This window comes from Mustela erminea, chromosome 9 (genome assembly GCF_009829155.1).
Source record: "Mustela erminea isolate mMusErm1 chromosome 9, mMusErm1.Pri, whole genome shotgun sequence".
Taxonomy (NCBI): domain Eukaryota; kingdom Metazoa; phylum Chordata; class Mammalia; order Carnivora; family Mustelidae; genus Mustela; species Mustela erminea.
The window spans coordinates 108,947,118-109,077,555 of record NC_045622.1 but is presented as its reverse complement, the minus strand read 5'-3'; the positions used below and the strand labels follow the sequence as shown (position 1 = coordinate 109,077,555).

At 58.3% G+C, this 130,438-nt stretch overlaps 14 protein-coding genes and 1 long non-coding RNA gene across 42 annotated transcripts in view; 8 read left to right on the top strand and 7 right to left on the bottom strand.

Annotated features, from left to right (window-relative positions):
• The window catches only part of PITPNM1 (phosphatidylinositol transfer protein membrane associated 1), a 13,459-nt gene extending 12,894 nt beyond the window's left edge, over window positions 1–565 (top strand). For both annotated transcript variants that reach the window (XM_032357646.1, XM_032357645.1), the window contains exon 24: window positions 59–565. In XM_032357646.1, coding sequence (XP_032213537.1) covers window positions 59–322 — 264 coding nt within the window. In that variant the 3' untranslated portion in view covers window positions 323–565. The remainder of the gene's footprint in view (window positions 1–58) is intronic.
• Window positions 566–1,162: 597 nt separating this feature from the next.
• On the bottom strand, window positions 1,163–7,122 carry AIP (aryl hydrocarbon receptor interacting protein). Of its 2 annotated transcripts, none has more exons than XM_032357647.1 (6): window positions 6,879–7,120; window positions 4,134–4,313; window positions 2,530–2,718; window positions 1,972–2,148; window positions 1,728–1,869; window positions 1,163–1,484 (listed from the first exon to the last, which is right to left on the bottom strand). In XM_032357647.1, exons 1-6 carry the CDS (start codon window positions 6,975–6,977, stop codon window positions 1,279–1,281), a joined length of 993 nt encoding a protein of 330 aa, XP_032213538.1. In that variant the 5' UTR covers window positions 6,978–7,120; the 3' UTR covers window positions 1,163–1,278. The 2 variants fall into 2 exon arrangements, with proteins under 2 accessions (XP_032213538.1, XP_032213539.1); XM_032357648.1 differs by having other exon boundaries at window positions 1,412–1,484; window positions 1,736–1,869; window positions 6,879–7,122.
• Window positions 7,123–15,498: 8,376 nt separating this feature from the next.
• On the top strand, window positions 15,499–20,429 carry TMEM134 (transmembrane protein 134). Of its 5 annotated transcripts, none has more exons than XM_032358889.1 (8): window positions 15,499–15,761; window positions 16,572–16,636; window positions 17,131–17,193; window positions 17,348–17,424; window positions 17,742–17,838; window positions 19,644–19,688; window positions 19,904–19,957; window positions 20,082–20,429. In XM_032358889.1, the coding sequence occupies exons 1-8, from the start codon at window positions 15,588–15,590 to the stop codon at window positions 20,113–20,115; spliced, it is 609 nt and encodes a 202-aa protein (XP_032214780.1). In that variant the 5' UTR covers window positions 15,499–15,587; the 3' UTR covers window positions 20,116–20,429. The 5 variants fall into 5 exon arrangements, with proteins under 5 accessions (XP_032214780.1, XP_032214779.1, XP_032214782.1 ...); XM_032358888.1 differs by having other exon boundaries at window positions 15,503–15,761; window positions 17,104–17,193; XM_032358891.1 differs by lacking the exon at window positions 17,742–17,838 and having other exon boundaries at window positions 15,503–15,761.
• A 4,043-nt stretch (window positions 20,430–24,472) lies between these two features.
• CABP4 (calcium binding protein 4) lies at window positions 24,473–29,338 on the bottom strand. Its single transcript, XM_032360330.1, has 6 exons — window positions 28,121–29,338; window positions 27,789–27,819; window positions 27,562–27,705; window positions 26,356–26,465; window positions 25,859–26,006; window positions 24,473–25,747 (listed from the first exon to the last, which is right to left on the bottom strand). The coding sequence occupies exons 1-6, from the start codon at window positions 28,490–28,492 to the stop codon at window positions 25,719–25,721; spliced, it is 834 nt and encodes a 277-aa protein (XP_032216221.1). The 5' UTR covers window positions 28,493–29,338; the 3' UTR covers window positions 24,473–25,718.
• Window positions 29,339–29,341: 3 nt separating this feature from the next.
• Window positions 29,342–33,098, top strand: GPR152 (G protein-coupled receptor 152). Its single transcript, XM_032359917.1, has 4 exons — window positions 29,342–29,454; window positions 30,399–32,164; window positions 32,298–32,391; window positions 33,038–33,098. Exons 1-4 carry the CDS (start codon window positions 29,342–29,344, stop codon window positions 33,096–33,098), a joined length of 2,034 nt encoding a protein of 677 aa, XP_032215808.1.
• A 3,619-nt stretch (window positions 33,099–36,717) lies between these two features.
• CORO1B (coronin 1B) lies at window positions 36,718–41,912 on the top strand. Its single transcript, XM_032357630.1, has 11 exons — window positions 36,718–36,830; window positions 37,575–37,777; window positions 38,006–38,128; window positions 38,245–38,374; window positions 38,514–38,695; window positions 38,797–38,916; window positions 39,561–39,665; window positions 39,747–39,892; window positions 40,135–40,192; window positions 41,035–41,313; window positions 41,442–41,912. Exons 2-11 carry the CDS (start codon window positions 37,577–37,579, stop codon window positions 41,565–41,567), a joined length of 1,470 nt encoding a protein of 489 aa, XP_032213521.1. The 5' UTR covers window positions 36,718–36,830; window positions 37,575–37,576; the 3' UTR covers window positions 41,568–41,912.
• A 342-nt stretch (window positions 41,913–42,254) lies between these two features.
• On the top strand, window positions 42,255–44,425 carry PTPRCAP (protein tyrosine phosphatase receptor type C associated protein). Its single transcript, XM_032357640.1, has 2 exons — window positions 42,255–42,409; window positions 43,603–44,425. Exons 1-2 carry the CDS (start codon window positions 42,407–42,409, stop codon window positions 44,221–44,223), a joined length of 624 nt encoding a protein of 207 aa, XP_032213531.1. The 5' UTR covers window positions 42,255–42,406; the 3' UTR covers window positions 44,224–44,425.
• Window positions 43,114–50,139, bottom strand: RPS6KB2 (ribosomal protein S6 kinase B2). 3 transcript variants are annotated; one of them, XM_032357628.1, is made up of 15 exons: window positions 49,986–50,139; window positions 49,600–49,640; window positions 49,383–49,506; window positions 49,034–49,102; window positions 48,388–48,535; window positions 47,291–47,348; window positions 47,087–47,187; window positions 46,872–46,962; window positions 46,697–46,787; window positions 46,471–46,578; window positions 45,836–45,898; window positions 45,617–45,694; window positions 45,419–45,526; window positions 45,216–45,328; window positions 43,114–43,408 (listed from the first exon to the last, which is right to left on the bottom strand). In XM_032357628.1, exons 1-15 carry the CDS (start codon window positions 50,055–50,057, stop codon window positions 43,396–43,398), a joined length of 1,278 nt encoding a protein of 425 aa, XP_032213519.1. In that variant the 5' UTR covers window positions 50,058–50,139; the 3' UTR covers window positions 43,114–43,395. The 3 variants fall into 3 exon arrangements, with proteins under 3 accessions (XP_032213519.1, XP_032213517.1, XP_032213518.1); XM_032357626.1 differs by lacking the exon at window positions 43,114–43,408 and adding an exon at window positions 44,542–44,959 and having other exon boundaries at window positions 49,986–50,138; XM_032357627.1 differs by lacking the exon at window positions 43,114–43,408 and adding an exon at window positions 44,542–44,959 and having other exon boundaries at window positions 49,383–49,503; window positions 49,986–50,137.
• A 1,079-nt stretch (window positions 50,140–51,218) lies between these two features.
• On the bottom strand, window positions 51,219–60,858 carry CARNS1 (carnosine synthase 1). 12 transcript variants are annotated; one of them, XM_032357613.1, is made up of 11 exons: window positions 60,784–60,831; window positions 60,392–60,493; window positions 59,403–59,465; window positions 58,809–59,082; window positions 57,911–58,000; window positions 57,174–57,661; window positions 56,775–56,949; window positions 56,599–56,684; window positions 55,643–55,874; window positions 55,268–55,548; window positions 51,219–53,387 (listed from the first exon to the last, which is right to left on the bottom strand). In XM_032357613.1, the coding sequence occupies exons 2-11, from the start codon at window positions 60,392–60,394 to the stop codon at window positions 52,161–52,163; spliced, it is 2,919 nt and encodes a 972-aa protein (XP_032213504.1). In that variant the 5' UTR covers window positions 60,395–60,493; window positions 60,784–60,831; the 3' UTR covers window positions 51,219–52,160. The 12 variants fall into 12 exon arrangements, with proteins under 12 accessions (XP_032213504.1, XP_032213505.1, XP_032213511.1 ...); XM_032357614.1 differs by having other exon boundaries at window positions 60,392–60,418; window positions 60,784–60,823; XM_032357620.1 differs by lacking the exon at window positions 59,403–59,465 and having other exon boundaries at window positions 60,392–60,418; window positions 60,784–60,858.
• Window positions 60,859–65,415: 4,557 nt separating this feature from the next.
• On the bottom strand, window positions 65,416–71,586 carry TBC1D10C (TBC1 domain family member 10C). 6 transcript variants are annotated; one of them, XM_032357633.1, is made up of 10 exons: window positions 71,434–71,586; window positions 70,982–71,160; window positions 70,144–70,243; window positions 69,822–69,929; window positions 69,628–69,734; window positions 69,358–69,472; window positions 68,595–68,660; window positions 68,282–68,471; window positions 66,421–66,575; window positions 65,416–66,096 (listed from the first exon to the last, which is right to left on the bottom strand). In XM_032357633.1, exons 2-10 carry the CDS (start codon window positions 71,131–71,133, stop codon window positions 65,749–65,751), a joined length of 1,341 nt encoding a protein of 446 aa, XP_032213524.1. In that variant the 5' UTR covers window positions 71,134–71,160; window positions 71,434–71,586; the 3' UTR covers window positions 65,416–65,748. The 6 variants fall into 6 exon arrangements, with proteins under 6 accessions (XP_032213524.1, XP_032213522.1, XP_032213523.1 ...); XM_032357631.1 differs by having other exon boundaries at window positions 71,416–71,585; XM_032357632.1 differs by lacking the exon at window positions 71,434–71,586 and adding an exon at window positions 71,294–71,409.
• Window positions 71,587–72,548: 962 nt separating this feature from the next.
• On the top strand, window positions 72,549–75,574 carry PPP1CA (protein phosphatase 1 catalytic subunit alpha). The gene is made up of 7 exons (XM_032357639.1): window positions 72,549–72,710; window positions 73,228–73,359; window positions 73,535–73,765; window positions 74,324–74,428; window positions 74,834–75,057; window positions 75,140–75,274; window positions 75,349–75,574. The coding sequence occupies exons 1-7, from the start codon at window positions 72,656–72,658 to the stop codon at window positions 75,457–75,459; spliced, it is 993 nt and encodes a 330-aa protein (XP_032213530.1). The 5' UTR covers window positions 72,549–72,655; the 3' UTR covers window positions 75,460–75,574.
• A 12-nt stretch (window positions 75,575–75,586) lies between these two features.
• RAD9A (RAD9 checkpoint clamp component A) lies at window positions 75,587–81,478 on the bottom strand. 2 transcript variants are annotated; one of them, XM_032357637.1, is made up of 11 exons: window positions 81,207–81,478; window positions 81,044–81,114; window positions 80,460–80,588; window positions 79,900–80,014; window positions 79,706–79,805; window positions 78,184–78,293; window positions 77,981–78,090; window positions 77,837–77,901; window positions 77,608–77,745; window positions 76,631–76,838; window positions 75,587–76,547 (listed from the first exon to the last, which is right to left on the bottom strand). In XM_032357637.1, the coding sequence occupies exons 1-11, from the start codon at window positions 81,238–81,240 to the stop codon at window positions 76,452–76,454; spliced, it is 1,176 nt and encodes a 391-aa protein (XP_032213528.1). In that variant the 5' UTR covers window positions 81,241–81,478; the 3' UTR covers window positions 75,587–76,451. The 2 variants fall into 2 exon arrangements, with proteins under 2 accessions (XP_032213528.1, XP_032213529.1); XM_032357638.1 differs by having other exon boundaries at window positions 76,631–76,835.
• An 11,228-nt stretch (window positions 81,479–92,706) lies between these two features.
• CLCF1 (cardiotrophin like cytokine factor 1) lies at window positions 92,707–101,739 on the top strand. 2 transcript variants are annotated; one of them, XM_032357610.1, is made up of 3 exons: window positions 92,707–93,066; window positions 99,092–99,258; window positions 101,078–101,739. In XM_032357610.1, the coding sequence occupies exons 1-3, from the start codon at window positions 93,051–93,053 to the stop codon at window positions 101,570–101,572; spliced, it is 678 nt and encodes a 225-aa protein (XP_032213501.1). In that variant the 5' UTR covers window positions 92,707–93,050; the 3' UTR covers window positions 101,573–101,739. The 2 variants fall into 2 exon arrangements, with proteins under 2 accessions (XP_032213501.1, XP_032213500.1); XM_032357609.1 differs by lacking the exon at window positions 92,707–93,066 and adding an exon at window positions 93,079–93,746.
• Window positions 101,740–109,550: 7,811 nt separating this feature from the next.
• On the top strand, window positions 109,551–112,709 carry POLD4 (DNA polymerase delta 4, accessory subunit). 2 transcript variants are annotated; one of them, XM_032357612.1, is made up of 4 exons: window positions 109,551–109,863; window positions 110,090–110,179; window positions 110,398–110,509; window positions 112,377–112,709. In XM_032357612.1, the coding sequence occupies exons 1-4, from the start codon at window positions 109,767–109,769 to the stop codon at window positions 112,453–112,455; spliced, it is 378 nt and encodes a 125-aa protein (XP_032213503.1). In that variant the 5' UTR covers window positions 109,551–109,766; the 3' UTR covers window positions 112,456–112,709. The 2 variants fall into 2 exon arrangements, with proteins under 2 accessions (XP_032213503.1, XP_032213502.1); XM_032357611.1 differs by having other exon boundaries at window positions 109,665–109,863; window positions 110,886–112,693.
• An 11,809-nt stretch (window positions 112,710–124,518) lies between these two features.
• LOC116598583 lies at window positions 124,519–127,700 on the bottom strand. Its single transcript, XR_004289111.1, has 3 exons — window positions 127,401–127,700; window positions 124,692–124,808; window positions 124,519–124,564 (listed from the first exon to the last, which is right to left on the bottom strand). It is a non-coding gene; the product is annotated as an uncharacterized LOC116598583 (long non-coding RNA).
• Between the last annotated feature and the right edge of the window lie 2,738 nt (window positions 127,701–130,438).

The window sequence follows — 130,438 nt, the reverse complement described above, 5'->3', positions numbered from 1 at the left end:
GGGTGCATGTGAGTCTGAGACCAGCCATGCCCTCATCCCTGCCCACTTCTGCCCACAGTTCCTGTCAGATGGCTACGTAGCCCACCTGGGCCAGCTGGAGGCAGGCTCCCACCCTCATGCCCCCACGGGACCCTCCAGGGCCGCCCTGGCCAAGAGCAGCTACGGCGGGGCTGCCCCCGTGGACTTCCTGCGCAAGCAGAGCCAGCTGCTTCGCTCCAGGGGCCCCAGCCAGGTGGAGCGCGAGGGCCCGGGGACACCGCCCACCACCCTGGCCAGAGGCAAGGCCCGGAGCATCAGCCTCAAGTTAGACAGCGAAGAGTGAGGCCCGCACTCGGATGGCCCTGAGTTATTTATTCATGGACGCGAGGGGCCCAGGTGGCACGTGCCAGGGATTGGGGGGCCCTCAGCCCCCCAACCCCACAAACTGTATCTTTCTCTGCCCCTCAGTGTTCCTTCCCTTTCATGTCGGGGGCACCTAGCCTCGATGGGGGAGGAGGGAGCGGCAAGGGCCCGGAGGCTTTTCCAGCGTGTGCAAATCTATGGAAATAAACCACCTGTAACCCACTGACCGCTCACCTGCCGGGCACCGCAGCGCAGCCGAGCCCAGGTTCCAGTTTGATGGGGACACCGAAGGGCCCAGAGGGGCCAGGATGCGCCCAGGGTCATAGAATGGGTTAGGGGCAAAGCCAGGTTGGGTGCCCGGGCCTTGGAGTCTTCTGGAGGATTCTGTCCTCCCTTCTACCGGAGGCCTCCTCCTGAATGGTCAGGCCACTGCACCCCACCCTCCCGCCCTGGGTCAGCCCTTCAGTTCACAGGAGCCCAGACAGCTTCTGGCTGACACCTCTGCCTCCAGAAGCAGAGACCACGGGACCAGAGGCTGGAGGGGAGCTACGCTAGGGGACCCTCCCGGCTGTGCCTCTGTCTCCCCCTGAAGACTGAAGGCCCCCAGGCACTTGGGCCCTGGCCAGCAGAAAACACTTCCTTTGAGACAAAGATCCTCCTCCTCATCTCTGTTGGGGACACTAAGGCCCAGAGAGGTCTTGGAGCTGGTAAATGGGAAGCTTGGATCAGAACCCTAAGCGCCTCTGCCTCCCCAAACCACCTGAGTACCAGGAAATGCAAGGTGATCAGCCCGGTTCCCCCAATGGATCAGCTCAGCAGGTCCAGGAAGAGATAAATACGGCCTTTATATACAGGGAAGCGGGACGCAGCGGGGGCAGGGGCGTCAGTGGCAGCAGCAGCGGGGCAGGCAGGCCAGGCAGGGCCGGCCAGGCCCTATCAGTGGGAGAAAATGCCCCGGAAGCGAGCCTTGTCCTCTTCGTCCTTCTGCCGGATCCGTGCCTCCAGGGCCCGCAGCTCCCGGCCCACGATGGGCGCCAGGGCGGGGTCCAGCTCCAGCACCTTGGCAAAGTCAGCCTGGGCCTCCTGGGCGTTCCACACGGCCGCGTGCGCCTTGCCCCTCTTGAAGTAGGCCTTGACGTTGTCTGCGGGGGTACCGGCGGGCAGCAGGCATGCAAAGGCATGAGGGCGGGGGGTGGGGGGACAAGCCAGCCGCCCGGCCTGACTTCTGGCACTGGGGCCCCCCCCCCCCGGGTCAGACCCCTCCCAACCTGACGATGCCAACCACAGCCCGAGCCCCACACCACCATCCCTCCGTCACTGGCATCACGGAGCCCACAGCACCGCCCGGGGGGAGGACGTGTGCTCGGGCTGGCACCGGCGCTCACCGTCGTACTTGTTGAGGATGGACGAGCAGTGGTCCAGCACCTCGTAGTACTCCTGGGCCACCAGCTTGCACTGACAGTAGTTGAGGAGCAGCGGGGTGATCTGCTGGTCCAGCTGGATCCAGTCAGGGGATCCAGGCTGCTCCTGGGGACACAGGGGCAGGGAGAGGGCAGAAGCCGCTGAGGGCCGGGTCCCTAGGCTCCCCCCGGCCCCGCCAGCCCCCCCACTCCCACCTCCGGGCCGCACCTTCATCTGCAGGTTCTTGAGGCAGGCGATGGCGTCGTAGTACTTGGCAGCGGCCGCCTGCACGTGGCCCTCCCGGTACAGCTTGTTGCCCTCCTGGTGGATGCGCGGCACCGCCTTCACCTTCTCCTCATCCGTCATGGCCCAGGGGTCCTGCTGGTACGTGCCGGGGCTCTCCACCTGCCAGAGTGCGACCCCTCGTCAGGGGGCACCTCAGCTTCTCAGCCTCTGGGCCCCGGACACCAGGAGCGGAACCACTCGTTCATTCCCTGATCACTCAACAAACGTTTACGTGGCACCTCCTACCTGCCCAGCACCACGCCAGCTTCCCAGACTAGAGCCATAAACACGGTGGCAAAAAGCCCGCCCTCACAGAGACCTCTGGAGGCAGGGGAGCCCCAGAGGCAGGACCCTCGGGGACTGCGGGAGTCCTGCCACACCTCCTTGTACCTGCCTGTCCTGACCTTCCCGCCCAGCAGTCCGTCTACGGAGCCCACAGCCCTGGGCAGGCAGGCAGGGCCTGTTCCTGCCGTGAGGCCCCCAGGCTCAACAGCCTCTCACCTTGAGCATCTCAATGTCGAAGATGAGAGGCTGGGGGTTCTGCTGCAGGGCGTCCAGGTCGGCGTGGCCCAGGGAGTTGTGCTCGTGCATCTGGGCGATGCCACAGCAGTGTCGCTGGCCCTCCAGGGGGTCCTTGCCTGCCGCGATGTTGCGCAAACTCTTGGCCACCAGCGGGTACAGGACCACGTGCTGCGGAAAGGCGAGTGGGTTGCCTGGTCGCCACGTCCAAAAGGGCCCACCCCCTGGCCCCATCACCATCTGGGAAAGGACAGTGAAGCCCAGAGAGGGCCAGCAACTGGCTCAGGCCCTGTCCCGTCAACACACAGGAGGGCTTTTCCCTCAGGAATCCTCTGGCATCCCAGCCTTCTGTTCTGGAGAAGTCCGCAGCTCCTGCCACACTTGCTGGCCACCCAACCAAGTACCCCTGCCATGGCCGACACGAACACGCCCTGTCACAGTCAAGCAAGCTTCCCGGCCGTTCCAAGCTCAGTGGACTCTTCCTCCTCCTCCCCGACGGTAGCCCACAAGCGGGACTTCTCACCATCACTGAGGTCCCTCCCTCCACATTCTGTTCTCGGCGCCTCTTCCTTCTCTCCTGCCCCAGCCCAGCCCATTCGGGGCCTGTCTCAGGTCTGGGCCCAAGGTAGCAACTCAAAGCCCTTGGCAGAGACTTCCAGGCATAGAGGACCTAGCCTTTGACCTTCCACTAGGAATAACTGCTCAGATGGTGGAAACCAGACTGCCCCCACCCCAGTCCAAGCAGCTCTGCTCACAGTCCCTACTGTCTATATGGGGGCAGATTCCTAGAGTAACGTCTGTCTCACCAGCAAACATGTCCTAAGTCTTGGTGCCGAGCGTTTTGAGCTAAAGGTAAACAGGTCCAGTCCTTGCTCTGCAGTAGCTGAGACCCAGGTAGATCTTGCCATACAGGGCATGAGGGGTTAGAGGACCAGAGGAGGGTTTCAAGCCAACCACCAGCAGTCAGGGAGGACTTCCTGGAGGTTGTGACCCTAGGAATTCACTCTGAAGTATGAGGGAAGATCTTGGCCAAGAAGGGGATGGAAAGGGGGCGCCTGGGTGGCTCAGTCGTTAAGCGTCTCCCTTCGACTCAGGTCATGACCCCAGGGTCCTGGGATTGAGCCTCGCATTGGGCTCTCTGCTTGGTGGGAAGCCTGCTTCTCCCTCTCCCACTCCCCCTGCTTGTGTTCCCTCTCTCGCTGTCTAGATCTATGCCAAATAAATAAATACAATTAATTTTTTTTAAAAAAAGAAGAAGAAAAAGGGAATGGAAAGGAAAAGCAGGGAGGTGAGTGGGAGGGGAAAATTGGTATGAGTCAGACCCTGCAGGGCCACGTGAGAGTCTGACAGTCACTAGGGTCCAGAGAGGATTAAAGATGCAGTTGTGCGGTCATTTGCATTTGAGAACCAGTCCCCTGGCTGCCATCTGGCTCATGAAGAGGAGAAGGCAGAAGAGGCCAGGACCCCAAGGTCCTGTTGGTGTGACACCCTGGAGGGAGTTGGTGGCAGCCTAGCTAGGGCACAGGCCCTGGGATGGAGAAGAGGGAATGGCAGGACAGACACCACAGGCGGTGGACGCCAGGTACCTTGACATCACAGCAGAACTGGGCGATCTCCCCCTCACGCATGGTGCACACGATGGTCTCCCACACAGGCAGCTTGAACTTCTTACCAATGATGAGCTCCATGGGCTTGCCACGCACCCGGCTGTCGTCCAGCACGGTGCCCTCCTTGTCGCTGTGCAGAGTCCGGTAGTGGAACGTGGCCTGCAGGCCACATGTGGGATAAGACAAGGGCACAAGCTCTCACCAAGGCCCCAAGAACAAGCCTGGCTCCGAATGTGCAGATAGCACAGGCCGCAGGACTTGCCCAAGGGTCACCACCTGACCTCTACCCCACTGCCCAGGGGCAGAAACTAAGTCACAGAAAGGGAAGTGAGGGGCCCAAGTCACACGGATAGGGGGTGGACAGGCTGGGCTCCCAAGCACTCCGGCACCAAATGTTCTTTCAACAAATATTTACTGAGCACATATTATGAGCCTGAGCTCTGTGCTAGACACAGCAGTAAACAAAGACAAAAGTCCCCACGCCTACGGAGTTCACGTGGAACTTCTAGAGGAAGGAGATGAAGCCAAAACAAAACAGTGCACTGTGGAAGTGGAGCTAGGGGCTGTGGATCAGAAAACAAAATGCAGCCGAGTAAGACAGGCCACATTATACACAGGAGGTGGGCACTCCCTGAGGAGGCAACATTTAGGCAGCAATCTGAAGACAGGAAGAGAGACAGCACGCCAGACAGAGGCTAGGCTAGGACACTGGTGTGGGCCTTCTAGACCAAGAGAACAGCAGGGGATGGTGTGGTGTGTTCAAGAGGCATCAAGGCCAGTGTGGCAGAAGCAGAGTGAACTGGGCGGGGGGGGGGGGGGGGCACTGCGGGGTCACCGGAGTCAAGGGGACGGATCCCGCAGGGCCTGGAGGCTGTGGTGAGGGCATCGTGTTTTTCCTCTGGGTGGCTCCACACACAGGAGGGACAGGATCTGACCTGGGTTCCACTGCTGCCAAGATGAGAGAACAGGTTCCAGGGGGGTGAGGGCAGATGCAGGAAGGTGAGAGCTGTAGGCCTGGGGGGGACAACAGAGGCCTGAACCAGGACAGCAATGGGAGCAACCGTGTGAAATGGTCAGATCCTGGGTGCATTCCCAAGACGTGAGAGAACAGAGGGGCCGTGGAGACTGGGAAGGATTTGGCCTGAGCAATCAGAAGGCCAAAGGTGCCCTTCACCGAGATGGAGAAGGACTGGGCACAGCAAGTCAAGTCTGAGAGCCAACCAGAAATCCAAGGGGTGACGGTGAGTTGGGAGCTGAATATCAGGTTTAAGAAAGAGGTGCAGACAGAAATACACCTGGGGGAGTAGTCCAGGCATGGAGGGTTTTTTAGGGATGAGCCTGGGGAGAGCATCTGCGGGTGAGTGCAGAGAGAGGAGATCCGAAGACTGAACTCTTGGCAGGATATAGGTAGAGAAGCCCACGCTCTTGCCCACCACACCAGGCTGCACCCCTGAACTCTGTTTCCAAATCAGTACAGTGGAGGCCCCCATAGTACCCATCCTGCATCTCCTGCATCGCGGGGATCAAAGAAAATAAACCTGTGTGGTACTGAGCACAGGGCACACTGTGAGCCCTCAGTCCACGCTAGGGATTGTTATTTGGTATTACCTGTCCCTCATTTTTGGTGCCACTGTTCTCCTATCTTCACTATCTTTATGATGTCTCTGCTTACGTGGTCTGTTCCATCCAGGATCTTCTTTGCCAGGACCTTCTTCAAGGCCATCAAACCCCCACCCCCAGCTCCTGGGGGCATGCACACAACCACACTTCTTCTCTCCACACTGAAAAGATCCCGATGGCCAGAACGATGCAGCTTCCCTCTGCTCTCAGGGCACTCGCACTGGGCCAGCCTAGGATCTTTACCTGCCCGACCTTGGTAGCTCGAAGACAATGCATTCACTCACAGCCGCTCTGGCTTTTGGTGTCCCAGTCTAGGCCAGGATCTTGGGTCATTCGTTCAATATGCATGTTCTGTGTGACTGCTCTGCTGGGCCCAGGGGCTGCCCCTGGGAAGCTCCTGACTCTACAGACAAGTGGCAACTGGAAAAGGCCCTCCAGGAGAAGGGAACTGCGCGAGCAGAAACAGGGAAGCCTGGAGACGTAGGAGGCGGGGGCTGGAGAGGCCTGGGTAGACAAAGGAGGAAGGTGGTGGGGTCTTTGATTTCCCAGCCCCTATCTGTCCTGAGCAACATCACCGAGCGCAGTCCAAACCCCTGCCAAGGAATTCCAGTCTGGCAGACCTGACCTCTGGAAATGGGTTTGCGCACTCCGGGGCCTCACCTTCCCCATCTAACAACGGGAGCCGCTCTAAGTGTTTTCAGAAGGCTCTCCCATGTATAAAAGAACTTGAACCTTGCAACCCAGAGGCCCCGGGGCCTCCTCCCCAGTCCCAGAGGACCTCCCAGGTCCCAGGTCTCCCGCTCTGGGTCTCCTCCAGCGCCCGGTCTGTGCAAACACCGAAGCCAAACCCCCTCAACCTTCGGAGGATGACTGACGGCTTCCCGGACCAATGCGGCCACACGGCCAAGCCAGGGGCGAGGCAGACACAGCTAAATTCACCCCCTACTTATATTCAGACCAACCAGCGTCGAGCTCAGCATGTGAGCAGTAGAGTCACCGACCGCTGCTATCTGGGCATGCGCAACCTCTCGCCTAAGGCCTCCTCCCGCCTCGCATGCGCACCGCGCCGCAGAAGGGTTGAGGAGAGGGGGGCTACGTACGAACCTTGGTTCCATCCTGAAAGTCGGGGAGCTCTCCTCGGCCCTCCTGTATCACACGCTTTTGGATCCCGTCCTCCCGGAGTCTTGCGATGATATCCGCCATCCTTCTTCCCCGCTGCTCTCTTTCGGTAACTTCCGGACTCCTTCGGCAGCTTCCGGACCTGCTTCGGCAACTTCTAGCGCTTCGGCAACTTCCGAGATGGCGCCATTTTGGCTGAGGGCAGACGCCAAAAAGGGACGAAACGTAGAGGTGACCTGTGATTGGTTGTCTGCGCAGCGGCAGAGCGCGCGGGTGTGACCAGGGGCGGGTCTGACCTGGGAGTTCCCGGGAGGCCTATCGGAGAGGCGGGACCAGGGTCTGCCGGGCGGGGCCGGGCGGGGCTGGGCCGGGCTGGGCGGGGCCGGGCGGGGCTTCCCTAGCCGTCCTGTCCTTCAATGGATTTGGACTGGCCTTCCCACGTGGTTGTGTTCCCCCACCCAACCCGCTTAAAGCTGTAGTACGGTAACGACGTTGCAGGGCTCGGAGAATGCGGGGGACCCCCTTCTTAACACTGTTCCCTAAAACTGCTATTGTTGTGTATCCCTTTCTGGCCTTTAGTTTTCTTTTTGCATATCTAGCACAATAGTGACTCTTGGGTCCTGGATTTTTCTCTTGGAAAATAAATAAATAAATAAGCGACAAATAAAAAATAAAACCAGAGGTAAGAAAGAGGGGAAGGAGGGTTTCCGTATTCCTGTGAGTACAGTAAGCTCCCTTCGTGGGGGTCAGGAGTGAGCGAGTCGTCCCCTGAAACCACAGTGTCAGGCACACAGTAGGTGCATAATAAATGTTAGGAAATACAAGACTGATAAAAGTGAGGTACTTTGGCGACTAAAACGAGGCTTTTCTTGGCTTCTGGAAACTAGCTGGGAACAATAGCGATAGGAGCCTTTTCCCAGTTATTACTTTTTTTAAAGATATTTTTATAGATTCGTTTGAGAGAGGGAGAGGCAGAAGGAGAGGGAGAAGCAGACACCACCAGGAGCCAGGAGACATGGGGCTTGGCATGGGGTTCTGCATGGCTTCCATCCCAGGACCTGGATATCATGACCTGAGCCCAAGGCAGATGCCCAACTATTTGAGCCACCTAGGTGTCCCTCTTCCCCCTATTTAAAGGATTCCCCACTCCAGGAAGGGGAATGTCTTGAAGCCTGTGTCATGTCTTCATCCTACCCTCCTAACTCCCCTCTGACCCAGGTGCTAAGTGCTTCAGACATTCACACTGGTTCATTGCCTACAAGAAATCCCCTGAGAGAGGGGGGACCTCCAAGGGGAGAGGGAAATGTGCTTTGTTTGTCTGGTTTTTGCTTTTGCTTTATACCAACACAGGAAGTTTGCGGCTAAGGTTTGCCAAATTTTGAAGCAATTTTGAAGCCTGTGTCTTACACGAATTGTTCCAGAAAATGGAAAAAGAGGAAAAGCTGACCGATATATTTTGAGGCTAGCTTAATCTCGATTCCCAAACCAGATAAGTATACTGTAAGACAAGAAAGGCATAAGCCTGTTTTACTGATTCGCATAGATATAGAAAATACTAAATGAAATATTAAGATAATTGAAACCACTAGTATGCACAAAAATGTGTCAATATGCTAAGTGAATGTCACTCACAAAAAAAAACAAGTATTATATAATTCCATTTATATGAGGTGCCTAGAACAGTTAAATTCATAGAGGCAAAGTTGAATGGTGGTTGGTGGGGGAGAGGCAAATGAAGATTTGTTGTTTAATGAGTATAGAATTTCAGTTTTACAATATGAAAAAGTCCTAGAGATTGGTTGTATAACAGTGTGAATATACTTAACACGACTGAACTGTGCACTTAAAAATGTTTAAGATAGTAAATTTTTTGTGTATTTTCTGACAATTAAAAATTAAACTTTTAAAAAATATTTTATATTTATTTATTTGAGAAAGAGACAGAGAGAGAGCACAAGCAGGGGGGAAGAACAGAGGGAGAGGGAGAAGCCAACTACGTATGGAGCAGGGTGCCTGACACCAGGACTCCATCCCAGGACAGGATCCTGAGATCATGACCTGAGCCAAAGACAGATGCTGACTGAGCCACCCAGGCGCCCTAAAACTTTCTTACAACAAAACAAAACGAAACAAAAAAACCCATCAAGATCAAGTACAGTTCATTCCAGTAACATAAGAATCATTCATCACATCATCAATCATTCATCACATCAATGAACTAAAGGAGAAAACTCATGTGGTTCTCTCAAAATGTTCAGGAAAAGCATTTGATGAAGTTTTATGAGTATTTATGATAAAAACTACGGTTAGTGGGGTGCCTGGGTGGCTCAGTGGGTTAAGCCGCTGCCTTCGGCTCAGGTCATGATCTCAGGGTCCTGGGATCGAGTCCCGCGTCGGGCTCTCTGCACAGCAGGGAGCCTGCTTCCTCCTCTCTCTCTCTGCCTGCCTCTCTGCCTACTTGTGATCTCTCTCTGTCAAATAAATAAATAAATAATCTTAAAAAAAAAAAAAAAAAAAAAATATGGTTAGGTGGGGTGCCTGGCTGGCTCAGTCGGTTGAGCATCTGACCCTTGATTACGGCTCAGGTCAAGACCTCAGGCTAGTGAGACTGAGCCCTGTGTCCAACTTCCTATGTGGTGGAGACTTTTCTTGCGATTCTCTTCCTCTGCCCCTCCCCCTGCTCTCGCTCGCTCACTCTTTCTCTAAAAATAAATAAATATTAAAAACAAAAACAAAACCAAAAACTTACAGTTAGGAAAAAAGGAACCTTGTCAGATTGATAAAAATCCATATGTGATTAAGTATGATGGAGTAAGTTTCAGATTCCCTTCAACATCAGGAACAAGACAACTAGCACTCTCTACCAACAATGCTATTTAGCATAGTATTAGAAGTCCTGGCCAAAGCAATAAACCAAGAAAAATAAATTGTGAGAGTAATTACATCTACATAGAAAATTCAATAGAATCTATGGGCAGACTATTTTAACAAATTAGAGAATTCTGAAGTATTACAGGTATATAAAATAAAGCTATGAAAAATTAATAATACTCTTCATACTATCAATAACCCAATAAAAAGGTGTGATAGAAAATAAGATACCATTCACAAGAGAAATAAAACTCAGGAAGTATTTAGGAAGTAAAAACATAGCCTGGAACTTGTTGGAGAGAAAATATTTTCAGGACACAAATGAAGACACGAATAACTTGAGTGACATACCTTTTTAATGAATTGAAAAGCCTAACATTTGAAAATGACTTCTCCTGAAATTAATCTAGAAGTATAATTGAAATCCCAGTGAAAATTAAGATGTTTTCTGAAGAACATAGAGAAAAATTTTTGTAATATTTCTACAAAAGAATAAAGGTGCATGCAAACCTAGGTCAAGTTTGAAAAAAGTGACCGGAAGGCGGAGGGGGGCGGTGAGGAGGGTGGCTTGTTCTATTTTAAACCACACTGCAGACCATAATAATAAAAAGCATGTGATATGGAGAATTAGTCAAGCAGACCAAAGGACTCAAACGAGAGCTTAAAATAGATACATATGTCAACAACCATATACTTGACATATGATGAAAGCGGCACCACCATTTAGAAAGAGGAAGAACTGATTGGTCTGTGATTTGGGGAAACTGCTTCACCCTAAAATAAATACGGATCCTTCTTGTACCATATCCAGAGACAGTGTCCATAGGGTTAAGGATCTTAATTTAAATTGTAATACCTAATATGGATTGAGTGTTTATATATGGCAGGCCCTGTGCTATGCTCCTTAATATGCATGAACTCATTTAATCCTAAACTAATGCAGTGAAGGAAATACTATTATTACCTCCACCTGACAATGAGGAAACTGAGGCACGGAGTGTTTGCATAACTTGCTCAAGGCTGGACGAGGGTGAGATGAGTGAGGCGAGTCATGCAAACTCAAATCATGTCCTTACTTAAAATTTTGATATTTGGGGGCACCTGAGTGGCTCAGTCAGTTAAGCCTCTGAGTCTTGGTTTCAGATGGGGTCATAGTCTTGTGGTGGTGAGACTGAACCCCTCATTGGGCTCCACACTCAGCATGGAGTCGGCTTAAGTTTCTCTCTCTCCCTCTGCTCCAGCCCCCCAGGCACTGTCTCTCTCTCTCTCTCTCAGATAAATACATAAAGATTTATTTATGTATTTATTTGAGAGAGGAGAAGAGGCAGAGGGAGAAAGAGAATCTCAAGCAGACCCCAAGGGCTCAGTCCAAAGACCTGAGATCACGACCTGAGCCAAACCCAAGAGTCAGACATTTAACCAGCTGAACCATCCAGGTGCCCCTCTAAGATAAATACATAAATAAAAGCTTTTTAAAATAATCATAAATCAAGTTAAATGTTGATATTTTGCTCATCGTGTATTTTTGCCTTAAATTTTATTTTTAAAAGTAGTGCGTTAAAGTATTATTGATCTTGCTTGGTCTTTTGATGGCCCCTTAAATTTTTCACCCTCGTCCTGGCCTTCCAAAATCCCAGCGCTAGTAAGGAGAGGATGAATCCCAGTGACGTTGGCCTCTAGAGTCATTGAACTACCTTGTTGCAACACTTTTCTGGATCATAAAACTATCAGGCCGGGATACTGTGACATTGGAGAATATCTTTGTGATCTTGGGATGAGCAAACACTCCAAACAAAACTCAAACAGCACAAACCTGATGGGCTTGAGCCTATAAAACTGAGGATCCTTTTTTTTTTTTTTTCTTTTAATGAGTCTTTGGGTGTAAAAATAGAAGCAGAATAAAATGAATTTATTGACCAAGTTATTTTTCAGAAATGAACTGGAAATCTCATTTTATAGCAGTGGAGCAAATAAAACCAAACCAAGCCCAAAATACCTCTGTCACATTGTAGTCATTTGACTAGTGACCCAAGTATAGGGTGAGAGATGGCGAGTAAAGGAACGTTGCCTCTCTGAAAGCAGGAAACAAATCTGGGGGAGTTTCAGATGTTACTGTGCATCTGCTGGGGGAGTACCCCGTGGCCACAAGCTCTCGCCTTTTGCTTTCTTAGTTTGAACTGAGCGTTCTGTAAACTTTGATCCTTTCTTTTTCTTTTTCTTTCTTTCTTTCCTTCCTTCCTTCCTTTCTTGTAAATTCACAGAACTCTGAAAGGAAACACAATAAATTTTTGCTTTCAAATGGCTTGATCTGCCTCTTTGCCTTTGAAGTGACTTTGAACTGTATGTCTAACTCCTTGTGAGAGAATCCGGAGCCCTCTAGCCCCTGGCCCACGAAACAAACCAGGCAGTGGTCCCCAGCTACGGACCAGACGCACGACTCGGGTGATACAGCCAGCCAGCAGCCAGCCCAACATGACTTGTAAGCGAAGCAGAGAAAAAAGAGAAAACCAAACAGAAACAGTTTCTATTTTCCGTGTGTGTTCCCAGGATTTTCCTGCTTGTTTTTTGAGCTGGCCTTGAATGTGAATTTAGAGGAAGCTAAGGAATACCAAGTACCACCACGAGGAGATCCTAGATTTACACAACAGGTGGGTCATGCCCACCTGCCCCTTGGCTTTGACAGAGAACAAGGCCAGAGGGTGATTAAACTCTTAGGAAGAGTGGGATGATCCCTCAGGAAACACACGTCCAGATCAGCTGGAGATCGCAGGCCTCAAGGTAAGAGGACTTATGTTAGGTGCTCTGTAAGAACACAGGAGATGCCTGGGCACCCGGGTGGCTCAATCAGTTAAGCGTCGGTGTTTCAGCTCAGGTCATGATCCCAGGGTTCTGGGATGGAGCTCCGTATCAGCCTCCCTGCTCAGCAAGGAGCCTGCTTCTCCCTCTGCCACTCTCCCTGCTTGTGTTCTCTTTCTCCCTCTCTCTCTCTCTCTCTCTCTCTCTCAAATAAATAAAAATAAAGTAAATATTGAAGACTAAGGTTTGGAAAGAGAATAAGTAAGGAATGCTGAAAAAAAAAAACTCTTCTGGGCTGACCCGTTCAAGACAGAAACAAAACATCTTCCAGTTTAACCCATTTCTGACAAAAAAGCTTAAACCTCTCCCAGGGGAGCCTGGCTGGCTCGGTGGGTAGGGCATCCAACCCCTTGATCTCAGGGTAGTAAGTTTGAGCCTCACATTGGAGAAGGCCTCCAAGAAGAATGTGGAGAGAACTGGAATTCGAGTTGTCATGGTGTGAACGGAGCAGAAGAGGGCATGGGGTGCAGATCCCCCCCGCAGCCTCATTTGGAGAAGGCCTATGTGGCAGTGGGCCAGAAAGGAGGCTGAAACAGAAGCCACCAAACAGGACGGGTGTCTGGGGCAGACAGTCTTTGAACGCCTAGGTATTCTTCAGCAGGTTTTTCAAGTGAGCCCCGAGGAGAATTCTTGGGGCACCCCCTGCAGGTCAATGAGGGAGAGTGCTAGGCCTGAGAGAGGAAATCGAGGCCCATCCCAGGAGCCACATCTGGGTAGCGCTGGTACCTGGAGCCCCCATCATCCATTGGTTGAGACCCAGCAGGAGCCAAGGCTGCGCTCCCCGAGGATGCCCATGAGTGACGTGAGCCCCAGCTTGCACTCCATCCCAGCATTCCCAGCATTGTTAACCAAGGAAAGCTTAGACAAATAAGGAGACAAACCAGGGAAGAGATCTGTACAACACCAAGGCATTGATTGATACTTACCCACATATAGACATGCAGATAAGCAGAAAGAAGGCCAGAAACCCAATAGGAAAAATGGACAAAGGATATGAACGGAGTTCACAGAAGAGGGAAGCCCCACGACTGCCAAGTCCATGAAGAGCTATTCAAATTCCCCAGTTGTCAGAGGACCCAGATGGAAATCAGGAACCCTTTTAGATTCATCAGACCAGTAAGCGTTCGAAAGTGCTAAGAGAAAGCCAGAACCCTCACGGTGAGTGTGGCAATCAAGGGGGCCTGTACCCTATGGCCTGGCGGTCCTACTTCAAGAATCCTCTCACCGTCCATCAGGAGGTAGCGTGAAGGTGTTCATGACACTGATGCGACGGGGCATTGAGACCGAGCTAAGCGGGCCTCGCCAAAGGATGCCGTGGATAAAAAAAGTGTTGGATGTCCAACATGGTATGCCACATGCAACTGGCGAAGGAGAGACGTGTAGACACCACGAGTGTGGAGTGTACAAACGCAAAAACATAAACAGCAGAAGGAGTTTTATACACGGCACCTGTAGATCGCAAACATTCACGTGGCAGCTGACCCACGTGTAGAGAACCGAGCAGGATACACGGAGGCTGACTGCCCACGCTGAGAGGGACCCGGTTCAGGGCAGTGATGTGTCCTAAACCGCGAAGTAGGACTCTGTCCGTGAGGTCGCAGAATGAAGCGTGGGCAGTGGAGGTTCAGCATGCCGGGTCCCCAGTTCCACCACCTGTGGGCATTTGGGATTTGGGCAAAGCATTCACTCACTCAGTTCAAAGCATTCATTCATTCATTCATTCAGACACTGTGGACACAGTGGTGAGTAAAACCAGGTAAAATAAGTTAACTTTAGGCAAGTGCTGTGTAATGTGAAGCTGACTTTAGATGGTGTAGTCAGGGATGGAACCCGTGAGAGGTGACATCTGAACAGGGACACTGATGATAAAGACCCAGTTGTGAAAGAGCCAGGTTAAGTGCTTTCCAGATATAGAGCACGTGCAAAGGCCCTAAGGTTGGCCTGTGCTGCAGAGGGTAGGTGAAGGAGGGGCAGAAGAGGCTTGATGAGATTGGATAGATAGAGGGACCAGGGCATTCACAGTTTTGTGGGCCTTAGTCAGAAAGACCTCAGCCACAATGGAAAACCAAGGGGCAGTTTTATACAGACGACTTAGCCCCATATATATATATATATATATATTTTTTTTTTTTTTTTTAAATTAGGAATAACACAGAGAAGAGCACCTGGGTGGCTCAGTCCTTAAATGGCCAACTCTTGGTTTCTGCTCAGATCATGATCTCCGAGTCCTGGGATCTGGCGACCTGGGACTCCTCGCTCTGTGGGGTCTGCCTGCTGATTCTCTCTCCCTCTCCCTCTGTCCCCCACCCTCCACCCCCACCCCCCCGCTGGCGCCCCGGCGCCCTCTCTCAAATAAACCTCTTTTAAAAATAACACACAGAGAAAAAGATCAGATATATTTTAAAAGATCACTTTGGCTGCTGAGTAGGGACTGGGTTGGAGGAGCAGAAACCACATAAGCTTTCTGAGCCTCAGTTTCCATATCTTCGGGGGTAAGTCTACCCATCCCATGCAGACCCGCGGTGAGTCAGGGTGGGGACACAGTCTGGACCCTGGAGTCTCCTTGGCCCTGGAGACGCGGGATGGGATGCAGAAGGCCCCATCTTGGGCCTGGGAGGCTGGCGTCTGGCTGCCTCTCCAAGCCCAGGACACACACCCAGGGATTACCTCGAGTACGGCGCCCGCTGTGGCTCGCGGAGGCTGCAGCTGGGAGGCGCCACGGCCCCTGTGCGGTCCCCAAAGGAAGCCCCGCCCACTGGTCCGCTCGGCGCTCGGCAGCTCGGGCCTGCTGTCGGCGGGCAGGGGCGGGGCCGTTACGTGAGGGCGGGGCCTCGGCCAGGGCGCCGGACAGTCGCGCTCCCAACACTACGGCCCGGGGCGGGGCCTGCGTGCGGGGGCGGGACCGCGGCGAGAGGGGCAGGCGGGTCCGGATGGCGGCGGCGAGGGGCTCCTGAGCGGGCCGGGGCCATGAGCGCCGCCCGGCCCCAGTTCAGCATCGATGACGCCTTCGAGCTGTCCTTGGAGGACGCGGGCCCGGGGCCCGAATTCAGCGGGGTCTCCCGCTTCGGGCCGCTGCACTTCGAGCGCCGGGCCCGGTTCGAGGTGGCCGACGAGGACAAGCAGTCCCGGCTGCGCTACCAGGTGAATGGTCCGGCCCAGCCCAACCCCAGCCCAGGTCCGGGCGGGACCCCAGGCCGGACCCTGGAGAGCCCCAACTCAAGGGAAAATCTGTTTAGAGGCCTCAGCCTGCGAGGCTACTGATCCAGGGCCCAGCCTAGACCCTCTCAGCTCTGATTTTTGGTCCCCAGCCACCACTGGAGAGCCCAGAACCGGAACCCGGGTGCAAGTCTCCTGGCCCCAACTGGAAATCCCACCCGGTGTTCCCACCCATTCCTGGATACTGACCTAACCCGCCCTCCCCCGCCCCTTATCCCCCTGGACTGGGGAGCGCTCTGTACGTCTGATGCAGACTTCCCACTGAACTGGAAATCTCCATTCGCCCTAGAGGACTTCCACCGATTCTAGGATCCTTTTCTTCGAGACCTGTACCAGATTTCTGTGCCCCAAACCTGAAACCATGGGCTTCTGCCCCTCCTTGGCACCCCAAATCCAGCGCCTGCATACTGAGCCTGTGAAATATCATTCTGAAAGCTCCACCCTGACTCCCGAACTTGGGAGAACTCCTGGCCCTGGGACCCATGCTAGGAGCCCTCAACCAGCGCCGGTGTCTCCTGCCACCGCCTCGCGCCCCCAAGCCCCCAACACCCACATCCTACCTGGGTTTCGGTTTGTGTGAATCATCAAACCCGTTTTGCGGGAGGGTGGAGGGCCAGGTGAGCAGCTGTCAGGCAGCCAGGCCAACAGCTGTGTGGGCTTGCTCTCCTCTCCCTGAGGGGGAAGGAGGAAGGGCCTGGGCCCAGTAACCTCTCTGAGCCCTGTGTTCTGGACTAGAACCTGGAGAACGATGAGGACGCAGCCCAGGCCTCTCCGGAGCCGGATGGGGGAGTCAGCACCAGGTCAGGGCCAGGTGGGGACCCATCCTCTACCTCCGCTCCTGGCTCTTGTGGCCCAGGTCCCTGACCAGTCTTCCACCCAGATCACCCAGCTCTCTCACAATGCCCTACAAGGATTCCTAGCCTGATCCCCACTCCCCTCACGGGTTCCCCTGTCCTGCAGGGTCCCCCTACCCCAGTGCCAGCCCCACCCACCCACCCCCACCACGCTCTTTATCCTGAAGAAACCCCCCAGCCTGCTCTGGCCCCTACCTTCCCACAGGCCACCTGTCCTGCAGGAATCCCTAGCTTGACTCCCCAGCCTTTCTCCACCTTCAGTCCTGCAGAGACCCCAGACCTTGAATTCCTCATCACCCTGTCCCCTCTCAGGGCCTCCATCCCGCAGGAACACCCAGCCCTAGTCCCTGCACCATCCCCCACCACCCCTTCCTTGCTTCCCCGGCCTCTCACTGGGCCTGAATGGCCTGCAGGGATTCCAGCCGAACGTCCATCCGCAGCTCCCAGTGGTCCTTCAGCACCATCAGCAACACCACCCAGCGCTCCTACCACGCCTGCTGCAGGTGAGGCCCAGCCCTGCTCAAGCTCCCTGCGCTCTGTGCCCCCAGAATAGGCGGCCCAGGCTTTCCCCTTCGGTCCTCTGGGTGGGGGAAGGGTAACAGGAGGGAGTTGGGCTCGTGTCACCTCTCATACCTGTCCTGCTCTCCCGCCACCCAGCTGGACTCAGCACCCTTTGATCCAGAAGAACCGCCGGGTAGTGCTGGCCTCCTTCCTGCTCCTGCTGCTGGGGCTGGGTGAGTGCCCTGAGGGTCCCCTGCCTACCCCCATGAGGGGCCCGTCCTCCCTTCGTGCCAGCTGTGCATCCCCCTTGGCACACCGAGCCTCCCTGCATCCTGAGGAGGAAGCTGGCTACCATCACCCCACCCCCATTTTACAGGTGAAGAAACTGAGGCCTTGGGAGGAGCAGGCCCAGCCTCCTGGTCACACAGCCAGGAAATTACACATAATTGAAGGGGAATTTGGTTCGGTGCTCTAAACTTAACTTTTCTTTTCTTTTCCTTCCTTCCTTTCTTTTCTTTTTTTCCTAACTTACCACCACCAAATCCATCAGGGAGCAGAAGAGTAACCACTCTGCCATTTATTCTTTGTCTGCTTGGAGCCAGGTGCAGCGTAGGCTTATTTCCCCCCTTATGGAAGTCACACAGCAGGTGAGAGACAGGGCTGTGACCCAGAATCTGAACAGGGATAGGTTCTCAGGGATATCCCTGCCAACCCGGGCCCCAGTGCACCTGTCATTTCCCCTTCTCCGGAGTCTGAGTGCGGATGAGGACCTATCACTGCCTCTCGCTGGGCACATCCATTGCCCAGATGGGGGAACTGAAGCCCAGAGCAGACAGATCGCACAGCCAGATGTTTTCGGACTCAGTCTATGGGGCTGAGGACTCACGATCCCCAGAAAGGACAGGGGTGGGGTCAGGAGGGGCCCGTAAGGACAGCCCAGCCGTGGCAGCTGCTCTTCCTCCTCCAGGGTGGTCTAAGTCCCCTGTCCAGAGAGCTGAGCAGCAGCCTTGGTTCATCTCTGGGCATCTTGGGGGCAGGGGGAGATACTGCTTTTCCAGCAGCCACTGCAAAGCTGGGCACTGGTCACACTGGCCACCTGCCTTACCCCTTTTCATTCTCTCAGTATCCATGAGGGCAAGCACTAATACCATCGCAGTTCAGAAGTAAGGACAGAGCCTCGGGCAGGTGAAGGGACTTGCTCAGACCTCAGCTGGGAAGTGAATGAGCTGGGATTTAAACCCACATCACGGACATTACCTGGAGGCCACCTTAGACATGTAAAGTTCCTTTGCAGGAATTAGAAAAACACGCCTCCTCTGAGCGGGCAGGGTCCCCAGCCCTAGGCCAAGGTGGTCAGTAGCGTATCAGTCCCCAGGTGTACTCTTTTTGAGGTGCCCTGTGCAGGGCACAAATCCCATAGTGGTCCACGGTGGTCCTCAAGCCTCCGTGCTATATCACCACCCTTGCTGCAGAGCCCAGCTCCCTGACTCCCCCCAATCCCGTTTTCTAACTGGGGGCCCAGGACTCTCTGGGTCTGAAAAGTTGATCCAGCCATGACTTCCCCAACACCCACTGTCCTCAGCCAAAGTCCACGTCCCTTGCCGGGGTCTCCAGGCCCTGCCGAACTCCTCGAGCCTGGGCACTTGCCTCTCCACTCTTGCAAAATCAGGAAGCTCCTAGAAGGCCCCAAGTTCCTTCCATGGGAAGGAACTTTGCCATGCTGTTCCCTCTGTCTAGAGCACTCCTTTCCTTTTCTGCCTGCACGATCCCCACAGCAAAGCCTCTGGAGTCAGGTCGCCTCCTCCTTCTGAAATGCAGTTCTCTGCCTCAGTTTCATCTTCTGTGAAATGGGGATGATCATATCTATTTCATTCAGTCACAGTGTCAATAAAGCAGTGCAGGTAACAAGCTTAGCCCAGTGCCTGGCAGCACCTGGTAAGTGGTAACTAAATGTTACCCGCTGTTGCTACTGCTACCCCTGCTCAGCTTAGTGGCCACTGCCTCCAAGAAGCCCCTCCCTGATGCCCCAGGCTCTAGTGCTGGCCCTCCTGCAGCCCCCCGGGTTGTAGCTGGAGGTTCTTGCTGGTTGTGCCACCAGGAAGGGCCATGAGAGCAGGGACCTCAATTGCCTTTCCCTGTGGGATTCTCAGTACCAGGCACACAGCAAGTGTTCCATAAATATTTGTTGATGGACTGAAAGAGCACACCAAGGAGCAGAGAAAAACCTCTTTGGGGACATTTCCCAGGGCCTGCTAGGGGCCCTACTCGGAAAACACAGAGCTTGGTGAGCTTCCCAGGAAGGGTCTATGGCAAGGGAACCTTCAGTTCAGGTGGGGGATACCATTGCTAGGGCCTAAGCGTTGCTGGGGGTTGTGGGTGGAGGACCCCGCCCTGGCCCCCGGCGCCGGCCCCCTCCTCCCGCCCTCACCCTCGCGGCTCCATCTGTGTGCAGTGCTGATCCTGATCGCCGTGGGACTGGAGGTGGCCCCCTCGCCAGGTGAGCGCCCCCTCCTACCTCCGCAGGCAACGGGGTTCCCCCTCAAGGGAAGAATTCCTCAGGGATCCGCGAGTCCCTAGGCCCCTTGGAAGTTTGCTTCCGCCTTCCTAGCAGGAAACGGCCCCTTCTACCGCGGACAGTGACACTTGCCCAGGCAGTGACCCGTGAGCCCCGCCCCGTGCCCCCCAGCCTTGACTCGGCCCCTCTTGCTGCAGGTGTCTCCAGCGCCATCTTCTTCGTGCCGGGCTTCCTGTTGTTGGTTCCCGGAGGTGCGAAAGGGCTCCGGGGCGGGGCGGGGCGGGGCGGGGCGGGGTGGGGCGGGGCGGGGCGGGGTGGGGCGGGCTGGGCTGGGCTCTGGGCGGGCCCTCGGCGCTGACCGGCCCCGCCCCGCAGTCTACCACGTGATCTTCATCTACTGCGCGGTTAAGGGCCACCGGGGCTTTCAGTTCTTCTACCTGCCCTACTTCGAGAAGTGAACCTCGGGCGGGCAGCCGGAATCCAGCCTCGTCTCCGAGCGGCCCCAGGAGGCGCTCCTCGGGTCCGCTCCTGCTCCCTCATCTCCAGGGAAGAAATCCGGGACCCCGGAGTCCCCAACCCCTCGAAGTTTGCTCAGGAAGTTTGCCCAATACCCAGGCCTGGAAAAGTCGCCCCTGGCCTGTTCTGTGCCTTAAGTTATTCTTGGGCCCTGGGGCTGCTGGGTTGGTGGTGTTTTGTGCTAATAAAAGAATGTACTTCATTCCAGAAGAGACCACTGATCCTTCTTTCCCACTCGCCCTGCCCAGCCCATAGCCTGGCCGCAGTCCCGCTCCTGCAAAAACTGAGGAGAGGGCTGATGGAGCCGAGGGGCCCCAGGACCACCTGTCTTCTCATTGTGACAGTCCTGATGCTCTAAGACTTGCTTCTGCACTTTGGGGGCAGATCTGGACTTGGGACTCTGTCCTGCAAGCCTGGAGGAGATCCCACCAAGCTTCCCATTTCCCCCTGCCCTTAGCAGAGTTGGCCCTGCCCATTCCTCTACCTGGAGGCGCAGCATTGGTGCCTGCCCCGGGTGGCCCTCGCCAAGGGCACTCAGATGACGCAGGCCTGGGCCCTGGAGGCTGGTATCCTGGTTGCAGCCTGGCTCTGGGGCCCTGGACTGCCACAGCCAGCTCGGAATGTGGGCCATGACAAGACAGCAGCCCAGCCCTTTCCGCCCACTGCCCTACTTCCTAAGTCCCGGGATTGGGAGAAGTAAGGGCAAAGACAATGGGAAAGGGCCGGTATCACAGAATCTCAGTGATCGGAGACTCTTAGAACCACAGAACGTTGGAAACAGACCATCTCAGACTTTTGGAAAACCCAAGCATCTCAGAATCTTGAGAGCCAGGAAATAGAATCTTTGAGAATCCTGCAATCTGAAATCCTAATAGCTACCATTTATCAAGCTCTTAGAAGGCAGCAGGTCCTGTGCTAAGCACTTAACACAGGTGATTTCTAATAATCACCACCTTAGCCCCATTTTATAGATGAGGAAACCATGGTCCAAAGAGACTGATTGACCCAAGGGCAGAATCGAACATCACGCAAGGCTTCCAAGACACCTGGGTGTAAGAGGGAGAGGAGAGGATACAGAGCACGTGTGTCCCCAGCTGACCACCCGAGGGGCTGGCTGAAGGACCACGGGCTGGGGTAGATCTTGTTCATACACTTAGATGTTTACAGTCTTTCTCCCCTGGTAACCCACGAGTGCCACTGAGAAGAGACGTGGCCTGGTTTCCATTGGGTCTGCAGCAGCCCGAATGATGTCTTCAGATTCCTGTAACTTTGTGGGAAGAATTAGCCCCCAGACCCCTTCTCCCACTCCTGTTCTCCTCACCCACCCAGACTTCCCACCCTCAGCCCCCAGTCAAGACACTTTCAAGGGCACCAGTGGGGGGCAGGAATTCCTAAACCCATGGTTCTCCAACCAGCTGTGGTAAAGGACCAGTTTTCATTTCTAATCCATCATGGACCAGTGCCTTGGCAAAATAAAACCTGGAAAAATGAAATAAAGACATACAGAATATAAGTCCACAGTCTGTATTACCAGATTTACCAGACGTAAAATTACATCTCTTTTTTTTTTTTTAAGATTTTATTTATTTATTTGAGAGAGAGAAATTACAAGTAGATGGAGAGACAGGCAGAGAGAGAGAGAGGGAAGCAGGCTCTCTGCTCAGCAGAGAGCCCGATGCGGGACCCGATCCCAGGACCCTGAGATCACCACCCGAGCCGAAGGCAGCGACCTAAACCACTGAGCCACCCAGGAGCCCGTAAAATTACATTTCAATGACTATAATCAGAACAAACATAAGAAGAAAGGAAAATTGTGAAAACCGCTGTGAGCAAATAGGCAATTAATACAGAAAGTTGCTACTCTGCCCATAACTTTTCGTCATTCCACGATCTTACCTTTTTAAATTATTTTTTAAAGATTTCATTCATTCATTTGAAAGAGACAGAGAAAGCCCAAGCAGAGGGGAGAGGGAGGGAGAAGCAGACTCCCCGCTGAGCTGGGAACCCGACGTGGGACTCGGTCCCAGGACCTTGAGATCATGACCTAAGCCGAAGACAGACACTTAACCATCTGAGCCTCCCAGGTGCCCCCCCCAACAATCTTAACTAAACAAAGTTATTCCAGAAGTTGTGATTCTCCATATTATAAGTCTACAGCAGGTGTCAGCAAGCGATAACTCACAGACCCGATACGGTCCCTGGGCTGAAAGTGGTTTTTACATTTTAGTAATGGTTGGGGGAAAAGTAAAAGAATAGTACAATTTTGTGACACATAAAAGTGGATAAAATTCAAATGTCAGTGTCAATGAATCAAAGTTTAGTTAATTCATTACTGAATTTCCAGCCCATCCACAACTATTCATTTCTGTGTTGGCCGTGGCTGCTTGGGGATACAGAGCTGGGCAGTCGTGAGAGAAACCGTATTTCCTCCAAGCCTAAAGTCTTTACACTGTCACCTTTTACAGAAAAAATTGACCAACCCGTGGTCCATGTGAGCACACGGACAGGACACTGAATCACAACATTTAAAGTTTCAGCATGACCTGTGTGCTTGACTTGGGCTGGTTAATTTATGCCATCCCAACTGAGTTGACAGTAGCCCTATCCTCAGGAGATAATGAACCTCTAAATGTAGCTTCTTTCTTTGTTGAAAAATACATTGATATTTGTGTCCAGATGAGGAACGTTAGATTTCCTTAGTGAATTATGCCTCATTTTACCCCTAATGCTTTTTGCCTTGTAGCCCATTTCTGTTTGCTCTCCCTGTACTTACACCGTTTTTTTGGTTTCTTTCATATTTTCCTGGTAAATCTGTTTCCCAGGCCATCACTTTCAGCCTTTCCATTTTCGTTGTGCTACTTGAGTGTGTCTTAGATCCTGCACTCAGCTGTGGGGAAGAGCCTGGCATCTGCCCTTTGGTGTCCGCTCTCTGTCCTACAGCAGAAGGACCTCTGGTCTTTAGCTGGGTATGTGGGTGCCCCACATAAAGACTACATTTCCCAGCATACTTTGCAGCTACATGTACCAGGTGAGGAGCCCTACCTAATGGGGTTTGAGTGGTTCACCTTCTTTGTCCCTTTTTGTCCTTTGTTCCTGCCTCCAAACCTGCCACCTGGAAAATGAACAAACCTGGGATACCCCAGGAATGGCAGGCAGCTAGCAGGACCTTGGGTCCCTGAAGACCATACAGCTGGATTTCACCTAAGAAATAAGATTTTATCCATTTTAAGGCATCGTTATTTCTCTGTCAGTCACAGGAAACCCAGTCTCATATTGTAACTTTCCTCTGGGGCTGAGATTCTCTTTTTTTTTTTTTTTAAAGGTTTTATTTATTTATTTGACAGACAGAGATCACAAGCAGGCAGAGAGGCAAGCAGAGAGAGAGGAGCAGAGAGCCCGATGTGGGGCTTGATCCCAGGACCCTGGGATCATGACCTGAGCTGAAGGCAGAGGCTTTAACCCACTGAGCCACCCAGGCACCCCCTGAGATTCTCTTTTAACCAAAAACTTAATCAGCTCATAATTATTGGAATTCTTATTTTTATTTTATTTTAATTTTTAAGATTTTATTTTTTTTATTTGACAGAGATCACAAGTAGGCAGAGAGAGAAGAGGAAGCAGGCTCCCTGCTGGCAAGCAGAGAGAGAGGAGCAGAGAGCCCGATGTGGGGCTTGATCCCAGGACCCTGAGATCATGACCTGAGCCGAAGGCAGAGTCTTTAACCCACTGAGCCACCCAGGCACCCCAGAGTTCTTGTTTTTAAAGGATTATTTCTGCCTTCTGTTTTTCTTTGTTTTGTTTTGTTTTTTTAACATGGGCTCCATGGATCAAGAGTTGGATGCTTGGGTGGCTCAGTGGGTTAAAACCTCTGCCTTCGGGTTGTGGTCCCGGGGTCATGGGATCGAGTCCTGCATCGGGCTCTCTGCTCAGCTGGCAGCCTGCTCCCCGCTCCCCACCCCCCGCCCCCGGCCTTCCTCTCTGCCTACTTGTGATCTCTGTCAAGTAAATAAATAAATAATAAAATCTTTAATCAAAAAAAAAAAAAAGAAAGAAAGAAAAAACATTCTATCTGTATTTCTATACATTAATGATTCCCTTTTAATGGTTAACAAATTCTAAACTGATCGGTGAATCTCTCCTCCTCTAGGAAAGATGAGAAAAAAGATATCAGCATGTTTAAAATAGCCCCCCCATCTTCCATTTTATTTTGTCTATTATTTTAGTCCCTCCTATATTTTTAAAATCCCCCAATGAACTTTTTTTTTTTTTATAGTTAATGCTTCTTTAAATCCACCAATGTGTTTACTGATCGCTTTCCTGACCATGATTTAGTACATACTTTGCCTTTGTTCAGGTCTGAATTTCCCTCTTACTGAAGCCAACCCTTCCACAAGAGCACATGGCTGGGAAACTCTTCCCAACGTTTATTTCCTGAAAAAAGTTGATGTTTCACCTTCCTTCTTGAATAATGATTCAGTGAGGGATAGGCTTCTTGGCCGGCAATCATTTCTTCTTGGCCTGATGACCAGCTCATCTCATTGTCTTCTGGCATTTACCACAGCCAACGAAAAGTCTTTGCAGAGCCGAATCGCTCTTCCTCAGTGAGCCATCGGACTTTTACCTCGAGATGAGTTGTTCATAGGGTTCTCCTTTTGTGACAGGGTTGTTAAGCCCATTGTGTCCTGGGTTGAAGCGTGCCCTTCCAGTAGCTTCTCCCTATCTGTTCAGCTCTCCTGCCTAACGTGCAAGCCTGCGTTTCAGGTTCCTTAGAGTAGCTTTTTCCCCTCGAGGCCCTGGACATCTGTACCCTTGCCACCTCCTCAGGCCGGCAGGTGGAAATATATTTGACCCTCTCTTCAAGAACACGGTAGCTCTTTGCGACCCTGAAAGGTAGTCAGGCTCACATTCTGTTCCTTTGTCTCTCTCTTACAGATCTTCTGTCACTCATGTGTCAGAGCCGGGGCTCCGGAACTTCTCTCTATGCTGAGGCCCCCATGGTGTCCCCACTCTCGCACCACCCAGCTTTGAGTTCTTGCCTTGTCTTTAATACCTGGGGTCACCCCTGGCTTTTTCAAGTTAAGCGCTTTTTTTTTTTTTTTTTTTTTTTAACATTTTTACGTAGTAGTGGGAGGCAGGCTGTCACCCTCCCAATTCACCACGCTACCAGAATCCTGCCAATGCTGTCCGCCTGTCTTTGAACGCTGAAGTGCCCAGGAGCTTGTTACCTCCCAGGTTCTGGAGAGATCCAAAATCTTGCTCATACTGGAGAATGAGAGGCAGCTGGGGGCAGGTTTCCTCCCGGCAGCTGGGCGGGGAGGCAGGTGAGGATGCAGGTGGGCAGGCGACCGCACAAGCACTAGCCAGATGTTGTCAAGGTTCCGAAGCAGCCTGGGAGCCGCTGGGTCTCTTCCATTCTGGGGCCTCATGAGGAGGGTGTATAGCGTGAACCCTGCTGGCCTGGGGCCCGAGGGGCAACGCGTTCTCCCTGCTAGAGCCTCAGTGGGTGAGAAGCATCATCACAAACTCTGGAGGAAACAAGGAGCTGGGCTTGGGCCAGTTCGGGTCAGGGATCCCACGACACGCTGGGCTCCTCCTGGGCGCTGGAAGGGTGGGGGCGGGATGGGGAGGAGACTCACCGTCAAAGTCTACGGTGCCATCCCCGTTGAGGTCCACTTCTCGGAGCATCTCATCCAGCTCAGAACCCACCAGCGGCTCCCCCAGCAAAGCTGGTGCCGCCTGTCGCAGCTCTGCCACGGTGATCCGTCCATCCCTGTCCCTGTCAAACTAGGATTCCAGCAGGGCTCAGCCCCTCCCACCCAAAGCTGGCTCTGCCTGAACCCGTCTCTATCTTGCCACATCCTGGGCCTGGATGCCCCCACCTGCGCCCATCCAAACCCTCCACCTCTTCCCAAGCTGGGACAGCAGGCCCCCTGCTCCAGGAAGTCTCCCTGGGCGGATCCCAGAGAGTGAGCTGGACCTTCTCCAAGCCCTCCCTGGCCCCAGGCCCCCTATCTGCAGGGCCGTGGGCCTCCAGGGGCTGAACCCCACCCCCAGTCTCTCTGGCCCGGATGGGAGGCCAGCAGGTCTGCTGTCCAGTCACCCAACCAGCACCCGACTCGACCACACTCCACACCTCTCGGAAGGCGATGCGCAGCTCCCGCACCCCCAGCATGTGCGCCGTCTCCTCCCTCAGCTTTGGGCTCATCAATTCCACAAATTCCTCGAAGTCCACGCGGCCACCCACTGTGGACCCAGGCAGAGCGTCACGGTGGAAAGGGCCGGGCCCCAGAAGGGACGTCGCAAGCGTCACAGGTGCCAGCCTCTCCCCAGCTCTGCATCTGGGAAGGAGTCCTCAGCATCCAAGCCCTTGGGGGTGGAGGGAGAGGAGGCGGGAGAGGAGGCGGGAGCCCTGCTCTCCACGGGGACTACAGGGCGAGATGCTCGGGTGCTCTCAGTGAAGCACGTAAGTGTGGGGGAAGGAGCCCAAGGTTCGGACCCAGGCAGCTCCAGGTTCAAACTCTGCCTCGATTGCCAAAGGGGCATGGCCTTGGGGGACTCATGAACCCTCTTTCCTCATCCTGGGGTAAGGATGAGAGGACCCACTCTTGGGTGCTTTTGGGGTGGCAGGGCATGGCTCTAACATGCTGGAACCCCATGGGCAGCAATAAATGCACCTTAAGAAGTGTGCCCAGGCGGTCTCTTGATTCTAAGCACCATCCACTGTAAAAAGCACCAATGGGCAAATAACAGCTTTGGGGGAAAGAAAAGAAGCACAACACTGAAAGTGTTCGCATTAACCGTAAGTCACATCCCATTTTGGAAACCACAGAAAAACCAAATGCAGGTGTCCTGGAATGAAGGGAATCTGATATTTGACAAATCAGCTAACGATAATCACCAGTGCCCCGTCTATTTGATACTTAATCGCAAAGAAAGGCCAGCGTTCGGTCGCACTAGGCCTCACTGAACCTCGGAGGCTCTTTTCAGGGACCTCAGGAGGGTCAGAGAGACACAGAGAAGAGAGCCAGCTGGGAACATTTTATCACTAGTATCACAGAGACAGAGGGGGTCCTTAGCCAAGCCCCAAGAGTCTCTTGGATCACAGGTGACTTTCATGACCCCTGCACCTAACAAGGCTAATGTCAGATGGTCAGAAGGCCCTAGAAACTGCCACCCACTCCCACCATCACCCCTGCAGACTCCCAGAGCCACCTCCCGCCACCTTCTCGCCATCCCCCAAGCCATGAAACTCAGAGAGGACCAGGGTTGCCCAGCCTGAGCACAAAGTTAGGTGACTCCCACCCACCCTGCCCTGGGACAGTGGGGGTCAGTCACTGACTCCTCATCTTGACGTGCTGGGAGACCTCGATGAGCTCCATCTCGGTGGGCATGTAGCCCAGCGTCCTCATGCAGTCGCCCAGCTCCCGGTAGCCGATGTAGCCGTCATGGTCAGTGTCAAACTCCTCGAAGGCGGCCTGCAGCTCTGCAGGGAAGGGAGGTCAGGCCCAGGCAGCCCGGGTCAGGGACCCCTCCCACCCGCCTCTGCCAACAGCCAGGACCACTCACCATCCAGCTCCTCGGGGCCCAGCTCGCGGTCCTGCAGAAGCATAGTCCGCCATGTCCCTGGGGCCCATCCTTCCTCCTCCGGCCCTGGGCCACGATGGCCTGGGCAGGGCCAGTCCCACAAGGGCAGGAGAAGGCATCTGACTCCCATGGGCCCCTGGAGAAGACCTGACTACCCCCCTTCCTGCTCCTGGGGCCCAGAGCTCTCATAGAATCCTGGGTCTGGAGCAGAGGTGGCCGGAGGCCTGAGTACCAGGAGCAGGGCAGGCCGAGTCCAAGGGCACAAGTGTGATCCCTGCCCCACCCCCACCCCCAGCCCAGGCGCCCCACCTGACCTTCCCGAAGATGCGGTTGAGCAAGGGTCCGTATGTCTTCTGAGCAGCATCGTGCTGGGGGCCAGAGCGATGCCGGTGGGACTGGCGACGGGAGGCTGGCCCTGGGGTCGCAGGACCCGTCCCCTCCTGTCCTCCAGTCCCAGAGGGGTTCCTGCTGCTCCCTGGGGCCTCAGGACTCGGAAGAGGGGTCTGCTCCTGAGAGCTGCCAGCACCCTTCTGGGACTCTCGGAGCCCCCTCTCCTTCTTGCTCCTCTTCCTGGTCAAGGGGAGGCCCTCAGCACTCGTCCTGGAAGCCACGACCCCCGCAGGAGGCTTCTGCGGGCTGGGGGCCGGGTCTGGGCCATGCAGCCCCCTCACCTGCTCTGCGGCCATGTGGGGAGGGACGACGGGCTCAGAGACGCAAGACCAGGGAGCACCCCTGGTTCTCAGGAACCATAAAGCTGCTTACACACCCCTACCATGAGAACTGATGGCCGATGGCCCGATGGCCGGGGATGGAGACTTGAAGGGGATTAGGGTAAGTGAGGCAGGCAGCGCAGGCCCTAATCCGAACCCTCTGCCTGGGGGCAGAGCCACATGGGTGAAGAGAACTGTCCCCAGCCACAGGGGTGCCAGGACACAAGGCTACAAGGAGCTTAGGACTCTTGCTCCGCCCCCCACGAGCTGGGAGGCCCAGCAAGTTCACCTCTCGGTCGCCTTGTCTATGAAACAGGAGGGGGGAGGTTGGGGGCTGCGTATCGCTGAAGAGGCAGGGGCTCTCTGTCCTTGACTCCAGTCCCCAAATCCAGTCGTGTGACATGGGCAGGACTTAGCTAAGAGAGGACAAGGGAAGTCCCGTCAGGAGGCAGACAGTGGGCAAAAGCTGGGAGAAGGGAGAGACCAGGATGAGTCGCCCACTGCAGCCCCCTGTCGGCGGGACATTGTGGCCAGCGCAGAGGGTGTCTGAAATGGCGGAAGGGAGGCCCAATCCCAGAGGCCTTGAATGCCAGAGCAAGGGACATGGAGGGGATGTCAGAAGAGGTGGACCCTAGAGGCGGGGGGAACCCAGAGCCTGCTCGGAGGCAGCTCGGATGCAGCCGGGCCCAGGGTGAGGAGGTTTTAGCCCTCTGGCTCTGTCAGGGATGGGGTGGCCTGGCTGGTCACTTGGCCCTGATAGGCCGGGGTTAGGGTTTCCCGGCGAGCAGCCCCATGAATGATTGATGTCTTCTCAGCTTGGGTTTCATGCCGGCCGCCTTAGCGCCGCCGGGCGCCATGCAGCAGGCCCTGCTGGCGTGGGGCCCCGCGGATGGCTGGACCCCTGGGCAGGCAGGCACGCCCCAGACCGCACCTCACAGGTAAGCCAGGCCTCACCTGTGGGGGCTCAGGGCAGCTCAGGGCTATGATCCAGCAGAGGCTGGAGCTGGCAGAGCAGGGTCTGCCTGAGGAAGAGGCTTAGTGGGGAGGAGAGCCCCGGGCTACAGGCAGGTGGGCCGGAGTGGTGGGCACAGGCAGGAGCCAGACTTTGGGGGCTGTCTACATACTCCCTTGACTCAGCCCTCAGCACCTTCTCCACCCTCAGAGGGAAAGTCCCTCCACCCATAAGGTCTGTGAGGAAGGTGGAGGCTGGGTGGGAGAGGCAGCAGGCCTCCAGGGTCCCAGTCACTCTATCCTCATCACGCTGCTCAGCCCCGACCCCTTCTGTCTCGTGGCCTCAGAGGACCACCTTCTGCCTGAGCTGTGAGAATGAGGACAGGGCCCCAGAGGGAGGTCGAGGATGATGAAGAGGGTCGAGCTGCTTCCGGGACGGCTGTCCTGGCCTGAGCTGCAGACCCCCACCTGAGTTCAGGCACTGCACGTGCTTCGGGGAGGGTCTCCTCTGGCCCAGGATCCTGGGACTCCTACGGGCCCATGGGGTCCTGCCCCCCCCCACCCCCCCATCTGGGGATCTTAAAGCACTTGAATGCCAGGATACCAGATGGGAAAGGGCCTGCGGCGATCTGACCAAGCAGTTTGCACAAACTGTCCTCCCTGGAGCCCCAGGGGTGCTCCCCTTCCTTTAATCTGAGCACTCCCTTCTCGTTCATGTGGGAGTTCTGCTGTGCTATTTTATTTGAAGAAAACATTCACAGCTTTAAAAATATGTTTGAAAGCCAACTCTATCAGGGGCACTGGGATTCCGAGTGGCAGAATGGTTAGGTGTGAGTTTCAGGCCTGGAGCCTCTGTCCTGCCTCTGACCTTGGGCAAGTCACCGATCCTCTGAACCTTCCTTCCCTCTCCTGTAAAATGGATTGTCTGAAGACTAGGTGGCGTTGTCTACTTAAAGGCCCCGGCCAAGGCTAACCACCCAAAAGGCAGTGACAATGGCTCAGAGAAGGACAGTGACGTGCCTGGAGATACACAGCACCCTCTCTCTCATACTCAGTCCCTCATGATTCCACTGATCCATCAGGCGCCCGCCCTGTGGACAGCACACGGGGGACCTCAGACAGACACCGCAATGGAAGCCGACCCGGGTGCCGCCGGCCTCAGGCCCCGCACAGAGCCAGACGATGAAGACTACTATCCCCAGGGTGTCTGGGACACGGTCTTCCTGGTGGCCCTGCTGCTCCTGGGGCTGCCGGCCAATGGGCTCATGGCGTGGCTGGCTGGCTCGCAGGCCCGGCAGGGAGCGGGCAGGCGGCTTGCCCTGCTCCTGCTCAGCCTGGCCCTCTCGGATTTTCTGTTCCTGGCGGCAGCGGCCTTCCAGATCCTGGAGATCCAGCGGGGAGGACACTGGCCGCTGGGGACAGCGGCCTGCCGCTTCTACTACTTCCTGTGGGGTGTGTCCTACTCCTCCGGCCTCTTCCTGCTGGCGGCGCTTAGCGTGGACCGCTGCCTGCTGGCGCTGTGCCCGCGTTGGTACCCAGGGCACCGCCCAGCCCGCCTGCCCCTCTGGGTCTGCGCCGGCGTCTGGGTGCTGGCCACGCTCTTCAGTGTGCCCTGGCTGGTCTTCCCGGAGGCCGCCGACTGGTGGTACGACCTGGTCATCTGCCTGGACTTTTGGGACAGTGAGGAGCTGCCCCTGCGGATGCTCGAGATCCTGGGGGGCTTCCTGCCTTTCCTCCTGCTGCTCGTCTGCCACGTGCTCACCCAGGCCGCCACTGCCTGCAAGACCTGCTGCCGCCGGCCGAGGCCCGCGGCCTCCCGTGGCTTTGCCCGCGTGGCCCAGACCATCCTGTCCACCTACGTGGTCTTGCGGCTGCCCTATCACCTGGCGCAGCTGCTGTACCTGGCCTTCCTGTGGGACGTCTACCCCGGCTACCTGCTCTGGGAGGCCCTGGTCTACTCCGACTACCTGACCCTGCTCAACAGCTGCCTCAGTCCCTTCCTCTGCCTCCTGGCCAGTGCCGACCTGCGCGCCCTGCTGCGCGCCGTGCTCTCCTCCTTCGCGGCGGCTCTCTGTGAAGAATGGCCCAGCAGCTTCACGCCGGCCGAGCCACAGACCCAAGTGGATTCTGGGGGCCACACTTCGCCAGGGCCCATGGCCCAGCCACAGTTGGATTCTGTGGCCGCCCCACAGGCGGACCCCACAGCCCAGCTACAGTTGGATTCTGTGGCCCCTCCACAGTTGGATTCTGTGGCCGCCCCACGGGCGGACCCCACAGTCCAGCCACAGTTGGATTCTGTGGCCCCTCCACAGTTGGATTCTGTGGCCGCCCCACAGGCGGACCCCACAGCCCAGCCACAGTTGGATTCTGTGGCCGCCCCATGGGCAGACCCCACAGCCCAGCCACAGCTGGATTCTGTGGCTGCCCCACAGGTAGACCCCACAGCCCAGACACAGTTGGATTCCGTGGCTCCTCCACAACTGGATTCTGTGGCACCTCCACAGGTGGACCCCACAACCCAGCCACAGTTGGAGCCTGTGGCCCCCCAACAGGCGGACCCCACAGCCCAGCCACAATTGGAGACTGCGGCCCCCCCCACAGGCAGACTCCTCTGCCCAGCCACAGTTGGAGCCTGTGGCTCCCCCACAGTCAGATTTTGTGGTCCAGCCTCAGCTGAACTCCTCAGCTCAGCCCCAGGTGAACCATGAGGCCCAGCCCCATTTGGACGTTGTGGTTCAGGCACAAGAGAGCCCTAAGGCCCAGGCCCCCGGACCCCCTTCTGGTTCAGGCCCCAGGCCCCATGATGAAGCTTCCTCTGCTCCCTCCACAGATCCCACCCCAGAAGCCCCCGAGAACCCAGCTGTGCCTGCTGCCTGTGAGGGAGAAAGCCCCAGCAGTGTCCCCCTAGAGGAGACAGGCCCCACGTGAGGGTCCCGGAAAGCCCAGGCCCATCAGGGCAGGGGAAGAACCTGAGGGGGACAAACGAAGCAGCCAGTCAGAGCAGAGGGGAGCCATGGAGGACGTCATTGTGGAAAACCCCACCCAGTCCCCGGGGCCTGGCAGGAGGACCTTGGGGAAGTGAAAAATGAAGCACCAAAATGTCCCAGGCAGTTTGTCGCAAACGTCTTGTCCCCACTCAGGTCCCACTTATCCCCTTCACCCAGTGGCCCAGCAGTCGGAGCCCGTGGTCTCCGGGGGGGCTCTGCCCCCGACAGCCCAGACCCCAGCCTCAGTCCTGCAGGAGACCGCCAGCAGGGGCGACCTCCCCGCGCTGGCGCTGGCCTCCCTTTGCTCCTTCTCTCCCTCTGCTCCTCCCTCTCTGACCCTCTAACAGTGGGGCCCGCGGACGCCAAGGGAGGAAGTCCCTGCGGAGAGGGAGGGCATTCAAGAGCCTGCAGGACCCTGGGGCCTAGGAGCCCAGGCAGGCTGGCCGGGCCCCTTGCCCACAACAGGTGGTGAGACCTTCGGCGGTCTTCCCTCAGCAAGGCAGTGGGAGCGGAGGCCAGAGCTACCAAGCCCGGATTCCACTCAGGCTCCCGTGACTCTGGCTAAGCCGCTTTACCCTCTCAGCTTCTGCCGCATCCGCCAGGTGCAGGGGTTAAGTCAGAAAGTGTGGGAGGCGCTCAGCTAGAGCCTGGCACACAGTGGGGCCTCAGGAATCAGAAGTCCTACCCTCACGGCTGTCTAGAAAGGTCCCTTGCAGGGGCTGGAGGCAGATGGGAGGAGATGCCTCCTGGCCTGGCCCTTGGGAGCTTTGAGACAGATCAGCTGTGCCTGTGACCAGTTCTGGGCCTCAGCCTCCCCCGGGGAGCCTGAGACAGCATGAAGCCAACTCTGTGCCTCTCATGGCTGCAGAGGACTTCAGCGTCTGTGCTCTCCACTCAAGGGTGCGACTAGTGTCCACCCAACCCAGCCACCTGCCACCCAGTCTACAGAGTGTCCTGGTCCCGCCTCCAGCTGAGCCCCTTCTTTGCCCTCAACCCACAGGCTGGGGGTGGTGGGGGGCGGTGGGGGACAGCCAAAGAGAGAGCTCTGGGGACCAGCAGCTCCAGAAAGGGTACAGGCCCCCAGGAGGTCGAGCCCCCTCTTCCCTCTCAAGCTGCAGACACTGCAAGAAAAAGGAGGAAGCGTTGAAGTTCTCATTTCTGTACCCCCCTTCCCTTTCACACCGGCGCTCTCTTCTGGCTGCCCCCTTCACCCAGCTTTCCCTCCCCCCACTGTGCTCCAGAACCATGAGCCCTTCCCCCTTTTAACTGACCCCAACACCCGCCCCCTCCCATCCTTTGAGCTGCCCTGACCGCTGGTGTAGACGACAGATGTTTCTGTGCAGCCCTTCCAGGGCTGTCTGAAAAAGGCAGCAGGCAGGGCGCGGGGGCTGGAGAGCTGCAGGGAGATCTGGATCCGGGTTGCTCGGCACCTCAGCGTTCTCCTGAGCTAGAACGGGGCGGTGGTGTTCCCCTTTCGTTCCCCTTTCGAGGGCTGGGCCCGGGGATGGAAGCAGGCTCAGCAGTGGCAATGCTGGGGGGCCCCTAATTCTAGCATTTCCTGCCGACGGGAATGTGGACACTGAGGCTGCAGGAGAGAGATTTCTGAAGGGCACAAATTTGTTGAATTCATTCATTTATTGAGCACTTGCTAGGTGACCTTCTGGCCAGCCCTCCATTCTAGCTAGGGACACATGGCCACATGGGGTGGGGGGCATGACCTCGGGTGCCCCTTGGGGGGTCTTTTGAATCCCAGCTCCACCATTCACCAGCTGTGGGATCTTCAGCAAGGCCCTTGGCTTCTTTGAGACTCAGTTTCCTCATCTGTAGAATGGGGATCAGATCAAGGGTCCCCATTCCTTAGGAGTGTTCATCTCTATGAAGTACTTGGATCCTTGCCTGGCAAAGAGTAAGTGCTGAATAATTTGTTAGCCATTAATGTAATTATACCGGTGGGCATCCCCAAGACTCACCCAGGCCTGGGACTGACACTCACCCAGGGGCCAGAGCCCACATGGCTGTTGACTAGGCATTGTCTCCTCCATTGTACTGCTTTCCACTTCTGCAAGAAATGCCCCACCCCACTGGGTGCATAGCCCCTGGAGCTAGAGTCTGGACTGGAGTCGTTCTCGGGGCACTCTGCAGTGCCCTTCCCCCTTTCCCCCAGAGAGCAGTCCCAAAGCTTTTCCAACAGGACATGCAGAGCAGGCACGAAACCCTCAGTGCCTGCCACCTGCCTTCACCTCTGGTCCCCATTTCAAACCCAGCCTTTGGGAGAGTGGGGAAGCCCCACCTCCAAGGTCCCAAGGGCAAATCTCCTCCATAAGGGGAATTGCTATCCAGGAGAAAGAGCGGTGTTATGAAGGGTTTTGTGGGATGAAGAGGAGTTCTACTGGTGACCCCCAGAAGAGGGTTTTGTGTTAAAGGAATATGGACACCCAAGGCCAGAGAGGGTGAAGGCAGGGCTCCTCCCTGACATTCTATAGTCCATCTACCTCACCCCTAACACCCTGGGGAGGGGGGCTCCTGCTGCCCTCTAGGAGATGCGCCCCTTCTCCAGCTGAGAGGTGCATTTATTCTGAGTTGTGAATATGAACATTTTCAATTCTACATTCAGGACTGCTGTTCATTCATTCATTCATTCATTCAGCGTACAGGACTTGACCCCACGCGGTGTGCTAGGTCTCCTTCTGGGTGCTGGGGATACAGTGGGAACAAGGACAAAGTGCTACCCCCAGTTTGCTGACATTCTAGTGGGGCAGGGCAGACAAAAAGCAAATACACAAATAATTACATAGTAGAACCTCAGACAGGGATTAAGGAGGAGGCAGGAGGAACAAGTAAGGGTCAGAGAGTGACCAGCGAGGGGGGTGGTCTGAGACCTGGAGAAAGTGAGAGATGGAGCCTTTTCACAATCTGGGGGGAGAGTTTCCAGACGGGCGGAACAGGATGTACCCAGGCCCTGGTGTGGGAAAGAAGGGGGTTTGTTTCAGGAGGATCAGTGTCACTGGGCCACGTGCCAGGAGAGGACAGAGGAAGGTAATGTATGGGGGGGAGGGCACAAGGACTAAAGTTATTTCAAGTGTGACAGTGAGGAGTGTGGAGAGAGTCTAGTTTGGGCTTTAAACAACTCCTGGCTGTTGCCTGGAGGGCACATTGGAGAAACAGGCTTAGTAGCTGCATTCCCTTTTCCAAAGCACCCTCATTCCTGTCCTTTTTTGGAAGGGTCAGCCTGTCCCGGGGTGTGTGGAACAGAGGGAAAAGCAAGGACTTTGGAGCCAAACAGATGGGGACTAAATCTTGGTAGGGTGACCTGGGACAGGCTCCCCTCCCCTCTGAGCTGTTTCCTCATCAGGGAGTGGGAAGGGGTTAAGAGGGTGTAAGTCCCAGCCTGTGTGAGACACAGGGGGGCCTCCTGCAGCCCCAGATAAGTCTCCTTCTGGCTTTGCTCTTCCCTCCTCTTCCCATCTACCTCTCTTTTTCAGGGAAAGGGACCCTGACCATCACAAGGAAGATGGGGGGGGGGCCCCTCCGCTAGGGAAACCAGCCCCAGGCAGAGGTGACAGTTTGTGCCTGTTGGACTTACAGAGACACTTAAGTTCCCCCCAAGGTGAGACAGGGACAGGGATGGGTAGATCTGAGGAGGCCAGTTTGGACTCCTGTCCCAGGAGCTAGCTAAGAGGGGTCATCTGCGGACAGACCACTAGCCTGGGATCTGGTAGGGGCATGTTCCCATTTCTATTTTTAATAAGGAGGCTCAGCAGGCCCCAGGGGTGTTCACCGAAAAAAGTGGGTTGGCTGGGGCCTTCCACGCGCCCCTCCAAACACCGCTGCTGTATTTACATTGTTCATCACGAGCGTGTAATTTTGTAACCTTTAAAAAGAGGCACGTGAATATATCGACTATCAGACCGGATACTGTATTTCGGAGTCGGGGGTGGACTGGGGCACCTGGATGTATGCGCTGGGCTCCGTCCAATCCTGACAATCCCCAGGGCACGGCCAGAGGAGCAGGACCGGGAAGGCGCCCGGGTCGCGGACGAGCTGCACCCCGCAACCCGCACCCACGGCCCCTCCGACCCCCACCCCTATCTCCGCCCCTTCGTCCGGGAGGGACCGGGAGCCCGAAGGGCGGGGCTCGCCCAGGCACCGCCCCTGCGCTCCCCTAGCTCCAGCGATCGGGGCCTCCGGGGCCCACTCGCAGTCTCCCGCCCCGCCCCTCCGCGCGTGACCTCGGCCCCGCCCCCGCGAGCCCCTGCCCCGCCCCCCCCGCCCCCTGTCCCCGGCTCCTCTGTCACTTCCTGATTCCCGCTTCCTGCTTCCCAGAGGCCGGGATCCGGAGCCGCCCGAGGCCGGTGCCGCAGCCCCCGGCGTCCCCGGTGAGCGCGGCGGGCCGGAGCTGGGAGCGCGAGCGCGGGACCGGGCGGGGCTGCGGGGCGGAGCCGCGAGGGGCTGGGGTGGGGGGTCGCGAGTCCGAGGAGCCCTTACCCTCCGCGGCGCTCCACCCTCAGCCCCAACTCCCTGTGGCCGCCCAGCGTTTCCCCCTCTAGGTTCACCTTGGACCCCGCTCCGAGGACGCCCTGGGATGCTCTGCGGCCAGGAGCGGCATCCTGATCCCCCGCCCAGTCTCTGCCAGGCCCCCTGGGCCGGCCTGGGGCTCCCTGCAGCTCCCTGCACATTTCTGCAGCCACTGCACATTCCCCCGGGCTCAGAACTCGGGCCTAGCGCGGCTCCACACTGGAGACCTTTCCCCATCACCAGCTTCCAAATCCTGGGCAGGAAGGAGCTCGTTTGGAACTGACTCGGACCCACAGAGGAGCTAAGCTTGCCCTGGCTTCCGCACCTCCCACCTCCCCCACACATACCAGAGCCGGGGAGGCGCCTGGCTAGCGTCCTGGAAAGCCCCTCTGGACTCAACAGTGTGGGCCTTGGGTCAGTTCGCTGCCCCCCCCCCACCTCGATGCCCCCTTGATGGGTGGCAGGGTCTGCACCTGTGACCGCGTTCTGTAACTGTGGAAACTGAAAGCCAAGACCCGGTGGAGTCCTCCCCACCTCCCTTGCCCTGGGAGGGTTGAGGGCTGTTGGGATGGGTGAGGGCTGATGGAAGCCTCCCTGCCCTGCAGACATGTCCTTCCGCAAAGTGGTCAGGCAGAGCAAATTCCGGCACGTATTTGGACAACCAGTCAAGAATGACCAGTGCTATGAAGATATTCGAGTGTCCCGTGTCACCTGGGACAGCACCTTCTGCGCCGTCAATCCCAAATTCCTGGCTGTGATCGTGGAGGCCAGTGGCGGGGGTGCCTTCCTGGTGCTCCCCCTGAGCAAGGTGGGCCCCGTGAGGGCTGGGGTGAGGACTGGAGACGGGCCACACCTGCCAGACCTCACTTTCCGTGACTCGCCCATCCCTACTCCACTGTGGGCAGGTGTCATGATTCAGATTTATTGCCTAAAAGAAGTGTTAGCCCGGATGGAGGGAGGTTTACTGCCACAGAGTCAGGGTCAGAGGCAACAAACATTTCCTTCTCCCCCTTGACTGCCCCTCTCGTGCCCGCAGACGGGCCGCATTGACAAGGCCTACCCGACGGTGTGTGGACACACTGGACCCGTCCTGGACATCGATTGGTGTCCCCACAACGACGAAGTCATTGCCAGTGGCTCAGAGGACTGTACAGTCATGGTGAGGCACGGGGCTGTGGTTGGGCCCGGGTCACAGGTGTGGCTCAAGGCTGCCAGCAGCCGGGGCCAAGCAGAGGCCTCAACTGGCTTCTCCCCGGCAACCCCCACGCCCCGCAGGTGTGGCAGATCCCGGAAAACGGGCTCACCGCCCCACTCACAGAGCCAGTGGTGCTGCTGGAGGGACACACCAAGCGAGTGGGCATTGTCACCTGGCACCCGACGGCCCGCAACGTGCTGCTCAGCGCAGGTCCGCACAGCCCGCCCCGCCCCCTCTGCGCAGCTCCAGAACCCACACCCTCTCCCAGGCCCACCCGACAGGGGGCCGGGTGTGGCGCCTGGAGGGTGGTCCGAGCCCGCCCAGTGCGCTGATGGCCCCTGCCCGGCAGGCTGTGACAACGTGGTGCTCATCTGGAATGTGGGCACGGCGGAGGAGCTGTACCGCCTGGACAGTCTGCACCCCGACCTCATCTACAACGTCAGCTGGAACCGGAACGGCAGCCTCTTCTGCTCCGCCTGCAAAGACAAGAGCGTGCGCGTCATCGACCCCCGCCGGGGCACCCTGGTGGCGGTGCGCGGCCCCGGACACCTGGGGGGTGGCAGTGGACAGGCCCGGGGGCTCTGTCGGCTGCCGCACTGACCACTCTGCACCCCCCCCCCCGTCCCGGATAGGAGAGGGAGAAGGCTCACGAAGGGGCCCGTCCCATGCGGGCCATCTTCCTGGCGGATGGCAAGGTGTTCACCACGGGCTTCAGCCGCATGAGCGAGCGGCAGCTGGCGCTGTGGGACCCGGTGAGTAGTCACGGGCAGCCTGAGGGTCAGGCTTGGTTGAGACTTGGACCCCCACCTGGGCAAGAAGGGTAGGAGTCACCCTGGAGAGGTGCGTGGGTCCGCGGTTCTCAGCCTGGCACCTGAGGCTCTCGGGACCTGGAACCCTGCCAGCCTCTTCTGTCCTTGCCCCTCGCTCTCCAGCCTCCCCTGCTGCCTCGCATCCTCCAGGCCCTCGCCAGCACTGCTCTTTCATTTGAAAGCCCTTCCCTCCTTGGCTTGCCTGTTCCCATCTGGTGGCCCTTTGGGGCCCAGTGCAGAGGCCCTCCCCTCCAGGAGGCCTCCCAGCCCTTCTCCTGAAGTGTTCTGTCCCACAGCCCTGCGCTGCTGTGTAGTGGCCTCCGTGGGTCCCTCTGAGACAGGGTAGTGCTGCCTGGCACCCCCCTGCTCGCACATGGTGGGGACTAAAGGCCTGGAGTGGCCGAGGAAAGTGGGATCCTGGGAGTGGAAGGAATCCAGGACGGTGGGAGAAAACCCATCTGGCATTGGTGGGGGCCGTGCCAGCTGGCATGGGAGGCGGCCTGGGGCCAGCCCTGATGGGCCTGGATGGTGAGGAGAGGGAAGGAAGATTCCAGCCTGGCCTCACTGCCTACCACCCCATGTGGCAGGAAAACCTTGAGGAACCCATGGCCCTACAGGAACTGGACTCGAGCAACGGGGCGCTGCTGCCCTTTTACGACCCAGACACCAACGTGGTCTACGTCTGCGGCAAGGTGGGGCCAGGCAGGGCAGATGGGCAGGGGGGAAGCAGGCAGCCCGCTTGGGTGCTGACCCCTGCCGCCTCCCCTCCGCAGGGCGACTCCAGCATCCGGTACTTCGAGATCACAGATGAGCCCCCCTATATCCACTTCCTGAACACTTTCACTAGCAAGGAGCCCCAGAGGGGCATGGGCAGCATGCCTAAGAGGGGCCTGGAGGTCAGCAAGTGCGAGATCGCCCGGTAAGAGGGGCCTCCCACGTGGCTGGCTGCACAGGGCTGAGTCGTCCCCCATCAGCCGTGGCTGGCCAGGGTGAGCAGTCAGATCTTGGGAGGCTGCTGAGGAGCAGGAATCGGCCGGCAGCAGGGCCAGGGTCAAGGTCGGACTATGGAGGGCTTGGGATGGGGCCCGGAAGTGGAGAGTGCAGGGGAGCCCTCGAGGGGCAGGTACCACCCACGGTTCCTCCCTCCCTTCCCTTTCCCAGGTTCTACAAACTGCATGAGCGCAAGTGTGAGCCCATCGTCATGACTGTGCCAAGAAAGGTGAGGCCACCTGGTGCCCTGCCCACCCACTCCCTTCCCCAGCAGACGGGCCACACGGTGGGGACCGGGCTGAGGCCTGTGAATGGGACGTGGTTGAGTGTGGATGTGGTCAGTGGGCTGGACGGATACCAGCACGCCTTTGGGTCACTGCCAGGCATAGGGCTGTGCCAGGCGTAGGGCTGTACCAGGCGTGGGACAAGGAGTGAGACAGGGTGAGCTGAAGCCCCACTCTGGAAGAGCCGCGGGAGGCGGACAAGTGCCGGGCAGGCCTGGAGGGCTCCCTATGGCCGGAAAGGCAGGACCCGACAACATGGCTGTGGGGGTGGCCCTCCAGCGGTGGGTCTAGGCCAGGCAAACGGCACGGAGGGAAGAGTGGACAGAGGGACGAGAGCCTGGCTGCTGCGGAGCAGCCCACATGTGGCCGGACTTCCGATGCCCAGCCTTGAACCCTGGAGGAGCCTCATTCTTCGGCCGGTGCTCACCGAGTGAACCTTCCAGCATGCCACGCGCCTCCCAGGGAGGAGAGCTATGAATGAGGCTGGCGGGGTTTACCATCTGTGGGACACAGGGCTTCCAGAATCCCATGAAGCCACGTGGCTGACCCCTGCTTAGGAGTGTGGGGAAGGTTTCTGAGAGAGTTGGTGGCCTCGCCCCGAAGGGAAGTGAAACGAGAGATTTGTGCTTTACAGAGGCCACGGGGGCCAGGGCGTGGGAGGCTGGGTTGACAGGGCGCAGGCCTGGAGGCCGAGAGCGATAAGAAGGTGGCTACCCAGGGTCCAGACAAGATGACCCTACCACGGGGCACCCCCGGCTGATCCGGACCTCCCCCGCCCCCCGCCCAGTCGGACCTCTTCCAGGACGATCTGTACCCTGACACGGCCGGGCCTGAGGCGGCCCTGGAGGCAGAGGAGTGGGTGAGCGGGCAGGATGCCAACCCCATCCTCATCTCCCTGCGGGAGGCCTATGTGCCCAGCAAGCAGCGGGACCTGAAGGTCAGCAGGCGCAACGTGTTATCCGATAGCCGGCCTGCCGCGGCTCCCAGCTCGGCCCGCCCGGGGGCCACCGGCTCTGCTGCGTCCGTCCATACGACCGTCTCCAGCGGCAGCCTTGCCGGAGCCATGGTACGTGCCCCCCGGGGCCCTGGTCTGCGGGTGTGTGTGCCTGAACCCTTCATGGGCCAGGGCCTCTGTTGACCGGGGGAGGGCCGCAGCTCCGCGCCCCCTGACTCCTGCTCCCACCGCCCCTGCAGGAGGCTGGGAAGCTGGAGGAGGTGATGCAGGAGCTGCGGGCACTGCGGGCGCTGGTCAAGGAACAGGGGGAGCGCATCGGTCGCCTGGAGGAGCAGCTGGGCCGCATGGAGAACGGGGACGCATAGGACCACAGCCCGGGGGTGCCGCGCCCCCTCACTTCCTCCTCCTCCTCCATGCCCTCCTCACCCAGCCTCTGCTGGCAAGTCACACCACTAGCTGGCTGCCCCCTGCCCCCTGCCCCCTGCCCGGGGCCTCTGGGCCAGGTTCGGGGACAGTCCACACTGACCCATCCTGTGGGCCTGGGCCAGAGCCACCGCCTGGCTCTTGTCATTGTCACTGTGGAGGATTTTTGTATCAAGGCAAGCTTATACTCCGAGGGACCATCTCCCCCCACTCCCTGCTCTCTTCCTGGAGGACGTGGGCGGGACAAGCTCTATATTTTCATTCCAAATAAAATTCTCTTTCTAAAAGCCAGGTTTGCCCTTTGCAAAGGGTCGGGTTGGGAAAGGAAGTCTAGAACACTGGGGCGATGAGGGCAGCCCACAGGGATCACAGATGAGAGAAAGGGCTGGGGGCCAAGGGCTTCCCCCCCACCAAGTTACTGCTTCCCTGAATTCTGCCAGCTAGAGGAACTGTGGCCTCAGACGTGTGGATGCCCAGGACTGCATGGGCTATGAACTGGTGCCTGGGGCCTCCCAAAGGAGGCCCGGCCAGAGGCTTCACAGCCCTGGCCTCATCCAGTGAGAGATCTGTGAGGCTCTAGCATGGGTTAGCGGGTTAGGGTGGTCCCGAGAGGCCCGCGGCCCCCAGCAGGGGCCTATGGCAGGAGGGCTGGGTGGGGTACGTGGGCAGGAAGCGGAAGCGCCCAGGGAGCCCCAGCTGCAGCTGAGCGCGCCAGAGCTCACTTCCACTCAACACGACCAGAGCTGGTGGCAGGCGCCCAGGCACCGAGGCCGGTGGACTGATGGTGAGCACGGGAGCCTGCCGGGTCCTGCGGTGGGGGCCCCAGGAGGTCAGAGAACGTCTGGGCCCTGGGCGCTAAGGAGGGATCCCCGCACTGGGGCCCAAGAGCAGAAGCAGTCAGTCAAGGGCAGAGATGGGAGACCCAGGGCAAGCATGGGGCAGAAGCTGGGCCTTCCTCTCACCTTGCCTCAGAGGCGGGCCCCCCTGGGACTCAGGGTGTGCCCCCAGCACCCCTCTCCAGGCCTGGCCCCGCTTCAGGAACCTCTGATAGACCCTCTCACCTGTTCTGCTGGTGAGCTGGGACCTGGGCACAGAACCTACCTGCATCCCTGAAGCCTGAGCGAACAGAGCCAGGGGAGAAGGGGAGGCTTGCCCGAATCTCGGCCCCCCTCCCCCGCCACCTCCCACCTGCCTTGTTCCGACCGCAGGCTTCCTCTGGTAGCGGCACCCGCCTCCCCCAGCCCCAGGCCCTGCAAGCCTGAGGCCCCCAGGGACGGGAGTTGAACGGAAATGCTGCAGCTGGGGCCGGCCCGTGGGTGGGAGAGGAGGAGGGGCTTCAGGGACGCCCCCCCTCTCCTGAGACCTGACCAAGTGGAGGGTAATCAGTTGTCTGAGTCGGCCCCTCCATTCCCATGCCTCAGGAAGAGCAGATTCCCTCCCTCCCTCCCTCTGCATCTAGCGCCCGCGCAAGCGTCAGTCTTGACACGTCTGACCAGTGTTTGCTGAGCACCTACTGTGTGTGCCAGAAATGGTAGTGCTTAAGCCTGAAAGATGGCTGTGCCCTTGCCGCATGCTCTGCTGGGGCAGATGAGGCAGGCTGTGTGAGGAGTACCAGGGTGAGGAAAGCAGAGCCAGGCTGGGCCCGGCTGCAGAGGGGCGAGGCCGGGCAGTACTTCAGGCCAAGGTGAGCCGGCAGCAGTGTGGCTCTCGGGGAATGGAGCATCCTGGGTGGAGGGAACAGGCGGCACGTGGGCCCCCAGCGACACCGGCTCATGGAACGCAGCTGGGGTGGCAAAGGCGGGAGTCAGAGGCTCCGGAGCCACAGCTCAAAGGACCAGGGCCTTGTAGACCCAGTATGAACGTGGGCCCTTCTGCTCACTGGTCCCCATTTTGCCCAAGAGGCAGCTGAGGACCCAGTCACGCGGCCTGACCACCACCCCCAGCCCCGGTGACGCGCCCCCGCCTGTCTCCCCACAGGACCTGCCCTGTGCCCTAGGGCTCGGGACACTGCTGGCCCTGCCGGGGGTCCTGGGCTCGGGCGGCAGTGCCGAGGACAGTGAGGGTTCCAACTCCGTCACTGTCGTCGTGCTGCTGCTGCTGCTCCTGCTGTTGGCCACCGGCCTGGCGCTGGCCTGGTGCCGCCTCAGCCGGGACTCGGGGGGCTACTACCACCCGGCCCGCCTGAGCGCCGCGCTGTGGGGCCGCACCCGCCGCCTCCTCTGGGCCAGCCCGCCGGGCCGCTGGCTCCGGGCTCGGGCCGAGCTGGAGTCGCCCGACGAGGACCCCGAGCAGCCGCAGGACACGCAGGATGTGGAAGAGGACTACCACCTGGCCGGCGGCCTGGAGGAGGCAGAGTCCCTGGAGGAGGAGCAGCAGGCAGGAGAGGGGCCCGGCCCCCAGCAGGCCCCAGAGCCAGCTGACGAAGCACGTGACAATAACATCGAAGCGGGCCTGGGCCTCAGATCCCAGGGGCCGGCGGGCTCAGGGGGCAGCGCTGAGGCCCTGCTGAGCGACCTGCACGCCTTCGCCGGCAGCGCGGCCTGGGACGACAGCGCCGAAGCGGCGGGGGGCCAGGGCCTCCACGTCACCGCTCTGTAAGAGCCAACGGGCTGGTCCACCCCTGTCACCGTATCTCTGTGTCCCGAGCTGTCCCGGACCCAGCATCACCCACACCCCCTCCCCGTGAAGAGTCTCAAACGATCGCTCCCCCAGCAGTTCTGTCCCCAAAGCTCTGCGGCCCTGTCCCCACCAGGAAGGGACACTGGGCAGCCATCTGAAATAAAACCCCTCCAGCCCCGACGCTCTGTGGTCCTGTAGTGACCCTCCCCGTCTCTGAGCAGGGGCTCCTCCTGATACAAGCCGCCCGCCCGCAATCCTGCCCCCAGAAGTCCAAGGAAGAGCCAGGTCAGTGCCAGGTCAGTGCCATGATTCAATATTTTAATTCTTCAAGGGCACAGCTCAACTGCAGGCCAGTTGGGTGGCAAGGCCACTCCCCCGACAGCCAGAGCCTGTGGCCCTTTGTGGGCTTGGTTCGGGAGGACAGCCACCCCAGCAGAGACACGCTCTCACACACACTCACTCCTGTACCCCTAGACCCATCTCCAGGTCTCTCGAACTGGCCCAGGGTCCCTCCTGCCCTCAGAGTCCCCCATCCTCTTAGCGCCCCGGGCGCCCACGGCCCCTCTTAGACTTCTTGGTCCCTGAGGGGGGTCGGATGGGGAGTGGGGCAGAGCTCGAGGGCGGCGGTGGTGGGAGAGGGGCGAGAGAGGGCTCCATGGGCTCCAGTGGGCCAGAGCTAGGCCGGAATCCCTCAAAGGGCGAGAACTTCAGGGGGCTGCAGGGAAAACCAAGGCTGAGTCAGCCTGGACCGCCCCTGGGCTCAGCGGGCCGACACTGCCCAGCCCGCCCCACCTAGGCACAGAGGCTGCAAGGTCAAGTGCCCAGCCAAGCAGCCCCTGCCATAAGGGATCCCCGGGGTGGGTCGGAAAACACAGACGAGCACCAAGAGGCAGCCCTAGGGTGAGCAGCAGAGCCAAGCCCGAAGCGGCCTCCCACCGCAGCGGCACACCCTCCCCTGTGCTCTGCGGTACCTGACCGGGGTCCGGGGGCTGCTGTTGAGGCGCCTGGGGGAGCGCAGCTTAGGCTGAAAGAAGAAGCCCTCCTTGATGCTGTCCAGGACGGAGGGGGCCACATATGTGAAGCCCTGGGGGGACGGATGGCACTCAGCGTCCGCCACTCCTTCACCACAATCCTGCCCAGGCCCCCGTAACCCTCAGGCCACCCAGGACCTCACCAAGAAAGCCTGGTTGGCGCTCTCGCTGAGGGCCGTGTCGTCGGGACTGTCCACCGGCGTCTGCCGCGTGAAGTGGGTGTCGAACTGGCTCACGTCCTCCTCTGACTGCTGTGGGCAGACCCGGGCGGCAAGCAGGGGTCAGGGGGCATCCGAGATGGGTCCTCCACCTGCCCCTGGACCAGCGGGTCCTCCACTTACCAGAGACGGCCTGATAGGAGGGTCGACGCGGCAAGCCAGGAGGTCATCCCAGTTAATGTGCCGGAAGAAAGGGTGCCTCTGTGGGTACAGGGCCCCCAAGCACCCCATCAATTCCACCTCCTTGGCTCACAGAGAAACTCCCTGTGCCCTAAGGCCTTGCCTGCCTCCTGGCGCCTTTGGGGGCTCCGCCCTGCCCCCTCCTGGGGCTCCCAGACCCACCTGCACATCAGCAGCATCCCCGGGGCCACCCCCAATCCGCTGGCTGGGATTCCGTTTCAGAAACTGCAGGGCAAGGGCAGAGGGTGAGGCTCTAGGGGAGAGAAACTGACTGTGTGTTCCTCCAGGTTCCTCGGGGTGGGCTGGGTGAGGAAAGGTGAGAGATTGTGCGTGTGTGTGTGTGCACGCGCGTGCTGGGGGGAGGGCCTCCGGAGTGTGGTCCCCACCTACGGACAACCTTAGGCCTTCCAAGGTTTGGTGTGAGGGGCCCTTCCGCATGAAGCATTCACAAAGGCACCCGGTCACAGGCATCACTCCAGGGCCCTGCCGTGGGGTCCGATCTCTGAGCCTGGCCGCCCACTTTTACCCCCAGTGAATGCCTTCTCAATGGGAGAACAACTAGCTCACCATGAATGAACGTTTGGCTGATTAGGACCCGGGACTAGGGATCTGTGCAACAAGGTCAGCAGCTGGTGTGCAACAGAGTGAGCACCCCAACTCGGCACTGTGGACCCCAAAGCCAGGGTGCCTTCATCCCCAAGGCATACTGTGCCGGCAGGGAGCCCAGAGAAACTCAGGATTCCAGGCGGGGCCTAAAAGACACTGGGGCCTAGGGACCACGGACAAAGGGAACGCACCTTTTTGACAAGGTCCCGGGCATCCGGGGTGAGGTAGGGGGGCAGCGCCAGCTTCCCTTTGATGATCTTGTCCATCGTCTTCTTCCGGTTCTCTGCCGTGAAGGGAGGCTGGAGAAGGCAAGGGGTGGGAGGAGACTTGCGGGCCTCCCCCCGGCCCTGGCCCAGCCCCGGGAGGGGGACCCCCTCCCACCACCCTCCCCCACCACCCCAAGGAGGCTGGACTTGCCGAGCCGGTGAGCATGTCATACATCAGGGCGCCCAGGCTCCACCAGTCCACCGCCCGGTTGTGGCCACTGCGCACCAGAATCTCAGGGGCCCTGGGGGCCAGGGGAAACCATCGGTTGGGCTGGGCCCTTCCCGCCTGTCGTCCCAATCCCTGGTCCCAGCCAGCTGCCGCTTACATGTACTCAATGGTGCCACAGAAAGTGTGGGTGACCGCATCCTCGTGGATTGACTCCTTGCAGAGTCCGAAGTCCGTCAGTTTGATGTGGCCTGAGGAGGATATTGGAGTGGGGGGTGGTCAGGGCCCACCACGTGGTGCTCCTCAGCCCTCCCTGCAGGTTCCGACCCGGCAGGTGCAGGTGCACGGGCGGGGGAGGGGCACATGCATGCGCACCCTGGCTGTTGAGCATGATGTTCTCGGGTTTGAGGTCCCGGTAGATGATGCCTTGGGAGTGCAGGTGGCCCAGGGCCAGTGTGATCTCCGCCAAGTAGAAACTGCAGAGACAGGACAGGGTGAAGGCAAGGGTAGGTGTGGGGCTGCGCTCGGGGTGAAGGGAATCCCTGCAGCCCCTCCAGAGAGGCCGGAAGTACCACCTACCAGGCTGTGTCTTCCAGGAAGATGCCCTCTCGCTCCAGATGCGTGAAGAGCTCACCGCCTGTGACACAAACACGTCAGCAGCTGTGTGCTGGGAGAGCACCTTTGCTCTCGGAGTCTCGGTTTCTTCTTGGGGAGAGTGGGACTCAGAATTCCGGCCCTACCTGCCTCACAGAGTTGCCGTGGGGACTCAATTCAATTCAGCAAACATCTACCGACGCCTACTCGGTGTCTGGCCCTGTGCTGGGCGAAGCTGGGGACACAGAGATGAAGAGACCCAGCCACTGCCCTCAGGATGCTCAGTCTAATGGGGAGACAGACATGCACACAGGTGCTCTAATAGGCCAGACCGAGGCAAGGGCTCCAAGAGCTTAGTGCAAAAAATCTCAAAGAGGAGGCAAAATGACTCCCAACATGAGGGGACGCAGCCCGCGGTTAACAGTGAGAATCGAGGGGGCACTGCGAGGGACATGGGGTCTGGAGCTCACAGGGCTCATCTGTGCAGATAGGACCTGGTGGGAAGCGGGCCCCCACCGCTTCATGGCCAACAGGGGGCACCAGGCCAAGGAGGCCAGGCTTCATCGGGGCAGTTACAAGGAGCCGTATGATTGTGAGTCGGAGCGTCGGGGACAATTCCCGTGCTGAGACGACGGCCCTGAGAGTTCATGGAAGTAAGTGAGCTGAAGGCCTCAGGCCCAGTGAGGAAACCTGACCCGTGCCCTCCCCTCAGGAGAGTGGAGAGGATGGAGGACACTGCCGAGAATGAACCAGCGGGATCTGGGACCCGACTCGACACGGGGCACGCAGGAGAGAGGAACAGGCCGTAAACGGGTAGTGGAAATGGACAAAACAAGCCACTGGATTTCCGTACAAACTCCCGCCGTTCCCGTCCACCCCCAATACAGGTGAGGGACACAATAGGTGCTGGACAGACGTTTGCTGAATGAATGAATGAAGGCACGGATAGACACATGGATGGATGGGTATGGGGGCCCCCTAGCCATTCTACACACCACATCTCTCCGGGCTTCCCCCAGAGCTCCCAGTGCTTCCTGGCTGGTTCCCTGGCCCTGGTTCCCTGGCTGGGCCCCCGCTCATACCACTGAGGCACTCGAGGATGAGGTAGAGTTTGCCACCAGTCTGGAAGGCATAGGCCAGTTCCACAATGAAGGGGTGCTTCACTGACTCTAGAATGTTCCGTTCAGCCCGCGTGTGTGCTGTGTCCTTGGCGTTGCGCACAATTTTGGCCTGAAGAGGCGGGGATCAATCAGCAAATGGGCACCTTGGGCTCCTTTAGTCCCTCCTGCCACTACCCTTCTGCCACCATTTATCACTCCATTGTCTCTCTCCGCAATCCTGCTGCCAGTGGTCATCCCTCTCAAGGACCGACTTATCCTCTAGAGGTACCTCTCCACCTGGCACTTATGACATTTCGGGCAGGTAATTCTTTGCCGTGGGTGCTGTCTTGTACACTGCAGGATGTTGAACAGCCGCCCTGGCCTCTACCCACTGGATGCCAGTAGCGCCCTATATATTTAGTTGTGACTCGGAAACATAGAGGCAAAATTGCCCACGGCTGGGAATTACTGCAAAACAACATAACCACAACTGACAATAAACCAGCCAATGCCCAAGCCAGGGGCCAGGTCCTCCACCACGTTCACTACCGTCTTCCGGAAGCCTGAAGTCATGCCTGGAGAACGGCGGCCACCAAGCAAGGATGTGTTGGCTGAACACATGACTCACCTTCCTCAGGACTTTCATGGCATATATTTTGCCCGAGTTGGTGCCTTGCACCTTTCGCACTTGGAACACCTGTAGGGCAGGGGAGACAGGATCAACCTCCCTCTCCACATCCTTCCTTCAAAAAGCTCCACCCTGAAGCTCTGGCACTGAGACCCAGAGGCCGAGGCCCGCCCAAGGGTGAGGCAGTAAAGACGTCGTCTGATTCTGAGAGGCTCTGTCTTTCCCTCCTTTACGTTTTTACCGCAGTGTTCTACGGAGGCTCGGCTGATTTATAAGCCAAATTCGTTTTGAGACCCTTTGCTGCTGCAAGACGGGGGCAGGGAGACCAGGGAGGACCGAGGGCCAGTACCTTGCCATAGCCCCCCTTGCCCAGCACACGCAGCAGCTCGAAGCAGTGGGGCCCGATGCGCTCAGGGCCCAGGTTCACACTGGTCTCGGTCAGCTCCACCTCCTCACAGCGTCCCACAGGCCTACTGACACAAGAGTTAAAGGGGGCAAGGCTCCAGGACTCCCCGTGTCTCCCTCCGCAGCCCATACCCTCCTCCCCCAACACAACCCTCACTCACTCCAGGCCAGCCGCCCTCGACTCGGCAAGGGGACACACGTCCTGTGAGAAACCGAGGGGTAAGAGCCAAGGAAGGCACCGGGATCCGCCCCCCCCCCCCCGCCCAACCCCGCCTCAAGCTGGACTCGTTGGCCCAGGAGAGGAGGGGTCAGGAATGGGAACTGGCGGGCGATGGGCCAGCACTGGGGAGGAGAGGCCGAGAGCAGAAAAGGGAGAACCAGGGTAAGGGCTGGTGCCTGGAAGACAGGTCAGGGTGAGTGAGGGCGGGTCAGAGCTTAACAGGGGCCGGGCTCTGAGACGCTCTGGCTGGGGGAAGCCAGGGCGATTCCACCGCCTGGAGGATGGGATCGGCTCCGGGATCGAGCCGCGCCCGGGAGGACCACTCACCGAGGGGCTCGACTCTGGCTCACCCTCGCTGCCTTCCTCCGTCTCCAGGTCCAGGTCAAACACGGCCGCCATAGCGGCGCGGCCCGGCGGGCCCCTCGGCCAGTGCTCGGCCGCGCTCAGACTGACAGCCCGGGGGGCGGGGTGGGGGGGAAGTTGTATGTTATCACTCCGCGACCGGGACCGCGGCCGCGCGCGCCGATGACGCATGAGCCCGCCCACCCGGGCCGACCGATTAGTCGGGCGGGGCGGGAAGATGGCGCCTGGCGCAAGGCCTCTCGGGAATTGTAGTTGCACAGTGCCGGGCTGCCGAAGCTGGTTTAACATCCTTTGACCAGACCCTCACTCTTCCCGGCACTGCTTCCCGGAGGCGGCACGGGACAAGGGCGGCCTAGAAGGCGCTCATCTTGGTTCTGGGGAGAGTTTTAGTTTGGATGGGACAGAAACACATGCAGATATGGGTGTAAACTTTATCCCCACCCCTGTTAAAGCCGTGCACCAGCTGGGTGGCTGGGTGCTGGCTGGGTGGCGAAAAGCGGGTCGCGTCTCTCTGTTCGCCCCTGAGAGACGACTGCATCGGTCTTCCTAATGTGACACCTGTCTCAAGGACCCTGTATCAGAGCATTTACTGGGTGATTGTTCAGGTCACGGCTGGGCTTTGTTGCCAGGTTCTCGGTTCTCACTGACCCACCTTGTAAATATGGGTTTGTGCTGGAGTTTGCTACGTTGCCAGTTTAAGTACTTAATAAAACTTTGTTAAGATCATAAATAAGTGAATACACCAAACCTGGCCTGTGACTTAAGATATGAGCATGGATTCTCGTTGAATGGGGCTCTGTAGGGGTGAATTCTGGCTGCATTAGATCTTGGATAGAGTTCTGACTGTTGTTGGAGGCCGTCTGGATGTGCATTCCAGCCGGATGGGGAGGCTAAATATGAACTCAGTTGGACAGAACTCAGGAGTCTCCAGGCTGGAGGAGGGTTATTTGATTGAATGTGGCCCTCTGGTTGTGATTCCACTCTCCAGAGACCCTCAGGTTTGAGTCCCCTTGTGAGTGACCATGGCAGGCCCCTGCTCACGGTCAACACAGAGGCCTGGCCAGTATGGTGTTTATCCTTAGCGTCAGAGGCTACAGGTATCCCTTGGCCACCTCTCCTCCTCTCTTCCCCAATTCCCATCTAGCTGAGTCTGAGAGGAGTTTTCCAAGTCTTGAGAACCAGATGCCAGACCTTTCATTAGTTCATAAGCCTTTATTTGAAGAGGGATGCTTGCGGAGCTGGCCACAACTCCTGGGCTGCACGGGGGCAGAGTTATTGAGACAGACTCCCCTGAATCAGGAAGGGAGTGCACATTTTCTTCTGCCAGTGCTGGTTAGTTATGCCAGAGGCCAATGTACCAAAGCTTGGTGGAGAAGGTGGGCGCTGCCTGGGAGGGGGCATTCCGTCATCTTACGGCCACATCTGAATGAGGGCAGGGAGCTGAGTGTGGTTTAGGAGTGGAGCGGGCACATCAGACTTAGTAAAAGTGGAAACCTGGACCTTGTAGCTTGTCCCTTGACCCCCTGGCTACTGTGGTATGACCTTGAGGCAGTGATTGTTCCTGTCTGAGCCTGTTTCCTCATCTGTAGAACGGGGCAATGGTGTCTACCTGGAGAGGAGATGGTTCCTGCTGGTCCCAGGTCCCTTGCTTCTACTGCTCAGGCCAAACGAGGCAGGCAGGGCACTGCCAAAAGTTGTCAGTGGGCTCTGGAAATATCCTGGGATTTGCTAAATGAGGGTTGAGGATAGGCCGTTTTATCTCAGGGTTTTGTGGGATTTATCCAAGGCCAGAGGCCAGTCAGCTTCTCTCTTCCTGCAGGGTGCAGGAAGAGAGACAGACGTGGAGCGATGCCAAAGAGGGGCTAAGTTTGGACCCATTCCCACCTCCCTGTCGTGTGTGTGTGTGCGCATGAACAGCTGTTGTTGCTTCTCCATGGCTAGACTCGTGGAGCCGGACTGGGGCGTTTGGGCTGAACTGACAGCAAGAGGGCCCAGTGGCCCCCCTCACCATACTTTCTTCTATGGCCCTTTAGCTCGGGAGGCCTTCTTGTCAAATGGCCCTGACACTCTGGAACAGCCATGAGGCCTTGGGAGGGGGCCAGGCCAGGGTTGAGGCAGGGGTCCGGGGAGAGAGAGGCACTATTTGAAGTGGGACAGGAAGTGGGCAACCGGGTAGTGGGGCCCATCGATGCCCAGACCCTGGCAGAGGCCCAGCAGGCGGAGGCGAGCCTCAGCCGCGCTCTCTCCAGCACAGGCCACGCTGCAGTAGGGCTCCTCGTACTCGCCGGGCACCAGGATGTCCTCCAGCAAATTGAGGCGCAGCAGGCCCTGGTCGTGGAGAGCCTGCAGGGTCTCGCGGCTGGCGGTGGAACTCAGCACCTGCGGATGCTGGGACACCAGGCACATGACCCCCACCAGGTGGCCACGGGCCCGTGGGTGGGTGGGCAAGGCAGGCCGCAGGCCGCAGGCCACCATCGCTGCTGCCAGCAGCAGGTCCACACCATAGAGCTCCAGGATCCAGTCTCTCAGGTAGAAGCCGCCCATGCGGGGGTTGATCTCGATCAGTTTCGGCCCAGCCCCGGTCAGCTTGAGCTCCACATTGAACACCCCATCCAGCAGCCCACAGCCCAGGCAACAGCGGAAGGCTGCCTGCACCAGCTGGGCCTCCTGCTCCGGGGCCAGCCCGGTGGGCATGCAGGCCGCCGTCTCTGTGAAGCCAGGCAGCCTCGTGGGGCCGTTGTCGGAGACGAAGGCGGCCAGCAGGCGCCCTCCAAACAGCACCAGGTCCACGTCGTGCTCGGTGCCCTCGACAAACTCCATCAGCAGCATGGCGTTGCCCCAGCCCAGCCCAATGCCGGGGTGGTCGGCCTCCCCCTGCAGGTCACGAGCGATCCGGGAAAAGTGTTCGCGGCACTGTGGCGCGTCCTCCACCAGCCGCACACCCACCGCGCCTGCCCCGAACTCCAGCTTCATGACGCCGGGCAGCGGCACCTGGTGGACGGCCTTCTCCACGTCGGCCTCGCTCTCCAGTGGGCAGCACGGCACGGCATGCAGGGAGGGCGCGGGCCAAGGGGGCCCGTGGCAGCGCAGCAGGTGCAGCTGGGTGCAGCTCTTCTGCTTGGCCAAGCGCATGGCAGCCGGGGGGCTGCAGGGAAGCCCCAGTTCCTGGCAGAGCAAGGCCGTGAGCACGAGGCAGTCATCCCAGTAGGAGAAGCAGCCATCCAGCTGCAGGCCACGGGCCCGCACCAGCTCCGCCAGCAACCGTGCGTTCTCTTCATCCCGCCGGTGCTCTGTCACATCGAAATGGATGAAAGTCTGCACCAGCTGGGACGCAAAATGGTTGGGATCCGACTCCACCAGGTGTAGCTGTGGAAACCACCAGGGCCCAACACATCCAGCTCAGCCTGTGCTGGTTGCTGGGACAATCGGATGGGGCCTAGAGCATGGTTTGGGCCCACAGGGGAGACAGACTTGCCAGTTCTAGGGGGCTCAAAAAATATTCCTTGATGGGCGCCTGGGTGGCTCAGTGGGTTAAGCCTCTGCCTTCGGCTCAGGTCATGATCTCAGGGTCCTGGGATCAAGGCCCGCATCAGGATCTCTGCTCAGCGGGGATCCTGCTTCTCCCTCTCTCTGCCTGCCTCTCTGCCTACTTGTGATCTCTCTCTCTGTTTCAAATAAATAAATAAAATCTTTAAAAATATATACATATTCCTTGATGACTGACTAAATGGCAGGTGCCGAGTTTGCACATCCAACCCAGCCTGGAGGGGAGGGAAGGCAGCTGAAAAGAGGCAATGCTTAGGCTGGGAGCTGAGTAAGACTCAGCCAGAGGAAGGAGGCAGAGGGTGTGATCTGGGCAGGAGGGGGCTGGAGCAAAGAGGGGGTGCTCCTGGGCTCATTCTCTGACCAGAGCTTGTAGGGAAACTACCAGGGTTGGGAATTGAGAAAGGTGGCCTGGTGTCTTGGGACATCATCCTCTTGGTTGTCATTCACCCAAACAGTTCTGACCCTGGGGGTGCCCATGGAGGAATCCAGTGGGGCCCTGCACCCCAAATCTCACTGCCCGCTGGGGGAAACACAGACCAAAAGCAGCCGGTTCCCAGGGCAGAGAGTGCTCCTGAAGAGACGGGAGCGTGGCTGGGAGCACTGTAGCACTTGGGAGCATGAAGAGGAGAAAGACATTCCAAGTGGACAGCACAATGTGCAAGGCATGGGAATGGCTGGCAGGGTGAATTCCCAAGGGGGTGCTGTTGTACCGTGGAAGAGGGGAGAGGAGACCATTGTGGTAGATTAGGGCTGTGAAGAACCTGACCTCTGTTTTCTTATCTGTTCCATAGCGGATAAGAACCTCTACTCTGCTGGCATGGCTTCAGATTCTTTAATGTGAGGCCACTGCTGTGAACTTGATTCAGGATCTGTAAGCTGCTCCCCAGCACCCTCCTCGCGCCCTCAGGAATTCAACCCCCAAGAGCCTGCCCTTCCTGCAGGATGGGGTCAGGCTCCTTAGCCTGGCATTCAAGGTCCTGGTTCTGGTAGGAAACCTGAATGATAGCCCCGCCCCTCCTGCCCGTCTGCGCTGGGCTCTTTTTGCCCTGGAGGGCTCTGTGCTCTTCCTGAGGTCTCATTTCACCGGGCTGAGACACAATTCGACCAGAAGCCAAAAAGAGTTTAAACTTCTGGGTGTCTCCGTCAGTTAAGCCTCTGCCTTCTGCTCAGGACGTGATCTCGGAGTCCTGGAATGGAGCTCGGCTTCTCCCTTTCCCTGCGCGGCTCCCCGCACCCGCTGCTTGTGCTCTCTCACTCTCGCTCTCCCTCAAAAACTAAATAAAATCTTAAAAAAAAAAAAAAAAGTTTTGGGACGCCTGGGTGGCTCAGTCGTTAAGCGTCTGCCTTCCGCCCAGGTCTTGATTACAGGCTCCTGGGATCCAGCCCCGCATCAGGCTCCCTGCTTGGTGGGGAGCCTACTTCTCCCTCTCCCACTCCCCTTGCTTGTGTTCCCTCTCTCGCTGTGTCCCTCTCTGTCAAATAAGTAAATAAAATCTTAAAAAAAAAAAGTTTAGATTTCTAACCTGGGCAGGGCGGGGGGCCCCAGCCCTACTCCCGGGCTCTAGAGCCTCCAGCGGGCCCGCCCAGCACAGGCTCCGCCCCAAGAGATGCGGGCCCCGCCCCAAAGGCCCGGCGCCCAGGGCACGGCCTCCGCCACTGGGGCGGGACTGCGAGCCGGCCCCGCCCCTCTCCCCGCCCACCTTGAGCCCGTAGTGGCGCGCGGCCTCCCACACGAACTTCTTGCTGACGCCGCCGGCGCCGATCAGCAGCAGCTGCTTGCCCTCCATGAGGTAGTGCGCGGACCGCCGCAGCATGGTCTCCACGAGCGGCGCGGCCGCCGCTTCCTCGGCCGCCGACCGCGGGCGCTGCGCGGCCCACAGCCCCTCCAGCGCGCCGCACGCCTCCAGACACGGGCCGCTGTTCAGCTCCAGGGCCACGGGGGTCAGCGTGCGGCCCTGCACCGTCAGCGCGAAGTCCACGCCTGGGCCGGGCCGGGGGCGCGGGCTCAGCACGGGCTGCCGTCCGCCCCCAACGCCACGGCCCCCCGGTCCCCGCCCCGGGCAGTGCGCACTCACCGAGGAAGTCCGTGCGAGCCCGGCGCCCGCCGCGCTGCTCCGCGCTCAGGCCGGCCTCCAGGGCCAGCACTGCGGCCAGCGCGGCCTCGGCCCCCGCCTTGACGCGCTGTCGCACGACCGCCACCTGCCCCGGTTCACCCAGGCCGCACCGGGCCAGTGCCACCTCCAGCGTCTGTGGCAAGGAGCTCTGGTGCCGCAGAGGCCGGTCCTCACGGCCCACGCTGCACACCACCTGGGCAGGGTGTGGCTGAGGGTGTGGGCCCAGGAGGAGCCCACCCAGGACTCCTGCACCCGCCACCCCCTGCGCACCTACCCTTGTGCTGAGACCCAGGCCAGACCTCTCACTGGACATTCAAGTGGCCCAGGCCTCTCTGACTTCCACGGCACAAACCACTTTCCCTGCCACCGGCCCCTCTGGTCCTTTAGACCCTAAGGGGACTCTACCCAGGCTTCCACCTGCGCCAGGGTCTCTCTGCTCTTTGGAGGTTCCAAACATGCTTGTTGCTAGCTCCTGCAGGCCTGGAGGCCTGTGCCACCCTGATGTACCCCCCACCCCAGACCTCCATGAGGTCAGGGTTGAGCGACTCTGCCTCAGGTTGGCTCAGAGCTGTGTTCCCAGGAGGGTCCCCAAGCTTTCTTGAGTTCCCCAGCTTGGAGGCCCCTTCTACAGGACTCCAGACACGGGCAGTTCAGGGACCCTGGGTCAGCCTCTTCTGTGGGTAAGAGCTCCCTGGAAAGAGGATTCAGCCCTGGGCCCTGCTACCTAGTACCAGGCAGGGCTCCTGAGGGAAGGGTGAAAAGGGGGGGGAAAAGCATCAGACCCAGGAGTCTTCCTAGAGACCACCAGGACTCCCCCCGAGGTTATGTCTTCTCTCTGCCTGGGGCCCTCAGCCCCTCATGAGGGCTGGGCTGGGGTGTGGCGGCGGGGTCAGGATCTAAACTTGGGCCAGGCTCACCTTGCTCAGCAGGGGCCTGTCACCCTGGGTCCGACAGACCACCGCGCAGATCCGCACAGCCAGCTCAGGGCCAGGTGGGGGACTGCCTGGAGAAAGACAGTGAGGCCTGAGCCCGGCCCAGAGCCGCTGGGAGGGTGAGCCGAGCTCCCACTGCTGGCTGGCGCGGGGGCTCTCACCTGGGAAGGGCAGTCGGGCAGGTGGGCACACAGCCTCCACCAGGACACTCTCCTCCTCCTCCAGCTTCTCCAGCAGCGCCAGCACCGTGTCCGCCACTGCGCCCAGCTCCCCTCGCGGGTGCACACGCAGGGCCTGCCGACCCCGCCAGCGCCAGCCACTGAGCTTGACGGCCACCTGCAACGGGGAAGGGAAGGAAGCCTCCTTACCACCCCATGACCCCGTGGGGTACCAGAGGATTCAGTGTGTAAACGGAGGTAAGAAGGGAGGGCATTGCCCCCGAGAGAGATGCCAGCGGTAGGGCTCAAAGCTGGGGACAAGTTCGCAGCAGGCCCGGGGGACCATCCCTGCGTTCCATCCTGCTGGCATCTGCGCAGACCTCGGAGGCGGGAGCCTGTTACCTGCAGGACATCACCCAGGGCACCAGAGTGCAGAAAAGCCCCCACTTCCTCCTTCACCAGTGTCTCCTGGCCCTCTTTGCCACTGAGCTCCACCAGCCGTAGGCCCGGGCTGGCCTCCCCTCCCCGCAGCAGGGCCGGTGGCTTATAGGTGAAAGCCAGGGTCGCTGGCACGGCCACACCACCCTGCTGAGCCAGCAGTCGCCTTGTCAGCAGCCTGTCCTCCAGCAGCCGGGCCAGCTCAGCCGAGGCTCCCGTGGGGCAGGTCAGGTCACGGGCAAGTTCAGCTGCCTCTCGACCCCGGCCAGGTCCCAGCCCCAGGCCCGCCAGGAAGTAGGTGGCTCGGCGTGGGGGGACAAATTCATCCAGGAATGTCAGGCCCCCTGGGTGGAAGCTCACAGCCTTAGAGACCAGCAGGACCGCCTCGCCCGGCTGCCCGGGTGCTGGCACCTTCGTCAGCCAAGCAGGGGACAGGCAGAGGAGCATGTTTCCTGTGGGCAGAGGGAAGAGGGTTGCTGGCCAGGGAAGGCTTCATGCCCCCATGCCCTCCACCTCCAGCCCGGGGCCCTGGGTAGTGGGGGGCAGCTGCTCCGGGAACCCACCCCCACTCAGAGCGTGGCAGCTGGCCCAGTGGAATGCAGGCACTTGCCAGGGTCAGTGGGTATTTCGGGATGTGGCCGGGCCAGGCGAGGGCTGCCCTTTCTGTCGGAGCATGTGGAGGAACATGGGCACATACTCACCCGGGCTCTGGACCCCACCCTCCAGGAGCACAGACAGAAAGGTGCTGGGGGATCCCAGAATGCATAAGGTCACCTCCGCACCAGGGCAGCCTGGGGGGGTGGGGGCGGGGAGAACATGGCCAAGCTCAAGAGGGGCTCCCCCGCTCTCTTGCTGCCTACCCTTCCCTGCCCCATAGCCCCGCCCACCCCATGCCCCCACCCACCCCATCCCTCGTCCCTCCGGTGGGGGCTGGAAAGGGAAAGGGAAGCTGCCTGCCCATCCTGCCCGGGTGAGGCGGACTCCCTCCTCTCTCTAACTAGCCTGGAATGTACTGGAGGCTGAGTGACTGGAGACCTGGGTTCTAGCCTGGGCTCTGACACTGACTTTCTCTGTGACCCGTGACCCCCATGCGGTGCAGTTGCTGGGGGTGGGAAGAGCGGGGAAATGTCCCTGTGCCTCAGTTTCCCAGTCTGTGATTTTCATGTATTCTAGCTGGGAACCCTGTGTCCACATAGAACTTTTGTGGCCACCTGATCTATAAAAACAGATATAAAAATAAATACAAATAAAACTGATAAAACTGGGAAGCAGTTTTGGGTCCCAACTGTTAGTGGCTTCCACAGCAGCTCCCAAAACCCATCTATAGGAGCTCCAACTCCACAGAACCTAGATTACAAATCCCACGGCTGGGTCTTCTGGGGACAGGAGGGAAGCCTTGATCTCTGACTTTACTGGTGCCAGATGCCCTTTGAAACAATGCTTGCCTGCCCGAGGTTGACTGGCCTTGCCTCCCTGGCTTCGGATCCAGCCAGAGCCTGGGGGAAGGGGCTGACCTTGACAGGGATGGAAGCAGGCTGGGCTGAGAGCACCTCCTCCCCGCCCCCCAGGGCTGTCCCCCACCCTGGACCCCCTGGGCACCTGTGCGGGGCACCTGGCTGCGGTCCTGGGTCTCCGGAAGGCCAGCTTGCTGCAGACAGCTCTGCAGGAGGCTGTAGCCGTAGACAGTCCAGGCCCGGGCCTCCGCCCCCTCGAGGGAGCCCTTGCAGTCCAGGCCCACGTCCTGGCGCCAGGAGCCAGGGAAGCAGCCTGGGGGCGGCAGGCCAGAGCCTCCTCCCCATGGACCCTCCTCTTCCTCCAGGTCCTTGGAGCCCAGGGGGCAGTCCCAGTCGGGACCCAGCGGATCCAGGGAGAGCTGAGAGGGGCAGAAGTGGTGGGTCTGGGGTAGGGCGAGCAAAGGGCCCATTAAGTCACTCAAGGGTATAAGCCCTCCACACCCCTAACCTTGGGCTATGTTCAGGGCAGACACTGTCCTAGGAACCCGGGGGGATGGTGTTGGATTAGGGGGTGAAGGCCTGTCACCAGGAACATGTAGGTAGGGATGCTTTGCAAATCCAGGTACAGTGCTCCAGGGGGGCAGGGGGGAGGGTAGAAAGCAATGTGCCGCTGGCTGGACCACTGCCCCCCATCCCATGCTGAGGTCTGTCCTAGCTTGGCTCGTAGGACTAGACGTACGTGTTGGTCTGTTTTGTTCACTGAAGCAGTCCTAGCACACCATAGCTGCTCCGTAAACACGGACTGAGAACAGATGAACGAACCGAGCAATCACTTGGGCTGCTCATTCCCCTCTGGCCTCAGTAACCTGTCTATCACCATCGGGGAGCTCTGCTGAGACCTGGATGTGTAGATGAAGCTGTCCCATGGCCACCCAGGTAGGCCTTGAGGACCTACTGTGTGGCCAGCCCTGTGCAGGGCACTGGTAGGGGAAAAAGCTGGTGCCCCTTTTTCAGATGTTCTGAGTCACAGAAATGCTTTCTTTGGATGACATTTTACACCCCTGCCCCTCTCTGAGGCAGGCTAACTCCCAATGAGGCTACTCAGACTCTGTGTGACCATAGGTGGGGACAGTAGTGGGCTTATCCTCTGGGGGACAGCCTGAGCAACCTTGGGTAAGTTACAAGGTTTCTTTGGCCTTGGGGGGGGGGGGCTGGCACCTGCCCGGTCCCACCCCAGGAGACCGGTGAGGCTTAGCCTTCAGCCATGGGGATGCAGTGTGCTGCGGCCGGGAGGGCACGTCTGTGCCTGAGACCTGGGCTCGAATCCAGACTGACCAGTTCCAAATTCTGAGCCTCGTGCCTTCACTTAGAAGGTGTGTTCCAAAAAGAAGAAGAAGGTGTGCGTCCCCTGAGAGCCCAGACTGTGCTCTCACTGCTATGTCCCCAAGCCTGGAATGGTGTCAGGTGCATAGCAGGGGCTCAAGAGGTGTTGTGGAATGAATGACCGCCAAAGGGGACCACCTGTGCCCGTCCCCGGGGCTGCTGGGGGAGCCAGAAGTGCCCAGCCCGCAGCAGCTGCATGTCTCATGCACCCGGGGTCATAGGTCTGAGCTGTCTGCACAGGGGAGCCCCCAGGGTGAGGCTTTTGGGTGCCAAACACTGCCCTCTGGGCCCTCCCTCTGACAAGGGGCTTGGGCCTTTTGAGGGGAAGGAGCAGAGGAGACTCACCATCTTACAGGTGCAGTGGCTGAGAGACTGATGGCAGAGACAGAGACGAAGGAGGGAGTCAGGGCGGCGTGGTCTGCACCCCACTGCCCAGCCCCTAAGACTCTAGAACAGAGAGGTGGTTGCCAAGGCCCGAGTGTCCTGACCCTGGCATGTGTCCAAGGCTGCCCCACCCCCCCCAACCCAAGGGGGTGGGATTTCTGCGGCCCGGACCCCGGGGGTCCTGCCCACCTTCCACCCCAGAGCTCAAGCCTTGCGGGTTGTGCCAGGCCCGATTAGGGTCCTAGCATCCCGCCCTTCCAGCGGGGGGCGCGCTGGGTCCCCACGGCCCCTGGCCCCTGGTCCCTGGCCCCCCTCCCTGGCTCTCCCGGGGGCGCGGGCAGGAGCCGGGGTACCTGGAGGGCTGCAGCGGCTCGGCGGGGCAGGCGGGCGGCGCGCAGCGGCGGGGGTTTGGCGGCGGCAGCGGCGGCGGCACAGCGGGAGCGGGCGGCGCCGCTTTATATAGAAGCGACCGGGGCATGCCCAGTGCGGGGCGGGGGCGGCGCAGGGCCCCGGCCGGCACCCCCTCCGGCCGCCCCACCGCTCCGGTGCAGACACCCGCCCCCCAGCCCGACACCTGGGCTCCGGGTGAAGCCTGGAGGGAGGGCAGACCAAGGGAAACGGGATCACAGCCACAGGGCTGTGGCGAGGGACAGAGAGAGTCCGGAATGGACGCGGGATGGAAGAAAGGGAGCCCGAGAGAGGAGGAGGGGAGGGGGAGAGCAGGAGAGGGCAGAGAGGGGTGTCGGGGCTGCCCTTGGCCTTTGGGGGTGGGGTGGCCAGGAGATCAGTCAGGGCACAGGATCTGGAGTCCTGCCCCTGGATGGAGTCCTGAGCGCCCTTAGCACACCCAGGCCCCAGCAGCCGGCCTCAGCCGTGAGCCCTGTGCCCTAAGCCAGACTCTCCCAGAAAGGCCGGGTTGGACGGGGGTCCCTGTATGTCTGTGGGGCTCCTGCCTCACCTCTCCTGGCCCCCGTCAGAGTAGGGATCAGTCGGTAAGAGGACCCCACAAGGGCAGGCCCGGTTTCCCGGGAGACCCTCTGCCCTGCAGGGGGCCAAGAGGGAAGGGGGTGCCCAAGCTGCAGGGTTCCAGTGGATGTGAGCCCAGGAAAGGGGCTGTGTACCGGGTCTGTCTTGCTCATTGACACCCACGTCTGCTGGACGTGCCGGCAGTGACACCCAGTCTCCCCAGGACACACGACCTTACCCCAGGTTCGCTTAGCCAAGCACCCACAGAAAACACCTCAAGAGACCCGGCTCACGACCACAAATTCAGGGACTCACACCTTCTCCTTGAGTGTCACGGGAGGCGGGTGTCAATCCTAGAGCCAGCTGTAGGACCTGGGCACTTCCCTTTCCTGGTCTGAACCTCACTCTCCTCCTGCCTAAAACGGGGCTAGTTCCCATCTCTCGGGGCTGGGGGGGTGGTTAGTACTGGGTCCCCTGCACAAGCACCACACATAGCCTGTGGTTACAATCCCAACAGCTTACAGCCTCAAACCCACAGCTTCTCCCTCCTTGTCTCTGAGTTGGAGACTCCATGGCTGTCCTTGAGAACCTTCTGGGCTGGGGTCCCGTGGCATCTGTGGGGGCTGAGGTGGAGGCTTTGGCTGTACAGAGGACCCACCCCTGTCTACCACTGCAGGGACTCAGAGGGGAGAAATGATTCATCCAGCCTCCGTCCAGCCCAGCCCACATTCCCCACACAGCTTTCCAGGGCTGGCTGCTCGACGCCCTCCCTGGAATGAGGTGTGGCCACTGGAGAAGTCCATTCTCTTGCCGCATGGGTTGCCTGAGCCCCACCGCGATCCCACTGGTGGAAACAGAGGACACAGATGTCATCAAGAAGCATGAGCTTAAGCACTTAACAAGAGTTAGAAACTGAAATTCAACTGAGTAAGTGTTAGGGATGTGACTGACTTTACTCAACAATTCACATACTGGGCAGCAGCCCATCTAGCAGAGAGAGGAAGGAGCTCTGAGCAGAATGAAAAACTTAGAGGCAGAAGGGGTCAAGGACGAGGATGTGGTACGGGCAAAACAGCGGCTTGGGTTCTGCAAGGTCGCCTTCCTTTAGGGGATGGCAGAGGTCTATCAGGTGACCTAACTAGTGCTAACTAGTGCTGGCAGGTGAGTCCTGATCCTTGTTAAAGATTTCATTTCTGGGGGCACCTGGGTGGCTCAGTGGCTTAAGAGTCTGACTCTTCTTCTTCTTTTTTTTTTTAAGATCTTATTTATTTTAGAGAGAGAGTGTGCACAAGCGTGGGGGCAGAGGGTAAGAGAGAATCGCAAGCAGACTCCAGGCTGAGCTGGAGCCGATTGCAGGGCTCGATCCCACAGCCCCTGAGCTAAAGTCAAGAGTCAGACATTGAACCGGCTGAGCCACCAGGCACCCCATGTGTCCCGCTCTTGATCTCAGCTCAGGTCTTGATCGTTCTGCTGGTGAGAGGCGGAGCAGGGGTCTTCCATCTGCTAGAGCGTGTACGCACCGCACAGAGAGCGATCTTGGGACTGGAGTGGGAGCTTTTATCTCATTATCTATAGGAGAAAATCGAGCTCAGACAGCGAGAAGACATTTCCTATACAGGGACTTTGCAGGGAGTCTGAGTCTGGCTTCTGGACAGAGCGGGGATGGGGACTCTCTGGGGTGCAAGATGGAGACCATGCACCCTTCCCCATGACCAGGCGGGGATCCATCTGCCCTTCTGCCTTTTAAAAAATTGTGTTTGTTTATTAAGTAATCTCTACACCTAACATGGGACTCAGACTCAACAACCTCGAGATCAAGAGTTGCATGCTCTTCTGATGGAGCCAGCCAGGAGCCCCTGTCCTTCCACTTTTTTGCTTGGCCCCCACTCCTGTCCCCGGGGCTGACCCAGGCCAATGGACATCTCTGGGTGCCATCCTAGCTTCAGTCCCTGCAGACTAAGTGCCATCAGATTCCCCGAGCCCCCCCTTCCAAGCAGGTTTGTCGAGAGCTGCCAGGTTTGCTGAGTATGGTTGTTCAGGTTGCTCACTGCACAAAAGCTCCCAGCTGAGAGTGGTCACTTCCCCTCTGCCACACAGGGGCTGCGTGTGGCTGGAGGAGAGGTGTCTTTTCCCAACTAGCACACAGGTGCTGTAGGAGCTAGCACAGCCTTAGGAGGACAATGTGTACAGAAGTGTTCACATGAGGAGGGAGCTAGTTTTCTTCTGGTCTGACACCCCCACACCCTACCCACCTCAGGGTCCCCACGTAGATGTTTGATAATGGCACCTGCCCAGAAAATGCTTCCCTGAGCAAAAAAGGCATTGATTCAGCCCTAGCTGGAGGAGTCCTGCCAGAGAGCATTTGCCTCTAGGGTCTATGACCAGTGGGACATACTGTCACCATGGCCCCCCTCCTAGCCTCATGACAGATTCCAGGGCCCGGGCTGAGGTTGCTGCTTTCCTGCTTCCCCACCCTCTGAGCAGAAGAGCTGAGCCCTTGGAGGGCAGGGAGTCTAGGAGCTGACCCCAGGGGTAGGCCCCCCCACCCTACCTGCTGCAGAGCCTGGACTGCACTCGATGCCCTAAAGCTAAGGTATTGCCCAGAAGACACAAAGACCTGAACTCTAGTGGCTCTAACCCCCAACAGTGAACTTGGGCTGGGCACTCCATTTCCCCTTTCTCTAGTGAGGTTATCAGTGCTGCCTGCAGAGGGGGAGGGGATCCGAGAAAAGGGTCTGGGAAGTGTGGGCGAGTGGGTTATACTTAAGCTACAGGTACTTTAGTGGGGCAGGGATGAGGGAGGGAGGGCCCTAGAGGTTCTCTTTACCTCCCAGGGGCCCAGATGCTGCCCCACATTCCAAGGGGCTGGGACTCAGGCTGGGGCAGGGCCAAGGGTGTGGGTGGGAGCAGGAGAGAGAGCATCCCCAGGAGGACAGACCTGGGTGAGCACCCAGTTGTAGGGGGCAGTTTCATGGCTGCTGATGTGGAGGTAGGGGTAAACCTGGGGTCTGCCACGTGCTGCGAGATCTTGACTGAATGTCCTCCCCTCCCGAACCCCAATTTCCCCCAGAAAACTCTGCAGACCTTGGTCTGGACCTCCATGTTCCCTCCTCTCGGCGGTAGGCTCCCTCGGGTATGGGATGGTCTGCCCGAGACCCAGGGCCTGGCCAGGCACATACTAAGCACCAAACGAACACATGGAAGAGCGAATGCCCTGTCGCCAGAGCATTCCAAATCAGGGCTCTGACCAGCAGCCAGGCCAGTGTTCCAGCACAGCCACTGGGACACACAGGTTGACTATTCCACCATGGAAACAGGAGTCCAGATGCTTTCTCCCACTGCTCCAAAGTCCTGCCACGCCCTGCCACCCTCCCCCCTGCTGGGGCGGGCCCCCAGGGAGGCAAAGCACCCTGGAACGGGCACTGTAGGGACACAAGCCGGCACTGGAGCCAGCCCTGTTGCCCTGTTGTCCTGGTGATGGCTCGTGTCACGGGTACCCCAGGCACCCACAGGGGCAATTATCAAGTGTGGGAGGGAGTTTCCATGGTGGCAGTCCCGAGGGGGCGCAACCAGGGCTTTGGGGGTGGGCAAGGGCCTGTGGGACCTTTCTCCTTTGTCCTGGTACAGTAGGCTTTTGTTCTGGCCTGGCTGTCTCTGAGAGCCGGACAGGACCATGGGTGGGGGGCAGACTTGGGTTAGAGTCCCCGCGCCCCTTGGGGTCCTGAACCAACCTGGGAGGAGGGGAAGAGTAGGAGATAGACCCCCCCACTTCCGAGCCCAGCCTCTACTTGGGGACCCTTCCTCCCGCAGGTGCCAGAGCCTTACCTGCCCGCAAGAGGCTGGGCGAGGCGGCTCCCCATTGGATCCTGTGGCTGGTAAACAGCTTTCAGCAGCCAATGGGCAGCTTCGGTGTGTCCCGTGGGAACTCGGGGAGGGGGGCGTGGAGAGGCAGGGCTGGGGGGGTGGTGAGGGTGGGAGGAGAGGGGGATGGGGAGCCTTCAATCCAAATCCATCCAGGCTTCTGCTCAGTGAGCTTTATTCTAGGCCTCTCCAGGAGCCCTTTGGGGTCCCCTAGCCCAGCCAGGTGCCCTGCACCCCGCACTCCTTCTGTGCCCGCTTCCATATTTGCGAGGGCGGGGGCACCAGGATGGCTCCGCGGGAGAAAGGCAGGCCCGGGCCCGCGACACCGCACTCCGTGACCTTCCTTCATCCTCGTGTCGCACAGTCCCTGGCCAGGGAGATGCCAGACCCCAGCGGTAAAGTACAGGGCCCATTTCTGAGGCGGGCATCAGCCCATCGGGCAATCGGGCTTCGGGGACACTGAGTCCGTGATGCCCTCAGAAGTCGAACCTTCAGAACCGGGTATCCAGGAAGGAGGTGGAGCCTCGATGAGACCTGGAGGGGCCCTCGAGAGGGGGACCCCTGGGCCGAGTCAGGAGCCCATGGAAGGTCTTGCCTCGGGTCTGGGGCTTGCGCCTCGTTGGCCTGGGCTCCTCTGGGGGCTGCACCACGATTTGGGGCACCTCGGGCCTGGTGTCTCCTCGCACCCCTGCCAGCTGCTGGGCCTCAAAGATGGCTTGGGCCCCAGGCAGGCGGGCCTGAGGCCTGGGGGGCGGCCCGGACGTGGACTCAGGCAGCCGGGCCAGCTGGACCCTGATTTCCCGCTGCAGGTCCTGCTCAGACAGGGCCACGCTGTGCACCTGTGGAGAGTGGCTGGTAGTGAGTGTGCCCAGACTGGGGGGTGGGGGGGTGGGGCAGGAAACCGTGAGGTCCCCACAGGGCAGGCAGGACACAGCCCCAGGAAGTGGCTGAGGGCTGAGGGACTGACAGCCAGACTCACTAAGGGAACCGTAGAAAGCTACTTGAAGCCTGGGGTTTTCAGCTTTTCTGCTGCTCAGAAGACAGGAACTGGGCCCCGGGGCTCACTCTGACTTCTGGCTGCGTAACTCAGTTTCCCCACCTGAGCAGCAGGGGCTGGGCCATTGTGAAGGCAAGGTGGCGGGGCGGGGGGGGGGGGCACCCACCTGGGACATGAAGACCTCCTCCTGCAGCTGGGTGGGTGGGATGGCTCGCAGGGCACCGAGGGTCTCCAGGAGCCCGGGGCAGGCCAGGCGCTGTTCTGTGGTGCCCAGCGCCAGGCGCACGAGCGTTAGCCCCACTCGGAACAGCACCTTCACGCCTGCGGGCCGGGGGGCTCACTCAGTGCAGGGCCAACCCTGCCCCTCCTCGGTTCTGTACCTGACCCTGCCCTCCGCCAGACGCCTTCCACCCTCCCGCAGCTCTGCAGCCTGACTCAGACCAGGAGCAGTGACAGTGGGACCTCGATGTGGGGGCTGACGCTTCCGGGCAGAGCGGAGTGCCAGCAGCCAGGGGACACAACTCCCCACACCTGCTCTCTGCGTCTCGGCAGCTGGTCCCTGCGAAGAAGGCCTTTCCAGCTCAGTTCTATGACCTTCTCTTTCTAGAGAGATTCTCGCCAGAGCTCTCCGCCGCTAAGCCAAGAGCACAGAGCAGGCGAGCACACACCCAAGCATGCACGCTCACGGGCACGCGCAGGTGTGACCTTGGGCTGTCCCACAGCCTCAGAATCCCTTCCAGGTAGCCTCGAGTCTGGGGACCAGTGAGGCTTAGTGACGACCGTGCCTCATAAAGAAATGATCACCAGCACGCGTGTCATCACCATGACGAAACGGAGCTTGTGACATTGCCTGTCCCGGGCTCGGTGGAGAGGACAAAGAGGGCTCCGCCTGCCCTGCCTGGTCCTTGAGATCTGGGGCTGGAGGGGCGGTGACACGTAGATGGCAGCTTGGACACCTGTGACCAGGGCTCTAAGGGGGCCTGTAGCCAACTGGGCACACAGCAGGTGCTCAATAAACATACTGACTGATTTCTGCCATTTTTCGGTTGTAACTGCCAGACAACCCAAAGAGAGAGAATGCAGGTGGGTTACTGACGGGGGTACCGAGACAGAGCCCCGAAGTCCCAAAACGTCCCCCTCAGCTCTGCCCCAAACTCCCCCCACTCTTGGCCTGACCTATCTGGCTTCCTCTCTCTCCACACCCACACCCCGAAGCTGGCAGCAGCCCGGACCGTGTGGACAGTGTCTCTCCTGGCCTCCCGGCCTCCACGGCGCCCTGCAAGTCCGCCGCCCCATGGAGAGGCCAAAAGCATCTTGGAAACAGCACTCTCCTCCTACTGTTCCCTTAACACTCTGTCACACCCCTTGTTTTATTTTCTTCATGGCACTTATAACAATCTATAAATACCTTTTTGTTTTTTAAAGCTCTGTGCCCAACGTGGGGCTTGAACTCGCGACCCCGAGATCAAGAGTCACGTGTTCCACCATGGAGCCAGGCAGGCGCCCCTGTAAATATCGTGTTAATTTGGTTGCCGTTGGCTCCCATCCCCACCCCCACCAGAATGTAAGCGTCGTTCACCCAGCGGTCCCGGCGTCCTACGGCCATGCGGGGCACAGCGAGGGCTCACCCAGTGCTCTTCCACTCCCACCGGCCCTGTCCCTGGCACTGGCCATGCTCACTGAGCCCAGTCCCCGAACAGCTCCTCTGCTGGGATCTCCCCAGCTCTGCTCCACATCCCTGTGCGGGGAGCCCCTCCCTGGCCCCAGCCCGCCCCCAGCAGAGCCTCCCTCCCTCCGGGAGTCTCGTCACAGAGGCAGGGGCGGCCAGTCATGGCACGGCAGGCGGGGGCTGGGCTTCTCCCCCCAGAGCCAGCCCAACGCCATCAGCCTCGGCACGCTCTGGCACCCCCGGCCAGGATCAGGATTGGCAGTGGCAGGTGGGGCCGAGCGGAGCTGGCACTCTCGTCCCTGTGCGCACCCCGAGGCTGCCAGCCCAGGCCACGCCTCCCCTCCAGCTGTCCACTCACCCTCGCTGAGGAAGGCGTCCCAGACACGCAGCACGGTGGGGAAGGGCAGGGAGCGGGCGAAGAGACACAGGAACCACTCGGGCAGGTAGAGCAGAGGCCCGACGCCCACCTGCTGCAGGTGCTTGTGCACGCGCGGGAGCAGCCGTCGAAGCAGAGCCGTGAACACCTCGGCGTCCAGCTGCACGGCCTCCTGCAGCCGCGTCCATCAGCACGTCCACTCCCGAAGCCCAGGCCCTGCCCCTCTCCGCCGCCCGGCCCCTGCCCGCCTGCCCAGACCCTCCCGGCCCCCTCCGGCCCCCTCCCAGCTCCTCACCATATGAGGCCCATAGTAGCCGGGGAGGTAGACCTCGCAGATCTGTACCAGGCACCAGAAGGCCTCCTGGGTAGGGGCACAGGCCGTAAGCGCCCCCACCCAGCGGATCACAGAAGGAACCGCAGGGTAGGGAAAGGAGCACAGGGGAGGGTCCTCTGTACCCTCCGGGGTAACTCTGGAGCCTGGAGCCTAAGCTCTGGCTCTTACTGAAAGCCTCCCCACTGGCCAGAGGCCTAGCAATGGGTTTAGGGAGTCGGAAGTCATAGGGTTCGTGATGTTGAATTTCAGAGTCACAAATTTGGGGCTCAATGGTCAAGGGTTGGGAGGGTCCCAGAGTTCAAGTCCTGAGCTCTTGGGGTCATTGAGATGATAGTCCCAGGGCTCAGAACTGGGAGTCATGAGGTCAAGGTGATGATGTCCAGATTCTCAGGTCACTGGGGCAGGGAGCAGGGGCCAAGGGTCCCCGGTTCCTGGAGTCAATGTCAATGGGCTTGAAGGTCACTGAAGGTGGTCATGAGGCCCTAGGTCACTAGGACAGGATCTGGGAGTTAAGGATCCCAGGTCCCTGAGTCCAGAGTTCCTGAGGTTGGGGGGTTGGCGGTCATGGATCCAGAGCCCAGGATGACTAGGTCCATATGTCATTAGGATGTGGGTCAAGGGTCTCAGGGGCCTGAAGTCCAAGTCCCCAGGGTTGGGGGTCATGGATCCCTGGGATTGGGGTTTCAGGGTCCCAAGCCTCTGGATTGGTGTCAAGGGCACTCACCTCTGGGGGCAGATGCATAAGCAGCACAGCGGCCACAGGGCCTTGGGCCTGACAGTAGCCCTGTTCAGGCCGATGCAGGGTGTAGGCCTTGAGTACCTGCAGGAGCCCCTGCTGCCTGTGCCAGGAGACCCCATCAGGGCCGGTCCTCTATGTTGCCCTCCCCCACCCTCAGGGGGCCTCTTCCCAGGCTATAAAGCTATGGTAGGGGTCCAGGCCAATGGCCCTGGAGGCTGTGGGGCTGGAGGTCCCTGGGTGTCACTGGCCGCCTACCCGTGACCCTGGGGTGACACAAACATCTCGTGTAGAGGGAACTGGCGGTGCAGATCCCGGCTGATGGTCTCCATCCACTGTGGGTCTCCAGGGGCTTCGGCCAGTTCCTGCGGGCAGACAGCAAGGTGGGTGTGAGGGCTCAGAGTGGCGAGGGGCTCTGGAAAGGGGAGACAGGGACCCCTGGCAACAGTTACCTGATAGGTGCCTGGGCTGTTCTTCTGACACACATGCGCCCCGCACAACAGGGGCCAGCAGCGGGCCCGCAGAGCCGAGGGGATGCCTTTCCGGCACTGCATCTTTACCTGCAGGTGAGGCCAAGGCCAAGTTAGATGAGCCAGGCCAGCATCCCCCGCTCCTGCTGGCACATCCCAGCCCCAGCCTGTCATGGGGCAAGGGGCACTTTGGGCGGGAGGGGGTACAAAGGCAGGAGGTGCTGGGACACAGGAGGGGTAAATTTTACCGGGGCAGGGACAGAGGCAAAGCGGGCTGAGACAGGGAGCCCCATGCTCCCCTCACCTTCTTGTACCGCCGAGACATGGTTTTCTCCCAGTGCGAGGTCATCTCTACCCACTTCATCTCCCGCTGGCGGATAAGGTCTGCAGGAGGGTGACCTGGCCTGCGGGCACATGGCATAGGCACGGGGGCGTTAGCTAGCTGTTACCCAGGGCCCACATCTGCCATCCTCCATGCTGCCCCGGGACGCTCAGCTCCTGGCCCTGGAGATCTCTGGGGAGCCCTGGGCGGGTAACCTGTCACCCAGGAGCTGCCAGTGGTTATCATAGGGATAGGAAAGGATGTGGCTCTGATGTGGCAGAAGCAGGAGAGACTGAAGGGGGTGTGTAGGTGTGTGTTGGGGGAGGGACCAGCTAGCTGTCCCCTAAGATAGGAACACAGACAACTCATTAAGAGAAGCAAGGTGGACAGAGCCATGGACTAGAAGCCAGGAGTCCTGAGTTCTAATCTGATTCCATCTGATCTGCTGTGTGACCTTGGGCAAGTTCCTATCTGGATTGTTTTCCTGTCTGTATATTGGAATAGGGAGAGGCGAGAGGTAAAGTGTGGGTTCTTTGGTTGGGTTCTTGGATTTTGGGGGCAGATTAATAGGGGAAGACTATTTGCCTCCAAGGACAGGTGCAAATTCTGAGAGGCTGAGGGTAAAAGAGGCATGTGAGGGACATTGCTGCCTTGTCCCTACCAGCTTTAGGACTCCACCCGGAGCATGAAGAGGGGTGACACTGACTGAGTTCCCAAAGCCTCCAGGACCCTCGAGGTTGAGCCTCACTCTAGAATTCAGCCCTCAGCCCCCAACCTCAATCCCAGCACCCCACTGCCCCCCAGTCCCTTCCCTTCTTACCCTGGCTCTGCTGAGCTGCCCCCAATGAAGCCATAGCGATCAGCCTGCCGATATGGGCCGGGCCCACTCAGCTCGGAGTCAGACCCCAAAGAGCTGGAGTCATCCTGCCCCTCGGAAGTTTGTACGAGGTCCTCCCCCAGGGCCTGGGCCATGGTGCCCCAGACCCAAGCTACCACGGGCTGTAGGAGGTGGAGAAAGCCAGTGTGAGAGGCTGCTTCTGGCTAGCCTGGGACCTGGGCTCCCATCCAGCCGATCCCCAGCCCAGGGACCTGGCTGCAGGGTTCAGAGGGGAGAGGCATCAAGGCATCTCACCAAGCCCCTTCTGGCCCCTCTTTCATTGGGGTGGGAAGAGGGCCCTGAAGTGGCAGAAAAGCCAGGCTTCTGGATGGAGGCCCAGCCCCAGACTCAACCCCTGCCCCCCCAGGCCAGCTTACCTCTCTGCGGCACCTCACCTCCTCCTCTCACTTCCTCCTCCGGGCAGCCTCAGCAACCCGCTGGGGGGCCCCTCCCACACTCCCCTCCCAAGTGTGTTGGGGGGGGTGATCACCCCTTCCTCTCCCAGGCTCTTCCGGCCTGCCCAGGGCTGTGGGCTCCTCCCCTCCCCTCCCCATGGGCTGTAGACTTGGGTTCCTGCGGTGGGTGTGAAGGGGCCAGGACCGACCCTCGCGGTACAGAGGCCAAGCCCCCTCCAGTTTTGAGGTTATCAGCTTGTAAAGCAATCCAGGATTCCAGAGAGACCTGAGTGGCTCCGTCAGTTAAGTGTCTGCCTTTGGCTCAGGTCATGGTCTCAGGGCCCTGGGATCAAGCCCCACATTGGGCTCTCTGCTCAGCAGGGAGCCTGCTTCCCCCTCCCTCTCTGCTTCCTTGTGATCTCTCTCTGTCAAATAAATAAATAAAGTATTTTAAAATTTTCAAGATTCCAGTGAGAATTATGGTTTATTTAATATTTGCTCTTTACAAGGTAATGCTTTGAATATGCACATAATACGGCATTACTATGCACTCAGCAGTAACAGTGGATCTTAAAAAAAATACTAATTTAGCGTGCCCCACAGGGGGTTTCAGAGTGTAGCAGCAGGTGTCTGGGTCTGGCCGGCTGCCTGGGGGGCCACAGAGACTCAGGAGGTGGACGCCAGGGTCTTGGACCAGCCCCCTGCTATCTCTGAGTCTCGGTTTCCTTTTTGGCACTTCGAGGACTTAACCCGCAGCTTTTGGAGAATCGGTTTTTAATGTGCACACACCACACTCCCGCCCAGGGTGGGAGCGGCTGGTTAGCCTTTGATAGAAAAAAAACAACTTTCACGGTACTTCCGGCCCCCTGTTCTCGGAACGGGTCACTCCTAGCGGCGAACGAGACTCAACCCCGCCCCTCCAAGCTCCACCCACCGGCCAGGCTTCGTCCTAAACAGACCAAACCCAGCCCAAGACCCGCCCCTTCCCCTGTGCCCCGCCCCCCAGACCTCCGCGGCCGCTGCGCCCAGCATCCAGAGGGGGCGCTAGAGCGCGGGGGCAGCGAGCGGGGCGGGGCGGCAGGCCTAGGAGGCGGGGCGGCAGGCCGGGGCGGGCCGGGGCGGGCCGGGGCGGGCGGAAGGAGCGCCAGGCCGGAAGGAGGCAGCGGGAGGGCGGGCGGCAGGATTGGGCCCGGAGCTGCGGGGCCGGAGCGGCGGCGCCGCCATGTCCGACAGCGAGAAGCTCAACCTGGACTCTATCATCGGGCGCCTGCTGGAAGGTTGGCCGGGGCGGGGGACGTCGGTGCCCGCCGCGCCCTGGCCCCCTGCCGGGCCCGGAAGTGGTGCGCGGGCGGGCCTGCCCCTCCCAGGGCCAGCTTAGACTGGGCGGGGACGGGCCTCGAGGACCCGCGTCCACAGCCGGCCCCCCTCAAGGCGCGGGGCGCTTGGGACGTTCCGGGGACGCTCTGGCACGGGGAGCACCCCCTCTCCTGGGCCGGGGGCGCACAGGTTGGCCTGTGCTCCTGGGGGTGGAGGAGAAACATAAGAAATCTAGCTCCACCCCTCCCAGGGATCGTGCGCTGTGGGTTGGGCTGTTGGGTGGCAGGCCCCCTCCCCGACGCACAGCAGACCCCTCGAGGGGTCCCATCCTGGGAGGCTCAGCAGCAACAGCTGCCCCTGGGCAAGGAGGGGCCCAGGAGACCCAGGTGCCCTCAGATGTGCCAACAGGGCCACTTGTGTCGCCCACCTTCCTCCTGCCTGAGGGACCAGAGTCTTGATGCCCTGTTCCGCCCCCAGTGCAGGGCTCGCGGCCTGGAAAGAATGTACAGCTCACAGAGAACGAGATCCGTGGTCTGTGTCTCAAATCACGGGAGATCTTCTTGAGCCAGCCCATCCTTCTGGAGCTGGAGGCACCCCTCAAGATCTGCGGTGAGCCCTCCCCCCCACCCCCTCCCGCGTCTTAGCCCCTTTTGCTTTCTGAAAGTGGCGTTCCCCATCCCTTGCCCCCCAAGTCCTTGCAGTGCTCCTCCCTGGCGCCCAAACTTGGCCCTGGTTTCAAGTGTGGCCCCTGCCCCTAGCGCTGAACCAGTCCCCTGGGTCACAGGTGACATCCATGGCCAGTACTACGACCTCCTGCGGCTATTTGAGTACGGTGGCTTCCCTCCAGAGAGCAACTACCTCTTCCTGGGGGACTACGTCGACCGGGGCAAGCAGTCTTTGGAGACCATCTGCTTGCTGCTGGCCTATAAGATCAAGTACCCCGAGAACTTCTTCCTGCTCCGTGGGAACCACGAGTGTGCCAGCATCAACCGCATCTACGGCTTCTATGATGAGTGTGAGTAGGCTTCCCAAGTTCTTAAGTGACTCAGCTATCCAGTGAGACCCTCACATTGGGTTGGCAGTAAAGGTACCGGTGTCTACAGATACCTGCAGACTGAGATCTATGCAGGGGACTCCCCTGCCCTCCTGGCCTGGGGTCTGGCGCTCAGGAGGGGTCGGTCTGGTGAATGGCTGCTGACGAAGACTGCCCAGTGTCCTCGTGACACTCCCCTCCAGCACATCCCTTAAGCACTTGGGATGCCTCTCTGGACTGGATTCTGCCAACCCGAAGCTGAGATAAACCAGACCTCGTCTTGGCCTGGCCTGCTCCCTGGGTGGGGGTGGGTTGTTCTAGATTGGAACTCAGGTTCCTGTGGACTCAGCTGCTTTAGAATTCTAGGAAGGCTGGTAGGCAGCGGGGACGGGGGACGGGGGAGGGGGGCGTCTCTTCTTGTCTGCCACTGCCTGCTCCCAGCTGTGTCTGGACTGCCCGCCGAGTGCCCTGGAGGGCCCAGAGACCCAGGCTGGGTGTGCGGCAGACAGGCCTCCTGAGGCCTCTCGTTGCTCCCGACAGGCAAGAGACGCTACAACATTAAACTGTGGAAAACCTTTACCGACTGCTTCAACTGCCTGCCCATTGCTGCCATCGTGGACGAGAAGATCTTCTGCTGCCACGGAGGTGAGGGTGGCTCTGGGCGCATGTCTGGGAAGGAAGAGCCCCTGGGCCACATCCCCGGGGGCCCTGGGAGGAGGCTGGGGGCTGGGGGGCTGTATTCCTGGCTCTCCCAGGGCTCCGGCTTTGTTGGTCACTTCTTCCAGGAAGCCCCCGCCACCCCTCCCCAGTACTCTGTTCCACTCTCCCCCCGCTTTGGCCTTGGCGTTGTGCGTGGACTGTCTCCTTTGTTCAGAGAGCTCTGTGGTCCTTGAGGCCGAAGGGGATGACTTCTGCCTGCCTGGACTCCTGGGACTTTAGGAGAGCGCCAGGGGGTGGCAGGTGGAGGGGAGACTGACCAGCAGAAGCTTTGAGGGGCAGGGGGTCTTTGAGGCTTGAGGAAGTGACCTGTCCCCTCCCGTGCTCCCCCAGGCCTGTCCCCAGACTTGCAGTCCATGGAACAGATTCGGCGTATCATGCGGCCCACAGACGTGCCTGACCAGGGCCTGCTGTGTGACCTGCTGTGGTCTGATCCTGACAAGGACGTGCAGGGCTGGGGCGAGAATGACCGTGGTGTCTCCTTCACGTTTGGGGCGGAAGTGGTGGCCAAGTTCCTGCACAAGCACGACTTGGATCTCATCTGCCGGGCACACCAGGTGGGCCGGCAGCTCTGGGGCGGGTGGGCGCGGTGGCAGGTAGCCAGCACCTGCTGAGCCGACTGCCCCCATCCTCATCCAGGTGGTGGAAGACGGCTATGAGTTCTTTGCCAAGCGGCAGCTGGTGACACTCTTCTCGGCTCCCAACTACTGTGGCGAGTTTGACAACGCAGGCGCCATGATGAGTGTGGACGAGACGCTCATGTGCTCTTTCCAGGTGGGGATGGGAAAGGTAGTGGCCTCGGACTCCGTGGCTCAGCCCGTGAGCCTGACCAGCTCTGTCTCTTTCAGATCCTCAAGCCCGCGGACAAGAACAAGGGGAAATACGGGCAGTTCAGTGGCTTGAACCCTGGAGGCCGGCCCATCACCCCGCCCCGCAACTCCGCCAAAGCCAAGAAATAGCCTCTGCGTGCCCGCACTCTGCCCCAGGTGGTGGATTGTACAGAAATTATGTGGCCGTGGGGGGTGGTTCATGCCGGCCCCCCAGGCCCACCTGTCATGGGGAACACGGAGCCTTGGTGTATTTTTCTTTTTTTTAATGAATCAATAGCAGCGTCCAATCCCCAGGGCTCCTTCCGCCTGCACCTGCAGTGGTCGCACGCAGGATCCTGGGGCCGAGGCTGCAGCTCAGGGCAAAGCAGGGCCAGATGTGGGTTTCCAGCCTTGCTTGGCCTCAGGGCCAGCAGACAGATCCTAGGGTGACCCATCTGGTCTCTTGAATAAAGGTCAAAGCTGGATTCTCGCCATGGCCTCTGTCTCCCTTGTCCCAAGGACTGGGCTGGCAGCCCTTCTATCCAGGGCCACTTGGGAGGACAGAATTGCTGGGCATGAGGCCCCAGCCAGGGTAATCCCAGCCACAGGCTCAGGTCCACAGGGACTTAGAATCCCAAGCCAGGGCCAGATGGCACAGAGAAAGGAACAAAAAGTTAGCTGGCCACAAGAGATCCCAAAGGTGTGCCCGGGATTTGGGGGAGGGACAGGTCATGATTAGCAAAGAAGGTAGACTGGCAGGGGTAATAGCCCCTCTGTGATTTTTGTCTTAGGGAGGTACACTTAGGGAAGGCAGGTGTCCAGCCCTAGCCACATGGTTGGAGTCTGGCCTAAAACAGAGGGCCTGGGTAATAGGTGAGGGGCATTCCATCAGGTGGCAGCTCGGTGCCAAGCCTAGGAACAGACATGATTGGTTGGAAGTTGATGAGAAGACGGGGCCCGGGCTAGTCCAGATAGCCAGGAGGCACCTGGAGTGGCAGCAGGACCGGCGCTCAGCTCAGCCCAGCCCACCTTGACCACCCAGCCGGGTGGAGAGCAGCCCTATGTCCGGGCTGCTGCCGGGGGAAGCGGGCGGCTATGGCTTCATCTGGTCCAGAGCCTCTGGACACAGGCTTGTCCTCATTTCAGCCTTCACCCTCACTGTCTTCAGCCAGCACAGGGCTGGGGCCCGGAGGGGAGTGTGCAGGGGCGAGGATGGAGCCAAAGAACAGCGAGCGGAACTGGAAAGGGAACAGAGGAAGCCGAGTGAGTTCTGGAGGCTCCCTCCGTGCCTCCCAACCCCCGCTCCCTCTCCAACCCCTACCTTCTTGGGTGGGGGAGTCCCAGGCTCTGTACTGGGCTCGGCATCATTGTCCTCAGAGTAGGGGCCAGGGCTACAGGGGGGCCGGAGGCCGGGGGAAAGGGGAATGGAGGGTCCTGCCCGGGAGCCCTCACTGTCCACAGTCGTTTCCATGGCGATCATGTAAGAGTCGATGTCGTCATTGGCAAAGTCATCCAGGTGGGGCGTGCTGCTGGCAGGGAGAGGGTGTCAGCGAGCCACACAGAAGAGGGCACAGAGGCAGGACCCCACTTCAGAGGCCTGAGAGAGCAGTAGAAGCCTCATGACCACGGCTGCTCTCTGGGCTTCATGACTTTCTCATTGGTTTGGGGGAAAGACGCTGAGGTTAAGTGGTGGCTTCCTACAAGGCATGGGACCTGGAATCCGTTTGATCGGAGTTCAGATAGGGGCCTGAGGGAAGCATCCTGGGAGCCGGTTTAGCTCAGCTGGGGTAGAGAAGCATCGAGTCCTCTGAGCTAGGCCACCGGGGGCCAAAGCCTCTGCCCTCCCCAGAGACAGAGCTGGAAAGCACCGGGGCCCAGGGACGTGCTGGGCGGGGGGCCAGACCAAACTTCCTCTGCTTCGGCTACACTGGGCCCGCCGTCCTCCCCAGCCCACCTGCCCTTCCAGCCACCTGCTCTCCCCAGCCCCAGCCAGCCCCCTGCCTCCCAGCAGCCTGTTCCCTCCTTGGCCCGGGAAGAGGCTCAGAAGGGAGGACTCAGCCAGAGAAGGAAGCCAGCCCGACCTTGGGGACACTTCCCTGGGTGGGAGGAGGGCTCTCTGAGCACAGCTGACCAGGAAGGCTGAGCCGGAGAGGCTGGGCTTGACAGGAAGTGTGCGTGCTGGGGGAGGTGCACAAGCTGCAGGCAGGAGGCTCCGGCCGGGGGGCCAGGGGGCCGGGGGGGCCGGGGTGTGGAGGGATGGGGGTGGGGAGGAGCGGGCTGGCAGGTGGGCAGCCTCACCTGTGAGCCTGGAGGGGAGGCACCAGCCTGTGGGGCTCTGGGGAGCACAGGGCTGGGGAGTGCAGGTCTGACTCTGACATCGTGGCCAGGACAAAGTGTCCGTCCAGCAGGGAGTCCTTGACGGCAAAGATGGCTGGCCTAGGCAGACGGCAGGTCCCGGGCAAGGTCAGGGCCCTTGGGCTCCCGGCTTCCCAGAGCCTCCCCTCCCTGACCTGAGGCCGGGAATTACCTGCCTGGTGCATCGAAGTGAATGCTAAGGGACAAGTTTGCGGACTCCGCGAAGCTCAGGAGGCCCTGGGAGGGGGAAGCAGAGCCGTGAGGCCCCAGGCAGGGCAGGGAGGACTGTGGCGGGAGTGGCTGGGGGGAACCTCACCCGGAATTCCTTGAGGCAGAAAGTGATGGCCGCCCCTTCCTGGGCCTGCAGCTGCTGGAAATCCTCCTTCCCGATGCTCATCTCGGTCACCATGGCTCGGACGGAGCTGTCTGCCAAGGGAGGAACGGGAGAGCCGGGGCTTCCAGACCCTCCCCTCTCCCACCCCAGCTCTAAGCCCGTCTAAGGCCACGTCTGGCTCTCACCTGCCTCCTCCTCCTGGTAGCTGCGCAGGATGACCCTGTGGCCACAGCCAATGCCCAGTGTCACTTCTGCCAGCGCGGGGGGGAAGGGCAGAACAGCCTCCCCCAGGACCCTGTGCAGGGAGTACAGCATCACTCCCAAGGCTCAGCCCCACGTCGTGGCTTCGCTCTTACAAGAGCTGAGGCAGGGCCGCGACCCGTGTACCATGTCGGAGGGGATCCACCATGTGCCGGCCCTAGCACGCCCGGGGAAGGGCAAGGTGAGCAGGACATGGCTCCCACCCCATCCAAAGCTTTCTTTGGGGGCTGCTGGGGGCTGCTCAGGGAAAGAAGTCCCCTGCAAGGGATGGGGCAGACAACAGCAGAGCCCAGAGGAGGCAACAGAAAGGATGGGCTGTTCGCACTGGGCCAAACCAGGCCGGCAGCACCTGCCCTCGCAGGGGTGGGAAAGCCCACCCGGGCCATCCCTATAAATGCGACCACAGAAAAGATCTTCAATTTTTGCCTTTACGGGATACATGTTGACAAATATGTACATATGAAATAACATCTGAAATTTGTCTCACAACCGTTGGGACAGGGGCAGGCACCCACTTTCACACAAATTTGAAATTGTCCATGAGAAAAAAAACAATTGTTCGTTTAAAAAAAAAAAGTAGCATCAAAATCCAGACCACCGGAGATAACGTCCCTCTTTCTCTACCCGAAGGAGTGCTGAACAGCATTATCTCAACAGAACTCAGAAATAACAGACCGGCAGGACCCAAAGGGAACTTCAAATTACCACACCCCATGGCTACAAAAAGAAATGAACGTGACTTTGGGCTACTCAAATGCAAGCAGCACACAGCGTAGGGTCGGAGGAGAGCCAGCCCTCTCCACACTGGCCTTCTGCAGGGACCTCTGCCTCCACCGAGTCCCCATCTCCAGGGCCGGCACACCGCCTCCCCACTCTGATTTTCCCAGAGCACCCCTGCCCCCAAAGCACTTTATTCCGGCAGCTCTCCTGGACCATGACCTCCCTGTCCAGCCTCCTTCCTCAGCCTGTGGACTCCTCAAAGCTACAGTCCAGGCAGACAGGAAAAGAGGCTACCCTTGAGTGAAGAACAGGGCCAGAAAGATGACCCCATCATAGAAGAATTTTGAGCCCCTGAGTCACAAAGCTAGAGATGGACATCCAAGGCTCTTGAAGCCATGGAGAGAGGACTTAAGGGGAAGCCAAAGACATGCTTTGTTTAAAAAAGGAGTGAGAAGCGGTCTAAGTGGCCAGAAAGCCAAGCTGGACCTTTGGGGTGGAGAACACAGGTTCCTGAAGACCGAGGAGCAAGGAGCGGTGCCCTCCTCCATTCCAGCCTCTGCCCTTAAACAGCGAGACCGACATGTGAGAGCAGGCTGGTCTGGATAAACTCTCAGGTTCAGAGAGAGGCAGAGAAGATGAAGAAGGTGTCTTCTTAAATTGACCCTGGAAGCTCCAAAGGAAAAAAAAAGACCCACGGCTCGGTTTATAGCTGGGGGACACACTCACCGTGCTGGGGCACGGAGCACATGTGAGCACAAGGCTGGGTCGAAGATGGCCTGCAGGGACTCGCAGTCCTGGAAGGACAGGTTGTGAGTCTTCCTCACCCCTGGATGGGCAGACAGGGTCTCAGTGGGTCTTGCTGACCTGCCCTCCACCCCTCCAACCGCAGGGACCCCAGGGCCGGCCGGCCGCCCACTCACCGTATCGACAGTGCAGCTGGACCACCAGGCGGCTGCTCCTGCCATTCAGCGAGATGCAGCATTTCTCCACACTCTTCTCCACCATGGCCAGTGAGCGGAAGGCGGCCAGGAATGACTGAGTGGGGAATACATCAGCCCGATGCTGTGTCTCCACCAACCAGCTCTCACATCCCACGCAGGCCCTGACCATCCCAGGCTCGGCACTGTCGTACCGGGAAGGGAGCGCCCACAACACGCACGTTTACACCTCCCAGGCTCCTCCTCATGTTGTTACACACCTGTCTGGCGTGCCTTGAAAGATCTGCTTACTTTTCAAGGACCAAAGTGAATGTCACCACTGCCCAGGTCCCTGGCAGAATGGATCACCCTCACCGTATCTCCCATCACCCTCTGTGGTGTCTTTCCTATGCTCCTCACCGCATTTTACACCTGCTTGCTCCTGCATACATCCCTCTCCCCAGTTAGCACCTTCGGAATGCCCCCCGGGGGCAGACATATTGGGGTAGGGGGGACGTGAGCAGAGGGGACACAAAACACCGTTGGTGAGGGAAAGGCCTCACCTTCATCAAAATCTTACAGCGCGGGGCTTCCTGACCAGGGGCGGCCGGCTGGTACTGCTGGAAGAAGAGGGGGGCAAAGAGGAAGCAGGCATAGGCAGAGCGGGAGGAGTTCACGGTCCGGAGAGAGAGCTGGGCCAGGAAAAGCAGGGGGAGGGACCCGATCAGGGGGCAGAGTCAGGCCCTGCCCTCTGGCCGGCTTTTGCTCACATATTCGTCCTAACGCCCTCCTCCTCCACCATCACCTGTTGGAATCCTCCCTCTCCTTCCGGTCAGCAGGTGCCTTCTCCATGAAGCCTTCCCTCCCCGAGTCCCCGGCAGCGACTGCTCCCACAGCAAGGGCCCTCTACAACCGTCCGCGCACTCCACCTTCCCCGCCCCCCGCGAGTTGCCCCCACCCGCCACCAGGCACTTCAGGGAGGGCAGTGGCTCTCGATTCACACACCGGCCTGGGGAGAGGGCAGGGCCCGGACTGACGCCCCGACCACGGGCGGCGGGGAAAACTCGGCAGACAGCAATGCCCGAGGGCATCTGGCCTGACGCGGGGAGAAACTGGCTCCCGCCTATAATCCCACCCACCCCCTTACCCCGTCTTCCAGGGGCTCCAGGTAGAGCTCCTCCCCGATGCGGGACAGGGAATGGACGGCCTTGCCGAGCACTGCGGGGAGGAGAAAGGAAACGGGGGTTAGGCTGGCGTCTCCGGCCGTCCCACGTGCCCCCGCCCCCCAAACCCGGTCGCCCCCAACTCACCCTTCACGTTGCCGCCCGTGACCAGACACTTCATGCTGCTGCCGGCGCCGAGGCCGAGCCTGGCCTCCCACGGAGCTGAGACCGGCGTCTGGCCCGCGGCGGGCCCCACCCCACCTGCCCGCAGCTCGGCTCGGGGTCTCACCCGCCGCCGCGGGGGCCGGGGGTTCCCGCGCGCCGCCCCCGGAAGCCCCGCCCCCGCGTTCTCATTGGCCCCGGCGCGGGCGCCTCCGTCACGTGAGAAAAACGCTCGCCGGCTCCGCCGTCACGTGACGGAGTCCACGGTGGCGCGGGCCGGGGGTGGGGGGCGGCCGCGGTGACGCGAGCGGGGAACGCCCGCCCCGGCCTTTTCGCGCCCTTGGGGAGCCGGCCGGGCTCTGCGGGACCTCGGAGCCTGCGCCGCCGAGCACGAGAAGCACGGATGGGGCCGCAGGGCACGAGGTACCCGGTGCGAGGCGGCGAGCACCCGGCTCGGAGCGCTGAGATGTGCGGGCGAGCCCTCCTGCGTAGCTTAGTACGGTCTTCCGGGCGCCTCCGTGGAGCCGGGGTTGGAGCTGGACCATCCTCGCGGACACACAACCACCAGCTCTAGAGAGATTAAAGCTGTTTGCTGCAGGACCGCAGACTGGGAGAGTGACCGTTCATTCTGGCTTTGAGGATCCGTTATGCATCCTTGAAGACCAGAAGATTCTCGGGGCTGAAAGGGGTAGAAGGGTGTACCTAGCTGGGGAAGAGGGAGGAGAGGGTCAGTGGCGCGTGGGCTCCGCCCCTTGTACGGGGAAGTGGTCCGTGAGCCTCGCAGAGGAATGGAGGCTGCCAAACGATGAGGGACACCGGTGGGAAGCCCTGGAAACGTTTTACCAGAGTGGAATTGCGTTTATGTGGCCATTCTTAAAAGCCCCCAGGACTGTGCAGAAGAAGGGGGTTGGTCAGCCAGGGAAGTTTTCCCCTCGCCCTGGGCCCTGGGCTGCGGGTCTGCAAAGTGGAAGTCCAAAGGGACTGTCTGAGCTCTAGTCCCCACAGCACCAAGGCTTCCCTAGCGCTTCGAAGGGCCCTGGGCACCCCTGCATTCCTTAGGGCTGGTTTGGCTCCGCCTTACCCTCTGGTATTGTCTTCCCTGAGGAGTGGTATATGTCCCCCAGCCCTCTGCCCTCCAGCTCCTGGCCTGCAGTGCCGGACCCTGCCTCTTTGTTTCTCCCTCCCTCTCCTTGCCCTCAGCCTCCGTGCATCACCAGACTTCTCTAGAATGCTAGGGGAGGCTATTCCTGCCTTGAGGGGTGGGGGAAGTCAGTGTAAATAGTACTGCCTCTACCCAGGCATGTAAGTCGGGTACACTGGGAGTCATCCTGGACCCTCCCCTGTCACCCCACATATTACAGCCCTTCAGCAAGCCCTGACTGCTCCATCTTCCAAACACGTGGCATGGCTGTCATCCTGGCTCCAGCCACCATCTTCTGTCACCTGGACAACTAGAGGAGCTGAGCGGTCTCCTGCCTCCCCACTGTCTTCTGCAGTCCACTCTCCAGACAGCACCAAACCGACCTTCCTAAAACGTCCCCCTTCTCACACGCTGGTTCCTTCTCTTCCTAGGGCTCAGCTGGTCCTCAGAGAGGCCATCCTGTGCACGGCCACCCACCACTTATCACAGTGCAACAGTGTTTGACATGTGTCTACATAGGGTGCTGTCAGGAAGCTTCCAGCACCTTCCCACAGTCCCATCCTTCCCTGGACAGTAGCTTCCTCCCCACCCCCAAACAACCTGTCAAAAAAATAAACCCACAAGAAAGAAAGAAAACCCATAAAAGAACCTAGCATTAGCTACTCTCTTAACGGCCCCCTCCTCTCTCCGTCTCTCCCCCTCTCTCTCTACCCCTGTGGCTTTCACAGCTTTGCCCCCGCCGCCCTTACCTGAGCAGCCCAGCTGGAGCAGGAGGCAGACGTCAAGTTTCTCTGGAAGGCAAGGAGTGGAGACAATCACACCCGGCCTCTGCCCCTGACACCTGAGGGGCTATAGGGTCTTAGGGCCTTGAGGTCTTTGAGGCAGGGCCCTGGGGAGGCAGGGGAAGACATAAAGTCCTCAGGCTTTGTTTGGTTTTTGGTTTTTGGTTATTTAAGAGAGTGGGGGGGGCAGGGGAGAGGAAGAAAGAGTTTTAAGCAGGCTCCATCCTGAGCACGGAGCCCAACTCAGGGCTCCATCTCCGACCTGAGCTGAAACCAAGAGGCGGACGCTTAACTGCGTCACCCAGGCACCCCAAACTCTTCATGATTTTTAATGAGTCTTCACACACACACACACACACACACACACACGAACTCTTTAGCTTTTCATGTTTGTTTTTTTTTTAAGTAATCGCTGTACCCGATGTAGGGCTTAAACTCACAACGTCAAGGGGCACCTGGGTGGCTCAGTGAGTTAAAACCTCTGCCTTTGGCTCAGGTCATGATCCCAGGATCCTGGGATGGAGCCCAAGCCCACATCATCGTCTGGCTTTCTGCTCAGCAGGGAGCCTGCTTCCTCCTCTCTCTCCCTGCCTGCCTCTCTGCCTACTTGTAATCTCTGTTTGTCAAATAAATAAATAAATCTTAAAAAAAAAAAAAAAAAGAACTTAAAAAAAAAAACCTCACAACGTCAAGATCAAGATTTGCATGCTCTACTGACTGAGCCAACCAGGCGCCCCTCTTTGGGATTTTTTATTAGTGTTTGGACACACACACACACACACACACACAGACGCTGCCAGAGGTCTGTTCTCACCTGACCCAAAGGGCTCGGACACCAGAAAGGAGCTAGAACTGGGAATCAGGAGTCCCGGGTCTCTAGTCTGTGCTTGGCTGCTGACTTGCTGTGTAACTATGCGGGTCCCTCTCTGCCTCTGCAGCGGTTTCCTCATCTGTATAACGTGCTTGGTGGTGTGAGATGCTCACTGAGGCTGCTTCCAACCTTGTGTTTTGTTCTGGAAGGGGTGTTCGACTTCCCTGGGCCCGTCATCTGGCCGCAGCTCTGGAGAGGAGCTGGGGTTGGCCGTCCTGCGCCCCGCAGACTGCGGGACTGGAAGGAAGACCTGACCGGAGGCAGGTGGCCTCTCCAGGCTCGAGACTGGCACAAGCAGTGACGCCTTTCAGGTCCGGAGGGCCTCGCAAACCTCAAAAACGTTGTGTCTCGAGAAGGATCCGTATAGGAACAATTCGGGGTCTGTGCCAGAAGTCGAGACCTGTATAGCTTCAGCCCTATGCACCGTCTCAAGCAAGTCAAGGCCCTTCTGTGGGCCTCAGGTTCTTCCTTGATACATTGAGGGGGTTCACCTGAGATGCTCTCAGGATTTTTTCAACCCCAAATTCTTAGCCTCACCCATATTCGAGGTGGCCTCCCGCAGGTGCGTAAGTATGTGGGAATATGTGCCTGGTGAGGCAGATACTGAATGGAGGGAAGTGGTCACCATCTCAAACTTTTAAAATACTTACCTGCTGGGAAACTTCCTTCAACCACCACTTCTTACCCAGCTGGTTGGGTTTAAAAATGCCAGAATTCAGGGGCGCCTGGCCGCCCCGATCAGTGGAGCATGGGACTCCTGATCTCGAGATTGTGAGCTCCAGCCCCATGTGGGGCATAGAGATTACCCGCAAATAAAATCTTTAAAGAAAAATGCGGGAATTCCCAGAGGGCAGTAATTTATTCATTAAACCTGCATTAGATGCACTACTCTGCAGGAGAGCGCATACAGGACAAAAACCCGTGGCCGTGGCCGTGGTGGGTTGCTGAGAGGAGGGACCAGCCTGTGCCGAGCCTCAGCAGGAGGTCGTCTGGACGGTGCACACACAGGAGACGGTCTCCGTGTGGTCTCGCTGGGGGACCCTGCCAAGGGTATAGCGTCCAGCCAGTTGGCAAGGCTTGACCCCAGATTGTGTGCTGAGACGGACGAAGGGCATTCGGGGTACGGGCCTGCCTCTGTCTGGTTCCACCACTTTCGGGGGGACTGCAAACGGGACGCGCGGCTTTTGCTTTGAGCCTCGCCTGGACATTGCGGGAGGGGTGCCAGCAGGCCTTCCCTCAGGGGGCGGCTGGGAGGGTTCGTTCCCCCGGTGTTCCTAAAGATCCAGTACACCTCCCCATACTTCAGGGTCAGGACCAGAAACGAAACAAACCCGCGTGGACAAAGCCCAGGGAATCCCACTAGGCATCTGGGAGGAAGGTGTCCTCGGAGGAACACTCCAGAGAAAGGCCCGGAGGCCGCCAGCGGCTGGAAGATGCTAGCAGGACACTAGTGGGGGCAGAAGTCAGCCCCGAGCCGAGCCGAGAGAAAGCCCGTCTCTCTCTTCAGGCTGCAGGGTGGAAGCGGCGGGAGGGAGAGGGATGGACGGGTTTAAGCCCACAGCAGGGGTGCGAAAGGGGAAGCTCCAGCTTGTTCACCAAAACCTGGCATGCTGGGGTTCCAGGGCCCCCTCGGAGCGCAAGTGAGGTAAGTTTAGGACAAATCAAAGGCAGCGTGCTTGCCCCAGCAGGGGAGGACACCGATGGAACTCATTACTCCAAGATGCGGTCTCGGCTGGAAATAGAAATAGCTTCACAAAAGGTTCAGATAAATCCACGGCTGACAGTTCCATTCACGGGCTGGAAGGGGACGGAAGCTGTCTGGGGCCTGCTGGCCTGTGGGGAAGGCCGACCGGAGGCCACCGCTCGGGGCCCCTGTCAGAGAGGCCGGCGTCAGGCGTCCGGGCCCAGGAGGCGGTGCCCGCGGTCCGGGCCGAAGCCAGGCCTGAGCCCCGGCGCCCTTTCCTCCGCCCTGCAGTAGTCACCCGCCACTGTCTGGGGAGACCCGGGGAGGCCACCAGCTCTGTGGAAAGCGTCCTGGCCGGGCTGTCCCTTAAGGGACCAGCAGAGGGAGACAGACACCGCGCACATTCCCAGCTTCCAGCCCAGACACCCGGTCACCGGGGCCTGGGTGACAGCTCGGTGGCCAACACTGTGCTACGCGCCCAGGGAGAAAGGGGGCCCGGAAGCCGACGTCCCTGGCTGGGATGGGGTCGCTGCAGTGGACGGGGGCGGCGGGCAGAGCGACTTCGGGCCGCTGGGGTAGGGCAGGGATGAAGGGCAGGGCGGCTCCGGACCATCCGCAGCCCCGAGCCCCTGGTAGGCAGGACGCGGGCCTTTATCGGTCCACACCGTTCCTCAGGGTACATAGAGGAGGTGCTTCTGAAAACTGGGGCGCGTGGTGCCCCCCTGACCTGAGTGCCAGCATCTCCCCAACCCCAGGCGCGGGTCCCAGGCCAGGTGTGGCCTTCCCCTCCTCGGCCCCTTGCCAAGCTCTCCTGGCCCTCTTTTTCCTCCCCACAAATGCCCCCGGTATGCCCCCCTGTGTCACTTAACGCACTTTGCAGCAGCCAGCAGCGGAAACTCGGGGGGCTCTGGGGAGCAGCACGATGGGCCCTCTGAGAGGTGCCTGAGGGGGCCAGGGAAGGGGGAGCTTCTCATAGCCCCAGACCACTGCTGTCATGCAGAAGGACCCACGGCTGGGAAGCCCGGACGCACCCCGCACAGCTAGGACCCGGTGACCACTCTCTCGTCCCCTCAGAGCTTCCTGTGCCCAGAGTGTCTGCCCTGCCCCCTCCAGCCCTCAGTTCACAGAACCCGGATGGGGAGGCTGTCTGGGATGCAAAGGCAAAAAGCTCAGGAGTCTGAGAGGAGAGTTGAACAAGGAGCAGCCCGACTCTAGAACTCTCCATCCGGCCTATGTCCGTGCCCTGTGGGGACGGGTCAGCGTGGGGGTTGTGGGGCCTGGATTCGGGAGCAAAGCAAAACCTAAAGAACAGGAAGGATGCAGACTCGGAAGGGGAAGGTAGTGTCACCGGCAGAGCCAGGAGGATAGGGCGTGAGGAGGGGCAGAGACTAATAGGCCACGCGGTCTAGCCCTGAATGCCAGCGAATTTACTTGTATTAACTCAATTGTCCTTATTCTGAGGGAGGTATCCTTATCATCTTTCCTGTTCCATACAGGAGACAAGTGAGGTGTAGAAGGGCCAAGCGACTTGCCCAAGGTCACACAGCCAGTAAAGGCGGGAGGGCACCCTCGCTCAGTGTCGCTGTCCCCACAGTGCTGGGATGGCAGCCACTTGGCGTGGGACTGTGTGTGGTCCCAGGGAGGTGCTGCCGTCCTCTGAGCCCCCGGGGCCCCCTGAGGAACCCAGACACTCTGGAGAAAGCCTGAGAAGTCTGAAGGAGGGAGGCGGTGGGGAGGGAGGGGACAGCGCGGGAGGAGCCGGCAGTGACTCAGCAGGGCCGGATAAGGATCTTCCAGCCCAGGGAGAGGTAACCCCACTCCTCTGCCAGGGGAGACAGAGTCACGGAGCCTGAGGCATGGGTTGGCCAGGGCAATGGAACATCCTGGGAGAATTGCGGGGAAACTCCTGGCAGGCAAGGGAGGAGCTGAGCATCTGGGGGTACCCCTTTGCCCCTGCCTTCCTCATGCTCTCATCACCCAGACATCCTTGCAGATGGGGAGATGGAGCCTAGGCAGGTCGGGGAGAGGCAGGCAGCAGGACCAGGTTCCTCTCAGCCCCGCGGGAAAGCAGGGGGCAGGTGGGCGCGGTGTTCCGCGGGGAAGCTGAACCAGTCCAGGTGGGGGTGGGGGGTGCAGGGCAGGGTAGGGCCGGGGCTGAGGTAGGAGGAGGTCCTCGGCGCCCAGGGTTTCCGCTGACATCACTACCAGCTCAGGGCGAGGCAGGGCCCTCTGGGCTCCTGCCCACTAGAGGGAAAGGGAAAGTGGACAGCCCTGCCACCTCCCTTCCCCCTCCTGCCCTTGGCGGCCCCCAAGGCCTGCTCTCCATGGAGCGTGCACACGGGGATGGAGAGGCGGCCGCCTCAGGGATGCGATCCCTGAGCCCACTCTGGCCTCTGGCAGCCCAGGCAGGGCCTCTGAGCCTACCTAGCCCTCACCCTGCAGGAGGACGGGTTGGGGGGCTTGGAAGCCTGGGGGAGTCCTCCGCCCGGCTGTGGACGGTGGGTACCTACCGCCCCGTCCAGCCCTCAGTCCACAGTTCAGACCCACTTGGCTGCTCGTGGAGTCTGTAATTCTAGATGAGAGGAATGGAGAGCTTCCGGGGGGCTGACTCCCACCAAACCCGGCGGGCCCCAGGCAGGTGCCTGGCCCAGCAGCACACTGTCTGTTTGCGTCAGCAGTGGCTGGTGTGTAGGGCGTGAGAGCCCAGGTCTCCGGTCTCCGGTCTCCGGTCTCTTTCTGTCCCAAGGATCCTCTCAGTGGCAAGTCCTGCGCTCCCCCCCCCAACCCCCCCAACCCCAGGCACTCAGAACCCGGCTTCTTCCCCTGTGCGGGGAGGGTAGGGAGGGAATGTTAGCATCTGAGCGGTGTCGTTAAAAGGGCAGACAGTGCTGGGTCCTTGTGTGACCTTAGGCAAGTGACTTCAGTGTTCTCACATATAAAATGGGTAAATTCCAGTTCCCATCCTAGAGGCTTACTGTAAGAATGACATGATATCGTCCCCCAAAAACCTGAGCCCAGGACCCAACAGGTGGTGAGAGTTCAGTATGTTTAACTATTTTCAGTATTTAAGTTTTAGAGCTTTTTTTTTTTTTTTTTAAAGATTTTATTTATTTCTTTGACAGACAGATCTCAAGTAGGCAGAGAGGCAGGCAGAGAGAGGAGGAAGCAGGCTCCCTGCTGAGCAGAGAGCCCGATGTGGGGCTCGATCCCAGGACTCTGGGATCATGACCTGAACCGAAGGCAGAGGCTTTAACTCACTGAGTCACCCAGGCACCCCAGTTTTAGAGCTTTAAAAGGAGTAAAAGTGTCACCAAGAGATGCCAGGCATCGCTGCCCCTGGCAGGCCCCTGCCCCTCCCGCCCGCACACAGGTCAGCCTCTACGCCTCATCGCCATGGCCCCACGGGAACTGCTTGGTGAACCCAGGCATGAATCAGTGAGTGTCCTTCCTTACCTCCGTGGGCTTCACCACCACCGCACTCCTGCTCCAGGACCGGACTGGAGGCCTCCCTCATTCACAAATCTATGACAACCTCTGGGCCGGAGCCCCTTCGATGCCCGTCCTGCAGCTGTGTGGGACATGGTGTTTTGGGGGTATTTGGACTGCTTTCCTGGGAATGCCGGTGATGGGCATAGCGAGGGAAGGAAAAGGGAAGGGACAGGGTCTAGCCCGTCCCTGAGCCAACACTGACTCACCCCCACCCCCTGTGAGGGCAGCGAAGGCATCACCCACCGCCAGCCCCGCCCACCTCCCAGCCACATCCCCTGGGGCCTGGCCTGTCACCCCTGCGGACGATGAGGCCTGCCGTCTGAAAGGCCACACAGGGCAGCAAAGCAGTGTCCTTCTCATGATCTCCACCATCCCGTGGGGGAGGAGGGCATAGAGGGTCATAAGCCATTCCACAGAGAGGTGATGGGCTTATCCCAAGGCCACGCTGGGGCCAACTGGGAGTCCCTCAGCCTAACTCCCAGCCTGGCCCTCTGCCAAGTGCAGGGAACGGCCCGGGCCAGCGTGGGGGGCCTCGTCCTGCGATCGTCACTGCCCCTCCTGCCATCCAGCTCCGCTTCCACCCTGAAGCTGCGCCTTCTGCCGGGACTCTCCTGCCCCCTCCATCTTCTGATCTGAAATGAGGGCCCCTTGTCACAAGACCATGAAATTCCCCCTAGAGGGAATTTCTCTAGAAAGGCGAAGCGGGTGGGTTTTCCTTGTCCCCTCTGTCCTCCTGCCGCTAGCCCCCAGCAGGGATTCGGGAAGTGCCTGCACCTTGTACCAAGACAGATGGCTCTGGGGCTCGGGGGCGGGAGTCTCCCATAACCTCTGCCTGCCCTCAGCAGTAGTCCCAGAACGCCAGCCACAGGGGCGCGGGAGCCTGCCTGAGATCTCCGGCTGGAAACCAGAGGGCAGCCACCTGTGCCCCTAACCCCCAGAAACACGGGAAGGGCTATTCCTGCTCTGCCTCCCCCACCCCGCCCCCAGCCGAGTTCCAACAGCCCACCTATTTGGGATTTGGCAGCAGAAAGACACGGTCTTTATTCCAGCCCCCAGCCCAACCCACTGGCAGCTCCTGGCCTGCAGCCTTTGCCCAGACATGGCAGAGGGGCACTGGCTGAGGGAGATGGAGCTGATTTTCTCTTTGGCAGTGGGGAAGATGGGGGGGGGGGCTTGGCCACCCCCTGGGTGAGGGGAGAGGGCAGGGATGCGAGTCTAGACAAGAGGCAGAGGGAGAAGGAGACTTCTCCAACATGGGGGTGGGGTCACTGTATCAAGCTGGGGGGGGGGCAGGGCTGCGTCCATGTGTAAAGCCTGCTGTCCCTGCACTCACTTGGCCTGGGTCCCCATTTAGGAGCCCCTGGACCTCAGTTCCTGCAAACCAATAGTTTCTGGACTCGTGAGGTGAACATTTGCCGGGGGAGGGGGCCGCACAGCACGGTGAGCTCCTCTCCCCTTCCCCTGCACAGGCTGTCCCTCTTCCTCCTTGGGCTCCTGCCCCCTCCCCTCCTTCCCACTCCCACCCATTTCTTTGCCTCCTCGCCTCTCCTCTTCCCCACCCTTCCCTTCTCTTCCCCTCCTCTGTCTCAGCCCCCACCTCCCTTCTTCAGCTCCCCTTTCCCTCCCGGCCCCCTCGGCCCCCTCCTCCTCTCCCGCGTGGGGGCTGCTTTCTCCCTGACTCAGCAAGGTGCTTTACAAGGTGCTGAGGGGGCTCAGCCAAATCCAAACCACATTGTCTGTGCACACACTCTCCACAAGGAGCAGGCTGCAAACCGGCGCAGAAGGATGGGCTGCACCCCCCACCCCGGGCCTTCCGGGCTCCCTCCCTCTGAAAGAGAAGGCTGCTCCAGGACCTTACAGGCTGGCCTCAGTGCCAGTCACCCACTGGGCATCTGCCTTCTTGACCTTGGCATGGGCATCAAAAGATCGCAGGGCTCACACGCCAAGAATGTCATTGAAACCCCAGAGTTCTGGCTGGGGTGGAGGGATGAGGGGGAAGAGGCCCCCCACCCAGCACTTTTCAGAAGGAACCCCCCCCCAGCAGGTTTCTTCAGAGCTGCTACTGATGCCCCAGAAAGCCCCCCTGCCCCCAACCCCAGGCCAGCTCCCCTTTCCCAGCAATTTTTCTCCTTGTTTAGAAAGAAAAAGGAAAGAAAGAAAGAAAGAAAAAAAAAAAAAACCAACAACAAAGTCTGTCCCACTCCAGTGAGGTAATTGAAAACAAACTTCTTCCCCACCCCCCCACCCCCCCACCTCAGTCCCGCACAGTGCAGAAAAGGGAAGAGCTGCCCTGGGAACCCAGCACTGGTCCTAACCACCGGCGGGCTCTGACCTGCAGCCTGGGGGGGGGGGGGCGGTGGCAGGGTTGGCGGGGCGCCCTCCTTTCTCTGGGGGCGCTGGGACAGGAGCATGGAGTGAAGGATCTGATGCTGTTCCAGAGAGAGGAATCACCTTCCAGGGCTGGCCCACCACGGCCTCACCCACTTTGAAAAAAACAAGCAACAGAAGCAACTTATTACCAAATGATTTAATTGGTGGTCTGGATTAGAGCACTCAGGCCTTGGAGACCAAAGGACTGTCCCCCAAGAAGTCACCAGAGGAGAGGTCTGCAAGTCGCAGACGTGAGCCGTTTCCTCTGCACTCCCCCTGGTGGCTCTCTGGAGGGGGAGAAAGAGGGCAGGAAGGAGACCCTTCAGGGAGGGTCTGGGCTTATGGGTCCCCCAGGTATCCCGCCTAGCAAGTCCCCAACCAGGCCTGAGGCAAGGAAGAAGGGGGGGCACTCTGCAGCCAAACCACCCCTACCCCGCCACTGAAAAACCCCAACAACCCCAAAGCCCAAAGGCGCGAGAAGACCAAAAGTCTTTAGGGGGAAGCATTTCACAAATGGGGACTCTTGGTCAGTCCATCGCCTTGAATGGGAGCATTCCCGCTGAGTCACCCGTGCAGCCTCTGGTGTTGAAACTGGTCTGGTGCCTCGTGCTGATTAATGAACTACAATTCCCCCACCCATGTGCTCTCTCCCGGCCACGGGGAAGAATGAGAACCCTGTGAACCTGAGGGGAAAACCCTCAGCCAAGTGCCCTCTACTTTCCTTAGAGCTGGGCAGTGGGCCCGCGGTGCCCTCCGCCTCCCCCACCCCAGGGGGCCTCGGGAGCCGGTCAGTCACCTGCCCCAGCCCCAGCCCCTCCCTCAGCCCCGGCTTTTGGAAATGGGACAGGCGGCGGGACAATAGGCAAGGGGGGCGGTCAGCCCAGACAAAGGGCAGCAGGAAAAACACCATCACTTGCTACGAAGCCAGCTCGCTGGCATTTGGGAGAATGTGTCATTCCATTTACTCAGGGGGAGGGGGAGGGGAGGGAAGGTTAGAGATGAGGAGTCGGAGGTAGCGTGAGCGCAGGGACCCCGCACCCCAGGTCGACGCCGTCGGAGAAGAAAAGGAGCGGGCGACTCACTCCCCCAGCCCGGGGAGTCTGCAGACGGACTGATGCCCTCCCCGCCCCCTCCCCCAGGAGGCCCAGGGTGGTACCGCCGCAGCCTCGCCTCACCTCACCCCTCCTCGGTGTTGTGGGAGGGAGAGGAGCCCCAGAAGCCCTCCCTTCCCTCCTCCCCCCTCCTCCCCCCACCCCGGGGAGGGCCGCTACAATTTGTGGTTACAGCTTTACACGTCAGAAAAAAAAAAAAAAAAAAGTTTGCAGAATGTCCCACACCGAAAAAAAAAAAAAATCCGAAACCGAGCGAAAAAAACCTGCGAGTGGGCCTGGCGGATGGGATTATTAAAGCTTCGCCGGAGCCGCGGCTCGCCCTCCCACTCCGCCAGCCTCCGGGAGAGGAGCCGCGCCCGGCCGGCCCGGCCCCCAGCCCCATGGACCTCCGAGCAGGTAGGAGCCCGGCGTCCGAGGCCCCGGCCCCCGCCCCCGCCCGGGAGCCGCGAGATCCGGTTCCCGTGCCTCCCCCGGGAGCCCCGAGCCGGGGCCGGGCTGGGGAGCCGGGAGCCACCCCCGCCAGCAGGGCTCGGGCCGGGGGAGGCACGGCCGGGCGCCCTCGAGAGGGGCCGGGCGGGGACGCGGCATTCCTCAAGTCCGCTCGGCGGGGCCAGGAGGTGGCCGGGAGCGCGGCGGGGAGCCCGCGCGACCCGCCGGCCGGGGGAAGCCGGCAACCTGGAGCCCCTGCGGGACGGGGTCCCGGGGATCCCGGCGGAAAGAGCCCCGCGCGAAAGTCGGGGAGAGCGAGTCCGAGGCGGGGAGCGGGCTTGCGGGAGGGGGACGCGGCGCGCGGGGAGGAGGGGGCCGCGGAGGAAGAGGGGAGAAGGGCGGGGAGCCCGAGGCCGGGCCGGCGGGAGGCGAGGGGGAGGCCGACACCTCGGGCCCGCCGCGCTCCCTCCCCGGCCCGCCGGGAGGGGAGGGCGGGAAGGAGGGCGGGCGAGAGGAGGGGAGGGCGGAGGGCAGAGCCGAGCCTGGCTGGGCCGGGCCGGGCCGGGCTGCGGGACCCGCGGCTTCCTCGCTGCGCGCCGCGCGGCCGGAGCCCACCATGCTGCCCGCGGCCGGGGAGCCGGCGGCAGGTAGGGGCCGGGCGGCGGGGCGGGCGGCAGCGGCAGCGAGTCCCCGGTCCCGCCCGCCGTGGCCTGGGAGTGATTAGTGCGGGGGACGGGCGCAGCTCGGCCGGACCCGGCGGGAGAAAGTCCGTCACCGGCCGGGCAGCGGCGGCAGCGGCCGCTCGGCCCCGGCGGCCCGCGGGGGGGCGGGCGGGCCGAGCGGGGAGTTGACGCGCGGGAAAGGGCAGCGGCCCGCCGGAGCCCCGAGCCCCGCTTCCCCGGACCCCGCCCCCGCCCCCGCCGCCGGGAAGGGAGCGACCGGGCGGGAGCGGGCCGGGGGCGGGGCCGGGGGCGCCGAGGCCACACAGGGGGAAGGCGCCGCCGCCGCCGCGGGGAGGGGGCCGGGAGCGAGAGGTCACCGCCGAGGGGGAGGGCCAGCGAGCGGCCGCCGCCGCCAAGTTCTCCGGCCGAGCCCCTGGAGGGAGACCCCAGGTCCCTCGGGCCTCGCCAGAGTCCCCTCATCTCTCCCCTCCCCACCTTCCTTCCCAGCGACTCCACACTGCGCTCCAGAAGCCCCCACCCCCCCAGACCCCCTCCCCAACTCCCACGGGACCCCGTCCCAGTTTCCCCCAGCGCCCGGCCAGGCCCTCCCGGCTGAGGTAGGAGGGAGCTGCCAGGAGGGGTGGGGAGGCTGGAGGTCCCCGGCCTTGGAGACAGAGGCTGTGGGTGAGGGCGCTGGACGCACACCTCTGTCGGGCACTCTCTCTGGCCCTGACCTTGAGCCTGAGGGACTGACACCTCCGGCCTTTCACAACCCCCACAGACCCCGTTTCCGGCTCTGAGCACCCGCTACCCCTCCCTCGGGACACCGGGACACGTTCCTGCGACAGACCAGATAGCCCCCCCCTCACGCACACACGCGGTTTTCATCTGCTGCCCTCACTGACCTGGAGCCACACTCTCAGGTGGGGGGCGGGGAGAGAACTGGCACCGGGCGCCTGCCGCAAGAGTCGCCTAGCAGCCCTCGCATCCCCAGCCTCTCGTCCAGACCCGTGTAATGGCTCCCTGTCCCCTCCACAGAGCCCCGCACTCCTGCCCCGTTCACACTTGTGCACCCTGCTGGGCCACACCGGCCATGGCTAGTGACACTTCACATTCCTCTCCACAATCCAATGCCACCTGCCTATTCACACCGCGGCTCCCGCCTGCTCCCTCCCTGCCCCTCCCACCCCTCTGAGTAACAACAGCCTTTCAAACTCCCCCACACTCCTGAGACCGTTTCCTTCTCTTGGTCCCCCTGTCTGGCTCTCAGAGGACTGCCGGGCTGTACCCACCCGCTGCCCCCCCCCCCCCGGGGCCCCGCCACCCCCGCATGATCCTGCCCTCCCTGGGGACAGCCGGGGACAGCCGGGGACCTCTTGCAGCACCGTCCAGAACCCTCTCACTCGGACAGCTCTACCCACCTGTCTGCTTCTTGCCCTGGGCCTCAGTTTCTTCTTCTGTCATTGAGGCTGGAAGAGAAGGGCAGGGAGGGTGCTGCTGAAGGGGACAGCAGACATGGGGCCCCACGTGGCTCTGTTCAGAGCGACTTAAGTGTGCACAGCGCAGCCCTCGCGAGAGCCCAGTCACCTGGTGGGTTGGTGGCAAATCTCGGGGACCCTGACTTCTGGGCCTATGTGGACTCGCCCCCTAAGCACTTCTCAGTGACCTGGGGCAGAGGGAACCAAGGAAGAGCCAGGGAAAGGCAGCACCCCTCGAGGACAAGGCAAGATGGGGTGCTTCTGGGGGCCTCTCCCTGAGGAGGCTGGTCAGGAGGAGCCCCCGAGGGCCATGTCCTAGAGTTCAGTGCCCGGATCTCACACTGCACTGGACACGACACCCTTTAAACCACTCCTTCCCCCAATTCCCCTCAATAGATCCCTCCAAGGTCACTGCGGAAGCTGGTCCAGGGCTGGCCTGAGGGCAGAGCCTTTCCGGCTCCCACATTTTTCAGCACCTCTGGAGCTCTGCGATGCCTCCCCAGCTCCTACATTTTCGGCTCGTAGCTCTTAAGCAGCCATCCTAGGTGCAGAGTCTCCGGGCTGATTTGTCCTACCCACCCTGGCCGCCCGGGGCCCATCTGCCCCACTGAGCCCCCCATCATCACTGAATGAGGTCAGCCTGGAGGACACAGGCCAGGGATCAAGGGGCAGCTGGCTAGAGACCCGAGTACCGGGCTCTGCCTGCCTGTGCAGCCGTGTCAGGGTGGCCGTGCGCTTGCGTGGGCTGAGTATGTGTGTGTGTGTTCATGAGGGGGGCCTAGGTTCCCAGGGCCCAGGGATCTGGATGGAATTAGGGGCCGCCCGGGAGGGGGCCAGGATGGGGGGTGGGGGGCTCCAGCAGGAAACGTGAGCTGCACTCATTAGCCCCTCACGTGCTCTGCCGGATTTATAAACACAAGGGAAGACGGGATGTAAACAATCAGTGGGCAGCAGCCAGAGGCAGAGCTGGGACGGGGGCTGGGCCAGGGGCCAGGACCGGGGGAGGGGGCCCAGGACCCAGCCCCCAGTGGCCGGGTCCACCTGCACAACAGGACCCTGGCGAGAAGGACGGAGGAGGGCTCCGGGATGCCCACCCAGTTCTCCCTCCGGGCGATGCAGGCTAGCTGCGCCAGGTCCCGCTGCTCACAACTAAACCACAGGTGTTCTGTGCCCCAGATGGCTCTCCGTTTGCTGCCTGAGATACAGCGACGTCTGGCCCAGAGCAGAAGCCGTTGTACTAGACAGGACAGCCCTGTCCCCTTTCACCTCTCCGAGCCTCTCCTCCCTCTAGGCACCTGAGACTCCTTCCTTCTTTCTGGCTCTCTCCATGGGTCGGTCAGTCCGATCCTGCTGCTCCTTCCCCTGCCCCCACCCCCCAGCCTGCAGTGACACAGTTACCTCAGAACTGAAATATTCCTGGAAACACCGGCCTCGTCTGGTTAATTTCATGAGCCGTTTTTCTGCCCAGATGACTTAGCTCTTGTTTATCCAAAGGCTTCTCCCCCGGCTGTCCCTGTGCAGGGAGCCAGTTCTCCCCAGGGATGTCCCACAGGGCCCAGAAGGGGAGGGGAAAACAAGGCCCAGAGTTGGGGTCCTGACCCTGTGATCCTCCCCCCCCCCCCCGTGGCATAAGAACTCTGGCCAGAAGGGCTGCCCCAAGCAGTGTGGGGGACAGAGGTGAGCCCAGCTCCCAATCCGGGTTTCAGCTGGGACCCTCAGCATCGCCGCTAACTCAAGGCTGGAAGGGCCACTGCCCACCTCGGCAGGTATCCAACTTCCGAAACGAAACCCATATTATACCCCTAGAATCTTGGAGGTCACTTGGCTAGATAACCAGGCTGAGGGTAGCCCCAGGCTTTGTGCAGAGGAGGAAGGCCTGGAATTCTCTTGGGATGTGCGGCATGATGAATGGAGCTAAGCTTGGAAAGGCAGAATGAGGGAAGGAGCACCAGGAGGGACGCCACGGGCTGCAGATGGGGACAAGGACAGGCGGCTAGTCACGTGCCTGATCCTGCTCTCTGTCCACACACACGCACGCCTGCTCTCAAACCAAGAGGCCCTCGTTCCCAGGGGCAGGGTCTCAGAGCAGTGCTCTCCCCCACCCTGCCCACTCCCATGCCAGCCAGTGAAGTCGCCAGCCAAGCGCCTGGAAAAGTGAAGACTGACGGGCAGGGCCACTGCAGAAGTCCCCACCCGACCCTTACACCCTTGTCAGAGACATTCTCTACAGTCTGAGTCTTAAACCCTCTCTAAAACTCTGACCCAGCATTACGGCTCACTCCAGACTCCCCCTAACTCTAAGTACAGTCAAACTGTCAAACGCATATCCAACTCATTTCTGACTGTCACAGCAACAACATATGTCATCGTGAAATTCTGCAGAAAATAGAAAGCAGAAGAAACTACTCATGATCTCACACCTACCCAAGCTTCAAACCCTCACCGGCCCTCTCTTCGTGACAGGCCATGTGTAACCCCAGCCGACGTCTGAATGAACACATTCACAGACCTTGGCCCCAGCGAATCCTGGGCCTGTCCAAACCTAACCACATCCCCCAGCCGGACTCAAACCTCAACCACACTCAATCAGCCAGATCCCAGTAAACTAACCTGAAACTTTAAAAGTAACCCAGTCCTTAAACCTAACCCAGCCCAATGCCAATTATAGTCTAACCCTAATCGCCTTTACCCAGTCCTCTCGTTCTCTTCACCGTGGACCTCAGCTAAAAGCTGGGAAATCGTGCCTCCTGCTGCCTGTGTCTGTCCTCACAGACCCGACCCCTGGGCTCCAGGGGTATCCCCTGTCCTCACAGACCCGACCCCTGGGCTCAAGACCCCTGGTATCTCAAGATGTCCAGACTCTTCAGCACGGTTGGCTGACAAGCCAAACCCAACAAATACAGCCTGTTCCGTCTCCTCCTCCCTTTCCAACCCCCCCTCCCCCTCCTCTCCGCAGGCTGATCAAAGGACCCCATCCAGGGGGCGCCTGGGTGGCTCAGCCCCTTAAGCATCCAACTCTTGATTTTGGCTCAGGTCACGATGTTGGGGTCCTGGGATGGAGCCCCCAGTCAGGCTCCATGCTTAGTGGGGGCGTCTGCTTCCCCTCTCCCTCTGCCTCTACCCAGCATGCGCTCACATCTCTCCCTCTCTCTCTCTCTCTCTCTCTGGAATAAATAAATAAATCTTCAAAAACAAACAACAGACTCATTCAGGTCAAACTCTTCCCCATCCAACCTCCTAGATAAGAACGGGGCAGACCTGGGCCCTGGGTCAGTCCACACCCAGGAATCCACTAGAATGTACCCCCAGCTACAGGAGGCAGCCCTGTGTCCTTCGGCCTGCCGTTGGTGATCCAACCTTACCCCTTGCCTCCTATGGCTCGGCTTGGACTTGTCTCAGCCTCTCTCGGGCCGTTCCCAGGACTGACTGCTCCGGGCTGGCAGTGGGCACATGTGCTGTTCCCCACCCCCTCAGCTCCAGCGGGACGGGGAGGCTGGGGGAGGCGGCTGAACCCAGGAACACTGGTTCACAGACCCTAGGCCTGGCCCCGTCCCTCCGTGTACACATACACATGTGTCGGCGTATACGGCGACCCTTAGCTGACACGCCGGTATGCTGAGAGATACACACGCCGCGGCCAAGTCCTGGTCCTCGTTCACACACATGCCCCTGTGCACACACACCCTGGCCAGGAAGGCTCCCCTACTCCATGCCCCCTGCCTCCCATCTGGCGGCCCACCCTCCCCACCCCCCTCCAAGCCCAAGGTGGGGACACACACCTGAGGGCCTGCCAGCCGTATCTTCCGCTGGGCCCGGGCCTGCGCTCACGCCTCATGCCCCTCCCGTCCACAGGGGACTCGTGGGGGCTGCTAGCCTGCCTGTGCACTGTGCTCTGGCACCTCCCCGCAGTGCCAGCCCTCAACCGCACAGGGGACCCGGGGCCTGGTCCCTCCATCCAGAAAACCTATGACCTCACCCGCTACCTGGAGCACCAACTCCGCAGCTTGGCTGGGACCTACGTGAGTACCGGGGTGACGGCAGGGCGTGGGAGTCGGTGGAAGAGACACAGAGCGGCGGAGGGGTCCCAGTGAGCAGCAACGACCAGGGGGCCCTCTGGTTCCCAACGGTCCCCATGTCTGGCCCACCTCCTGCCCTTCCCTCTTAGGTGCCCCCCTCTTCCCCATCCCTGGCCCCAGGACTAGGCATGTGGGCAGGCCTCGCACCCGCCTTGGCCCATTGCCCCACTGGCTGCCCGCCCAGCCGCCCGCCTCCCCCTGGGGGCCGGGGAAGTCTCTTCTGTTTACACCGTGTTGTGGTGTCTCTTGCACGGGCGGGGCTGGGTGGGGATGGAGGGGCCCCACCTCCCATGCCTGTGTTCCAGCTCGCCTCTGCCCCAGACCTGGGGCCCTGCTGCTCTGGACCCATGGGCCTCCCTTCTGTCTGCCTCTCCCATCCTAGCTGGGCCTCCTAGGGGGGACTTGGGGGAAGGGGGCCGAGGGGAAGCCAGGCCAGTAGTGGCAGGAGGTTCGGGGTGTGGATGGAAGCTGTGCCATAAGGATTTGGGGGCAGTCCAGAGGTGTTCCGAGAGCCCAGGAGAGAAGGGAAGAGGGTCAGAGTTGCCGAGGACCAGGGGGAACCAGCCCCCTCTTCCCGTGTTCCTCTTCCACATCCCAGACCCTACTCTGGAGCCAGGGAAGGAAAGGGGAGGAGGGTGGTGGGGGAGCTGGCTCCGGCCCCAGGATACACCGAGGAAATTCGTCTGTCTCTGTGCTTGTCAGCGTGTGAACCTCCCCCTGGGCCCTCCTTGCCTCTCCCAGGCCTCGCCCCTCTCTGCTCCCTTTCTCTCTGGCTGCAGCGTCCCCCTCAGCCCTTTCCCTGGGCCCCAGGCCTCTCCCTTGAGGGTTGGCAAAGCTGTGTCCTCGTCCCCAGCCTGCCTCCTATACCCTTCCTGCGGCCGAACTCTTGAGACTGCCTCAGTTTCTTCCTTCTGCAGCCCTGCTCCTGGGAGCCCTGTCTTGGGGGACTTAGGGCTTCATGAGTACCGTCTATCCTTGGCCCTTCTGCTGGTGGGACCAGGCATGTCGGGAGGCAAATGGAGCTCTGATTGCCACGGGCCCCTCTGCCTTCCCACCCGCTCCTCCCTCCCCCTGGCCAAAAACCTTTGCTTGACTCTGCTACCCCCTCTAGCTCCCGACCCTTCTTCTCTCCTGGCTTTCCCTGCCAAATTTCTCGAAGGAGTGGTCTACACCCTCTGCCTCCGCTTCCTCTCCACCCACTCACTCCTTAACCCCCTGCAATCTGGCCTCCAGGCCACTGAAGCGGCTCTCTCCAAGGTCGTCAGGCACCTCCTTCTGGCCGAACCCAACAGAATTTTCTAGGGCTCATTCTCCTTGCTCTCTCTTTTGCAGCCACGCTGTCGAGCTCTGCTGCCTTCTGAACTCTTCTTGGCTCTACACTCTTCTGGTCCACCTTCCGCCTCTGCGGCCTGGCCTCCTGTGTCCTCCTGGCTCCTCTTCCTCTCTGCCCTGCCCCGCGGGGGGCCGCTCCCAAGGCTTTGCACACACAGCCCATCAGCACACCCTCCCTGAGTAGCTCCTGCAAGGTTTTCTCTTTCTACACCTCTTCGTGGGAGAGTTCATCACCCCCACTGCCTCAGCTGTCACCTCCACGCAAATGATACCCCCGGAGAAGCTTGGGGAGGCCCTGGAGCAGAGAGGGGCCTGGTGTGCAGACGGGTGTCTGGGGACCCAGGACACAGCGGCTCTGGGGGCAGGTATCTCCTGATGGCCGCTGGCTGCTCGGCCCTCCTCCTTTCCCATCGCCCTCTCCTTTTCACAGCTGAACTACCTGGGCCCCCCTTTCAACGAGCCTGACTTCAACCCGCCTCGCCTGGGGGCAGAGACCCTGCCCAGGGCCACTGTCAACCTGGACGTGTGGCGGAGCCTCAACGACAAACTGCGGCTGACCCAGAACTATGAGGCCTACAGCCACCTGCTGTGCTACCTGCGAGGCCTCAACCGCCAGGCCGCCACGGCCGAGCTGCGCCGCAGCCTGGCCCACTTCTGCACCAGCCTCCAGGGCCTGCTGGGCAGCATCGCGGGCGTCATGGCGGCCCTGGGCTACCCGCTGCCCCAGCCTCTGCCGGGCACTGAGCCCACCTGGGCCCCTGGCCCTGCCCACAGCGACTTCCTCCAGAAGATGGACGACTTCTGGCTGCTAAAGGAGCTGCAGACTTGGCTGTGGCGTTCAGCCAAGGACTTCAACCGGCTCAAGAAGAAGATGCAGCCTCCTGCGGCGGCGGTCACCCTGCACCTGGAGGCCCACGGCTTCTGACCTCTCACCTTGCCCACCTCCCCTCTCGCCTCCTCCTTTAAGCCCTGCTCCCGCTCGGGGAGGGAGAAACCTGTGCACCAACCCTTGCTGAGCCAGGAGACAGAAGCCAGGAGGCTCTGGCCCTCTCCGGACTTGGAAGGGGGTGCGATGCAGTAAGGCCTGTCCCCTCCCGCTTCCCAAAGTCGTGCGGGTCTGGGGAAGAGGTCCAAGAGCTCCTGTCCCGTTGCCACAGGAAGGAGTGCTCACCCGAGCAGAGGGGTGCCAGCTGGTGCAAGGGCTCTCACAGCTTCCTGCGTCCTGCCCAGCAGGTGCCGGTGCCACACGGCCCCTCTCCAGTGGTACGTCTGGGAAGCGTGCCTGTAGGGCAGGGAGGGGGGCCACCACAGCCCCTGTGTTTCTGGGGTGAAGCCCTCCGGCTGCCCCGCTCTTCTTTGATAGGTGTTGCTCCCCTATCCCCAAATAACTCGCTACACCCGATTCAGGAAACGCACACAGTGGCAAGTCCAAACAGGGAGAAACGGGATTTAAAGGTGGAAGAGGCAGGGTCTGCATTGGAGGTCAGACTGAAAGCGTAGGGCCAGGGACAGACCGGACCCAGGGGTCACCGAGGCAGTCGGTGGCACAGGATGGCAGCCAAAAGGACCTTGCTTTGCATCTGGTCGCGGGCATCACGGTGCCTCCTCCTCACCCCCTTTCCGGGCTGGCTGTGGGTTGCCCAGGCTGGGGAAGGCAACCAGAGCCACCGTCGCGTCGCAGGGTTCCCTGAAAGTTTACATTGCAGTAGCATTGCAGGGTGCGGGGGGCAGCTCCCCCCCGGGCCCTGCCCCCAGCCTCACCCACTCATGACTCTTAAGTTTGTTGTATTAATATTTATTTATTTGGAGATGTTATTTATTAGATGATATTTATTGCAAAATTTCTATTCTTGTATTAACGAATAAAATGCTTGCCCCAGGACTTCGTCCCTCCTGGTCCTTCTCCTCCCAGGCTCCCGCGCGCCCACAGGCTCGGAGTCTGCCAGCCCAAGGCTTGGCTCGGAGAGGCGAAGAGCTTGGGGAAGAGGCTCTGCCCGGTCCATAGGGAGGGCGCGTGCACAGCACACTCTGCCGCTCTACCCACGGCGTGTCCTTCGGTCCTTCCAACATCCGGTCTCCCCCTCCAGCCTTTGCTCAGCCCGCCTCACCTCTCAAGATTACTTTAAGGGTCTCAGAGGTCTGTCTGCCTGCCACGCTGTCCACCTGTCCCTCCGGTCAGCCTTGCGCAGTCAGCCCTCAGCTTCGCCAGTACCCCCACCTGTGACAACCCACCGGGGCCCCCAGCAGGGACCCTCACCTCAATGCCCTTCCTCTCCTGGGGAGTGTGAGCGACTGCGGCCAAGTCACGAGTCTCGGCTGACACTCTACTCCTTTCTTCCCAGCGTAAGACAGCAGGTTGGGGGAAAGAGGAAAACTCAGTTTGGTCTGCAAGCAAATGGGGTAGGTACTACTCAAGGGATGACCTCAGCTCCAAGCCCAGCCTCTTAACCTCCTAGAGTGACTTTGGACAAATTACCTAAAGCGCTCTATTCTCCACTTGCCCCGTCTGTAAAATGGGGATGACGAAACAGCCTTCTAAGACTGTTTGAAGGCTGAGAGAAAGATAAAGGTGAGATGCCCGGCTGCGGCGGCAGGGATTAGTAAACACAGGTGACTTGGGACAGTCCGGCCAGCTGGGACACTCTGCAAAGAGCCTCGGGGGAGGTATAGGGGCTGACTGCTCCCAGGTGACACAGAAGTATTTTACCAGGAGATGGTGTCCTAAGCAAAGGAAGTAACATGATGGTGACGTCAAGCCATCAACAAATACTTTCAAGCCTGCCCATCATTATGCTAACCGGAGTAGGAACTCCAAGGGCAATCTGAGAGCTAGCTTGGCTCCCGCCCTTGCGCCCTTGCGCCCTTGCGCCCTTGCGCCCTTGCGCCCTTACGCCCTTATGGAGCCTGTGATCCATCGGGGAGGGAAGGGCATCTTACCTGAAACCACCGCCAGGTGTGTGAGTGTAGACGCGGGAGCCACTGGACTTGTCTGTGGGCGAGGTGGCTTCTGCTGATGGTCCCACGATCACCTGGCCCACGTGCGAGGGGACATGCCCCACAGAGGGGTCCAGGCTCTCCGGGCAGGGCTATCTTCCCTGGCTCTCTCTAGATACCCCACAGGCCTACTCCCTGCCTAACAAGATAGGAAGGAGAGGGCATCTGGGCTGTCTCCACGCTGGGGCAAATGGAGTGGCAGCCCGTAAGGCAAGGCACCAAGCAAGCGGCTCTCCAGAAGACCGGAAGAAGGGAGGCATATCCCACAGCCATGCACTGTGAGCATCTTGGGGGACAGACTCCGCTTTCTCTATTTCTTTACCCCAGTGCAGGCGCAAGCCCAAAGAAGGTGTTCAATTAAGTGTGCTGACCCAAACCACTCAGAAAAGGGGTCCTTTGCCCCAAATGCTAAAATCCAAGGCAGACTGTGCTTAGCTGCAGAAAGACCCAGACGAAATCCCAGGGGGTCCAAGGCAGGCGCCATGGCATCCCTCTGGTGGTCTGTAAGCCTCTCGGGGAAGCAAGGGTGTCTGCCGTCACCGCTGTCACTCCAGGGCCCCACACACAGCAGGTGCTGCTGCATGGCTTCTCCAGGTAGGGTTTGGACAAGGGCAGAACAAGGGTCGGTCCGGCGTGTCCCTCTCCCTTTTAAGCACATAGCATCTCGAGGGCAGTTTCCACGATTTACTCGTCTTTGCATCCCTACAGCACTTTAGCATGATGCCTGCCCCGAACTAGAGTGCTTGATGATTTAACGTAAGCTGACTTGAAGAGTGTCAAGGCAACAGTGTATGAGAGTTAAGAGTTTTAGGGAGGCGGCCGATCGGCAGTGTCAGAGGCCCCCAAAGCACTGAGGGAAGAATTCGGGGGGAAACCCACTGAGAAATCAGGAAGTCACACGTGATCTTTGCAAGCGCAGTTGGGAGGCAGATGCCAAATTGTGAGATTAAAGGAGGTGGTGAGAAAGAAAAAGGGGTAAATGTATTTTCCCTGGCGTTTCGTGGCAAAAGGAATACCTAGGCGGGTAGCGGAAGCACAGAACGTTTTCTGTAGGGTTGGCTGGTTTGCTGTTGTTTTCAAACAGATGAGATCTGAACATGAAAATGCTGCGGGAGGGGTGCAGCTGGAGAAGAATGCAGAGAGCCTTAGGGAATGGAGTCAGGGACAAGCAGAGGAAGGGAATCAAAACGTCGCTGGGCAGCCCCGTGGTGCCAGGCGGCACGAGCACCCACATCTCTGTCACGGGCTGTGACATCCCCTCGCAAGCCAGAGATGGCCAGAGGCGAGCACAGAGAGGGGGTGGGGTGCTTCCCAAGGCCGAGGGGAGGGCTGACAAAGCATGAACGGGCAGAGAACTGAGGGTTGGTCTAGACCCCAGAAGGATAGGAACGGGGCTCTGGAGTGGCTGGGAGCCAGCGCGCACACAGGGCTGGTAGCAGAGGGTACGAAGGGAGGAGAAGGACCGCGAAAGGTGGGCAAGAGCTGGAAGCGACTCGCATGGAAGGTGCAGAGGGGTGCTCCCCAGCAGCGAGGGCGGGGAGCTGGGCACAGAGGAGGGCCGAGCCAGAAAGGGCATTTCAGAGTTTGGGTTCTTGAACTTTTCCCCCAAATAGCTCCCTACGGATAGTGTCGGGATGTGAGTCCCCCTCCTTTGGGTTTTGGAGCTGTGGACCATGAGGCAGGTAGCCCTTGGTAAATGACAAGTCAGCCGGCTTTCTTTCTATTAGAAATCTCAGCGTTGCCTTGGGCATCTGGAAGCGCACTTGCGGGAGAGGGTGTGCGGGGCCGGAGAGCTGTCTCTGGAAGAGGCAAAGTCCGGGGCAGGGGTAGGAGCGGGAGCCTACAGAAGACGAGGATGGAGGGTGGCAGAGGGTGGTGGCGTCTTGCCAGCTTCCTGCTTTTGCACCGACTGGCCCTGCACCTGAGGACTTGGGGCCCTCTCAGCATGTGAAGAGACACATTCAGGCGCTCATCTTGCCAGGGCCACCCCACATGGGGAAGGGCCAAAGGAGGCCCTTGTTCCCCTTAACCTACAGGGCAAGGGCCAGCCATCCAGGCCCCTGGCTGAGTGCTCTGATGCATGGCTGCCTCGAAGCTCCCCCTTCTTCTCTGGAGCCACAACTGTCCCTGCCTTTGTCCCTGTCATTCTTGAGCTCCCTGACTCAGCCTGGTTCCCCAATTCCCAGCAGTAGACAAAGCCCTTGTCAGTGAGGTGGGGGTGGGGATGACGAGGGAGTAGCTGCGAACTGTAGGACCAGAGTCCCAGCCCTTTCTTTCTCCCAACCTTCAGGGTCTTTCAGCCTCCCGAGTTCAGAGGTCACCTCTAGGCCCCTCCCCAACTTGCCCAGATCTCTAAGGTCGGGCTGATGGAGTAGAAACTGACTAGGACCTTCCTTCCAGCTAGACAAAGTCTGACACCTGGTGGCCAAGGTGAGAAATGGCCAGAAGGATCCCTTTCAAATCTCCCCAGAGTCTCTCCAGGGGAGGTGATGGGAACTTTGGAAGGGGTTGTTGGGACAAAGCAGAAGAGACAGCCAGTGGCAGAAAAACCCAGATGTGGGGCAACTTTTGCCTTTGATCAGGTTCCTGCCCCTTAAGCCCACTAGGCCAGAGACCCTGGCGCAGGAAGCGGTGGGCTGTCTGGGAGGGTCATGATGGACTAGGAGGAGCCGGCGGAAAGAATTTTGGCCCAGAGGGTGGGGAATGGGGCCCAGGGCGTGTGACTACGTGGGGGCTGGGGACATGAGTCTGGTTGCCCAGAATCTCCAGCTCAGGGTGGGCGGCAGGGCCTGAGGGCCTGAGGAAGGGGGAGCCGGAGAAGGAAGGACAGCAGGCTACACCCCCCGGCCTGCTGTGCCCCAGGCAACTGCTTCCTTTCCTCTACCTGCCCCCACCTTCCTAGCTCTAGCTGGCTCTCTCCACAAGCCCCAGTGTGAGCAGAGGAGGGGGAAGGGGCTCCCAGGGCGCCTGCGCAGTACTGAGGCCCCCCAACCCTGCCACATTGTCCGAGCTAAGCCAGGCCTGATCCCCCTTCCCCTTGGAGCAGTAGGCAGTGGGCCTCAGCCCTCAGGAAGGTGCTGGGCTCCTGTTCCAGTTCTTTGCTCTTCTTTTTCTCTTGGCTTCTCCCAAGACTTTGGTATTGACCTAAACCAGGCCCTTGAGTGTTCCCAGGCTGAGGTGCAAAGGTCAGTCCTGCTAGTCCCATCACCAACCTCTGGGGGTCAGAGCTGACACAGAAACAGGCTCCCGGGTCTCCCTGAAGGAGGGAGAACTTAGCTCCCAACTCTGACCTCAGGTCTGGCCCTCCAGCGTGAAGCCTGACTGACTTGTGATAGACCCCACCACAGCAGTTTTGGGGATAGGCCAGGAGGCTGCCTGAGTCAGGACAGGGGTTCCAGGAAGAAAGGTGATCGGGGGCAAACGGGGTTAGAGGAGTGAAAAAGGAAAAGACCCAAGGACGGGCAGGCCGAGGTTCTAGTCTGGCTGGCAAACCTGAGCGATCCAGATAACAAATTGGGGAAGGATGCCAATTAGCCAGGGATGGTTCCAGAACTCCTGGGTGCTAATGCCTTTGAGCCAGGGAGCTCAGTCCCACTACCGGCTGACTAGGACAGGAGGGCAACGCTGCCTGTTGAGAGTTCTCTCCCGAAAGCCAGTCCTAGCCGCCTGCCTGCGCTTGAGCTAACTGCCCTGATTCTTTCTCGGGGCTGGGAGAAGCTGAAGGCAGGTTACGTGGGAGAGGCCCGCAGGGCCTGGGCCCAGGCAGAGCTGGGGGCAGCTGGCAGGGATGGCCCAGAAAGTGCCCACAGAGCAGGTCAGGGTGCCAGAGGCGAGCAGGAAGGAGATCGGGCGGCAGTAGGAGCCACTGTGGCCGCCCAGCAGCACACCCCATTTCACGCTCCCTGGGCGGTGGCAGGGCCCCACGGCTATCAGCTTTCAGGGGTGGGAAGGACCAGGAATGAGGAGGGGTCTGCCCCACCCATGGCTTCCTACTCCCTCAGGGCTCTGTGGGCTCAGGAGTGAGGTGCCACGCACCTCTGGGACCGCCCTCCGGGGAGAGAGTGGTCAGGCCCGCGGAGCCTGGGCACCATCCCTTTGTAGAGGGCCCAGGGCCTGACAGGACCCCCGCACCTCAGCCCTTCCCAGGCCCAGGGGGACGGGGCCTCCCTGCTTTCCTCCCCAGCGCAGCAGGGCCCCGTCTCCCTCATTATGGGCCCCACTTAGTCCACGAGGCAGATAGGGGATTAGGCCAGGCCCAGCCCAGAAAATAAAGCAGGGAAGGGCCCTCCAGCGCTGTTCAGTGCAGTCACGAGCTCTGACTCCCACTCAGGCCTCCTCAGGGAAGGGGCTGGGGAGAGCCGGGCAGCAGGCCCCTGCGGACACGGCTGCTCTGGTGCCTCCCCTCCGGCGGTCTACACTCCAGAGCGTTTTCCTCTCTTGTGCCCACCTTACTCCAAACTCAGAGCACCCGGGGTGCAGAGCAGCGAGTGGGAGGGAGGCAGAAGTGTCTGGGCAGGACCTTGTCCTCCTGGAAGAACTGGATGGGAGCTCTGAAGGGCAGTTAGAGCTGGGCTGGTCCCTGCGCTGATTCCCAGACTCCCACTGACCAGCACTTTTGCTTGCTGCCAGGAAGTTGGTGAGGGGGAGGCGGGTGAAGGGGTGACTCAGCGATGACAGGAGCCCAAGGGACAAAGGTCATGGGTGGAGAATTGAGAGACACTGTTTACAGCAGCCCGCCTCCTCCAGGAGGTCTTCCAGTGCTGAGTCTTCCAGTGCGGACACCTCCTCTCCCGCCCACCCTTCTTCTCCCCTTTCCTGTTTGTTAGGAATTTTGTCCTTGCACTGACAACTTGGGTGTCCCGTGTGCCTACCCCATTAGCCTCTGAGCTCCTGGGTGGGGAGGGCACAGCAGGACTGTGGTTTAACTGGGGCCCCACAACGGCTGGGACCATCAGCACTTCCTACTTTGAAAAACCATTTTATGAGGCGCCTGGCTGACTCAGTCAGTGGAGCGCGCGACTCTTGATCTTGGGGTGGTGAGCTCAAGCCCCACGTTGGGGGTAGGGATTACTTAAAAAAAAAAAAAAAAAAAAAACCAGAAGCATTTTACATCTATTTTAGTTGAGTGAAATGTGGGAAAGTGCTGAGAACAGTACTTGGCACACCGTAAGTGCCATAGAAGTGTTTAGTTTATCGCTGGTATTTTCTGCTCATACTGTTGCATTAGTGACACTGGGCAGATTTTACTGATAAAGACCTGGGGATACAAACACTTTGGCCCTCCGCTCATTGTGCGATCTTCCTGACGAGTAGGGTAGGCATGGGCAGGCTACAGGACCCCCAGAGAGTCGACAAGGCCAACGCTTGCCTAGACTAAGGGCAGGCAGGGTCTTTGGGCACAGACTGTGAGAAAGGAGCTTTGGAACCCATGGGCTTCTCCCTCCAGGTCTCCTGGGGCCGGCGGGGGTGGGGTGAGAGCAGGGAAGGGGCTGGATTAGCCCAAACGCTCTTCGGACCTCCAGACCTGCCCCCACAAGGCTCTGCGGGACAAGGGGTGGGAGTGGAGGCTCCAGCTGGACTCTGGGGAGTTACCAACCGGCCACGGGGATTACTGAGGCTGAAAAGAACATTTGCCTAGGAAGGGAAAACGGGAAGTGAGAGGCTGAGGATAACGCTCTAGAAGTCCCCCGGGACCCACTGCAGACCAATGGGGAGGAGGGGGGTAGGGGGAGGTGGTGCAGTCTGGGGCATCTTGACAGGTCCCCCACCCCAGCCTCACCCCTTCTCCCCAGAACACAGCTGCAGCCGCTGCCCCGCCCCCTCTGCCTTCGCCGCCTGCCATTGGCTGGAGTCGGGCCCCGCCCCACGGAGGCGGCCAACCATTGGTCTAGGTCTTTGATGTTTGTGCGCTTGTGGGGGTGGGGGACGGGCGTCATTCCCTGGAACCCGCGGACTTCCTCTCCGCTTGTCTGGGTCACCCTGTCTGCCTGTCGCTGGCCCCAGGCTCGCTCTCTGGCCCCAGCCCTCTTCTCTCTCTCTCTCAGCAGCTGTCTCTCTCGTGCCCGCTGGCCTGTCTCTCTCCTTCCCCGCAGTCGCCTCCTTCTCTGCCTGCCTGGGTGGCCGCCATGGGCCGGAAGCGGCTCATCACCGACTCCTACCATGTAGTGAAGAGGAGGGAGGGCCCCGTTGGGCACAGCAAGGGGGAGCTGGCACCAGAGCTAGGTCTCTTATGTGTGTGGGGGGGCGGGAGCAGTGGAGGCGCCGAGGGGCATGAGAGGACGCGGGCGGACGTGGGCAATGGAAGAGGAAGTGAAGTATGTCGTCTACTTCCTACTCCAGGCCTGGCAGTGGCCGGCAGAGGCAAAGGGGTGGTGAGGGCCGGGGAGCAGTGGGGCTGCTGTGAGGCGAGGGGCAGGGGACTGGCCTGAGGAGCCGCGTGTCATTGCAGGGGAAGAGCCCCAGCCCCCGAGCGTGGATGAAGCAGAGCTGGAGCTGCTGAGGCAGTTCGATCTCGCCTGGCAGTACGGGCCCTGCACAGGTGAGAACCCTCTCAGGCCCCAAGAACACATCCTGGGGACAGTCCTGTCACCCGCACGTCCCCAAGGCAACCCAAGCCCCTGCCTGACCCTCTCGGCCACTGTCTCCTGAAACTAGGGGGCGTGGAGGTTCCGACACACCCCTCCACACACACTGTCTAGCCTGAACTCTTCCCCACTGCCCTGAGGTGCCAGAGTCGTCTTCTTCCCACCCTGGCAGGGATCACACGGCTGCAGCGCTGGCATCGGGCGGAGCAGATGGGCTTGGAGCCGCCCCCAGAAGTGCGTCAGGTGCTACAGACCCACCCTGGAGATCCCCGCTTCCAGTTCAGGTCAGAGACAGACCAGGGAGGGCTCACAGGGGAGCCAAGGTTTCCATCAGGCACCACCGGCCTACTGGCCCCTGGGGTGGGGGCTGCTCTGGCTCGAGGAATAAATGGATGCAGGCTTTGGGGGCTTGCTAAACAGGCAAGAAGGTTCTCTAGGGTGCCTGGCTCAGGAAGGCCGAAGATTGCTTTAATAATCCCTACCACTGAGCTAATTGTGGGGGAAGGGTGCACCCAGGGCCCTAGGGACTATCTATTTAGGACAGAGGGGTTGGTCAGTGACTATAGGCCATGGCCAAGAATTGGGGCTGGTGAAACCTGACCAAGGACTTAACTGACTCTCTGGCTCCTCCCTTCCTCCCCACCTCCTCCCCTTGTACAGCCTCTGGCATCTCTATCCTCTTTGAGGTACCACCTAAGACCTCCTGCCCGCTCTCCCAGAGCCTCAAGACACAAGTGACAGCCAGTTGGTGCCCCCTTGACTCAGTTCTGCTGTGAAGAACCTTTAGCAGGAAAGAGCCTCAGAGAGAAAAGAGGCTGAATCTGGAGGTCTCGGAGGCTCAGGCCTCCCTCTAACCAGCAGGCTCCTGGAGCCCCCTCTGAGGGCCAACTCAGCTGAAGCTTGCACTTCCAACAGGGAGGGTGGTCTTGAGGACAAGGACCTGGCCATGACCTTTCAGATGCCTGCTACACTCCTCCCTGACCACAAATCCTGTGGTCCTGGGAATAGTGTGGCAAATAGGCACAGCCCTGGACACAGTCAGACAGGATCTAAGGCAAAGATGCACTCCCCACCTAAGGCTGGGAATCTTGAGGGCAGAACTGGCAAGGGGTTCACTAACGCTTATCAATAAAGAACACGGAGTCTGGAAGCCTGACCTTCAGTCCCTTAATGTGGCCCTGCGTGGGCTGGCAGCAACCAGCAAGTTGATAGGTGAGAGAGAACCAGCGCTCCGCCGTCCCTCCGCGGCCCAACCCTACACCTGAGACGGAAGAAAGACGCCTTCCTAGACCCTGGGACGAGTCCTCATTAGAGCCCATCAGCCTCTGGCGCCTCCTGGTGGTCTACAGGGAAACTACTCTTGAGCCAACTGGAGGGACCAGCCAGAGAAAACCTCCCTGACAGAGCCACCAGCCTGCCCAGTGTGGCCCACCTCACAAAAATGGGTCCTTTGTCAGAGGAGGATCCACACAAGCCTTATAAAGTCCAGACCTACACATTCCCGGAAAGGACCTCTGCTTCCCACATCGAGGCCACCTGGATCCAAAGCAGCATTGAGGAGGTCCTGCTCCGAGATGGCCATCATCTGATGGGCTCTGGTGGGGACTGGGTGCGGCCGAAACAATGATTAGGGGACCCTGGGATGGTCTGACATGGAGAATGGAGTCAGTGCTCCTCACCCTGTGTTTCTGTGCTAGCCCTCCATCCCGAGCAGACAGAGACAGCACCACTGTTAACTCCTTGGGGACGGGCCCACAGAGCCGCCACGTGGCCTCTTCAGCCCCCACTGTCCTGGGCACTGCCTGTGCCTCAATCACTGTAAATGAATCATCTTTAGTGCCCTAAAGGGCACTCAAGGTAGATTTTATAGGGAGGGGGCCTGAAGCCCGGAGGAGCTGCGTGGGGCTGCTTGGCGGCACCCGCAGGGACGTGGGGATGAGAGGCCGGGATCTGCCCGTCTACACCCGGGCCCCAGCTCATCGGCTGAGCACCTGCTGTATCCCGGGCTCTAGAGGTCCTCTCGGGTGGTGTTAGCGGTGAGGAGATAAAGAAGACATACAGGTAAATATTAAGTGGTAGGCAAAGTGAGGGTTAGAGGTCAAAGAAGGCCCGGGGTGCTTCAAGAGGTTGATCAGGGAAGCTCTCCAACAGGGTGGCATTTCAGCGGAGACCTGAACGAAGCACAGGAACGGGCCCTGCACCTACAGGGGCGCTCTGGACAGAAGAATAGCAAGCACATGTCCCAAGACAGGAGCGTGTGCGTCCTGGTCCAGGAGCAGCACGGAGGCCACGCAGCCAGGGCGCAGACGGAGGCAAGAGGAGGACGGCGGGAAATGAGGCCGGAGAGGTAGCAGGCTGTTCCCACTGGGCCTTGCAGGCAGGCTGAGAGAAGGAATCTAGCTTTTAATCCGAGTGAGACAGGAAGACACTGGTGGGTTTTAAGCCAATAAATGACATAATCAAGCTTATGTGTTGAAAACATCACTCTGGCTGTCGGTGGAGAACAGATTGTGGGGCTGGGGGAAGAAGAGGCAGCAACACCGCTTGGGAGGCTTTTGGGGTCGGCCCTGAGAGCGCTGTTGGTGACTGGGGCCAGGATGGGGAGACCGGTCGGCTGTGGGTCCGAGAGAGACAAGCCAGGGAGAACTCCAACACCTTTGGCCCGAGCAGCTGGAAAGCCAGAGTTCCCATGACTGAGATAGGAAAGACCTGGCGGAGGCGTGGGGGGTGGGGCTGGGGAGTCGGGAGTTTGTGCCTGACACCCAAGCAGAGCTGGGGAGAGTAGGTGGTGGATATGCAAGTCTGGAGTTCTGGGGAGCTCTGCGGGCGTGTTTTAGATGGCATTTAAAGCCCTGAATGTGGATGAGGTTACCTGAGTGGGTACAGATGGAGATGAGAAGTGTCCAAGGACAGGCCTGCACCTTCTGTGCTTAGAGGCGGGGGAGGAGGAGACTGGGGGTGGCAGGCTGGAGGAAAGTCCAGAGGGGCGGGCCTGGGAGGCCTGCACGGAAAGCATTTCGGGGTCTCCGATGCTCTGGAGACGCTCGTAAAATGAAGCCCGAGGGCAGCGTGCTGGACTTGGCAATGTGGAGGTCACTGGGGACAAGGGGTTTCCATGAGTGCCTGGAGTGGGCGCAGAGGGAGTGGCAGTGGGAGTGGAGAGCGGGAGCATGCCAGCTCTTTCGGGGACTTGCACTGTAAAGGGAGCAGAGCAATAAAATGATCAGAGGGATGTGGAATTAAAGGAGGGTTTGGGGGGTTTTTTAAGATTTGTTTATTAGAGAGAAAGCACGCTTGCGCATGCATGAGCGCAAGTGGGGGAGGAGACAGGGCGAGAATCTTCAAGCAGACTCCCTGCTGAGCACAGACCCCCCCCACCACCCCATGCGGGGCTTGATCTCAAGACTCATGAGACCACGACCTTAGCTGAAAACATGAGTTGGTCCCCTTTGGTTTTTTAAAAAAGATTTTATTTATTCAACACAGAGAGAGATCACAAGTAGGCAGAAAGGCAGGCAGAGAGAAAGGAGGAAGCAGGCTCCTGGCACCCCAAGAGTTGGTCCCTTAATTGGCTGAGCCACCAAGGTGCCCTTCAAGGGACGGATTCTTCTGTGTCGTTTTCTCTTTTGTTTTAAATGTATTTTTTCAAGATTTTATTTATTTACTTAGGAGAGAGAGAAAACAGGGGCGCCTGGGTGGCTCAGTGGGTTTTAAAGCCTCTGCCTTCGGCGAGGGTCGTGGTCCCGGGGTCCTGGGATGGAGCCCCGCGTCGGGCTCTCTGCTCAGCAGCGAACCAGCTTCCTACTTTCTCTCTGCCTGCCTCTCTGCCTACTTGTGATTTCTGTCTGTCAAATAAATAAATAAAACCTTAAAAAGAGAGAGAGAGAGAGAAAGAGAACACAAGCGGGGTGAGTAGCAGAACAGAAGCAGACTCCCTGCTGAGCAGAGAGCTGGACAGCTGGGGGGCTGGGGCTCGAACCCGGGACTTCAGGATCAAGACCTGAGCCAAAGATGCAACCACCCAGGCGCCCCTTGTCTTTTGTTTTAGACAGAGTGACGCTACAGCATGATCACACAGTGAGTGAGCCAAGAGGGGGGGTGCTGGTGCCACAGGAGACAGAGGTGGAGGTCATGAGTGAGGCCTTTGTGAGAAAGTGACAAGGGCCAGGACCAGGACCCAGGGAGAGGGTGGCCTCAGGCAGGAGCATCCAGCGTGAAAGGGGGGGGAGGGCAAGGATGTGGAATCGGCGCAGGTGGGAAGGTATGGTATCGGTGGGAACATTCGAGAATCTGATGTTTGCTGAGAGCCTCGTACAGCTGGGTGGGGTCTGATGTTTCCTAAATGCCCTCCATGCCACCTGCTGGGCCGAATGCCGCACCTTCCTTCCGTGACTGACTAGATGACTCAGAACACCGTCATTAGGTGAGTATTAGCCGTGGCTCACAGATACAGGCAACTGAGGCTGAGACTTGCTCAGTCAGGAAGCACAGGGCCGGACTCACACCGAGGGCTACCTGTCGCACGGCATCGCCCCCACACCTGCTCCCCACCTGTACCTGTGCCCCAGCTGAACGGACACGATCCACCCGTGTGGAAAGTTAAAAAAAAAAAAAAAAAAAAAAACCAGATACAGAGGCTACGTCGTCGGGGCCACAAGGAGCGGTATCAACACTGAGTCTTCAGGAGGGAGAGAGCACGTGTGTTAGAGACCCTCACTGCGGGGGACCCTGAGCCCAGGACAGTAACCTTCCACTGCAGTAGTTCCCTCCACCTGCCTTCAGAGCCTCACCCCTTCTGCTCACCCCTGCTTCTCAGACCCTTCCACTGCAGAAGGAATGCAGACCCCCCAGGGCAGCGGGAGCCGGGCCCAAGATACTGCCTCTCTGAATATTCTTCCTACTTGTATGTTTTATCTTCAAAATCCCTGGCCAGGTTTGTTTTCTTCTCCATGATAGGTCTGAGTAGTGGCCGTACCATTAAGAATGGACGAACTAACCAAGTATAATGAACCCTTTGGGAAGCCGTGCCATGTGTGGCCTGTGGCAGGCTTGACCTACCCCAACGCGCCCCCTGCCCCCTCACTCTGCCCCACCCACCCCCCTATCCAGCCCAGTGGCGGAGTCACGCTGCAGGAAGTGGCAAACAAGGGCTCACTGAAGGCAAAATGGGAGGCCAGTGGCCCATGAAGGGTGAGGAAGAGTAGGTGGGCAGAGAAGAGCATTCCAGAATGAGGCACTGAGCTGAGGCAAGGTAAGGAGGAGAGGCAGATGGGGGTGCCCAGCGGGGAGATGTGCAGACAGACTGCAGCACTTGCTTTATGAAACTTGGGGCAAAAAGCTAGCATTTCAGGGCTTCCCACATATGCAACACTGTTTGGAGTACCTTCCTTCCCCTAGAAATGATGATACACATTTTAAAGATTTTATTTATTTATTTATTTGTCAGAGAGAGGAGAGAGAGAGCGTGCACAAGCAGGCAGAGAGGCAGGCAGAGGCACAGAGAGAAGCAGGCTCCCCGCTGAGCAAGGAGCCCAATGTGGGGCTCAATCCTGGGACCCTGAGATCGTGATCTGAGCCAAAGGCAGTGACTTAACCAACTGAGCCACCTAGGTGTCCCAATGATACACATTTTATAAAGAGATTTTTTTTTTTTCAAAGACTTTGTTTATTTGACAGAGAGAGATCACAAGTAGGCAGACAGGCAGAGAGAGAGGGGCGGGGGAAGCAGGCTCCCTGCTGAGCAGAGAGCCTGATGCGGGACTCGATCCCAGGACCCTGAGATCATGACCTGAGCCGAAGGCAGAGGCTTTAACCCACTGAGCCACCCAGGCGCCCCTATAAAGAGATTTTAAAGAGGAGATTCAGGTACAGCTGAGGTCAAGTACTTGCCCAGGGTCATTCAGCTCTAAGTGAGTAAGAATCTGATGGCTGCAGGCACATCCTGTGGTGTAAGGTCAGCCAGAGGGACTGGGACCAGACAGAAGGCCTGGAGTCTGCCCTTATCCGTGGTGATGACAGTACCAGAAGGCTGCTGAGCAGAAGGGAGATAGGATAAAAATAATCATTTTGGAGAATCTGTCTGCCCAGATGGTGAAGGAACTGCAGGCAGGGAGACCACGGGGAAGCTATTAAGTATTTAGGATGGGGGCACCTGGGTGGCTTAGTCGGCTAAGCGTCTCACTTTGGTTCAGGTCATGATCTCCAGGTCCTGGGATTGAGCCCTGTGTTGGTGGGAGTCTGCTTGTCCCTCTGCTGCTTGTCCCTCTGCCCGTCCCTCTGCCCCTCCCCCTGCTCATGCGCGCTCGCGCTCTCTCTCTCTCTCTTGCAAATGAATAAAATCTTTAAAAAAAATATTCAGGATATGGGTGCTGAGACCCTGGATTTGTAGACAGAATGCAAAAAGGACCGAGAATGACCAGAGCTGTTGCAAAGGCAGGCGGTAAGGCTTGTGTTTGGGAAGGGAGGAGTGGGGGGGAGGCGACAAAGATGACTCAGGATGTGAGCTGGGGTGGGTGAGAGAAGGCTGATGCCAGGAACAGAAAAATGGAAACTGGGAGGGCAGGCAAGCTGTCCCTCACGCATGTGCAGTTTAGGATGACGACATCATATGGAAACATCCAGGAGGCGGCGGCAGCCTAGAGGGCACGTCCAGCAGCACAGTCAGGGAGAGGTGGCATCCAGGACCCAGGGGATCGCCCGCATGGAACCCACACTCGAGCCCATGAGGATGGGCGAGTTCTCGGTGGGGGAGGGTGGCGGGGGAGAGAGACAGGGAGGGGGCGTGAAGACAAGACCAAAGATGGCACCCGGGAAATCCTCTCCAGAAGGTGGAAGAGCAGCCAAGGAGAAGGAGAATGGCCGAGGGGCAGGACAGCCCCAGCAGAGCCGGCTTCCAGGCCGTTCTGAGAGCTCTGCAAGTGGCCGGTGGCACCTGCCAGAAGATACCAGAGGAGGAGGTGGAAGGGAGGACGGGCCTGCTCGGAGTCCTCACACTTCCTGCATCCCTGTGTCTCTGCGACGTCATTCTCTCCGCCACCCGCAGCCCCCGCAGTGACTACCCGGGCCACACCCGCCAGTGAAGGTCACGCGATCCCTTCTCTGTTGACTTAGGTGTGGCCGTATTTATCTGCCTCAAATTCAGACAAATGCGCTAGGAACACAAAGGCTGCAGGAGCTAATTCGCCAAGAAACTCAAGTAAACAAGAAAGGCACAGGTTTCCAGACTGTTCTAGAAGTAGACCGAGGCCACGGAAGTGGTGGCTTAAGGTGGATTTGGGTTCACAAGACCTCTAGGACTTTGGCGATCCTCAACACGGGCTGCTGGCCCTCCAGTCCATTCACCTGAGCCCTAAACTAGAAAACAACTTTGGGCCAGTGGTGGCAGGTGCAGATGGTCAGAACCCCAAGCGGAAGCTTCGAGAGCCTCCTGGGAGCAAGAAGGCCCTGCAAGCACATTTCAAACACCGCCCCAGGACGGGTGTGGACCTGACACTGTGGGGACTCAGACTCCCTGAAGGCGACCCTGTGGCTAAGGATTTTAGAACGAGCAGGGTGGACACGAGGGGGTCCTGGGTCCTTCTCGAGCCCTACTTTGGTCTTTGGGCTCTTGAAGGAAAAGACATTTCCCAGAACCTCCCTTGGGGCAGATGCCTCCTTCACCTCACCCCGAGTTTGCTGTGGCTCCTGGTCCAGCTCGTCCGACCCTAGACGACACGCCATTTCTCTCTGTGCAGCCTTCCCTAAGAAGACAGAAGGATTTCTCCTCTGCTCTCCATGGCAGTCTGTTTCTGTTTTGTGAGAGCTTCATGGTCCCGTCTGCTGAGTGTTTCATCCCGGGGTGGGGGGTGCTGGCACAGGGGCGGGGGCTCCACAGCAGGCCCTCCAGGCTGACAGAATCTTGGCGTGTCCTTCATACTTCCTGCTGGGACGTTGGTCCCGTCTAGCCTGCGACACTCAGGTAGGCATCAGCTGAGTGAAATCTGGTCCCTACATAAGTCACTTATGGGAGCTGCATGGCCTTGAGGGCAGGAGCCGTCTTCTCCTAGAGCTTTCTCAGCAAGGGATGCGTCGAAGCTGTCAGCTGCAGAAGTGGCTCCTTTACACTTCCTGCTTGAAGCCCATGGGTCCCCTGGGCCAGCCCTCGGCGTGCTCCCCGGAGGCCCCCTCGGGGGTGTGGAGAAGGGAGGATCATCACAGCCGAAGCACACAGGACCGCCCCGGCCGCTCCTCCACGGGCTCTCCGGGGGTGGGGGGTGGCTGCCCAGGACCCTCCCACAGCCACTCCTGCAATGCAGGGGTGTAAGCCGGTACAGCTCGAGGATGCCAGTTGGGCATCCTTTGTCACAATGACAAACGCACGCATCCCATTCAGTCCGTAGCTAGACATGCATCCGACGGATACAACTGGAAGGTTATTCGTGATCTTTCCATTTGTAATAGCAAAGACTATCAACAGCCTACCAGGAAGGCACTGGTAAAGGAAGTTACCGTACACGACGGACACCACACTGGAAAAGTCCAAGCAAGCTCTTCAAGGCCTGGTCTAGAATAGAACGGGCTCTCAGATGGATGGGGGAAAAGTGAGGTGGCGAAACAGAGATTTGTAGGCGAGTGTATACAATACGCTACTATTTGGTTTAAAAAAAAGTGTGCATTCACCTACAATCAGCATAAATATCTCTGAGAGGACACTCCAGAAATCCAAACCATCAGTTGCTTTTGAGAGGAAGGTAACTCAGTGGGTTGGAAATAGGGAATGAAGGGACATTTTTTATTAACATGAATTTTGAACTACGTGACTATATTACCTATTTAATCAACCAATAAGAAAGGCAGTCTTACCGTGTTCATGCTGATGTATTTAACAAATATTAACAGTACTAGAGACAATTCCAAGGTAAAAGAGGCTTTGTGCCATCTAGTGCAATGGCCTTGTGGACCCAATGCCACCCTCTTTTGACTACAATCTGCTGGGACGGAGGGGTCCTCTACCTGTCCTTGGGGGTGAGGGCACTGGGAGGGGGAAGGGCCATCTCTCCCTTCACTAGACCTCTGCAGGGCAGCCGGCACTGCCCACATTGGGACAAGAGTCAACTGTCACGGTGACCGGTTTCACAAGAGTCCAAGCATGATGAGTCCAAGAGAAATCCAGCCAGTTTGTCTCTTTCCTTGTTGAACAAGTATGGGGCACCTGTTAGCACGAGCAGCACATGGAAGAAGCAGCTTCAGTCCCAAGCCTCAAAGAGTTTCCAGTCCACCCTTAAACATATGACGAGATACCTACCATCAAATACGACTGGCAAAAGCTTGGGCGCCTGGGTGGCTCAGTGGGTTAAAGCCTCTGCCTTCAGCTCAGGTCACGTTCCTAGGGTCCTGGGATCGAGCCCAGCATCAGGCTCTCTGTTCAGCAGGAAGCCTGCTTCCCCTCTCTGTCTGCCTCTCTGCCTACTTGTGATCTCTCTCTGTGTCAAATAAATAAATAAAATCTTAAAAAAAAAGACTGGCAAAAGCTAAAAAACTTGGACAGTATAGTCTGTTGGCCAGGCTGGGGGGAAACGTGTAGGAGCATACCACTGGCACAGCCTCCTGGGGAAAGGAATTTGGTAGTGCTAGTGGGACGACGGAACATTTGCCCTCTGGTCCAGCAATGCTAGTTCTAGGAACTGATCCAAAGATTCACTTCCACAGACATATAGCAACACAGGCCTAAGCTTATTCACTGTACGCATTATTTGTAATAGAGCATTGGAACCACGTTAAGTTCCCGTCCATGGAAGCTAATTAAATAAACCCAGCAATGTAATCCTGTGTAGCTATTAAAAAACAAAAACAGGGACGCCTGGGTGGCTCAGTTGGTTGGGCGGCTGCCTTCAGCTCAGGTCATGATCCCAGCGTCCTGCGATCGAGTCCCACATCGGGCTCCTTGCTCAGCAGGGAGCCTGCTTCTCCCTCTGCCTCTGCCTGCCATTCTGTCTGCCTGTGCTCGCTCTCTCCCCCTCTCTCTCTCTGATAAATAAATAAATAAAATCTTAAAAAAAAATAAATAAAAAATAAAAACAAAACAAACAAACAAACAACAACAAAAAAAAAGAGAGAGAGAGAGAGAAAGATTCGCATTAGCTGATACAAAGTGATTTCTAGGATATCTTGTTAAATATGTAGTGTGCTACCCTTGTGTAAGGAAAAAAGGGAAAATAGGGTATAAATCTGAAAGAAGAAACATAGGAAGAGTAAACTAGAGGTGAGTAAGACAGGACCTGTTGGGGGTCGGTAAAAACGGGCTGGAAGAGGACGGGAGGGAAATCTGTCTAAGTATTTTTTATATAGTCTCAGCTCCTGAATCGTATGAATATTTTACAAATTCAAAAATATCTCAGGAGATTTTTTTAAAATCCTAAAATTGACTACAAATACTAACACCTGAACCTAACTGTGTATCAAATTGATGATATAACCACACAGAAAAAATAATACAAGAATACAAATAAATTCTCAATATAGTTCATGGGCTTCCTAAGGACTACCAAAAAAAAAAAAATCTTGAACTTTACTTAATAGGTTTGTTGTTGATGATGGAATGGTGTAGGAATTCTAAAACTCTTTTGCTGTTTTTGGATGAAGGATACCAAAAAATGAATAAATATATAGATGTTGGAAGTCAGAGGTTGCACTATGGAAAAAGGGAGATAAAATGCAGAAGGAAGATGAGGAAAAATCCTCAAGTTATCAGATTTGAATTGGAGATAACAATATGGTAGATTTTTTTCTTTTCTTTCTTTCTTTGGTTGGGGGTTAAGTAAGCTCTAGTCTCAACACGGGGCCTGAACTCACAGAGGATCACGAGTTGCGTGCGCTACCGCCTGAGCCAGCCAGGTGTCCCTAGAATTTGGGGGGTTTTTTTGCCCCTAGAATTTTTTAATGTTTTCATTTTGTTGAAATAAAATTTATCTACAACAAAATTACAGATTTTAAGCATATAGTTTTGGTAAATGTATGCATTGATGCAACCATTGACCCAGTGAAGATCTAGAACATTCGCTCTGCCCAAAAGTTTCCTTACTCTCCTCCTTTACCCCTTCTCACTCTCTTGTTCCCAGTAACTGGTCATTTGTATTTCTCTCCTTTTTTTCTTAATCAGTCTTGCTAGGGGTCTATCAATTTTATTAATTTTATTCAAAGAACCCAACTTCTGGTTTTGCTTTCTTTGTTCTTGGTGTGTTTCCATTTCACTAATTTCTGCTCTCATTATTTCATTTCTTGGGGTTTAACTGTTTGTTTGTTTGTTTAGCTTGTCTTATCTTACTCTTTGAGCTATAACATAATACATAAAATCCATCATGTAAAAGTGTACAAATCTGGGTGGGGAGGCACCTGGCTGGCTCACTCGGTAGAGAATGCAGCTCTTTGTCTCGGGGTCCTAAGTTCAAGCCCCATGCTGGGTGTAGAGATTACTTAAAAAAATAAAATAAAGGAAAAGGGTACAAATCAATGGTTTTTGGTATACTCACTACATTGTACAATCATTGCCACTAACTCCAGAACACTTCTGTTACTCCAAAAGGAAGCTCATTAGCAGTCAGTCTCAAACCCCCTGCCAATCACTTGTCTACTTTCCTTCTCTACGGATTTGCCTTTTCTTAACATTTCATACAAGTGGAATCAAACAACATGTAGCCTTTTGCAGAGCCTTCTCTTTCTCTGACTTACCATAAGGTTTTCTTTTTTTTTTTAATGATTTTTTTAAAAGATTTTTATTTATTTATTTGACAGAGAGAGATCACAAGTAGACAGAGAGGCAGGCAGAGAGAGAGAGGGAAGCAGGCTCTCTGCTGAGCAGAGCCCATTGTGGGACTCGATCCCAGGACCCTGAGATCATGACCTGAGCTGAAGGCAGTGGCTTAACCCACTGAGCCACCCAGGCGCCCCTACCATAAGGTTTTCAAGGTTCATCCATGTTGTAACATGTAACTACATTCTTTTTTATTTTTTTTAAGATTTTATTTATTTATTTGACAGACAGAGATCATAAGTAGACAGAGAGGCAGGCGGGGCGGTGGGGGGAAGCAGGCTCCTGCTGAGCAGAGAGCCCGATGCGGGGCTCGCTCCCAAGACCCTGGGATCATGACCCGAGCCGAAGGCAGAGACCTAACCCACTGAGCCACCAGTCGCCCCCACATAAATAGAATCTTTAACAAATAAAAATAAAAAGTTATTGATTTTCCTCTAAGCACATCTTTAGCTGCAATACACAAATTTTGATATGCTGGCTTTCATTTTTGTTCAGTTTGAAGTATTTTTTTTTTAATTTATATATTTGAGAGAGAGAGAGTGCAAGCAGGGAGAGGGGCCGAGAGAGGAGAGAAAGAGAGAATCTCAGACAGACTCCCTGCTGCGTGCAGAGCCTGAGACGGGGCTCCATCTCACAACCCTGAGATCAGGACCTAAGCCAAAATCACGAATAGGATACTTAACTGATTGAGCCACCCAAGTACCCCCAGTTTGAAGTATTTTCTAACTTCACTGTTTTCTTCCTTGGCTCATTAGTTATAGAGAAATATATTTTCTGGGGCGCCTGGGTGGCCCAGTAGGTTAAGGCTTCTGCTTTCTGCTTGGGTCATGATCCCAGGGTGCTGGGAAGGAGCCCCGCATCCGGCTCTCTGCTCAGCAGGGAGCCTGCTTCCTCCTCTTCCTCTCTCTCTGCCTGCCTCTCAGCCTACTTGTGATCTCTGCCTGTCAAATAAATACATTAAATCTTTTTTTTTTTTTTAAAGAAAGATATATGTGGGGCGCCTGGGTGGGTCAGTGGTTTAAGCCTCTGCCTTCGGCTCGGGTCATGATCTCAGGGTCCTGGGATCGAGCCCCGCATCGGGCTCTCCGCTCAGTGGGGAGCCTGCTTCTCCCTCTCTCTCTGCCTGCCTCTCTGCTTACTTGTGATCTCTCTCTGTCAAATAAATAAATAAATAAAAATTTAAAAAAAAAAAAAGAAAGATATATGTTTTCTCTTTTTTTAAGATTTTATTTTTAAATAATTTCTCCATGCAGCGTGGGGCTCAAACTCACAACTCCAAGATCAAGAGCTGCATGCTCTACCGACTGAGCCAGCCAGGCGCCCCTACAAATACATTAATTTGTAAACATTTGGGGATTTTCCCAGATATATTATTATTTATTTCTAGCTTCACTCCATTGCGATCAGAGAACATGATCTGTGAGATTTTAATCTTTTGAATTTTATTTATTTATTTGATTTATTTATTTTTCAAGATTTTATTTATTTATTTATTTGAGAGAGAAAGATGGAGAGAGCGCAAGCACACAGAAGCAGGGGAGCGGCAGAGGGGGAGGGAGAAGCAGACTCCCCACTCAGCAGGGAGCCTGATGCAGGCCTTGATCCCAGGACCCTGAGATCATGACCTGAGCCAAAGGCAGTCAGCTTAACCGACTGAGCCACCCAGGCGCCCCCAAATCTCTTCTTGTAAAGGCACCAAATATACTGGATAAGGGTCCAGGCTAATGACCTAATTTTAACTTAGCATCTATGTAAGGACTCTATCTCCAAGTACAGTCATATTCTGAGGTGCTGGGGGGCGCTGGTGAGGATTTCAATATATTAATATATCAATAGTAGAAAAGTCTATCATGTTGCTACATTTAAAAAATTTTTTAAAGATTAATTAATTAATTAATTAGTTAATTAATTAATTTATTTGACAGGCAGAGATCACAAGCAGGCAGAGAAGCAGGCAGAGAGAGGAGGAAGCAGGCTCCCTGCTGAGCAGAGAGCAGGACTCAGGGCTCGATCCCAGGACCCTGAGATCATGACCTGAGCTGAAGGCAGAGGCTTTAACCCACTGAGCCACCCAGGCACCCCTTAAACTGTATTTTATGATAATATTACTTTTGCTGTAAATAGACATTTGTCTGTTACGGAAATTAAGAAAAGAAAAAAGCAGTGCTTTTAAATTTACCCAGATATTATCATTTTTGTGGTGCTTCATTCCTTCCTATGGATCCAAGTTGCCAAATTTCCTTTCAGCCTGAAGAACGCCCTTTAGCGTTTCTCATAGTGCAGGCCTGCCAGCAGCAAATTCTCTCCTCTGTCATTTTTCTTAAAATGTCGTTCCTTCTCCCTCCTACTGCAAGGTATTTTCATCGGCTAAAGAATTCTAGATTCAAAGTCTTGTCAGCAGGATGCTTGGGTGGCTCAGTCGGTTAAGCTGCTGCCTTTGATTCGGGTCATGATCCCAGGGTCCTGGGATCGAGTCCCACATCAGGCTCCTGGCTTGGCAGGGAGCCTGCTTCTCTCACTGCCTTTGCCTGCTTGTGGGTTCTCTCTCTCTCTGACAAACAAATAAATAAAATCTTTAGAAACATGAAAAGAAAGTCTTGTCAGCGCTTTAGAGGTGTGACCCCACTGTCTTCCATCCTGGTCTCTTGGACGTCACTGTTCCCTGATCTGTAACCCACCTGCTTTCAAAATGTCTTCTTTACTTCTGGTTTTCAGCAGTCTGACTATCATGTGCCCACTCCAGGTGTGATTTTCTTTGTGCTCATCCTATGTGTGTCTTGCCAAGCTTTTTGAACCTGCAAGTGAATGTTTCTCATCAAATTTCAGATTTTTTTTTTTTTATCATTCTCTCTTCCAAATATTTTTTTCTATCCCATTCTCTGTCTCCTCTCCTTCTAGACCTCCGGACACGTATGTCAGACTGTTTGATATCATCCCACAGATCACTGGGCACTGTTAATTTCTATTCGATACTTTTGTCTCTGATTTTCAGAGGACATCATTTCTCCGGACCGTCCTTAAACTCATGGGCTTTTCTTCTTCCAAGCCTTCTTCAATCTTCTTTTAAGCCTCTCCAATGGATTTTTCAGTCCATTTGCTTCTTTTTTACAGTCTTAATTATTCTGGTAAGACTCCCCATTAAGACCACCATATATTCCACGGGGGCCTGGGTGGCTCAGTCAGCTAAGCATCTGCCTTCAGCTCAGGTCATGATCCTGGGGTCCCAAGATCGAGCCCCACATCCATCTCCCTGCTCATCAGGGAGTCTGCTTCTCCCTCTGCCGCCCCCCCTGCTTGTGCTTTCTCTCTCTCTCAAATAAATAAATACATAAATAAAATCTTTTTTTAAGCATTTAAAAAAAAAGATTTTATTTATTTATTTGACAGAGAGAGATCACAAGTAGGCAGAGAGTCAGGCAGAGAGAGAGGAGGAAGCAGGCACCCTACTGAGCAAAGAGCCCGATGAGGGGCTCGATCTCAGGACTCTGAGATCATGACCTGAGCCGAAGGCAGCGGCTCAATCCACTGAGCCACCCAGGCGCCCCCATAAATAAAATCTTAAGAAAAAAAAAAGAAGAAGAATCAAGAGACAGGACAACTAAAACCAGTCTGTGACCCCTGACTGGGTCTTGAATCTTTTTTTAAAAAAAAACAAAACAGAGCAAAATGCTATAATGGAAATTTTAGGGATATTTGAAGAAATGTAATTACGATAGGCAATCTAGATAATGATATTGCATCATTGTGAAGTTTCCTGGTCGCTATGAAAACAGTTTGGCAATTTCTCAGAAAGTTAAACATAGACTTATGATATGATTCCCAGGCTTGCTTTTAGGCACAGGCCCTAAAGAACTGAAGCAGGGACCCAAACAGACACTTGTACACCCACATTTACGGCATCATTTGCAGGCGCCAAAAGACGGAAACAACGCATATGTCCATCAACAGATAAATGGCTAAACAGAATATAGTCTATCCATGTAGTGCAATATTTTTTTAAAAGATTTTATTTATTTATTTATTTATTTATTTATTTATTTGACAGACAGAGATCACAAGTAGGCAGAGAGGCAGGCAGAGAGAGAGGAGGAAGCAGGGTCCCCACTGAGCAGAGAGCCCGATGTGGGGCTGGATCCCAGGACCCTGGGATCATGACCTGAGCCGAAGGCAGAGGCTTTAACCCACTGAGCCACCCAGGTACCCCCATGTAGTAGAATATTCTTCAGCCTTCAAAAGGAATGAAATTCTGGCACATCCTAGAAGCACAGATGAATCTTGAAGATATTATGCTAAGTGATATAAACCAGACACAAAATGACAGATGCTAGATGATTCCACTCACACGAGGTACCTAGTAGCATAAGCAAATCTATGGAGATAGAAAGTAGAATCAAGGCGCGCCTGGGTGGCTCAGTTGGCTGAGTGTCAGAATCTTGACTTTGGTTCCACGCCCCACGTCGGCTCCGTGCTCAGCAGGGAATCTGTTTCTCTCTCTCTCTCTCCCTCCTCTGCCCCTCCCCCCACTCAGGCATGTTCTCTCCCTTTCACTTGCTCTCTCTAAAATAATAAGTAAATCTAAGAAAGGAAGAAAGGAAGAAAAGAAGGAAGGAAGGAAGAAAAACAAACTAGAGATTACCAGGGCGGATGGGATGTTTGATGAAAAGGTTCTGGAAATGGATAGTGGTGATGGAACACAAGCTTATCAATATAGTTCATGCCACAACTGTGAAGGCCTCCCGAGGCCTTCGGCAGATGGGAGTCAGTCCACCAAACCCAGAAATGAGCTGCGTGGCCGTGAGTTCTGCTGGGGTGGACCATGAGCTGTGCCCCGAGCACCCTCGCCCAGTTCCACGCCTTCCCAGGCCACATACACTCTGTGGGGTCCATACCATCAGCTCTGTCCTCGAGAAGCATCTTCCTTTCCCCAACGGGCTGCCCACCCCCACAATTATGTCTGACGTGAGCTAGACCAGCACACGGGGCCTTGCTCGCATCCTGGCTTGTGCCTCGCGCCCCTTTCTGCCACAGCTCCCTCTCCATCTTCACCTCTGAGGCTCATGGAACGACAGCCAGGTGTGCCATCCTGTGTCCCGCCCAGACACAGGATCCCCTAGAGCATCCCAGTGACCCGGGGCGGCCGCCCGGGAGCAGGGACATCTGGCAGAGGCGGGGGCAGAGCGCCAGCTCTCCGCTGCAACGTGCTGCCATAGGAACAAGGCAGTGTCTAGAGAGGGCATGACGAGAGACTTGGGCCACATACGTCTGGTAACAGACAGCAGCTGGGCCAGGCTGGAACACTGAGGAACATGGGTAGGGAACTCGGGCTGAAATAGGAAGGAAGCAGCGTACAGGTCTACTTTCAGGTTAGCCTATGACCATGACCTTACCAGGAGGCAGATGGCAGCCCTTCGGGGACAGCCAAGGCAGTGGAAAGATCGCTGGTCTCAATACCACCATTTGGCTCTTTGGTTGATAACCTAAAAACCCAGATCCCATGGGTGGGAAAGGGGAAGTCATAATGGGAGACTCGCGGGCCACTGTGAAGGACCAGCGTGCCCCTGAAGTAGCCTGACGGAGGCCTCCACGGCAGGCGCTGACCACCACCTCCTTTCCAGCTCCACGTTCTAGACTTACTAAAGCTTTACGTGGCACTTAGCAATGCAGGAATGCTGGCACACCCAGCAGGCACTTACCTGTGGCCGGTGGAGGCGGGGCGAGCCGGAGGGGCAGGACAAAGAGGAAGAACAGGACTCCAGGGTTGGGAGCACAGGCTGCCCCGGAGACAAGGTCACAGCTCACTTTGGGTTCCCCGTTCAGGAAGAGGAGCTTCTGTAGCTTCCAGAAGTCCTGCGCCATCCCACATCTGGGGACAAAATCAGCAGTCAGTGGCGCCCCATCCCTTCTTTGTACATCCACTTAAACCTTCCCCAGGTCCTCATTCTGAGGATGACTTCACCCTTCGGGAGCCACAGAAGGTCCCAGAGGGGAGTCTAAGTAGGCCGTGGGGGGGTCTGCCCTGTCCTCGAGCCATTCTCCTGTCAGGAGTCTCTGCTTTGCCATCCTCAAGTGACTCCTCTATCCCAGGTCCTAAGGCAGTTCTCTGCTCCCGGGGTCACTGGCAGCTGCTGCAAGAGGTCAGCTCCAGGGCTTGCTCCTGGCACAGGGTCAGCCCCAGGCAGGACTAGAAGGACGGGCCCAGAAGTCAGCCTGAAGAAGGCACTGCTGAAGCCAGCTTCATTCCTCCGCAGCCGCCACAGGCCTCGGCACGGTGGACATGGTTTCCACCTCCAGGTGGGTCATAAATGGGCAAGAAATTTCTCTGGGAAAGAGAGGGCCACAGACAAAGAAGAGCCAAGAACAGACCCAAAGGAGTGGCCATCACTGGGCCCCAAGACCGCTTCACAACGCCATGCCAAGGTGTCCTTCCCTTGTGGCTATTCCGCTCACTTCCAGGGACGAAGGCTCACACGCCCTCCTACCCATTCACGAAACCCTATTCACCGGGCTCCCAGTTACTGTACTAAACCTGCCACCAATACAGCCCATGCCCCATAATCACCTGCTTATTCACACTCCTCCCCGAGAAGGACATCTATAAGACAGCACGGAAGCTTAATAAAAGGGTCTCAAGACAGTACAAAGACCACACCTGGGCTCATCTCTGCAGGACACTCACAACCCTTGTTCCTTCACTAACAGAGCCTACATGCCATGCTGGGAGTCAGACCCTGACCAAACCCAGGCCCTGCCTTCTAAGACCTCACATCCAGTTAGGGCCCCAGACATTTCTCTCCCACGGGCTGCCAGAAGGGAGCCCGCAGTAACTTTCTCTACTTCTGCACACATGCACCTCGTCCACATCCTCAAAGGCCCGGCTGAAATGCTGTCTGCTCCTTGCTGCTCTCATGACACAGACACTTAGCAGTGGGGTCTCCTGCCTCTGAACGTGCACAGCAGACACCTGTACTCTCTCAGGACGCATCACTTTCCTCCTGCAGTCCGTGTTTGGTAGGCACAAATGATCTTCTCTATAGACTTTTTTTTTTAAAAAGTAGGCTCCATGCCCAGTGTGCAGCCCAACAAGGGACTTGAACTTACCACCCTGAGATCAAGACTCAGACCCGTAACCACTAAGCCACCCAGGCACCCCTACAGACTTTTCTTTTCTTTTCTTTTTGAAGATTTTATTTGTTTATTTGACAGAGATCACAAGTAGGCAGAGAGGCAGGCAGAGAGAGAGAGAGGAGGAAGCAGGCTCCCTGCTGAGCAGAGAGCCCGATGTGGGGCTCGATCCCAGGACTCTGGGATCATGACCTGAGCTGAAGGCAGAGGCTTTAACCCACTGAGCCACCCAGGCACCCCCCTACACACACAGACTTTTCTTGAGGGCAAAGATCATTTTCTACATCTTTGCATCCTTCGGACGACCCCAAGCCCTACCAGGTACATAACAAGCAGGCAAAAGCAACCTGCAGAACACCTAGCTTCCACATCAAGATGCCTGTTGGATGAGTGAAAGCTTGTTTGTGAAGCCATTAGGAATTCCCAGACTTAATAAATGATACATTTTATCACTAATTTAAAATTCCTTGTTAGGGGGTGCCTGGGTGGCTCAGTTGGTTGAGCAACTGCCTTCGGCTCAGGTCATGATCCCGGACTCCCAGGATCGAGTCCCGCATTGGGCTCCCAGCTCCTTGGGGAGTCTGTTTCTCCCTCTGATCTCCTCTCTCATGCTCTCTCTCACTCATTCTCTCTCAAATAAATAAATAAGATCTTAAAAAAAAAATTTTTTTTTTAATTCCTTGTTAGGGTTTTCCCAATTAATACGAAGTTTGAACTCAAAGCCAGTGGCATAGAACTCTGACGAATTCCTCCTGACTGTGTGTATATCCAGTCCTACGTAAATGTTATATGAAAATAATTCCATTAGCACTCGAGTGCTCACATCCTTTAGGAATCTTCGGGAAGGGAAAGCATCTTCCGCGCTGCCCGGTGTGGGCTTGGCCGCCTCCCTAGAGGCTGTGGGGTAGGGACAGAACCCAGACCACAGCTGGAGGGAGGACAGCCACAGCTGGTTCCCGTCGGAATCGGCCTTTAACCATCCCTCCTAGAGAATGGGTTTATCAGCCTTTAACCATCCTCCTAGAGAATGGGTTTGCCCATCAGCAGAGGAGCGATTCCAAAATTCAGGAAAGGTCTCATGATAGCGAAGGAATGTTTATAGAGTCTCGGAAATGACGGCTGGGATTTCACTAGGGGCGGGCCTGGGGTCAAAAACTTACACACATTATCTCATTTGGGGCACGATCATCACCCCCCGTTTTGCATCTGAAAAAACGGAGGCTCGAGAGTTGCTGTAACTTTGCCCGGAGTCACAAACCCAAGCTTCTCCGACTCCAGACGGCGAGCTGCGATGGTCGCTCAA

Bases quoted from the DNA above. Each gene is read 5' to 3' on its own strand.
- AIP (XM_032357647.1), bottom strand. From the start codon at position 6,977: ATGGCGGATATCATCGCAAGACTCCGGGAGGACGGGATCCAAAAGCGT. The intron at 4,314-6,878 runs GTTCGTACGTAG...TGTGGCCTGCAG, and splicing joins ACTTTCAGGATGGAACCAAG to GCCACGTTCCACTACCGGAC. The intron at 2,149-2,529 runs GTGAGAGGCTGT...GCACTCTGGCAG, and splicing joins TCGACATTGAGATGCTCAAG to GTGGAGAGCCCCGGCACGTA.
- TMEM134 (XM_032358888.1), top strand. From the start codon at position 15,588: ATGAGCGCCGCCCGGCCCCAGTTCAGCATCGATGACGCCTTCGAGCTG. The intron at 17,194-17,347 runs GTGAGGCCCAGC...CCCGCCACCCAG, and splicing joins TCCTACCACGCCTGCTGCAG to CTGGACTCAGCACCCTTTGA. The intron at 19,958-20,081 runs GTGCGAAAGGGC...CCCGCCCCGCAG, and splicing joins CCTGTTGTTGGTTCCCGGAG to TCTACCACGTGATCTTCATC.
- CABP4 (XM_032360330.1), bottom strand. From the start codon at position 28,492: ATGGCCGCAGAGCAGGTGAGGGGGCTGCATGGCCCAGACCCGGCCCCC. The intron at 27,706-27,788 runs GTGAGTGGTCCT...CCTTCCCTGCAG, and splicing joins GGGCCCCGAGGAGCTGGATG to AGCTGCAGGCCGCCTTCGAG. The intron at 26,007-26,355 runs GTGTGGAGTGTG...CTGGAATCCTAG, and splicing joins TGCGCATCGCCTTCCGAGAG to TTTGACAGGGACAGGGATGG.
- GPR152 (XM_032359917.1), top strand. From the start codon at position 29,342: ATGCCGGCCGCCTTAGCGCCGCCGGGCGCCATGCAGCAGGCCCTGCTG. The intron at 29,455-30,398 runs GTAAGCCAGGCC...GATTGTCTGAAG, and splicing joins CCCCAGACCGCACCTCACAG to ACTAGGTGGCGTTGTCTACT. The intron at 32,165-32,297 runs GTGAACCATGAG...CTCCCTCCACAG, and splicing joins ACTCCTCAGCTCAGCCCCAG to ATCCCACCCCAGAAGCCCCC.
- CORO1B (XM_032357630.1), top strand. From the start codon at position 37,577: ATGTCCTTCCGCAAAGTGGTCAGGCAGAGCAAATTCCGGCACGTATTT. The intron at 39,893-40,134 runs GTAAGAGGGGCC...TCCCTTTCCCAG, and splicing joins AGCAAGTGCGAGATCGCCCG to GTTCTACAAACTGCATGAGC. The intron at 40,193-41,034 runs GTGAGGCCACCT...CCCCCCGCCCAG, and splicing joins TCATGACTGTGCCAAGAAAG to TCGGACCTCTTCCAGGACGA.
- RPS6KB2 (XM_032357626.1), bottom strand. From the start codon at position 50,057: ATGGCGGCCGTGTTTGACCTGGACCTGGAGACGGAGGAAGGCAGCGAG. The intron at 48,536-49,033 runs GTGAGTCATGTG...CCGCCTCTTCAG, and splicing joins CCATGAAAGTCCTGAGGAAG to GCCAAAATTGTGCGCAACGC. The intron at 45,527-45,616 runs GTAAGTGGAGGA...GTCTGCCCACAG, and splicing joins CTCCTATCAGGCCGTCTCTG to CAGTCAGAGGAGGACGTGAG.
- CARNS1 (XM_032357613.1), bottom strand. The intron at 58,001-58,808 runs GTGCCCAGGGGG...CCACCCCCCCAG, and splicing joins CAGCCAGGTGCCCCGCACAG to GCTGCCCTGGTGCGGAGGTG. The intron at 56,950-57,173 runs GTAACAGGCTCC...TCCCCGTTGCAG, and splicing joins CCCTGGGTGATGTCCTGCAG to GTGGCCGTCAAGCTCAGTGG.
- TBC1D10C (XM_032357636.1), bottom strand. From the start codon at position 71,133: ATGGCCCAGGCCCTGGGGGAGGACCTCGTACAAACTTCCGAGGGGCAG. The intron at 70,244-70,981 runs GTAAGAAGGGAA...ATGTGCCCGCAG, and splicing joins GGCAGCTCAGCAGAGCCAGG to GCCAGGTCACCCTCCTGCAG. The intron at 68,472-68,594 runs GTGAGGAGCTGG...ACGCGGCTGCAG, and splicing joins GCTACTATGGGCCTCATATG to GAGGCCGTGCAGCTGGACGC.
- PPP1CA (XM_032357639.1), top strand. From the start codon at position 72,656: ATGTCCGACAGCGAGAAGCTCAACCTGGACTCTATCATCGGGCGCCTG. The intron at 74,429-74,833 runs GTGAGGGTGGCT...GTGCTCCCCCAG, and splicing joins GATCTTCTGCTGCCACGGAG to GCCTGTCCCCAGACTTGCAG. The intron at 75,275-75,348 runs GTGGGGATGGGA...TGTCTCTTTCAG, and splicing joins CGCTCATGTGCTCTTTCCAG to ATCCTCAAGCCCGCGGACAA.
- RAD9A (XM_032357637.1), bottom strand. From the start codon at position 81,240: ATGAAGTGTCTGGTCACGGGCGGCAACGTGAAGG. The intron at 78,294-79,705 runs GTGAGTGTGTCC...CTCCCTGCACAG, and splicing joins GTGCTCCGTGCCCCAGCACG to GGTCCTGGGGGAGGCTGTTC. The intron at 77,902-77,980 runs GTGAGGTTCCCC...TCCCCCTCCCAG, and splicing joins TCTGCCTCAAGGAATTCCGG to GGCCTCCTGAGCTTCGCGGA.
- CLCF1 (XM_032357609.1), top strand. From the start codon at position 93,716: ATGCTGCCCGCGGCCGGGGAGCCGGCGGCAG. The intron at 93,747-99,091 runs GTAGGGGCCGGG...TCCCGTCCACAG, and splicing joins GGCCGGGGAGCCGGCGGCAG to GGGACTCGTGGGGGCTGCTA. The intron at 99,259-101,077 runs GTGAGTACCGGG...TCCTTTTCACAG, and splicing joins GCAGCTTGGCTGGGACCTAC to CTGAACTACCTGGGCCCCCC.
- POLD4 (XM_032357612.1), top strand. From the start codon at position 109,767: ATGGGCCGGAAGCGGCTCATCACCGACTCCTACCATGTAGTGAAGAGG. The intron at 109,864-110,089 runs GTCTCTTATGTG...GTGTCATTGCAG, and splicing joins GGAGCTGGCACCAGAGCTAG to GGGAAGAGCCCCAGCCCCCG. The intron at 110,180-110,397 runs GTGAGAACCCTC...CCACCCTGGCAG, and splicing joins GCAGTACGGGCCCTGCACAG to GGATCACACGGCTGCAGCGC.